Below are 102,031 nucleotides of genomic sequence, written 5' to 3'. Positions count from 1 at the left end.
CTTCTGCTAGCTTTTTTTGCCTTTTTCTCTTTTTTTTTTTTTCTTATTTTTTTTTTTTTGCCATTACATTTTTAATAAAACTCTGCCTATGGCAATTTTTCCCTCCACCCACAAAGAAGATGTAGTGAGCTCTCTTCCAGACTGTCTGTTTGCTCCTGAATGCAGTTTGGCTGTCTTCATGCTGCTTATTACTTGGCAAACGTTCATGCAAGTCAGTGCACGCCATGTGCGTGTTCAAAAGACTTTTGCTGGAGGAGTGCTAAAAATTCTAGTCTCCTCGGTCAGTATAAATGATGCAGCTCACTGCAGGATTTTTGGGTTTGGGTTTTTTTTAGGGTACCTGTGTCCTGCTGGGTTACGTTTCCCATCATGACCCTCAACACCCAGTAGGCCTGAGCCCGTGGTATCTCAGCCTGGCTGGCTGGACCCTGTTTCTTCACTATGTCTTGATCTATTAGCAGCTCTCACATATTTTTGACCTCTATCAACCAAAAAGCCTTTCTCATGGGCAGAAAGGTAAGGGGAATGTCAGCGGTTCTTTGAAATATGGCCAAATTGTGAGGCTCCTGGAAGGACCAATCCGAGGAAAGAGATTTAAAACTCAACTAATGAATGCTTTGAGCACCATCTAATCACTTCATGAAAAGACAAAGGCAAAAGGCAACTCATCTGATGTGAATTAACTGCTCAGTTATAATGGTGATAAACCAATCTCTTCAGACAGTTCCATCCACTTTGTTAAATGCTTAAAAATCTAATGGTCACCTGATCAAGTTGGCATGGTTAAAGTCCCACTGCTGACGTGGCTGTTTCATGAACGTGCTGCCACTTGAAAGGAGGTAGAGCAAAGATCCCTGGAGTTTCTTCCCCAGTTAGCCATCTCTTGTGTGTCACAGGAGGGACTACTCACAGCTGAAAACACTTCCCCTCTTCCTCCTCTGCTGCAGCAAGGCTTTCCTGTGGAAGAAGAAACAAAAAGCAATTAACTTTGCTCTCTTTTTTTTCACCCATCCATGGCTTCAAGCCCAGGCTGCTGCCATCCCCTCCCTGCTACTCCTCTTCCCATGTACCTTCAGGTGCCTGAATGGGGACTGTGCAGTGCTCTCTCCCTGTGCCCTTCCTCCTCCCTCCTCTTTTGGATCAAGGTGCTGTTTCATGAAAGCAACTCACTGTATTTGTGTTTCAGAACAAGACCTGCATCAGAGCTGTATGCTGAGCTACAGAAGAGGAGCTCCTCACTGCACTCCAACAAAGACCAAACCCAGTGCTTTCCGTCTTGCACAAAGAGCTCCAGAAATAGACTTCCTTCTGTTAGAAATATGTGAGGGTCTTCATGCTTCGACCTTGCAGGAGACCATTTAAGGTTAAAAAACGTTTTACAGAATATATTGATTACATTTAATTTCTGCTTTTGCTTGAAGTGAAAATTGTCTTTCTAGTTCTCAAATAGAAGACAGTATAAGCTTCTGAGATAAACATCTGTTTGTGGCTGCAGATGTTTAGCACTTAAAGGCTGACTTCCTCATACATTTATGTGATTGTTGAGAGGATCTCTGCACTCACCTTGCAAGGCTTTCTGTATTATGACTACCCAGTAAACCAAGATTATAAAAATATTGATATTAAATAGGGACTACATCATGTGGCAACATATAAGCATTGCCCCCCCTAGACTCAGAAGTGACAAGGGTTGTTGCTTCAGAGATTGAGATGAAAATACAAGGCCTACTCTGGGCTTTTTCGGTGAATCATTGCAATGATTTTCTATGAATCTTTTAAAGTAGAACACTATTTTTTGAAAGAGCAAAGCATTTCATATAGGGTATATGAATGCCTGGAATGTCAAAAACAGTGTTTCATCTTTGATCCAGCATAACTGAGCTAAAGACTGTCAGAGAAAGGATCCAGCAAAAGAAAACACAAAGCCCATCTCCTCACACCTCTAAGAAAAACAGCTACACAGGACTTGCCACCTAGGAGAATTGTAACTTGGCAGCACATAGATTCACTGACAGTGCATTAAGGAGTGGCCCATCCATAAAAGAGGCACTGTCCTGGGTTTAGCAGTAGCAATCATTTTTCTTTTTCTTGGTAGCTGGTGCAGTGCTGTGTTTTGACTTTCGGCCTGGGAACAGAGCTGATAACAATGATGCTTTGTTTTGGCCAAGGACTTTGTGAGCCTCATGCTCTGCCAGGGAGGAAGGGAAGCCAGGACGAAGCAGAGACAGGACACCTGACCCAAACTGACCAAAGAGGTATTCCATACCACAGCACATCATGCCCAGGAGGTAACAGAGAGTTACCCAGAAGGACAGGGGTTCTGTCGAGTCATACTCATTGTTCGGCGGGTGGTATTGTACTCTTTTCCCTCACTATTATCTCTTATCATTGTTGTTAGTGGTGGTAGGGGTGGTGATTTGTGTTGTACATTGGTTGCTGGACTGTTCTTATCTCAGCCCGTGGGAGTTGCATTCTTTCGATTCTCCTCCCCATCCCTCTGGGAGCAGGGAAGGGGGGGGCAGCCCCTGGGGAGGGGGGGGACACGTGGGCCTCGATTGCTTCCAGCCTGGCACCACTCACTGGGAGTGAGTGCACAAGCTGTCTGGCTGGGGTTAAACCACAACAGTTCTTTTTGGCACCCAACGTGGGGCACGAAGGGGTTGAGGTAACGACAGATCTGACCGGATTAATAGTCACTCGTCACAATGCTGATTTATTGGCTCTCAAAGTTGTTCCTCTTGATCTCACAGTTTCAGGATATCGTACCTTACTTCCATCTGGTATTTGCTGTATTAGTGTTTTTCAAGTGTGGGGCTTGGGCTAAAGATTTTGTCTCATTGTACTTTATGGTAATGACTTGTAATGCAATAGAATTATTGATCATGAAACTTATCTGGCTTATGTTCCCAGTATGGTCACCACCTTTATACTTTGGGAGGTATATAATAAAAGTGCTTAGCAATTACACATCTTTTTTCTCCTTCTCAGGTGATCAGCCTGTGAAGGAGACATTCTTTTACCCTCCCAGTCCCCCCCCCTCAGAGCATTTACAGCATCATTTGAGAGTTTTGAATGGCCTCTTAATGCTATTGAGACTTGTTTGCTGATTGTGATGGGGATCACCTTGTTGGCACGTATACAGAGTATATTTTGTCCACAACTATTTCATCTGTTTTCAAAAGTTAAGCAGAGTCAGGTTTGGGTCTTGTCTGGGGTTAAACGACGAAGTAGGAGGACCAAGAGATATTCTCTGAGGCTGGACAGTCATGAGTGGCAGGGTGTGTGGGACAGTATGGGCAAGTATCTAGGTCAGTGGGCCCCTCCAGTACTTTTGGAATTTCACCACAGAACAACTGCAAAATCCAGAAGAATTAGTAAAACACTTAAATGAGGTGTGTAGTCATTCTGGCCATACCAGGGATGGACAAATCATGGCAACGTGCTGGGGCTTGGCCTATGCTTACAGGGCCATGTTCAATGCTTTCCAGCACCTTCAAAAGGAAAATAATGTTGCTGGATCTGAGGGCAAAGCAACAGTCAGTACAGTTACTCCAGCTCCAAGCACAGCAGCTTCACCACCCCCAGCAACAAGTACAGTCGCTACTCAAACTTTGGCTGCAATGAACAGCACAGCTACCCCAGCGGCAAGTACAGCAGCTGCTCAAACTTTGACTGCAACAGACAGCACAGCTATCCCAGCTCCAAGCGCAGCAGCCACACCACCCCCAGCAACAAGTACAGTCGCTACTCAAACCACAGTGATAATCACTGCAACTAAACCAGAGGACCAATTCGTACCATTATCGGTTGCCCATGTACCCAAGAGTCGGGCCACTGAGGAACACCAGAACAACCAACAAGTGGATAAAGCTGCTAAGATTGAAGTGGTTCAGATGGACTTAGATTGGCAACATAAAGGTGAATTATTTTTGGCCCGGTGGGCACATGACACTTCAGGCCATCAGGGCAGAGATGCAACATACAGATGGGTTCGTGATCGAGGGGTGGACTTAACAATGGACACTATTGCCCAGGTTATTCATGAGTGTGAAACAAGTGCTGCAATTAAACAAGCCAAACGGTTAAAACCTATGGCTGAAGCATAAATATGGGGAGTCCTGGCAGATTGATTATATCACACTGCCACCAACCCGCCAAGGTAAGCGTCATGTGCTTACCATGGTGGAAGCAACCACCGGATGGCTGGAAACATACGCTGTGCACTTAGCAAGTGAAAGATGATAACTGCTGATACTTGAATCCAGCCCTAATTCTGGAAAGGTGACATTTCTTTTAGTGAAATTAAAGTCAGGGTACCAATTCTCTTCAGCCAATATATTTGTTTTCCATAGACTATCCTGGAGTGCTCCTGGAGGCAGAAGCAAGCAGGCCATAATTTTAATTAGCTAAAAGGGTTTGGAACAGGATATAAATAACAAGACTTTTAATATTCCAGCTGTTAAGCCTTGTACACTTTTACACAGATTTGCTCATGAGCTTTGGCTACAACCCCTTTTGTTCATCTAATGCCCATGTGAGAAGCAAGAACAGTATTTCTGTAACATGACATCACCTATGCTTCAGCCTCACCACTGAGGAGGAGTGTGCAGAAGCAACTTGCAGAGGATTAGACTGAAATTTTTCTTACAATGCTTTGAACTGCATAGCAAAACAGACCTATATTTTAAGGCATTAAGGGTATTTCCCATCAAGCAGCAGGTTGTTTAGTCTATAAGCCTTATTAAATAAGGGGAGGGGAAAAAAGGCAATTTCATGTTAATGTAGGAATGTTAAGATTTATTTGCTTGTCTTGAAATAAAATTTCTGCAATGGTTGCTTTAAGAACCTAATCTTAACAAAGTCATAGGAAATGGGGGGAAGAGTTTAAATTAACTTACTTCATCCATTTATAAATTGTTTAAGTTAATCACAGTAAGCCAAACAGGATTCAGCCATACTTAAACACAGCCTTTGCTCAAATATAAATTGTTTATTATATCTGTGACACACAACCAGACAAAATTGAATCCTGATTTGGGGAAGAGTCTAATTTGATTTTATTAGCTCTAGAGGAAAACATTTTGGCAGAAGTTTAGCTTTTCAATGCAGAACATTCTCAGAAAAAAACTGAAAGTGAGGGAGTGATGCAACAGAGTCTCACCGCATCTTCATCATCTTCACCATCTTCACCACATCAGCAGGTTGGCCTAACATTGCCTCCTATGGCAGGGCAGGCCCTTCCCTGGTGGAAGCAGGGTTGTGCAGGGAGCCATGAGGGAGCCTGAACACTGGCAGCAAACAGTCAGGGAGCTGAAGCCTGGGGAGATGAAGCCTTCTCCTTGTGCTCTTATGGGCTCTCATTAAGACCATCCTTTCACCCCTCTGTAACACTGCTGAGGTCAATAGGTGTGACTTCAGCAATTTGACCTATTACATCTACAGAGAGCAGGAGATCTTTAACATGGACAATGTGCTTTTTCCACCAGTATATGGTGAGTGCTCATAGACTAGCTTAAAGGCTGGATGTTCTTTTATTTACATGTCTTCACCGTAGTGCTAGAGATACAAAGTATTTGGTTTAAAAATCCTACCAAGAAATACAATAGATTTTTACAAAGATTTTTTGCCTTTCATTTTTCCCATGACCATCTTAACAATCCTTGGTGAGTTTTGATTAACTTGATTAACTATAGGCTGATGCTCTATATTTTTGCACTAGTTGCCTGCTGTGCGAGATCAAGCATATTAGCTTCTAGAGGAGATGGAGATGTATTTCAGGAACAAACGCATGAACTAATCTTTGGATACAGGGTCAGACAGGTCAAATGATGATGGTTGTTAATCTTTTCTCATCTCCTTTTCTATACATGTGGCCAATGCATTAGCAATTGGATTGCATGAATGTGAAAGAGCAAATGACTCACCATCATAGCAACACATTTCTTGCTTGAACCACACATCTTGGCAATAATGAAATTATTAACTTAAGGAAATTAAATGCTCTGATGAATATCTTGCATATGCTTATGACTCTATTTTGCTATAATTCATGGTAATAACTGCATTTTTAAATGCTTGCTTTATTTGTCTTCCAGGAGTAATTAAAATTAAATTATAAGTATTGTGAGTTGCATGTAGTGCTTTCAGTAAGATAATAATTATGTGGGAAGGGCTCCTAACTGGGCAGGGGGAGGAGTTATTCTTTGAAAATACCTTATGCAAGTGTCTCCTACATCATTGCCTCATCAGGCTCAATAATCCAAGACCAGAGCAATGTATTTGTCTTTCAGGTCTAAAGAAACCCAGCAAATGGTATTCTTTGTGAAGAAAACTATGGGAGAAAAAAAAAAAAAAAGATTTCTGGAAAGGCCAAAATGCTTAGTACTTGTTTGATTGCATTAATCTTCTCTCTAGCTACAATCAGACAACAAAAGATTAATTCTCAAACTAGCATGGGATAAGAAAAAAGCAGAAAACAGTATATTATATTGTTTCAGCCTGACTGATCTGAATGAAATTCGCCTCAGAATCTCAGATCTACTTGTGCTTGTTTTTGACTACTCTGAGTCTCCTGCATAAAATGGGAGTAGGTGTCCAGCCCCAAATCTAAATTCACATCCCAGCCACATCATGGCTCTGTCTCAAGGCAAGACTTTGATGCTCCCTCATCTTCCCCTTCCTAGACCCCTATTTGCCTGCAGTCAATCAGTCATATGGCCCAGACAGGCCTTTCAACACCCTTCAACTATTTGAAGACAACCAGAAAACAACAAGAGGGTAGGACTCAACATGGACTCACCATTGTTGTTAGTTATTTTTTCATACAGAGTAGTACCTCTTACAAAATTGAGAAGATAAATACAGTACACATCATGTGTCTTGAGCTTAGAAAGGCTTTGGACATCACCTCGAGTGATATTCTTGTTAGCAAACTAGGGAAATATTGCCTAAATTCAAGTACAGAGAGGCTGCAAAGCTGGCTTGAAAGAGATAACAGTTACGATGTAGATCCCTAGGAGGCACTGAGTGTGTTCCATAGCAACCTGAGTCTAGCTCCTATTCAGTGTTTTAAATAATAGCCTAGGTGATGGACAAAAAAATATAGGTGTTTCTTAAATCTGAAAATTACATCATGCTGTGAGAGGCTGAAAGTGTGCTGCAAGATGGACTGACAATTCAAATTGTTCTTGACAGATTGAATTAATGTTTTGAAAAAACATGATCCTCTTTAGTGGGAACACTTACAAAGGAGTAATTAAGCATTTAGCTATCTAATGGGGAAAATACATATAGAGCAGTTGGCCAAAGAAGCTGTAGTGCTCAGAGTAGATCACAAACCTGACAAGAGTCAATAGTGTCTTCCTGTTATAAAAGAGGGTGACCACCACACTGTGATGCATAAACAGCAGTGGTAACTGAGAGAGATCCAAAGTGAGCCTGCCTCTCTTTTAAAACCTGGTAAGGCTCTGCCTTACTCTGTCTTGTTTTGGGCAGCAGAATAATAAGACAACTTTCAAACATGGTCTCTGAGGAAACATGGGAGCAATTACTGCAATGTAGGACTAGAAAAGAAGACAACTGAGGGGCAATAAGATAATAATCTTTGAACATTGAGAAGCTGCAAAGAGGAAAAATGTGTTGGACCTAATTGTGGTGGATAGATCAAGCACAGCAGACAACATCTAGATAATTCATTAAGAAACCTATGAGAAGGCTGCTGGATTTCCAGCATGACTAGAGAAAGGTTAGACACCAGTTCTCTGGTGTAACAGATCCTGTAACAGAATGGAGGTCCTAGCATTTTGGTGACATCTTAAGATCCTTTCCTGCCACAGGGGTTGCAGTTCTGGTTGAGTTTGTGTCTCCAAAGTTCTGCGTTCAGGGTGATGAAGAAGCTGGAAATCTAGTTAAATGGGAAATTCCAACATGTGCCGGGGCATGGGGGCAGAACATCCTCCTTTTGCAATTCACCACAGAACATCCACGTTTCTCATGGAAGGGAAAATATTTAAAAAACAGGCATTTGGATTGCTTCAGAATATACTCAAGCCTGGAAACTCAGCACTCTGAGGTCATACATCTTAAAAATGTCCTGCATGCACCTGGCTCCATTTTTAACTTTGGTAAAGAGCAAGCTTAAGGAATTGCTGCTCTGCTGAGAAGCTCATTTTTCCTGGCACCCTGAGCTCCCCACTGCTCAGCTTGGAAGCTCCAAATATGCAGTGTCGTCATGGGTTACACTGCATGGAAACGTATTCCCGTCACTATTAGGCAAGATGACAAGAAATGATCACAGGTCTGCATGTATTTCCCTAAAGTCCGTTGAAACCCAATGTTTTCACAAGAAGACTGTTAAAACGAAGCACCTTTTTCTGACAAAGCTTTTTTAAAAAAAAATAAAATCCCAAGATATTTTAGTTCAAATTCCCTCTGCCACATTTGAGACGTCCAGGAGAGACATCCTGTGTTTGGCACAGGTTAGTTACCAGAGGACACACCAGTAGATGGAGCACACGACAAGGCAGTGCTACCCTTTGGCTCTGTAACACTAATATTCTCACTGATGCTCACAGCTTGAGGCAAAAGAACTGGGGGACAGAGGCCTGGACCAGCCACCGAGTTTGCTGCCAAGCTAGGGTTTTCATGGTGCTATGATCCAAATAACAGGCTAGATCTGCTTTAATGTTTACCATCAATTTTTTTGGCTGGCTGACTTTATTTATATGGCATTTAGGTTTAGCTCATACACTGCTATTATGCCATTGTTATACGCATCCCCACAATTTTCTGTTTCCCAAGTGATTAGTACATCCCACCTCTAACCCAAAAGTTTTTGCTGTGTTTTGCAAGTCCACAGAGATTTTGCACTTGTTTTGACTGAGTATCTAAAACTCCCAACATAGCTTCCTCAGCAAATTTCATAAACATATGTCTGATCTTTCTGAAATGGTTAGCGTTGACAGTATGAAGCTAGAGTAGCCCAGAATCAATACCAGCATTTGACTGGTATCTTCTGTTCACCAGCACTTGTTTTCATTTTTCACTACCTAGTCCTACTTGCCTTGTACTTTTCTGTCCTGCTTCCCATCTTATGTAGGTTTCCCCAAACATCACCACATCAAATACTGCAACAGTCCAGTCTAGAAAATATTTTTTTCCAGAAAGGTCTCTGGTTAGCACCATCTCGCTCTGCTAAGCCTGTAGTACATACAGTATGTCTCTTTTTCATTCACTGCTGTCTCCTAGTAGTGACTCTTTCAACATTTTTTTTTATAAACCAGAGTGCAAGTTTTCACAACAAAACAGAAGTTTTAAGCTGTTTGTGCATAATTTTTTTATAAAACAGGACAACTTATATTTCTGTCTCCCACCCTTTGTCTTATTTAGTTTCCCAAGGCCAAACACACTGTCCAAAGCACAATAAAGTCACGATCTTGGTGTTGCCACGGTTCTGATAGGAACAGTGAGTGATCAACAGCTAAGCATCTAGACAAATCCATTGCTGAGAGAGAGAGAGCAAAATGCCACTTCAAGGTGCAAAACTGTGTGCTGCTTTTGTTTCAGCTTTCAATCTTCCCCTTTCTGCTACTCTGACATTTTCCTATAGCGCCAAATACTGAATAACTCCCTCTGGAAAAATGTCCTGGAATGGGAGAGGGCACAGAAATGGAGCAAGAGTAAAAATCTTTATCACTTTGGCATGAAAGAAGCAGGACGCCAGTGCCAATGCTTGCCAGATTTAAGAAGTCGCTTCCCAGAAAGACAAGCTGGGCGAAAGTTTCTTGGGAAACAGTGTGGTGCAGAGGACAATATAGACTGCACAGTTCCAAATGCAAATGTAATTTCCACAGGCCTCTGCAATTTTATGGCAGTTGCTTTCATCATACACTCCTTTTTTAAATAGTTCTGTAGAAATTAACATTTTCTGAATTACTTACAAGAATGAAATTACTTCATCAAAACAGAACAAATTTTGACAGTTTGACAAAATTATTAAGGGTCCATGTCTTTGCTTTCTTTTATTTGCCTTTATCCTTCTAAAATAAAGATTTTAGTGGGGTTTTTTTGTAAATTAATGTTAAAAATGTGATTAGTTGCACATGTGCTGCTAAGACTTCAAGTGGTCATCTCTGTTGGACTCTTTTGAGATTACCTTTTCAGTATCTCTTTTATTATTGAGACTGCTTTAAAACAGAATTTATCCTGATAGGCACAATACTTGTTACTGTACTACAAAGACTCCTGTCTTCTGAAAGGGTTTGTCTAGTATTAGTGGATGAATCGTACTATTTTGGGGCAGATTGCTTGAGTGTCAAGGTATACACAAGCCCTTTGATGACTCCATGACTGGTACTGCTTCACCACTCCACTCCTGCAGCACAGCTGTGTGGTGTATTCACACACATGAGATTTAGCAGAGGTTAATTATTCTCATGACCATTGTTTCCATCTGTGGGTTTTCCTTGAAACTTTTGACATTCTCTTTATTGTACCTCTTGCTGTGCAAATTTCCTTGTTTTGTTTTGCTCTAAAAGTAATTTTTGGTTGATTATTGTGTAGTTACAAAATTAGAGTAATAACATCTAATTGTACATCTGAAGCAAAAACATGTAATTGTGGGATACTAGATTCAATTTAAAAAAAGAAAAACCCTCCACCAGGGTTTCTTGTGGTTTGTACAGTGCATTTGCCAGGCAGTGCTGCTTTGATTGCATCTAACCTGCAATTAGCATGTGCAATTAAGGCATAATTAATGTGTGCAATTGCATTATTTCACCGTTACAACAGTGGCAATATTTAGCAGTTAGTGTAACAGACACAGTGTTTATAAGCTGAAATGATTTATCAGTATTTACCGATCATGCCACAGGAAGAAGGGCAGGTGTGTGAGTGGGCCTTACCTACAGCCAGTTCCAGCATGAACATGCTTCATTCTCCTGTGGAAAGCCCATGGAAGTAGACAACAGGGAAGAGAGGCTGGGCAGATTTAGCACTGTTGAAAATGGGGGATTTAATTGACACTTTCAGCTTACTTTTGGCTTGTCATATTGCTCGTATGTGACATAATAGAAGAAATCAGACTTTGCATTTCATATTTATGAATTATTCTCTTCTGTCTTCAACATTTTAGATCAGTTTTGTAAGCCAAATAATCCTACCCAAAGATTTAAAAATAAAGATTACCTGAGCATGAACTAATGCTGTGATCTGTGTGTATGAGGAAGCCTGATGCACATAACAGGTTTTTATGTGCTCTTACCTGGCATTCTGCAATGTAACCCTACCAATTCTACCAGGCTTTTCTTAAAGGACATTTCTCATCCTTTAAGGGTCAAATGATATTAGAAAAGCATCTTAATGCATCATTAAAGGATAAAATGAAAATATATTTCAATCCAGTTTCACAGAAATAAAGACAAATCTGAATTTCTAGGCACAAACCTTCAGCAGATAAACTGAGATGCTTTGAGTGCCAAACTGCTGGTGCTAAAATGAAAGACCCCAGTGACAAAACCCAGGCCCCAATCCAGTTAAATCAATGTGAGTTAAAAGCACTAAAATCAACGTGAGTTAAAAGCACTAAAATCATACATAACAAAACTCTATTGATTAGTATTAATCTATCACACAAAATACTATTAGAAGTCCTGAGACAAAGATGACCTGATCCAGGCACAATAATTTGTGTGAATAATTTTGCATATGGACTCAGCACAGAATACCTGAAGTTCTTAAAAGATGCATCCACACAACTAAGAGCAAAAACTGCCTCAACATCCTTTTTGTCTAAATATTTCCCTTCATTTCCTATTGAAAAAGATTAGAAGTAGACACCAGAAATAACAAACAGCAAATTGATCAGCTTACACTGATTTATACCTGCATCTCACTACTTCCTAAACTTGGTTTAGCATCCTGAGAGATGGTGTTTGTCAGTAACTAGAAGGATCTCATGGGCCAATCCTACCTAACTAGAAAAGCAAAAAAAAAAAATAAAAAAAAATGTCCACTTCTGCAAAGACAATTTAGTTTCTCCACTTGAAAGCAAGATAAATTGTGACATATCTTCATCCAAGATATTTATTAAAGATGATATGGGCACAGCATACCAGTAAACCACATTCTGAAGCAGGGTTAAATAGGTTTCATATTTTATAACTGTGCTGGCAGTCTGTTGTTTCTCTGTCTCTAGTGCCTTCTTTATACATATCTCTGCAGGTTTTGATTGACAAATGACAAACATAGCCTGTATTTATAAGGTGTCATTTACTTTACTTTTTATTAAAATCACCAGCTACAAAATAGACATTTTGTACACACTGGTCCTAAATAGGCAACTATGATAAAATTACATTAGTCCTGAAATGAGACCATCATATAGCACACCTGGGATGTCATAAAGGGTCAGATATAATAGAAAATATATGGAGATTAGATAAGGAACTCATCACACTGGAAGGTTAACCTACACTTTTGAAGAAATCAGTGCATATGTTGATCAGAGACCCATTTTCTGCAAACATTAAAGAAGTTCCATTTTGCTCTCATTTATATACATTATAGCCACTACTGCTACAGCAAGGAACTGTGTTACTTCAGCCCGACATGCACTGTAAGTGTCACAACATCTGGAAATAAAGAAATGTACTAACATAAAGAGAAACAAGGCAGTAACACTCTTTTTTTTTATAGCAGTGGTGTCACAAAACACCACAGACCAAATTCTTAGCTGATGGGAAATGACATACCTCCTCATGAATCGGCAAAACATCCAGTACTCACTAAGAATCTGGACCATAAGCAAAACATCCTGCCACTGTATTCTGTCCTGCACTTCAAGGTCAAAAAGGAAAAGGAGGAAGGGCCCGCCTTGTGTTCTCTGCACTCCATCTGGCCCAGCTGGGAGGCTAAATAAGCCCAACAGCCCTTAATTTAGTTCCAATCATGATAGCTGGTGTAGCCAGATGCATAAGGCAATAAATGATACAGTGATCTTGTGGGTATTACAAGGAAAAGGCTGGGGCCACATTGTGGTACTAATTTTGATACGAGTATCAATATGGGTTTTGGCTTAAAGTCCAGCAGATCACTATAATAGCACAAGAATATTAATTTCCAGGACACTGTTAAAGGCATCTGTCAAGTGCTGCAGAGTGACTCTTGCTCGTATCTACTGCTCTGACAGCATGACCTTTCTGGTTATTATGACATTGTAAAATTTTCCACACCAACATCCTGGGCATTGGAAGTACGAATTTCTTGCAATGCTGGATCCTAGTAGAACGTATGAAATGGAAACAAGAAAGCATTGCATTTAAAGGCATCTTTCAGCAGAATAGAAGACATCATAGTAGAAAGGTTCATATTGGTCAGTGCTACCCCAGATACAGAATAAGAAACAAATACCAAATCATTAAAGTTAAATAGGTGTTGATTGCAAGGTGCGAGACATGATTATTTCCATTATTTTGCTGCAAGAACTTCACCCCAAGAAATAAATTTCTATCTTTATAAAATGGAACTTTTTATAGAATAAAACCAGATCCAAAGTATGCTGTAATTCTTAACATGAAGTTTAGAACTTAATTTTGCAATTTAGGATTAACCAAACCATGTTCAAGCTATTCATACTATAAAATTACAGGCCTTCTCTGATCATCAACATGTTAATTTCATTGTCAAAGTATAAATCATACACTGATAACATAAGATCAAGTCATCCCAAATCTGTAGGAAAATGCAAACAGACAATGAGAAGGAAGTAATTCTGCTATGTTCTTAATATATAGTCAACATGCATAAAAAATGTATCTTTCAGGTAAATATTATTTTCTCTGTTATAATTTTAAAGTGTATCTAAAAGCTGCAATATAAATCTTTACACTTTAAAATAGAGGAAAGTGAATAGCAGTTCAGAAATGATAGGTAACTCTTGTTAACAAAAAGATCAAGAATTTCTAAGTGCTATTCCAGTGTTCACAGCTCTGCTAAAGTGGGGGTGATATTTTGGTTGGGAAACACTGCAAACACTGACTGGGCCTAATGACTGCATTTCATAGAATCACAAAATCCTGTAGGTTGGAAGGGACCTTAATAGGTCATCTAGTTCAGCCTCTTCAAAGCAGGGTCAACATTGGTTGCCTAGGGCTTCGTGCAGGGGGACCCTGCCGACATCCTGTGATGGCGACTGCACAACCCCACCAAGTCCTATTCTACTGTCTGCCTGTGCTCACAACAGAAAATCTCAGCAAGCCATCTAGTTAGAGCCCTTGTACTCCTCCTATAAGTCCACAATTTCAAGCCTTATCAGTGTGATTACCAACCAGACCTGAGCTAAATCCACTCCTAACCGTTACTTCAGAGGAGGACTGCTCGTGTACATGAGTGATCAGTTTGAGCTAGACTGTGAATAGGCACCCCATAAATAGCTCCCCTCTCTGGGACATAGATGCAATTTTCAGAAGTGCTCCCTTCCTGAGGAAACACTTCCCAGAATGGCAGCAGGGGTGCTGCAAGGACCAGCCTGTTCCAGCCACTTTAAGCCCCCATCAGTAAATACTTTCCTGGGAGGGGGTGTTCTACCTGCGAAGCTCTCAACATCACTGTGTAAAATTATAGTTTCCAAAATATACGTCAATTTTTTCACTACTTTTCACAAAATAGTACCAGAATGCTGCTGCCATTCTCTCCCCATAAATAATACATGTGAGCAGCATCTGGTGCTGTGGAGCTACAGCTACAAGTCCTTAGCAAGCAGTTCAATTTCATCCAGGAGGAAGTCCATGTCCTCTCGACTAACTTGCGGGCTGATCACCACTTGACGGAAGAAGTTGACTTTGCCCTGGTGAGGCTGGTACCCAAGCATCATGCTGCCCTTCTTCATCATCCTTTCTTTAATTATAGGAGCAACCTGAAAGTAGAGACAAAAAGGCTTGATGTCACACTCAGAAATACAGATTTGGGCAAGAACTGTATTTTGTGACTTACGCAGTTTTTTTGAGGTATCTTGCCTGCCTTTCCACTGCCTGCCTCAAGAAACAGAAAAGCTCAGACCTGCACGTTTAGAGGGAGACTATACCCTAAGAACCTCAGGATCAGAACAATATCTAAAACCCTCAGAAGCCTGCTGCTCGAGGTATTCACCTGTGGCATGGAAAATCTTGGGTTAAGGTCCCTAGTCTTCCTGATTTAGATCATAGTTTTGAACACAGGAAGAACATCAACTGCACCTGGCTAAAGGCATGCTTTCTCTCCTTGTGCTAACTAGGCTAAGCCTGAGTATTCACCCTTGATGGCCCTTCTCCCACCACATCTGCAAATCAGCTGTCCTTGGAGGACATGCTCCCTGTGAAACTTAAGCTCCCAAAGTCAGTGTGATGCAATATTAAGGGAAAAGGCCTGAAGCTTAAGACTTCATCTCTTAGACTGAAGACGTAAGTAGCATACACCACTCTTGTATTGAGTGGGATGAAATCTCATAGGTGTCTCACTGCAGAAAAAAAAAAAGATGACTAAGACTAGCAGAGTCAGGTCCCTATAGCTGAACACTCTATCTCATCCCAGCAGGGCTTTTAACCTTGTTCAATTAATTTTGTCCTTAACTTTAAGCATGTGTGTAGTTTGGCACTCCCACCCTTGAAATTAGTCGTTAGCTTAAATGCATTGCTGAATTAAATATTTATTCCTTGGAAAACAGGATTCAACATCAGTAAGTATTTTGACAGAAATAGTATTTAAAAAATGTACTGCATTTTAATATATTGCTAATAACACCAGTGTATTTCAGAACAGTGGGTTCCTTTTCTTCCTTTTGTGACTGTTTAACTTTGAAATAAGCAAATATCTGTATCACCTAACCTTGGTTTCTACATTGATTTATTTCAGCTCTAAAAGTTAGTGTCAGAAACTTCCACCTGATCTGCAAAAGAAAAATGATGATGCCAACCTTACCTAAATAGTTTTATTTTTACATATTTTAGTAGGCAAGTCCCATATATTTTGCTTAGATAGAAACAGCTAAGGTTTTCAACACTAACAGCTGAGCTTTCCCATATTTAGTGGAAGATACCTAAATTATCATTGTTTCAAAATGTATATTGAATTCAGAAAAGTGTTTATGGCTCTAACTTAATCTGCCTCTCTGATTATGGTTTGTCTTTGTGATGAAGCTATGCGGTTTATTTAGTCTTTGTTTTTTAAACTATGAGAATGATGGAGTCAGAATTCTAATGAAGTCCAGAGTGTGACATCAGTATGAAGTATGCACATTAAAACAATTAATACCCTTTCATACTGCAATGTGCAATCGGAATTCGAGGGTTTGCATATTGCTGAAAGCATAAATTGAGAAATAAGTTGCAAAAGTAGTTCTGACAAACGTTTGGGAAACAAGAAGTTAACAATAAGGACAGGAACACTCAGAATTACAACAGAAATGTTAAGAGGCATACTGTGATACCTTTGGTACATTCAATAGCACCTTTTCCCATAAAATCTAACGTGGAGCTCCAGGTGTGCCTCCTGCATAAAGATCCTAATGAAAGCTAACAACAAAAACACAATTCTGCTGCGTATCTGCAATACATCATTTAAAAACAGAAGTCATCAAATGTAACCCTGTACCATTACCCACCAGGGTTTCTGTCTGCCTAGCAAATGATGCAAGGATTTCTCAATTTTCTTGTTTTATAGCTCAGAATTACTTCAGACTAACTTCATTTAGTCCATACTCAAGAAAAAACAAGACAAAACAAACAAACAAAAAACCCCACTAACCAACAATTTCATTTCTGCTTGGATAGAGGTGGTAGCTATTTTGCATAACAGAGACGCCCTTTCATACCCTGAAAAGTATATATGCAGCAAACAATCCTCTCTACTGCAGACCAAATATTGCAAACTGCATGCTAACAAACCACTGAATGCAGTGCTGAGCAGCACTAACGCTGGAGCAAAATCTGGGCCTTATAATTGCTCTTGCACAATTTGCCAGTGGTGAAGTCAAATTGGAAGACTTGTTTGGCAATGCTGCTGGTTACACACACTAGTGTATGGACCTGCAACACATACACTCTCTTAAATAAGAAATAATTTTGGCATGATAAAAATTCTCCTACTTCTCCTACAGTTTGCATGTGTTGAACCCTTTAACAGCACACAAGGTTATTAAGAGCTCTGCTCTTCCATTTTTATTCAAGCCAGCTAGGGCCTGACAGCAATGACACTGTGACAATTCTCAGAAGACACTGCACCCAGGAGGCATTTTGCTGGGCAACATATACATATGAAAAGAAAAAATTCCTCCACCCCTGTACTTTACAAGGACCCCCAGGCAACTTCTGCTTATGGAATAAAGACACTACAAGTGCAAGGGGAAAAGCAAATTTTTCTTAATATAGTTTCTCAAGCTCTTCCTTAACATTAAAATCCCTATGGAAACTTTTAGGCTTTATTGATGTTCCATCAGAGTTATTTCATCTTTTGCATCACACTATTGATTTTCTTCTTAACACACAGTGCTCCACAATCCATTATCCCAAAATGTGCAGTAACACAAACAGAAGCTAACAATGGAGCACAAATGGAGGTCAACAAAATGTGGAGTAGCACAATGGAGGCAAAAACATTTAGAGCTTCAGTAATTAGAGGACTGTAAATATACTACATTTCAGTAGGTCATGGAAAGGAAAGGTAGAAAAATCTCACTTTTACCACCTCATTTATTACCAAATTTACCCTCCATGCTAATGAATTTGTCCGCTTAATTTGAAGTGCATTCATCCTTTTGTAAAGGCAAAATAAACACTTCCCACTTAAAAAGAAACAAAACATAAAACTCTCATACAAGCTTCTGACTGGATTATTTTTTGAAAGATTTTCCAGTAAGCATTTTCCATGTTCTATTTGCTAACATGACGCAGTGTAACAGAACTATCAGAGGATCTCATCCACAGAAAGCAGTAAGGAACAGAATATATGCACAAATACTTAAGCACATTTCATTCAAGAGCCATTAAATAACATATGCGTGCTAAGGCTTGGACTTGAGGAGCACAGCGTATGATGGCAAACTAAATTTAAAGTCATCAGAAAAAATTAGAACCTAAGGAATTTGTCTACTGAGGAGTTCAATTAGGTTAATTCCCACTGAAGTCAATGAGACCTGAGGATGTTCAAATATCAGAAAGAGATGCACAGCTCCATTCAGTACAGGCTCCCTGGAAAGCAATTTAGTGAGAGCGAGATTGCTTCATCAGTCCAATTATTCTACTGCAGGACTTACTTCAAATTGTACATCTAATTCTTTATTGGCCTGTCAGTGGAGCAGCCTCAGAATTTTAAGTGTAATATATCCTAAAACTGAAATCGTCTTCCTGCCCTTGCTCCTTTCTCTTCCTTCCTACCTCTGGCCTGCCCTGACAATCCGTCCTGGAGATTATTTAAAACACTTGCTACATGAGCATATTACCTATTGGACATGCCCTCCTTCCACCTAGGAAGGTGGGGAGAAGGTGCAATGCATGGAAGGCTGCCACAGATCTGCATACATTGCATTGTGCAACCAGAAGCCCAGGGAATGGCTTTACCTGTGGACTGATGGGTGCATCACAGTCTCCCCATTCAGACCTAAACAGAGGCTGTATAATCTCATGCTTCCCTTACTATTAATAGCAGAGGTTTTTAAATTAGAGCAAAAACTAAATAGTAGTTTAGCTCCTTCTCCATCTACCTGGGTGACAGGTGACTCTTCTCCCACTCTCAGCCAGCAATCAGCCACACTACAAACAACAGAAAGTTTAGCCCTAAAGTTTAAGCTGTTTCTGTCAAGAGTTTAGACCACAGCTGACCCTCAGATATATTCACATGGAAGATACCAATGTTCCTTACCAGCAAGTACACACACAGCAATGTGGTAAGTAGGCAGCTTGAACAGCTGAAGTACCCAGTGCACCAGGAGGATCAGGAAAGCAATCTCCCTCTCCAAGGCTCAAGTATCTTTGAGAAGAGTAATCACACAATCATACTACAGGCAATACCTTAAAAAGCACTGTGTTCCCCAACAGACTGGTCAATGGCATTCGACACAAATTCCTCCGACACTTCAAGAATTTCCATGAAGGTCAGGCTGTGACCACATAGCACACTTCAGCAAACACTGTTAAAGACTGAATCATCAATAGAGTTGAGCACATTCTCATCAGTAGCAGCATGTACCTAGTGTTTCCAAGCGGTAGTTTCCAGTTAACCATTAAAATCTTTTCAGAGGACTTGCTGAACCACCAAATTGAGATAATTTCTTCTTCTTCCAGCTAGCAAGGCCTCCAAAACCATTCTCACAGCAGTAAAGCTGTTTTTAAGCCTGTTTTTTAAGAAAAGAACAATTTCCTAGCACATGAGTTTCTTGTGTAAAGTGAAATCTCCAGAGCAGCTCTGTTAAATAGGTGATGCTCCCACCCCACAGCATGGCATCACACTTTGGAATTCATGTACTGTAAGCTGCTTCCAGTTGAACATTTGAAATAAGAATTGGTTTGTAAAAGTTTATCCTAACTACAAAAAAAAAACAACCCCAAAAGATAGCCAGGTGCCTAGCTTTTTCAAACCACACAATCCCATTAACTTCTAAAATACAAACCCCACTATTACCAGCCTATAGTTTGAGTTTCATACATAGACCAAAATAGATGATGCTTTCTCATGAGAAGGGACAGAAAAGAATAATGTAGCTCTTCCATTCATATGAGGTAAATCCACTGAGCACCCAGTTGCACTAATGCTAATGGGTATGGATAGCCAAATATGTTTTCCTAAAGAATAGCAGAATTTCCTTACAAATATGCTACCTTGTTACTCTTGCTGAAATAAAGAAATAAGCACCTACTGTTTTTAATTTACCTCTGATTTTTCTGTTCTAATGTTGTCTCTAACAATTGCAATTAATAGATATGGTGGAAGTGCAAGAAAGCTCAGATTGGACAACTGCAGAGTAGCTTGCTGATAATGGAAGACTACGTCCAATCTTGGTTATAATTTATTTTTCTCTGTGCCCTCCCCTAATCTGTAAAGGATCTTATTTTAGACCTAATCCAGTATTTTCAAACTATCCTATCACAACTGATTTTCTATGCCTCTGACACTGTACCTCTGTTACCTGAATGTTACCTGTACCGCTGTCATTCTCACAGACTCTAGTTGTGTTAGTCTAGTTATACCAGATGTTGACATGCCACAACAGCTTTCCCAAACTGTAAGCTAGAGGCAATACTCTTTAAAAGCAACATTCTGTCAATTTTGTATTTAAAAACTAAGGCAACATGAATGAGCTGCAAATCAATAACAATGCTGGGTAAAAATATTCTGCTAAACAATGAATTTATGAAACTATATTGCTGGGGGGTGTGGTGGGGGATTGCTAATTTCACAAAGAGCCCAAGTGAAAAGATAGCATTAGCCAGAAAAATAAACAGAACAGGCTGAAGGTTTTCTAAATTTTTGAAACAAAAATATTTTGAGTATTTGTTTCAAAACACTGTTTTCAGTTAAAACTTGAATTCGACTGAAAATTGACCCATTTTTATTACAGAGAGTAGAAAAAGACGAAGGAAACCAAAATGGGGTGAACTGCTTCATTTTAGCTTGTCTGAAAACAAAAAATTCTTTCTGGTCAACTAAAACCAAGAATTGCTTCCAGTTTCTTAACTCAATGGCCAAATCAAAAGCTCCATTATTTGAACATAGTATGTGGCATCAGCAGTGCTGATGCTGCTTAACTGAAATATCTTTAGAATTTTTTGGCACTCAGAAAAGACAACGTATGAAACAATTTATGAGACTGCCTCTTTTGTCGACAAATTTGGCTGGAAATCCCACATGAACAGCTTCAAGTAGTGTGGATGACTCTAAATGTGCTAGCCCAGAAAGTACTACAAAGTCAGAATGCCTGTAAAAGCTGGTGTTAATACTGGCAAAGGCTATCAGAAACATTTTTCCATATATTTTGGACAGTTCCCAGGTCACTGAGCATCTATGCAACACAAAGCTCAAGAGTTATTCCAGGGGCTGGCAGCAATGACTCCCAGTCACCAGACCCCATTCTGCTTCTCCTGAAATTAATTTCAGAATTGCCACGGAGTTCAGGGGAAGCAAAATGCAATTATCTAAATTTCCTCCATATGTGTCTGCTTCAGGTGGCAGTTTGCAAATAGCCTTCAGCTTTTACTAGAGAAAGCTACACTTGCAGTAAATCAATAACCTTTCTAGGGATCCACAAAAGCAGACTAGACAGTGTTGGAAGGACAGGAGCATATTAGCAGCTCCAACTATTTCTCTTCTCAGCCTTGATGAAATTTTCCAAGGCACTGAATGCTGCACTAGAAATTGGCTGCAGATTTGTAGCTAGAATACAAAGTCGCCCTTTTGACAAAGTGGAAAGATCATATTCTCATGATTTCACAAAAATGGAAAACACATTTTGTGTTCTTTCCTCAACCATTCTTTGCAATGGAAGACAAATATATACGCTCCCATTTGAGCACAAAAATCTATTTTGGCTCCCCCATAAGGGGCAAATTTTCACTTGGAAGTTCATGATTTTTACTTAAAAAAACCTTATTGCCTTTTTGAAATCTGTGAAGTTATGCTTCCTGCAAGAATTGACCAGTTTGGATTCATGTATGCTACTAAGGAAACAAGTATTGTACATCAATTGCCACAAAAAAAAAAACGTAAACAAAACCTCATTAATGAAGTCTTTTGACTCAGTTTTAAACTTTGACATGTGAGCTATTAATTTCAGTGTGTCTTCACAACATTGTTTCTTACCTTGCTTAAATGATAGCACAATGATTTAAATACTGAATACAGACTCAAAAAGGACTGGTCCCTAACCCCACCAGAGGATGTTTGGACCTTTAAAGACCACGTGGTTCCAACCCCCTCCACGGGCAGGGACACCTTCCACTAGACCAGGTTGCTCAAAGCCACATCTGGTAACACGTTTCTCTTTCCCTTTACAAGAGATATATAATCCTTCAGGGCAGTGAAGCCTCTATGTGTTCATGCATCATACATTGGTGTGTGTTGGTCTCTTCTCCCAAGTAACAAGCAATAGGACAAGAGGAAGTGAACTCAAATTACACCAGGGGAGGTTTCGATTGGATATTGTGAAAAAATCTTCACCAAAAGAGTTCTTGAGCATTGGGTCAAGCTGTCCAGGGAAGTGGTTGAGTCGCCATCTCTGGAGGTATTTAAGAGACTTGTAGATGTGGCATTTACAGGCATGGTTCAGTAGTGGAGTTGGCAGTGCTAAGTTAATGGTTGGACTTGATATCTTTAAGCTCTTTTCCAACCTAACAAATTCTGAGATTCTACAATTCTATCTATTGTGATCAGCCCAGATACCCTCATGGGTGCTCTGCACAGTATTATGATGTATGTTAAGTAATTTCTGTGTCAAATAGGTCTCAAATATCAGTCACAAAGTATCTGCAGCATTTCCTAGTGTGACTGCAGAAGAAAAGTTTGATATCAATATCAGTCAGTATTAAGTACGAACAATAGCTGACATTTTAGTATCAATCACTGGATACAATATAAGTGAACAAAACACTTTGCTTGGTTGTATTTCTAAATTTGCTTGGTAGTATTTCTAAAACTAGAAATACTATAAATATTTGGATGTAATAGTGCTTTCAACGTATTATAACACTGAGAAAGTATATCCTCCACTGTTAAATATCTTTTCTTGCCTTTTGCTGCAACATCAGTTGTTGGCTTTAAAACAACAGGATTTTTTCCTTTGGTGATAATTAAAAACAAACTCAGACCATTTGTCAGCTGTCACCCCAGCCGGGACAATCGCAATACCAAATATTTGCACATCCAATCACTGCTTTGTTCCTGTAGCCAAGGCACTTTGGAAAACCCAAATATGTTTTTCTTTTGTCTAGGATTTGTTCTGGGCCCACATCCCTAAACCACTAATAAATTATGGCCATACACTATTGCGCCAGTGTTTCCCTTGTGCCACACCAGGCAACAAAAGGAGAAATAAGAGCATTTGTCAAAATAGCAGTAACCACTTCCACATTCTTCAGAGCAACTAAAGTATCAAAGGAGAACAGATAGGGCTGTAGTTTTGTCCCGATACTGATATTGCCCATATACCTTCAGTTCAGGGATGTGCAATATGTCTGTGCTGTACATCATCTTCGCACCCACTGCTTTTTGCTAGAAGATACATTAATGAACCCCACAAATCACTGAAAATGATCTGACTAATAGGGGATGGCAGAATGACTTCAGATTTTGATTACCTTAAATTACTTCTTTAGCCAGTCATTTAGGCAACAAAAAATAGCAGTCAGACAAAGACAAAGTAAATGTTACACTAACGGTAAAAGGAAGAGTGAAGACAGACAGCACTCAGAACAGAATCAGCACCTGAAAATCTTTATGTTCTTACTTACAGCTAAAATCTACAGTTGTGAACAACAGATTTTTCCAGGTGTACAGTCCCATGTCTCTGTTTGAGCACATACGGCTTTTCAAGACAACTCATGTGGATTTCTTATTATTTTTCTGTCATCTCTGTGTTGGTTTACTGAAGTCTTATTACAAGCCATGTGGAAAGTGCAGGCATCAAGAAAACTCCAAAGGCTAGTATGCAACACTATGAATCCAGTGTTCTGATCTATTTAAACAAGACTTGAACACTGCTGGTTTTATAAAAACAATTATTTTAAAGGCTTTCATAACATACACAAGTTTCTTCTGTGCAACGTTTGTTAAGTTCCCATTTTAGTGACTAGGTTTGCCAGTCTTCCAACACTGACAAAAACAAGCTACCCTTCTACATCCAGGATGAAAGGATTTCTTGTCACCTTGAAAGCAAGAGTAACTAACAAAAAAAATATCCTTTTGAGTTTGTATGCACAGGGATGAGCTTCTGTTCTACTCCACTGAGGGAAAAAAGAAGTCACAGTGCAATGTGGATGTCTGTGGCTGGGACATGAACTTTACAATGGGAAGATTATATTATATAGTAACACAAAACCAAAATTTTACTCACTTCTGGTGTAGAAAATGTCCTTCAGAAACTTGGAATTATTCCCAGCTATTAAGATCTTACTTGCATCTTGCACATATCAGATTCTGGCATAATCATAGAATCATAGAATAGTTAGGGTTGGAAAGGACCTTAAGATCATCTAGTTCTAACCCCCCTGCCATGGGCAGGGACACCTCACACTAAACCATACCACCCAAGGCTTCGTCCAACCTGGCCCTGAACAACGCCAGGGATGAAGCATTCACAACTTCCTTGGGCAACCCATTCCAGTGCCTCACCACCCTAACAGGAAACAATTTCTTCCTTATATCCAATCTAAACTTCCCCTGTTTAAGTTTTAACCCGTTACCCCTTGTCCTGTCACTACAGTCCCTAATGAAGAGTCCCTCCCCAACGTCCCTATAGGCCCCCTTCAGATACTGGAAGGCTGCTATGAGGTCTCCACACAGCCTTCTACAGGCTGGACAGCCCCAACTTTCTCAACCTAACTTCATATGGGAGGTGCTCCAGTCCCCTGATCATCCTCGTGGCCCTCCTCTGGACTTGTTCCAACAGTTCCGTGTCCTTTTTATGTTGAGGACACCAGAACTGCACACAATGCTCCAAGTGAGGTCTCACAAGAGCAGAGTAGAGGGGCAGGATCACCTCCTTTGACTTGCTATTCACACTGTTTTTGACGCAGTAGCAGCACCTTCTGTATTTGCATTATAGTAAGAATTAAAGAACAGTAATGTGTCTTCATTCATTCATATTATTTAACCAGTTCCAAAGAAAAACTTGTATTTTAACATAACTATATATAATATCTTTTTTGTTTGTTTCTCTTTAAACATCATGATGACTTTCTTAGAAGGTGCTTACAGTCTTGCTGAGGCTGAGGGGATGAGGGGATTACCCAGACTGCTACCACAAAAGCAAGGCTGCTGTCCCATTTGAGCACCCCATTTAAGAAAGAAAATGATCCCTTTCCCCTCCATCCAGTGAAATATAGGACCAATAGCTGTCAGTTAATATAATAGGTTTGCCTTCCTGAGACTTATTTAAATAAATAAGCCTGATATGGCCATGAAGTAAAGGCCATCAAACCCTTCCACACAAAGCTCTATCAAATTCAACAACACTTTTCCCAAGTACATTTTGTCCCAGGACAATGTTCAGCCTAGCATGTTTTCCTTTTTTTTTTCTTTTTTTTCCTCAACTTAAATATAACATAAGTTACAAACCTCTATGCTTAAATACATGGACAATTAGGAAACTGAAAGAACAAAGCAGGATCTCTACAGTTTTTTTCTTGGAGTCTGAAAAGGGTGGAAATTGAAGGAAAAATAATGATTTGCACCTACAAGTACACGTAAATTAAAGAACCGAAATATAGGTAATTACAGTAAATAAGAGTCTCAGCTAAATAGAACTAGACTGCTGTCAATCCCTAGATAATTTAAGGGCAGTCAGAGAGGAAAAGGCACACTGGGCTCAAAATTTAGCATCAATTTTGCAGAGATGTGCCTAATTCTCAAAAGAATACATGGGGAAAAAAAGAAAAAAAGACAACCTCAGGCCTATCCTATGCCCCTATAGATGTGGTTCAGCATTCAGAGCCGCACTTTAAAGCCTCTAATCCTGTACTCCGAATCATTTCAAGAACCGTACTGTTCCACCAGTCTGACCAGGTATTCACTCTGGATCACAGCAAATGCTGTAATTTCCTGTAGTGTCACAGCTACCTCCAAATCACACCAAAAAGATTAAAATAGTACAATTAGAAGGAAAAGAATGGCAGGATGAAAAAGCTGCACATTTCTGTCAGGCTCCCACACCATCAAGGATATTTTTATGAGAGAGCACAAGAACAATCTTTTGATATTTGAAAGCACTTACAATCTACTATATAAAACTCATCCATTAAAGTGTGCTAGATTTCACTTCCTTTATTTAAAAGTTTCCACAGAATTCAATAAATACAAATAATCTTCCTACAAAATTAATGAAGACTCCAACTGACCAGTGGCTCTGGAAAAGATTCTCATTAACCAACATTCACCTATAGAAGTCTGTCATTGAAGCCATGGGGCGTTTCACCGCTGAATTCACCTGCAGTAGAGTTACACTAACATATTTCCTTACAACTTTGTTAAATTTGAAAGGAAGGTCTAAATATTTGCTGAACAGATATCAAGTATTTGCCGCCGCTGTTAGAGGAACTCTTCTAAGAAATTTTGTAAGACTTGTAGGTATTTCTGACCATACTGACCCCTTTGGAGACAAACGAAAAATTCCTCCCTTGTAGACATGAAAAAGAAACATATTTCATCTCAATCCTCTTAAGACGCCTACAGATAGAAAAGAATCTGTGCTTAAATACCTGAAGCCCAAAATGAAACCTGAAGTCCTAGAAAAAACGTTTTGTCTCAGTACACGTGATGGAGCTAGATTTCCTCCCACTCGTCCCCCACAAACATTTTTGACACCACTCACAGCATTATACAAAATATAAAGACCACTTAATTGAGCAGATGATGCAAGCTACACACTTTTACTATGGCATTACCAGTAACTGATATTTTTCTGAATGTGACTGAAATTTCTTATCAAGCAACAGTAAGGAAGGGCAGTTTCACATGAAGAAAGGATGAAGAGTGTAGGGACCAATGCTTTTATCCTCTATTTACAAAGTCAATGTTCTCTTGCAATTTTGTAAGAGAAGCATTTGATACAGCAAGAGGGAAGTGAAGCTTCCCTCTCCTCCCACTTAAGTTGGTGACAGGAAACAGAAGAGTGTTAATAAGTAGATATTCATTTAAATGGAGACAAGCTTAAGATTTATTAACCTGAGAGCAAGAGGCCAATATTTATTCAGAGAACAGTAAATCTTGATACTTGGCTCTAACAGATGTTAATCCAATGTATTATTAAATACATCCCATTAAAGCTAATTAGACTGTGTGCCCTTGTGAGCCTTGTTGCCAATAATCATTAGTATCGCATGGGTCATAATTACTGTGCTTTGATAATTGAATCATATAATTTCCAGTGAAAATAAATATCTGGGGATAGAAATATTTTTCTCTACCATGACTATTACTGTATAAGGTTCCTCCGTCACGCTGCTGTAGACCTTCCTTCCATTCTTCTGCTAGGACCAGCACAGGTAAGGAATCAAAAGCTCTGTTTGCACTATGCTAATTTTTAACCTTTCTCATTTTTCTTAAAAATCTGATACTCCTAAAGCCACATCCATCTACTATTCATGCACTAGGCAGGTAAGGAGCAGGGACACAAACCAGTAACTATCTGCTGTCAGGAAAAAGAAAAGGGAAAATGAAGTCATACTCCTAAGTGAAAAATTGCTTCTATTTTGGAGTTTTACAGTGCTTTCCCTTCATTTCAATCCACCTCACAGATAACAGGAAATAGCATAATCTCCATCTTATCTTAATTTCTGGAAGGAACTGAATCATACAGAAAGGAAATAATGACCAAGATCTTAATCACAACTCTGTGGCAAGCTGTATATCACTCAGGCTCATTAGTAAGTTAGTGAGCAGTCCAGGGTATTTTTAGTGCAAATATGTCTTACAAATACTCTTGCAGAATACAAACTTGCCACAATTCGGGCCAATATGGTTTTCTTCCTGGAGAAGACTGCAGCTCAACTCAGGCATCAGGGTGCAAATGCAGAGTGCCCCAGTTGCACTGTGGATGACAGCTCCTCCAGTTGTCAGCACTCCATGCACTCACAGCTAGGGCTGCTCACTGGTGTGAACATCACTGCTGGTGAAGACTGCGTGAGGGCATGAGGGATCACAGAAAATCCTAGTTGCTTCATCCTCTTTATGCCACACGCATCAGTACTATAGACTACAGTCCCCAAGTCTGAGCTCTGTATATATTGACTTATAATGATCCTTTCAGCATTTTTCCATCAGGACCTATGTTGTTTATACACAGAAGTTGCTTATTTTTGTAAGAGTCTCACACTTAAGGGGAGTAATATCTTGACAGGAAGTGCTAGTTACATCGAGCTACAGACCATGTGCTACCCAGAGACACGGATTGCCTCCAGCACTGAAGGTAAAATGGGGAAAGTAGGATTTAACTCCCATCATTTTGGCAGTCCAGCAGCTAGACATCTAAGCTAGTCATCTAGGCTTTGACTTTAATGGAGAAAAAAAAACCACGCTTCTAAGAGTGATTCACTTCATGGCAGAACAGGCACCTAAGACACATGGGCTCAGTTTGGAAAAGCTTCTCTCCTCCTCAGTGGGCTTCAGCGGAAGACCTCTGTCTAAGTCTTAGATGGATAAAGCAAGAGAAGATAGAGTCTATGCTGACACTTCATCTTTAAGAGATCTAAAATCCACACTCATCTGCTGTTTTCTAAGCTATGGAACTGCTGGATAGGCCCAAACATTGCACTGGTCATAATGTAATAGGAAGGATATCAGAGTAGGAGCAGAAACAAGGGGAACCAAGTGCTCCTACAGCAACATGGTGCATGTGAATTAGGTGATGTGATTAAAGGCTAACCACAGAGAACACAAAGACCCAGCAAGGATCAGAGAAACACCAACAGGCAGAAGAATCCTAGTAACCTCAAGGTACCAGCAACTGGATAAACTCAATTTCTAAGACCAGCTACCAAAGAGACCATAATGTGCGTGCATTTATTCCACAAGATTTCAGTTCTTACCAGGTGAAGATAATTTGATTGTTCATACTGTTCATGTCTGTATGACTGCTATATGTGTTTATGGGGGTGCCAGTAAAGACAGTGCTCTCTGTGTTGATATGTTCAGTCAGCTGTGTGTATATCACATATTGTGTATGTGTGCATGCACATGTGTGCACAAATTGTATATGTGTACCCACTGAACCTGTGGACAGGCAGCCACAGTGGCCTCATACCTGTTGTGCTGGAAATGGAGCAATGCTCCTGGGTCCCAAAGGCACCTGGATTCAGCCACCTTCTGACATTGCACTGAATTGCCACTGCTCTGAAGGCTTTTCTGTGGTTGGCAACTGATGTTTTTCACTGAACAGGTGGAGGCATGTGCTTTGAACCATTTTCCGTATTTTCTGTAAGTAAGAACTCATTTGCATTTGATCCCAGAATAATCCCATTGGTCCCACACATGCATACTGATCATGAGAAAACTCTGTGTTTGGGGTGGAGGTTCATCTGGCATGAATTTAAAATGGAACTTCAAACTAGGATTAAATCCACATATGTTTTTACCTCATTATCCTATCATATGTTAAGTTCTTTAAGATCAAAAATTTAAAATGCACAGAATGAGACAATGCGAGGCTTGCATTTTTGATTCGGTTTGAGGGAGAGCCATCTTTAATCAAGAACAGTTGTGAGAATACGTGCTAACACAATACTAAGGGCATGCCTCAGCTCTCTTGATGATATTTCCCTTCTACGTTCAGAGCCAGTTTTTAGAAGTTTAGTTCATACCAATCCTTTTGGTGCTCTGCTGACAAGATGGCTATGTGTACATGCAAAGATCTATTTTTCATCTATACACAGATTATTTGCATGCATATATTACGTTCATGCAATTGCACACATGCAGCTGTGTAGGACCAATTTAGAACAAAAGCTGGAGTTGCAGTGGACTCCTCCAAAAAAACAAATCACAAACAAGAAATAAACCAAAGAAAAACTCCATCTAGTATGTGGCACAACCTCCATCTCTCCAATGTGCTACAAAGCACGCTTCACATTTAGCAGGGCTGCAGGCTACTGCCCTCCTACAAGCTTCAACCTCTTGTTATTTTACTTCCCTCAGATGATTCTCATTATAACCAGGCTGAGTGCTGAGTTAAGAAGTCAGCGTATGAATCATATCATCAATTCAGTTGTCCGCAATCTTGCTTTTCCGTGCTTTTCCTCATTGCTACACAGATCATCAGTGTAAAAGATGTTGTAGCTGTATTCAATTTCCTTTTGCTCTTTTTAACCCTAAAATTGCCTATGAGCAGATACTTATTTACTATTATCCAGCTTACTAACCACTGATGTCTGTGTCTTCACTGCCTGCCTTGCAGAAATTGCAAAGAGTTACAAATATTTAACTTGAGATTATAGTCCAAGGAGGATCTCTTTATCTAGCTTCTGGGATAAGGGCTTAGCATTGAGGGTCTGTTTGGCTCAGGAAGAAAAAAGAAAACTCTCAATTTAAGCCTAAATTAAGCCATATCACTCCATGCACCATCAGATCTCCACCTTTCCATATATGAAGATGGTCCCACAGCACTGTCCCTTTTGCCACAGCCATCCCCCATGGGAGATCCTCCCATGCTGGAGCAGCAATAGGGTTGGTTCCACCAGCTTTTAACCCTGCCAGAGAAAGTATGCATGTACAAGAGTGACACTGAGCACTAGTCTTGAGACAGGGTTCTGCTGCCTTGCTTACAGATGTATACAGAGTACAGTAAAAAACTAGCTCCCAGCTATTAAGACTTACTATTTATGTGACACTGTCAACTGTTTATTTGAACTATGCTATTGGCCTATAGCAGCTATAGTAAATTCTGGCATGTTGTTCAGTAACAGCTTAGAGTTCCTTGTGTTGAACCTTCCTGTACCACTGATATTTTCTATATACCATCACTCTATACAGTATTGTACTACCTTTCCCCATGTCCCTAATCTGTCAAAGGTCATCCATCCACTTCCATCCCTGAAAACTATACTTTGATTTGTTAGTAAAAGGAATATTTTTGACTGATTCTCTCCAGTGCAATGCATTTTTACAGTTACAGAATCCAAAGTCTTGCAATCTTTTCCCTCTGAAGGCAGTAGTATTCCCAAGGTACAGGATTAGAACAGCTTTTATACTTTCAGGTGGGCAGTATGGAAATGGTTCTCCCTTGGTTTGTTTTTAATCTTATAAAAATCTCTAATCAAATTTTCAGAGTAGTACTTTTATCTTTTCCATTACTACCTTGTATTAACTGCTGATAATCAATTTGTACAGTCAGAAACTGGTTTCAGTCTGCAACAACTGTTTTAAGAACTGATATATTTGAATTCCTGCATTGTGGAAACAGAAGTAAGCTCAGCTTGAAGTTATGGGCTATTTTATGAATATTTTCTGATTGCACAAGCACTTCCTGTATGTTTTTCAAACCACTGATTTCAAAATCACAATTCCAACTGAATTTAGTAGTGCCACTAAACACTTTCATTTCTACCTTAATCTTTAAGAGGATTCTGCTAAATAGATGAATCATTCAGGGACAGAGACAAAAGTTTAAAACTTGGCAGGAAGAACAGTCAGTCTCATGTGCTTTCATCCTCCATTGTCAGCTGCTACTTTGGGAGGCACAGAAGAGCATATAACTTGGGCTGATTTTGATCACCATCTAGTGCATGAATCAAGGAACTGAACAAATTTAAGGAGTGACCGACTTAAAGTTAAGCAGCAGCAAGTTGAACAGCTCTTTTCATTTTTAGAAGACCTCAGATAGGCTTAGTGAACATGAAAAAGAGGGAAATTCTAGATGCCCATTGCTGTCTGATGAAAGCCAGATGTGTCATCATGAGATGGTTTTCTAGTAGTCTGTGACTGATGGCTTAGGGATATAAAGAAAGTAAGACTTGCATAGTGAAGTAGTATCTTTCTCAGGCCAAATTACTTAGCGAGAATAAGCAAGGAGTCCTTTCATCAAATCTGGGTTTTTTTCAGGTGTATAAATGTTATGTTCATTTCATAGTTGTCTGATTTTTGTCAAGACTGTCAGAAATACTATTTGCAAAATTTTTCATTTACAAAAAAGAGATTTGTGTGTGTTGTTATAACTAAAACCCATATTCTGAATGTGCTTCAACGTTCATCCGTCCAATGGGGACTTCAAGACCACTAAATCAGTGAGACAACTGGATTTGTCCATCCCCTGGGGATGAAAGTCCATGGCAGCTTCATGTTTTGATCATTGCAGCTGACTCAGAATATCTTGGGACAATACTTTCCAATAGCACTGGCCAGGCAAGTAGCCTTGCCTTTCAGCAGTGACTCAATATATGCTGTGACTCAACAACAGAAACTCAGAACGTAAAAAGGCTAATACAAACAAAATCTACATCACTACTGAAACAGGGTCATACCTTCAATATTAAATAAAAATACTGTAAATTTTCAAAGATTAGCAGGAGGAATTCAGAAGACACTTAGAAGAATCCTTTTCCTAAAGGCTGATGATCTGTGTCTTCACTGCCTACCTCCCAGAAGTTGCAAAGAGATACAAATATTTAACTTGAGGTTATAATAGACAGCAGAAATGTCTTCTTTTTAAATAGCAAAATACTACTTCCCTTCCTCCCCCATTTTGTTGTGAGGCCAGGTCAAAGAGCAGGCAAAAGATCAACACCATGACTTACCAGTAGCCTACGGTCACTGTTACACAATACCTATGCCTATGTTAAAATTCACATAGAGAAGCTAGCCAGAAGGGATGTCTTTAGATATCACTTCACATCTGAAATCCAGACCATCAGCTGAGTTATAATTCAGAGATTAAAAAGAAAAAAAATCACAACAAAGCCCACTCAACTGCTGTTAAAGCTGTATGCTAACTCCTCAGACATTACTGGTTCAGACCCCAGTGAACATATGGTCTGAATACAGGACACTCAAATGCCTTGGAAAGACACTGACAACTAAGTGATAATTATTCAAAATATCTTATTCAAAATTACTTCCTAGTGTAAACCCTGTAAACAATATGTAATTTTATACAATGATTGAAAGGGAGAAAGAAAGGGAGAAAGAAAGGGAAAAAGAAAGGGGGAAAAAAAAGGGAGGAAAGAAAGAAAGAGAGAGAGAAAGAGAGAAAAGAAAGAAATGAAAGAAAAAGCTAGTGCTGGCAGCAAAGTAGGAGAAAACTCATGCTTGCTACAGTTGATTCTTTAACAGCTCATGCCTCCAAAACAGAACTGGCAGTATTACTGAAGAAATTACGTTGATTTAAGAACTGGAAGAAATTTCCTCCCTTCTTCAAACATAGGTGGTTGGGGTTTTTTTCCAGACTGCACCAAATAGACATTAGCAATGCTCTCACAAACTAGCAGTTCCACCCTATTACTGTTGTTCTGGTGCCCCCAGATGGTCATCTGGCTTTACTACTAGCTGAGGCTCAAAAAAACTGACAGCGATGCTCAGATGAAATCCCCAAACGCTCGTATACCAATTCATCCAGCTGGACCCGAGCGATCTCCAAGCCCTGACACAGCTACCGACACTGCAGATTTCCCATACCTGGTGCCCCATGCAGAGCAGGTTCTACAACCAGACACTAACCACCATCTGAACCACTTGCCAGCAGAGCACTTTGGATAAGAGCAGAAAGCCCTCCAGGTCCACCATACTATCTTATAGTACAGTTGATTGCATAAATCAGCCAGATTCACAAGCACAGACACTACTTCCAGGGTCTCTGTAGAAAACCAACTTATATTAATCAAGCTGAGGCATTAATCAGTCAAGCAGCTAAGACACAGAGATACCCAGCACTGTCTGTGTCTTCCTTCCCTTCCCTGGTCACAGCATCCCACTATCACATGACCTAGCATGTCTAGACAGTCCCCATTTCATACAACACTCAGTTTTGCACAGCAATGTATCCCGTCCCAGCTCACCAGCACAGCCCAGTCAGTCTCACCTCTGTGCCTGGCAAAATCTTGGCGCAGATTCTCCTGGAAGGCATGCTAAGGCACATGAAAAACAAGGTGCTTGGTGACAGCCAGCATGGCTTCACTAAGGGGAAATCCTGCCTGAACAATTTGGTGGCCTTCTATGATGGGGCTACAGAACTGATGGACACGGGTAAAACAGTTGATGTCATCCACCAGGACTTCTGCAAAGCTTTCAACACTGTCCCACACAACATCCTTGTCTCTAAATTAGACAGACATCAATTCGACAGATGGACCACTCGGTGGATAAAGAAATGGCTGGATAGCAGCATGCAAACAGTTGTGGTCAATGGCTCAATGTCCGGCTGGAGATCAGTAACGAGTGGTGTCCCTCAGGGATCAGTGTTGGAACTGGTCTTGTTCAACATCTTCGTCGCTGACATGGACAGTGGGATTGAGTGCGCCCTCAGCAAGTTTGCTGATGACACCAAGCTGTGTGGTTGGGTTGATACACTGGAGGGAAGGAATGCCATCCAGAGGGACCTCAACACGCTTGTGAGATGGGCTGATGCCAACCTCATGAAATTTAACCATGGCAAGTGCAAGGTCCTACACCTGGGTCGGAGCAATCCCAGGCACAGCTACAGGCTGGGCACAGAAGAGATTCAGAGCAGCCCTGGGGAGAAGGACTTCGGGGTGCTGGCTGATGACAAAATGAACATAAGCCAGCTTCAGTGTGTGCTTGCAGCCCAGAAAGCCAACCGTATCCTGGGTTGCACCAAAAAGAGCATGACCAGCAGGTTGAAGGCGGTGATCCTGCCCATCTACTCTGCTCTTATGAGACCTCACTTAAGTATTGTGAGCAGTTTTGGTGTCCTCAACATAAAAAGGACATGGAACTGTTGAAACAAGTCCAGAGGAGGGCCATGAGGATGACCAGGGGACTGGAGCACCTCCCATACAAAGATAGGCTGAGAAAGTTGGGGCTGTTCAGCCTGGAGTAGAGAAGGCTGCATGGAGACCTCATAGCAGCCTTCCAGTATCTGAAGGGGGACTATAAGGATGCTGGGGAGAGACTCTTCATTAGGGACTGTAGTGACAGGACAAGGGGTAATGGGTTAAAACTTAAACAGAGGAAGTTTAGACTGGATATAAGGAGGAAATTCTTTCATGTTAGGGTGGTGAGGCACTGGAATGGGTTGCCTAAGGAGGTTGTGAATGCTCCATCCCTGGCAGTGTTCAAGGCCAGGTTGGACGAAGCCTTGGGTGATATGGTTTAGTGTGATGTGTCCCTGACCATGGCAGGGGGGTTGGAACTTGATGATCTTAAGGTCCTTTCCAACCCTAACTATTCTATGATTCTATGATATAAGGAAGAAGTTCTCTATTGTAAGGCTGGTGAGGTACTGGAATGGGTTGCCCACGGCAGCTGTGAACACTCCATCCCTGGCAGCGTTCAAGGCCAGGTTGGACAGAGCCTTGGGTGACATGGTTTAGTGTGAGGTGTCCCTTCCCAGGGCAGGGGAGTTGGAACTTGATGATCTTAATGTCCTTTCCAACCCTAACTGTTCTATGATTCTATGATACATCTTCACCTCCAACAGTATCATCACAGAGATTTTAATCAGTGGTCTATAAATCGGCAGTTCCTTCTGTGAATCTATCACAACCTGACTATGCTTACTGTAGCCAAAGGAAAAGGTTGGTCCCAATCACAGAGGGTGTTTCAAAAGACTTAATTTCAAAAAAACTTCAGGCAGAAGAGACAGATGAAAGCTTAAAGTTCTTTAAAAAAAGATTAGATGGCCAAAAGCTACAACCCTTCAATCAAGAAAGGCAGCTTTATCTAAAAGCCCATCCTGGTTTATTGGCAAAGTGAAGATAGCAAAGCAATATTTAACAATTTGAAAGGGGGAAGTGGATCATATTGCAATCAATACAAATGTGGCATGGAGAAAATTCATCAGAAGGAACAGTCCTGTCCTTGATTGAATGGACTAAGGAAAGAAAAAACACTTTAGTATGTACATTCTGGACTAGTGAAGCCCTACCTACGATTAGCCATCATTAAAAATGCAGAAAAAGGCAGAGGTCTTCAATAAGCTTTTAATTTTGGAAGGGGGGATTCCTGACACAAATCTGATGAACTTTCCAAGCCATCTGCAGATATTGGGATGTTAAAAATCTATTGAGGACAAATTTTCAGACCTAAAGGCCTGGATGGCTTTTACCCAAGATTAAAAAAAGCTGACTGAATCTTTGGATAATTTTGAGGATACCATGGAAATCTCAGAAAACAAGCACCAGTACTGGAAGTGGTAAGGAGAAAGACCTACTGAAATATGGATGCTTAAACAAATATGAATATAAAGTTTAAGAAATACTAAAGAAATACTCATACAGGATTTAAATTTATAATAAATTAAAGGGTAAGTATATATAGTCATTATGAAATTGATAGAAACAGATTAAAAATCTAGTCTTTTGTGTTCAGATACATTTATATCTTTGCCAAACACCATTTTTGGGGTCAGGTTGTTTTCATTATTTTGCTGATATTAGAAGTTTTCTTGATTATTTACGTGCACTTACAGCATTAACAAGAAAGCTTTACACAAGCCATTTAGATGAAAAATAGTAGGAAGAATTCACACAGCAGCAGCACAAAAAAGTTAGACCCATACAACAGCAATACAGTAAAACTAAGCAAGATTTGAAAACTAGCGTATCTCCATATGTAGTAAACAGGGCGTCAATCAAATGGTGCTGCTAGCAACACTCCACAGAGATCAAGATTAGCTTTGATGATAGTCCTCATTGTTAGTTTTCTGGAAGTCAATGAATGACAGCTGATACAATTTGCAATTGAGAGACTTGCAAAAGGAGAAAACGGAGGGAAACAAGCCATTGCACAGACCTGGAGGGCAAAAACCTGCTCTAGCAATAGCTTTTTTATACAGCCAAAATGTAAATTGTGCGTATAAAAAAAAAAAAAAACAACACAACACAAACAGGTCAAAATGGATGAGTATGCTAAAAACAGTGACTCAGAAAAGACTGTAGCGGTCAATAGTAAAACAAAATTCATATGAGCTTCATTTGAATCACATATCAGAAATCAAGAATACTTCCTAGGAAGAAACCGATTTTTCTTCAATGGCTTTCACTGTACATCAGAGCCAAAATCAGCTTTAAAAAGATCTATCAAGAGACAGACTACAAAAATTTATAATTAGGTCATTTATGTAGACACTTTAAAACAGTCAGGGCTGCTCTTAAACACATATCCCACATCCTAGGACCACTGGTTAATCTGGGACATCAGTCTGTTTTCTGTGTGCCAGTGGGGGAAAAAAAAGGCAAAAGCAACAACAAAAAATCCCCACAGAAGATGTCTTGACAATTTATTTTGCTCTTGTAACAGCCATTTACACACACAATATAAGTTTTCATTTCAGCATTCACCATTGCAACATGTGTATTTTACAAAGCCTTATCAGCTTGAGCTCCAAAAGTAATACAGTGGAAGAAAAAAGTTAGTATGTTCCACAGTTTTATAAACAAGTGCACAAGCATTAAAGAGGCAATTTCATTGCCACATGTGGAAACTCAGTTGCTGGCAAACGGTACCTAAGTTCACTTCTTTTTTTCAGACATAATGAAAAACTGTAAGGAAGCTGATGACACACACAGAAATTATTCAATGGCAAATGAAGATTTAAAGATGTGAATCTGTTTAGTTTATCAATAAAAGAATGAGAGGTGACTTGATAATAGCTTATATGCATGTGAAAGGGGGAAAACAGTACAGAAAGCTATTTTTGAGTGGAAAGGTACTTTCTCACCACCTTTTTTCCTCCTTTCTCAATCAACCTCCTTTCATACAGGAAGTCTAATTAGCCATTAAAAAAAGTGCCAAGGAAAATGGTAGTTTCACTGTTCCTTGATATTTGCCAGTCAAGAATAGATGCCTTTGCTTCTACAAATAGAAATTTGCTTCTGCAAAAGTCACCTGACTACCCAGAGGAAAGTCCGCAAAATACAGAGGTGGCCATGTAATTCCTTTTGCCCTTACACTCTTTATGGTCATAGGCTTCAGTTTTATGGCTAGATGGAAATCAACTGCAAACATGTAAATTAGTTTATTTATTTTCATAAGTCAGAGGGAGCAACCTGAAGCTGTTGTTAAACAATGGCTAAAACATTCCTGTCTGGCAGGCACATTTCAGTTTCAGTGTACTTTCAAAAGGAAAAGGTAAAGCCAGCTGGTGCCTTCCCACAGATCTCCAGACCAACTGCAGCTGGCTGATCTGCTGTGCCCAAAGGAGGGAAAGCAGAGAACTCCATCCCCTATTATGATGCATCTCTCCCAGCACACTTGGGTCTGCTTAGAGGGTAAGTGCACAAACACTGTACTGGTAAAGAGCTGCTACTGCAGGAAGCAGGAGGCAAGGATCGAGAAAGGCAGAAAGTGTAACAGCTTCATTGGTCTTCTTTGGCAGAGAGCATGCTTTACTCTGTGGCACTTGTCGTCCTTATTTCAGTACCCAAAAAAATGCTTTTTGGAATACCAGGAACAAAGTAAGGACACTTCCATGCACTACTGCGCTTTAAAAAGTATCTGCATAAGCTGTTCAACATAAGCAGAAGTGTAAAGCCATAAATGCTTCATTTGTGCCCTAAGGAATCCCCACTAAACAAAACAGTTCTTTGATCAAACTATTTGCAGAACTGGGTATGTTTGTCATTCTTTTCTAGAAATGCTACATATGCGCAAGTGCCCACATCCTTGGCAGCTCCACCCAATGTAGGAGTTTCCCACTTAACACCTGATTTAACAAATACAGTGAAATATTTTCCCAGTTAGGTTAAGCCTACAATAGAAGTTTACCTTTCCTGCAAGGTAAAGTAAAGATTTCGACTGTTAAGCAGCTTCTGTTTTCTGTCTGATAAGGCAGAAAGATATTGTGTGTTGTTTTCCATCAAATACATAGGAACTCATGCTGTAGGGGTCCGTTAGTTAAGGGCAAAAGTCAAAGATTTTATTTTCCTTCTGTCCATCTCCCCATAAAATGGCCAAATTAAAAAAAAAAAAGAAATAAAAAAATCACTGTGCTATTTATCTTGTCATTGCTATTATTGCACTACAGCAAATTCATTGCTGTTATTTATTAAACATGCCAAAACCAACAGAATGCTAGGAAACACTTGATTCATTCAGAAACCTCAGCAAGTACCAGCTGGCAGGTCACGATGCCACTAGAAAGATCTGTAACTGAAGGAAACTTTATGATGTAGTGTAGAAAGGGTTCATTTAAAAAGCTGCCACCCACAGACCACACTAGCTCTCATTATTCATTCATGAGATATTCATTTAGCCCACCTGCAATTTCCAATATTCAAGTACCTTTGTAAGATATTTAAAGCATTCAGAGAAGCTCCTGTTACCACACCTTGCAGATGGAGAGGCTGCACTAAAAAAGGTGCCAGCCAAGAAGTGGTGGCTTCCATTTCAGATTTCAGTTTTGCTGTGTACAAAAGCAAAAAAAAATAAATCATTCACTAACAATGACACAACTGATGAAAGTAATTTTTGTTTGGCCGAGTTCTGTGCTTTCACTCTCAATGAGATTAATCCTATGCAAAGGACCAATGGGAGGGGCAGATGTTAACTTTTATCCTATACATATCCTTCAGCATTGAAATACCAATTATTAGCAGGGTTTAGGAATATATATAACCATCGTGGATCAAGCCAGGGGTTCTTCTGGGCAGTCACCTCATCAATCCCTAGTGCACACTAAAATGTTAACTGCAAGTGCTCATCTAAGAATCATCTGTTATTTCCTCATTTGCATTCTTCAGTTATCACCCCATTTAATTCAAACTCCCACTATATAACAGAAAAGATAAAACTCCTGATTCTCTGAAGTGTATATCTAAATCCTCACAGCTCAGACAGCAGAAGGAAGGGCAGCCCTAGAAGGTGAAACAAGGCAAAAGGTGAAACAATATGGTGAAACAAGAATGGGCTTCAAGGAGCACCACTGCCCACCAGGAGATGGGACTGATCTGGGCTGCATGGCTGCCTTGCCACCTCTAACCCCAAGGGCTCCACATGAGACAGTATTCCTCACACCACCACAGTCACACCATGCAGCTCTGGCACAGGAGCCCAATGATCACATCCTAAGAAAGGACCAAGGGTCTCCGTTTTGCCAGGCTTCCTACAGTTTCATTCCAATATTTTTTTCTGTCAGTAGGATGTTGCAAAAGCCAATCTTCCTTTCACCATCTATGCATAGGAATAGAATTTATCTCTTGTTCAAACCACAGAGCAACAAGTCCACAAAAAACTTCTGTGACTGCTTTTTTTCCTGAGACAAAACTATATATCCTCCCCATACCTACACAATACCACTTTTGCATCCCCTGAGTTGCAAATTATTGCATTGTCATCACCAAGGGACCAGTTAGAATCCTTCAGAGAGCCCCAGGGCTTCTCATATGTAAGAAGTAAATTCAGAGCTGGCTTGCAGACCAGCTCGATAGACACAGAGAACACGTACAGTGCCCCTGTGGGACCATTCTGTAAGCACCCAGCAGAGAGGAGATAGCAGAGAACTGAGTACTAGAGACACTCTGAAACGCTGATGCCTCTGAATGACTGTTTTTCTCATTTACAGAAAATTAGGAGGTGGAAGGGGAAGAAAAGGGAGTTCATTGTTCCCTCAAATGCCAGATAAAGTAATTTAAGTCAGTGCATTAAAATATGATTACCATTTATTAGAAAAAGAAATTATGATCGGGGAAGAGACAGCTTTTATTCAGGTAAAATCTGAGCACAGAATGAAACTTTTAGTGACCTCATGACTCCAGTACTTAGACATTCCTAGGATGCTTCAATTATTGAATTCCCCTGTGATGTATATTAGGTTTCATTCTGATCCACAGGCTATTAAACTTGATCTATGACACTTCCAGAAAAAGCCACAGTTTGGAGTTCAGCCTGTAACTCAAAACGTTTTTTCCTTCCATCATTGCTTATTAATGTGAACTGAGAGAGCATAATGAAGGGGTGCACAGATATGCAGAAGCACAGTGCTTCTTTAGATGAACATAGTCAATAGGGTCAACTAGAACTAAATTAACTGTGCTGAGTGTCTTCAAACTGTTTTCTTATTAAAAGCAGTTCTCTTCATAGGCAGCTACAAAAGGCCATTTAAAATATTAGTCAATATGTTCCAACTCCAAAATGTAGCAAAGGAAAGGAGGAGTAATTAGTCCTATTTAAGCAGAGAAAAATATATGCTGTTTGGGCAAATAAGTAGCATGTAGACAGGAATCTGGATGAACTAGCTGAAACCAACAAAAGAGTACAGCAATTTACTGTAGCACAGAATGGAAAATATTTGACTGCAAACAGCTAATAATAGATACTGCATTTTTTTCACAGAATAAACCATAGATTTAGAGGACACAATTTCTTGGAAAGTATGTATTTGCAAGCAATAAGGTTCTGTTTGCTTTGTAGGGTTGTGGGTTTGGGTTTTGGTGGGGTTTCTCATTTTGATCTTTTGGGGTTTTTTTTCTTACCTAAAAGTATCCAAAGGCTATTCAGATAACAAAAATGTTGACCATGTTTAAGAGAAACTGGAGCACACAGACAACAGAAGCTGGAGAAATGGACTGACAAGAACCTCACAAAGTTAAAAAAGAAATACCAAAATCTGCAACTGGCAAGGAACAACCCCCTGCACCAAGAAATGCTGGGGGCCATCCACCTGAACAGCAGCTTGGCAGAAAAGGACCTGGGGGGCCTGATGGACACCAGGTTGACTGTGAGCAAGCAACATACCCTTGCAGCAAAAGCAGACTGTTGGTATCCCAGGCTGCATTAGAATGTCACCAGAAGGCTGATGGAGGTGATCCTTTCCCTTTACTCAGCACCAGAGTACTGTGTCCAGCTGTGGGCTCCCCAGTACAAGAGAGACATGAACTTACTGGAGTGCGTCCAAGGGACACAAGGATGGTCAGGGAACTACAGCATCTCTCCTTTGAGGAAAGACTGAGAGACTGGGGACTAGGGACTGGGGCCTGTTCAGCCTGAAAAAGAGAAGCTGTGGGAGGAATCTTAATGTACACTAATACCTGAAGGGAGGGTGCAAAGATGATCCAGGTTCTCCCCAGTGGTGCCCAGTGACAGGACCAGAGGCAACTGGCACAAACTGAAATACCAGAGGTTCCCTCTGAACATCAGGAAACACTTTTTCACTAAGGGTGAGTGAACACTGGCACAGGCTGCCCAAGGAGGTTATGGAGTCTCCACCCTTGGAGATACTCACAAGCTGCTTGGACATGGTCCTGGGTAAGTCATTCTAAGTGCCCCTGCTTGAGCATAGGGCTTCAATATAAATTCCAATATAAACTGCTCTGCGATTCTGTTTAGTTTTTCTGAGATTCTAGTTACTTCAGTAATACTATGCCTTATTCTACCTTCTCCAAGAATAATTTTCATTTACATGATCCCAATATTTAAATACATAAACATATGTATGTGTATGCATAAGCATACACACATTTACATTCAAAAATTGCATATCAACAGTTCTAAAAAGTCTCACAGTGTTGCATTACATTAAATATGAAATTTTTAATTTCTACAGCAGTAATGAACAAAAATGCACTATTGTTCTGTGTGGCAACATGACTCCAAGAACTGCTTATTTTTCTTATACTATTGGGAAATGACAAGAGGTACATGTTGAAGTTTCTTAAGCAAAAAAAAAAATAAAAATTACAAACTCTTATATCTATGCCTTTTTCCTTATTTTCTTTATCTATAAAATACTGATAATTCATCAAAATGCTCCAAATTAGGAGCACTTAGATCTTACTTTTTCAGTTCTTCACAACACAAGAGACAATGATTTTCTGAGGTTTGTCACCAACTGCCTGACTAATTTATATGAATTCGGCCTCTTTGACTGAACCTCAAGAAAAAAAAAAAAACAACACAAAAAACATGTGGATAACATGCTGTATCTATTTGAAAGCCATACAAATAAAATAGTACTCTTCATTCATACTGAAGTAGCAAGAAGCACTTATGCACTGCTTAAGCACCTTTTAGTCAACTCAATTTGCAGCAATAAAGCAGAGAATGAGGTCCCGTTGAATCTCCACAGTTGATCTTCCAATTAGAAAACGAGGCTTTTTAGATGCTTCCTATATGTAAACACAAACATTTATAATGTGTGAAGCTTTTAACAATGGAAAGGTTTGAAATCCACTTTGTTTTCTATATCTGAACTGAAAGCCAGAATGACCCTCAGGTCATTTGCAAGGCAATATGCAAAATTTTTAAAACATTGAACAAGTGGAACCTATGCTTCCCCTGCAAGGGAGTAGCTCTACACAAAACGTACCCTATCATTGCAGGTGATCTGCTTTGGTCCTGAAAGAACAGTCATGTTACTTAACTAGTCCTTGTGAGATAGTTTTTAACCTGAATTAAGTACCATACTTACATATGGCCATACCACTCCTACAACCTGAGCTAGCTAAGGTACCTTCACAGCGCATTACGTACTGTAATGAAAATTCATATTCCATTGGTATCCCTAGAAGATCTTGTCCTTTACTTTGAAAGTGTCAATCTCTCATTATTTTATTTCCTCACAATATTTTTTCTCCACTTCGCCAATATCCTCAGTTTCATTTCATGCCATTGTGTGTATTACCACAAGGAGAAATGATTGGACCCTCCATTACCCTTAAAAGGATTTCAAGCAAGAAACTAGTCTGAAACCTGCTTCACCTTTGGAGATCTGGTCAATCTTGCTCTGCAGGTGGCTCAGGGAAGATGAAATTCTTGTTCAGCCTGACCGCAACATATATGGAGCTGCAGCAGACTCCCTCCTCATAGCCCTGATAGTCTCTGTAAGGCTGAGCACTGGGGATCAATAGACCCCAAGTCCCCAGTGGGCCTCGAACATGTACAGTTCAGTGTTAAGTCTGACAAAAGTTGCCCTGCATTCTCATCTAGTAAACCATACAGCAGCAAGGTCATTTGAGCTTCTTCTGTTTGTTCCAAGAACTGACTAGTTTTAGCAGCTGTGTAACACTGTACTTACAATAGAGATGTTTTCCTGCCAGATGTATTATTATTGCTGGATGGGATGCAAATATCATTTCAAGATATCACCTGGTGTTACTAGTCTGGGAAGAGACTGAGGGGTAGAACAGAAATAGTTAACTATCCAAAGGACTGAACTTAAAAGATTGAAATGAAGTGAAAGGTTATTTAGTGATGTTGATTCTTGCCTATTTTCCTCATTTGAAACTGTACCACTGACTTAAAAAAAGGATATTCCAGAATGAACAAGGCTACTTTTAACTGGAGCCCAAGTGGGTACTACCCACTTCTGAAAAGCCAGTCCAGAAGAGGGGCAAAGCAGAGGGCTGGAACAGAAATCCGCATCATTGCCATATCATTAATTACCAAAATTCTTAGAACTACAACAGAAAGCATGAGGTGGGAGCAGTTCACATCTATGCCTTGTCTTACTTCATCTACTGTAGTTACAATACAGTCATACAGATATACCTTCTTTTCTATTCCCATACGTATGTCTGATATGTCAGTCATCCCATGGAAAAGCAAGCATGAGATCAGGTCACTCTCACAAATCATTATATGTCGCTGAAAATTAAGCAGGTGTATAACCACACCAGTGTAAAATACACACTGAAGTGTAACTAGGACACTGTTCAAGATAAAATGAATTCATCCCTATTTCTCCTGATGGGAATCTGAACAGTGAATATGGCCCCTTAGTCTAGCACTACTACTTTAGTACTCAGGCAAGAATAAATATAACAGAACAAAGACATAAATTCCAGACATGAAGTCAAAAAACCAAGTATTCTATTTTAAATTAACATTTTTTTAAAAAGGTGTGTTATTTTTGTGTTCTTACAACTCAAGTCTACAGAGGACTTTTAAAACAGTCATGCTAAATATCTTTTGCTTAATTAACAGCTACAGCCACTTTTGTACTGATGAGTTATATAAAACTGCAGGATTAAAACATATTAAAAGGGAAACTGTAGAAATCCCTCATTAACAAGATACTGAAACACAGCTGTAATTTTTCTCTGCTATTATATTACACTGTACTGTTCTCATTTATCAGAGCTCAGATCTTCGTAACAATAAGTCATTTATATACAGCTAAACTACAAAGAATTTACTCATTCTGATACTGTCCATTACATATTAGTAGCTGCAAAATAAGAGATGTTGTGACTTTAACAGGCAACTGCTTATTTTATTATTAAATTTCTGAGCACCATCCTCTGCTCAGGAATGGTCACACTACAATATATGTCCTGGTCACTAATGTATTCCTCATTTTCTGGTTTTGGGGTTTATTGTGCCTCACCTGACTAAAGTCCTTGCCTACAAGCCTTGCCTTAATTGGCCTCTTGCTTTCACTGTCCAAGAATGATACATTTCTGCCCCTCCTGAATGCAGTACTGAGAATTCAGCTAGGCCCATTGAATCATGAGGATATTTTACAGCTCTTCATTCCAGGAGCTTGTGAGATAGAGGCCTATAATAGCACACCGCCTGCTGAGGATTCTGGGTTCTTCTTTCTTGTGTTTATGAACTAAAGCAGCTGAGCTAGGATCCTGGCATCCCTAAGGCTCTCCTCCTGAATAACGAATACTGGTAAGTCTTTACCAAGGGTGATTCTGACTGCAAGTTGCCTAAGGTATGACGTGGGAGTTCCCCTTCACCTCCTCTGTGTGATGGAGGGAAAATGTGCCAACTCCTCAAGTAGCTTCCTTGGGTAATTGCCTCAAGTCCTGTAGGTGAATCTGGAACTTCTCTTAATGCTGAAGATTTCCCTGACAAACAAAATTTCTTTAGAAAACCCCTACCCCTTTGGAGGTCCCCATCTGATTTGCTGAAATGACAATCCATCGCCCAGGGATGGTCTTTCTCTTAGACCTGCCAAATCAATCTCTTCCACTTACAGAAATACTTTTTTCTTGAAGTCCACAACAGATTTGTAGGTTGTTTTAAGAGAAGGCAAAAGTTTAAGGGATGGCACCATCTCTTACATAATCCTCAAAGGTTGGGGGGGGGGAGGGGGGGGGGGGAAGGGAATGCAAGGGAAACAAAAACCAAACAGACCACCACAAAACAAACCAACAACAGAACCTTTCCCACTTTCTGTTCTTTTCCAAACATATTTTTACACGATTATATAATTTCACTGCAACAAGAAAGCACATGGGATCATAAACAATTAGACCAACTTAACAGTATACAGTATTCACAAAGGACTGACGAACAGCTCCACATGTCAGTCACAATAGCATCACAGAACATTTTGGTTGGAAAAGACCTTTATGATCATCAAGTCTAACCACTAACCAAGTCCACAGTCAGTAAGTGCCACATCTTTTAAATACTTCAGGGATGGTGACTCAACCACTTCCCTGGAAAGCCTGTTCCAATGTTTGACAAGCCTTTTGGTAAAGAAAATTTTCCCAATATCCAATCTAAACTTCTCCTGGTGGAACTTTGTCTTCCTCTTGTCTTATTGCTTGTTACTTGGGAGGATAGACCAGTACCCACTAACATACTATGTATGAACATGTACACAGTTCACTACCCTGAAGGATTATACACCTCCTGTGAAGGGAAAAAAGTTGTGCTTGATCCCCTTGTCCAGGTCACTGGAAAAGATATTAAACAGGATCAGCCCAATACTGAACCCGAGAGAACACCACTTGTGACCAGCTGCCAACTGGGTTTCATTCCATTCACCACAATATTTTGGACTCAGGTAAACAGCCATTTTTTTTTTTTATTTTTTTTTTTACACAGCAGCAAGTACACTCATCCAACTTATGAGCAGCCAGTTTCTCCAGGAAAATGCTGTGTGAAATGGTGTCAAAGGCCTTATTAAAGTCCAGGTAGATGACATCCACATCCTTTCCCTTGTCCACTACATGGGTCACCTTGTCATAGAAGTTAATGATTCAGCCAATCTAACTCCCATGTACTTCTGTGTAAATCTTACTATTGGTTTTCCTGTCACTTGACATGGCCCTCCACAGGAGTTCATGGCAGAGCTAGATGCTAGAGTCAATAGGCTACTTGTTACTATAGAAATTACTTATGTAAGCCAAGTTCACAGAAATGGTTCTCTACCATTACTCTTCAAACACACACATTAAAATACTGTTTAATTATTTCCTTGTCAAAGTGTCATAAAAACTTGAAGTACAAGGATGCCAGGCATTCAAGTAATAACATTTTCAACACAAATCCCAAGTGGGAAAACACTTGCAGGGATATGCTGGGGACCTTTCTTGTGCACAAACTTTGGCTCTCTGCATTTAATCCTGTGTTTATAATCGATGTCATTTTTCTCTTATTCTTCAAAAATATAGAGGCCAAACTTTATTAATACAACCAACTGGTGGTCTTCTTTCCCCTTCACATTCAAACCTCATAGAAATTTTGAATACATAAAGAATACTGAATCAGGTCCTTGATTAGTGTTTGATTTATACCACAAAGACCACAGGATTCAGAGGTTGCTAAGGCAACACCACTTCAACTTCCTAACATTTCTGCTTTGATATGAAACCTCTCATTATATAAATATATCACAACACCAGTCAGCATGACAGGCTATTTTACAAATATACCTTCAGATAGCAGACAGCCATATTCTTCTCTTGGGAAAGGGGGAAAGAATAAGATTACTTTTTACTAAGGGGAAGAGTGGAGAGGCAAAAATGGCATTCCAAACTATATAGGCTTTAGCATGAAACTGTATCCTGAGCCCTCTAATACCGCCAATAAACTTTGTATTATTTGGCCAGAAATCCACAAAAGGACAGAAAGCAAACAAAACAAAACACCCCAAACAAATTACACAAGTAGAGTCTGTCACTGAGTTGCTAGAATTTTGAGTAATTGAAACTAACAACTGTGTATAAAAGCTACACTGCTGAAACTAAACTATTAAAAATCTGATACTCCAGCATATGTTATTTAGAGCTACAGACCAGGCAAAGTTTAGTAAAGCATGAAAGACCTATCAGGAACCTACTGACACTTTTTTAACTCCATTAACATTTTGAGGTTTAAAGTGGTACTTGCCAATATACCATTAGCTTTCTTTACTAAGCAGCATTCAATATATAGTAGCCTACCTAGAGTTACGTTCCAGGACTCTTTGGTAAAGTCAGCCTCCTGCAGGAGGAGGATTCTGTTAAAGATGGTTAATTCTTTGCCTTCTTAGTCTTCTAGACTACACTGTTTGAGGAGACCACAAGCTGATCGAAAATGCACAATGCATGGCTGGCAGTCTGGGTTAGCAACAGGATGGCAGTAGTTTCAGGTGCATCCCTCCAAACCCTTCCTTGTGCCCTAGCACCCTCTGTGAGGCCATGAGGCTTTCCAGACACTAAAAATCAGCTAATTCTACATCACCTGGAGACACTTTGGTGTGGGAAAAAATATGGAAATTGGAATGTTCTGGACTCTTTCCTTTTTTTCTTTTTTGTGTGGTTTTGGTGTGTTGTTTTTTTTTTTTACTTCCTTCACTTCCATTTCTAGCTTGCAATTTCCAGTTACACTTTTCTCTCTGTGACATACTGACTACTCTCAGCAGTAGACAAATCTTCAGGTGTGTCACAAGAGGAAGAGGAGAAAAAATACCACCAAGGGGCACATACAGTATAAGCAAAGCCATTGTACCTCATCTCTCAGTTATGTCAGATCCAGGTCAGCGACAACTGCACCCAGTTTGCAATGACATAATAACACCACCTACAAATATTTCTGGTTGAATGTACCAGCAGCTCCCCAGTTAGAGAAGAGTGGCCATTGGTATGGCTTCTACAACAATTAACCCATCAATTAGTCCCACAATTAACTGTGAAGAATGTCACTGGAAAACACCCAACACCCCAGGTTCCTTTATGGATTATGCCATCTGCTATGCCCATACTGACAATTGTTCAGGGCATGGCCTATTCTGGACCACCCAACTGCATCCAAAGCCTTGCTGTACTGTCTGTAGAACCAGCTTAACTTCACAGCCAACGTCTGCAGTAATACCAAAAAATGAGAGTGGTGTCAGACTGTAGGCATGCACAGAATTCCCAGTTTCACTAGGTAATGGAGTAAAGTACATTTACGCTGCTCTTTACTTCCCCACCATCACGTTGCTCCTCTTATCCTAAAGCGTTTGGGTGATTAGTCAAATGACCAGCTAGTGGCTGTTCCAAACCCTTCAGGCTGCTCTTTCCTATCATCTTTCTGTTTTGCATGTTGGAGACTCTGAACAGGGCTAATTTTATACATAAAGTTCAAGTCCCTGGAATTTAAAATAAACAGCCTACCACAGTGGGGTGGGGAAGCTTCTGAGGGACAGAGCTTATGTAGGACAGCTAGAAGACTGACATCAGAATGAGGTATCACACAGCAATCTAGTCAGCCCTGAGGGTTATTTTGCATAAGACTACACAAATTCTTCACAAAGCTGAGGACGTAAGATCAGAGCTACTTGCTTATCAACTTTCACCAGCACTAAAACTCACATAACTAACCTCAGGAGACAGACAATATGTTATTCTGAGCAATATTGCTGAAAGCAGTTCAATAAAATCCATTACTTGCTCAAGGGATTTTTAAGACATACATTTACTTAATTATTGTCAGATATGCAGCTCAACAAAAAGGAAAATTGATTTCTGGATAAACAGAATAACTGATGCTAAAATGTTGTATGAAAAGACAAATTGTGAATTAAAGCATTTTAATGCTCATTTTAGTGAAATCCTAGGAATATTCAAGAAGCACTTGCAATCAAAAACTGTACACATCGTCATATGCCCATCAATGACATAATACAGAAACTTCTCCAGTCTTCATCTACTTAAACATTGCTCATCAGAATGCATTCCTTCTTGCCCAGATGTATTTTGTACTGATTAATGTAATAAAATGATGATGCTGTTTGCATCAGCAATGTTAGAAGAAACTGACATCAGCTTGAAAAGTCAAGTCAGTCTTAATTTTTGGGACCCACTGCTGTTATGTCATCTGCTCACTGATACCTCTTGCACCCCGAACTGGCCCTCAATATCCAGAAAGCAAAGTAACCCCAGACCTATCCCTGTAGAGAATCACGGAAGTGAGTTAACTTGTTTCTGAACAGGCTCATTTCTGTAGTGTTCAAGAAATTCCTAGCAATGCCTAAAGCAACACACCTAGTGATCATAATCTGTTGTTTCCTCTGGGAGAGGAACTTGTGCCATTCAGTACTTTGCTCTGCTAGGGAGCTTTGGGCTGGTTTGTGGTAGATTTCTTTGTTTTCAGGCTTTTGTGAGGAGGATGAAAACAGTTATATTTTAGGATTTGGGGTTTCTCAGTGCTTCATCAGAGGCAGCATAAGAATCAAGAAAAAAGTCACGCTGCCCATAAAAAGTGTGGTTGGGATCTGCAGAGGTGCTTGGTTCTTGGGAGAAAGTGCACACAAACTCCTTTCTCCCAGAGTTCTCTCCCACAAAACTGGCTAGGAAAAATCTGCATTTCCAGCATCAGTCTACTTATATAAGTACATAAAATAAAGGCAGGCATCTACTCCCCACCCTGACTGGAAGCACCATAGAGCAGCAAAGTGGAGTATCAGTAAGTTACACTCAATAAGCCACTTACAATATACATGCTCAAAGCCATTCACTGTGCTACACCTCTTCCCTCTCAGTCCCTTCCATAGCATACATAACACAAAAGATGGCAGTTGTAGTATTAGTTCTTCTATGCTTTCTCACTACTCTTTTCTCAAACTCTCACTCCTCCACAGGTAGGTGAGCTGTTATACTGCTCCCTGTGCACGCATATACATATATAGGCCTTCCACTCTAACATGAGGAAGGAAAGCCCCACATGAAAGGATAATGACCCATCCATGCTTTGTGAAAACATAGTAAATGCAAAGCCCTTGTACCCACAGAGTGGCTATGTATGTCTTGGCAATGCAAAAGTTAAATATACTTCCCAAAACAATACAGACAGGGTTAAGTAAGACCTCACCATAAAAACACCAGCATCCATCATAAATTGTGTGTGTGTGTATGTACATACATATATACATATATGAGACAAGAGTGATGGTGAATTGAAAAATGTGGGATCTGAGCATGATATGAATGATATGGAACAAGGGGTGGATACTGTCCTGGGTTCAGCAGTATCAGCCATTTTTCTCCTGTGTTCCAGTGCTGTGTTTTTCACTTTCACCCAGGGAACAACGCTAATATCGCCGATGTTTTTAGTTGTTGATAAGTAATGTTTGCTCCCATCAAGGACATTTTGAGTCTCATGCTCTGCCAGGGAGGAGGGGAAGCCAGGAGGAAGCAGAGAAGAAAAAAGCAATTCCTGTGAATACACATCTATGTTCTAGATTAAATTTCTAATAGCAAATCCTAGGAAAAAACAAGTGCAGAACACCAAAGCTGCTACAGAGAGGAGCAAACAATGAGTTAAATTCAATTACTCACAGAATAGTTTATTCGGTAAAACATAGTACCATAGTGTCTACTGGTTTCTTAATTAAGTCTTAACTACTGATTCCCTACTAGTAACTTCAAAATTTTACTGCTGCTTTTTCCAAAACATTTATGATTTTCTACCAGGTTGGCAAAGAGTTGCCAAAACATTCAAATAAGTTTTTCCCATTGTATTCTTGTTATCACTTATGGGTTATTTAACATCAGAAATGTATTTTTAAGCACTTCATCACTTGCAGTATCATAGATTATCATAGATAATTAAAGACAAGTTCCAAGGACAACCTTAAGTATCTGAAACAAGTAATGAATAATCTGTCCAGATGAGAGCCTGCAAACAGTTTGTCTTCGCTCATTCTGCCAACTGCTACCAGCTTTGATAGTAAGATGAATACTTGTAAATGTCTTAATCTTTTACATTAAGAAAAAATATTAATTAGCCTTTTCTGAACAGACAACAAACTTCAATCTTACCAACACGTATTTAAGGGTTAAATCCCGAATCTACTGATAGGTTGATGGTGAGCAAAGCCAAGGGCTATTCTACACTCTTATCTGGCACACAGATAAATTAGTAAGCTACAGATAACACTGCATATGACACTCACCTGGTGTAGCTTCTGCCAAAACTCAGGTCCATCTTCCATTTTTCTTAAGCTCGGTGGAATGTACCAAAAGCAAACGTTTGCATACTCAGGCTAAACAAGAGAACAAAGGATTGCTTATGAGATATGACAAATTGTACAGGAATACATATTATAGCTCATCAAAGAGTTCCGCTTTGTTTTGGAGGGGAAGAAGGAGGGGAGAACCTTAGAGCTTGTATTCTTTTCATTAAAACTTTCTTTTCCAATTCAACTTCGTTTTCCCTTTTGAAAACTATAAGTAGTTCTATAAATATTATGGTTTTCATACCATCCATTTCTTTTCCTGGTGCCAGAAAAAGGAAATCTTTTGGGGTTCCTTTTTCGTTTCTTCTTCCTATGTATATATTTCATTTTTTGTTCACTACACTTTTTTCCTAACCAAAGCTTTAAGAGAGGCATAGAGAGGTAACTTACAGATTTCAAAATTGGAGCAACAAGACAAGAAAACATTTTCTTTTTTAGGTTTTTTGTTTCTTGGGTTTTGGGATGGGTTTTTTGTGGGTTTTTTTTTTGGTTGTTGTTTGGTTTGGTTTTGGTTGGTTGGGTTTGTTTGGGTTTTTTTTCAAATTAAGTTTCCTTTGATACATTTTACATAAAACCAATTTTTGTCACCATTTAACACTTGCACAATTAGTAATTTTTCTACTGAACAATGCCAACCTCCTTTTATATCACATCTCATGCAGCATACTACACAGTGATGGAATTAATGCCGGCTTTCTCAATTTCCACATTTTATAAGAATCTCAGGACCCTTGCAGCATATGTACCATAGCTTGGATATATGTATTCCAATATTTAAATAGACCTTTTGAGCAAAGACTAAGATTCCACATCTCTGCTTCCCTCCAGAGAAATTCAGCCTTTAAATTTTGCCAGGGTCTCTGTATTTCCTGCTAATTTCGAACCCCTTTAAAAAAAAAAAAAAAAAAAAAAAACACAAACAAACCAAAAACTGTACAGATAGCAATAACATGAGGAATACATGTGCCTCCTAATCCCACTCAACACCACCTATAAAACCACTCAGCAAATCTTGACCTACATTATTTGCAACACAATATTTAACTGCAGTCTAGATTATAATATGGATTATGAACTCACACACCCTTCTCTTCTCCCACATGACATCCTCATCAGTACTGCTTGAAAGAAAGAAAGTTAAAGAGTAGCTCGGTCGCACCATCTCTTTGCCTCGCCACGAATACACCTGCTATTATAACCCCAGGCAACCTCCTGAACAAGGAGAGCTCACCAGCTAAGACACATTATTTCATGAAAGGGCACTGGGAACTGATCATATCATTTTCTGCTTTGCTTCAAAGAAGGCATTAAATACAATTTAATCATCAAAAAGAATAGCACTGTCAGCAGGAACAGAGCTGTAAACCTGCCACATACTGCCACTGAATGAAATAAAGGTCAGCTTTTTAAGTCCCATTTCTTTCCCCTAAAGAGCATGCATTGAGTACACACATAAACACAGATCCTGAAAAGGCAGCAGCCTCCTCATGAGCAAAAGCACTAGCTTGCCATTATAGGGTTTATTTTAAAACTATTTAAAATCAGATGGCAGGAGTAGACAGATGGCATATATTACCATATTGCCATTGCCTATATTACCTTTTTTATTATGTCAGTTTCCTTTCACACATCAAATATACCATCCCCCTATGAATATATCATTCATCCTAGAAAAACTTAACTACCCCTGCCCATGCTTCACTCTATTTCTGGTTATCTTGTCACAGCTCTTATCAAAGCAGGTAAGCAATTATACCACAGAATAGTTCAAGATAATGTAAGCATGGATAGTATTTCCAGGCCACAGAACGGTTCCCATTACTGGACTTTCCTCACTGCATGTATCACAGGATCATATTCCTGAGCTTCTTGCCTGAAGTCCAATTTCCACTAAGGAAGGGCTCGCATAACTGGGCCTAGCAACCTCCCAGCAGTCTTTCTTTGAATTGTCACTTCCTGTTGCCCTGCACTCCTGAAAACTTTTCCTTAACCCTAGCTTAACTTCCTTCTCATAACCCATACTACGTAGCCCATACTATAGCACTCCTTCCAATCCCTCTTTTAATCCAAGTGTCCTATTCCTGCAGGAACTAAAAAGCAGTCTCCGCTCTCACTAGCATCTACAATAGGTCTGGGCTCTCTGCTACGCTATACAATAGCAGAAAATGGAGAACTTTTAAACAGACTCACTACTTTAGTAATTCTATCATGTGCTGCTGGCCCAAAATTCTTCACTCCACGTAAAGTTTCCCATGCACTTTCAAATTAGCAGTTTTCTAAGTTAAAGGGAAAAGTTTATATTGCATGAACAGTATAAAATATGGTTTGTATCTTGTATTTCTCCTAGCCCAACCTGGAATGCTCTTGGCATTAGCAAGTGTAAATCAAATCTGCATCATTATGGTTTGTCTGTCTGTATGAGTGGCACTTCCTCATTTTCCATTCCTCCTCCATGTGCTTTCTTCCTACCCATGCTACATACACAGTTTTCACACAAATACACTTCCAACAGTGCAGAAGTTTTTTCTAGAAATGACAGATCTTTGCAACATCCCAGATATTAGCCTTATTAACCAAAGAGCTGAGGATAGGTGGAAAAATAGCACTTTAGTAATGCCCCCCTTACTCTTCCCCAGAAAGATCGCCAACAAGTAATAAGCCGACTGGTTTAGCAAAGATGAGTGAAAACCCTAACTTTTGGGTAGTTTTTAGGAAGATGGGTGCAGAAACAGAGTTAAGGAAAAGACATGGACTTTAATGATAAAAAAATCCATTTTTAGGATCAAAATATTTTTCCATCCAACACACAGTCTTATCTGTCAAGTCTGGCAAGCACTGCATTTTTGCAGCTAGGCTCTGTTTTCAGAGAAAAGTGCTCCATCTATACCTCCTGAGGCAACACAGGCTCAGAAGCTAGGAAAATAAACAGAGTAATGGTAGGGAATGCAGAGCCTGTTATGTGTGCTCTATCATATCTGTGTATCTCCAATACGTAAAATTATTATATACTTTAAATACAAACTGGCAATTGCTAAAAAGAACAAAATCAAACAATAGACACCTCCCCCCAAAAAAAAAAAAAACCTACAATTCAATTCCATTTTAATTTACCTCCAAAAGAAGCTCGAATCCCTCTCTTTTCTTAATTTCCTCAACTAGATACCTGCAATTAAAATGCAGCAGTTTAAAGCACAGAACAAAAGAGAACAAAACAATATATACAGACAACAAAGGTCTTGAACTTTCTTCTTTCTCCTCCAAAAGAAACCACAGTTACATCTGATTTCCACCTGCTGTGAAAATGTAGCAGCTATTAGTTCCTGGAAACAAATGAGGGCCATAGCCAGCCAAGGAGCACTGAGGAGAGGCCAAATTCTGTCCTCAGGCACAGACTTTCAGTGGAGCCACATGGCACAAATTGATCCTATTTGCATCAGACTGTGAACTTTCCCAGCACACATTTCCATTGATGTTGCTCTCTACAAATTAATTCCTCCATTTCTTTCTCAAGTACTAATGCTGTGCTGCCATGTTATTTCATGGTCACGCTGACATCTCTTGCACTACTACTGTTAGAAGAACCTCTCAATCTAGCCCAGAATTTGAGTTCCACATACTTCAAACCCAGCAATTTTCTCAGAACTGTTCTTGTTCCACACTGTACACAGAAGTGCACGTTTCCATTCAGTGACTACTGCTGATGCACAATAATCCCTGAGCATTCTATTCTAACAATTCATTGAAATAAATATTTCTTTTCTCTTTCACCTGTCAGTATGAAAAACACAGAAGCCTTCAATGGGAAAATAGGTTTGAATCAAAAGTTTGAATCCAAACAGCTTCAATTTATAACTTCTTTAAAAAACATTACTTCAACTTTGCCTTGGCACACATCACAGAGGAATTCTGAAGCAAAGAGGGCACTTTGACATAGCTGGGACTTCTCTCTTTATTCCCCTCCTGCCCTGCCCCCAAAGCCTTCCCAAGAAAAAACTCCAAAGGTATCCCCTCAAATTTACACAGCTTTGCCATTTCAACAGAATTTTAGTCCTCTACATGAAGGACTAACTGCCTGAGATCTAAATGAAGATTTTGCTGTCTGAACAGTAACAAAACTGAGACAAATTGTATACAAATCCGGTATTTTGTAGCATTTATTGGATTTTTTTCCTCCCTGCAGCTGTGTTACTGGTCATTACACAAATAATCATTTTGTCCACCACCTGAGGAAGAAGAACATGGTCAAAATAACCTCCCTCAGTACTATCTACATTCCTGAAAACAGACCCCACAAGGACACTCTAGTTGTATCTGCAACAAATGCCTGCTATTCAGTAGACAGGCTGCAGAAACAAGCTGGCTAGGGAGGCAGTGAACAATGCCCTAGACGAGAAAGTTTTCAGAACAGAGCATGGGGAGTTGTCACGCTGTTTATCATTAACAGGTATTGCGCATGTGACTCATTACCTCTTAGCACACATCTCTACAAAATGATTGCTGTGATAGAGTGCCAGTTCCCACGACACACAGCTCTGAGTTGTGCCACACTATGCACTGTTGAGATATTTCCTCTCACTAGAACAAGTTCTACTGAGACCTAGACTAGACCCAGATTCTGGATCTTTTCTGCCATGACCATTTAGATCCTACTGTGTGCATTTGCTTGTTATCTGGCTGTTAATGCCCACACTAATGTTCAGGTTGCAACAGAGGCATGCTGAAAGGTGAGGAGGAGGCTAGATACCATGTGAGAGTGTTGTGGGGAACATTTTTCTGTAGGGGGATTGTCTTAAATAAAACACACTCAGTGCTTTTGTCCTGTTGATTACAAGATGTACCATAAGACCAGCATTCAGCAAAATCAGCAGAATATTCACAAGACAATGGCCCTCAATTTTTTATTTTTTTAAATCCTGTAAAAGAAAGCTATGTATGATCACCCCTTCTTATTTTTCTTTTTGAGGTCTTTAATTGTTAGAGAGATTTTACAATACTTAATACCCTCCTCTCTTACTAGAAGTGCCTTTTTTTAATACCACCATTTGACATAGGATATCTGCTGTCAGTCAAGCTCACAATGCTGTTTATCATGTTCTTAACTACATTGCCAATAGCCTAAGAAGGCAGCCATTAGAAAATCCATTGCCCATGATTTATCTTGCTAGAGCCACTGAACCGCAGTGGAGCAGTTTACCTTGCGCATCTTTCCACACTTGACAGGGGAGTTTTACTATTGTGTCACTGTTGTAGAACATAAAAAAGGACTTGAGTCTCAGTGAGGACTGGAATGCACAGAGAAGTAGTATTTGCTATGATTAAGCCTTGCAGAAAATGAGGGGTGGAGATCTGCTGTGAAAGTAGACATATGTCTGCTGAGAGTGGGTGTCAGAAGAGGAATCAGGCAGAAAAACTGCGAAGATGATGAAGCATAAAATGCAGTGGTTGTTACAGTTGTATTCTAAATGTATTACATCTATTTTTATTTTTTTCAAGTACTTCACAAAACAACATCCCTGCATCAAAAATAACAGAGGGGGAAAAAAAAGGAAAGAAAAAGAAAATTTGTGAACTGATCAGAAACACGCTCTACTGTAGGATTTCTAAAATAAGCCTTTCCAAATAGGTAGCATCATAATGTTCCTGGCATATATAATACACTGAAAACATAATTCATCTCCAGAACAAGAAGAAATTCATGGAATAGCCAATCGCTAAAAAGTTTGCTGCAACAGGAATACATGACTTCAGTTAGCTTTAAAACCTTGGCAGCTTTCACTGATGATGGGGAAAGAAAAGTAATCTTGCTCTTAAATTCCATAGCCAGTGGACTAGTTACAGAATTAATTCAGGTATGCATTCAGGAACACTGAAATATTATCTTTGGAACATCTAAGTCACACCTACTGTAACAAATCAGGAGAAAGTCTGCACAGCTGCTGAGTAGTTACGAAACCTGGCAAAGTGCCCGTGCCCATGCAGACTCAAGATAGCAATGCAGATACTGTAAAGAATATATTTCATCAGACAATGGCAAAAATTAATTTTCTTTTTCTTAAGGGAGAGAAGAAAAAATAAGAAGAAGAAAAAAAAAAAAGAGACAACCCGGTCACTCCTTAGAAGTGCTACCAGCAGAATCCAGCGTTCAAAGGGAATATTGATCCCAGAAAGGTCATTAATCACTACACTTTCAAATGACCTTGGCCAGTGACCTTGATAAGACTGAATTCTCCTACTGACATAGCAATGAATTACTTACTCTGTACACACACAGAACAGTACAATGCTTTGGAACAAAACCAAGATGCAATTTAACCAGAAGATATAAAGGAACATTTAACTGGCCAAATAATGAGTGTTTTAAAGAAATAAAGTAGAGAAAAAAGCCACAGCTCATTTGAGTTTTTCTGGTTTTCCTGCCTTCCTTTTTATTCCTTTCCAATTCACTCTGGGTTTAGGTTTAGGTATGTTTACCTGTTCTTTAAGTGACCTTATTAAAGTGAGGTTATTCCTTCAATTTTCACTATAGTAAACATTCAATTATTTTCAACTTGGTAGTTCATACAAAAAAAAATAAAATGGCAATATGTTACAGGTGACTGTTTTGCAATATTAATTATTTGATTCATGGTAGTAGTTGGCCCAGGAACTGGTAAAGATTTCACTGTGGTTTCTTTTGTATAAATTCTGAACATATATGATACTTCAAGTGAATTGTTTTTAATGGGCTGTTGTCTTATTTTGATATTATTTCTTCTCTGAGAAGATAAAGCAACCTGTGTATAGAAGTTTCTCACCAGAAACTGAGACATCACTATCAGTTTAGAAACACCGTCTAGCAAGAATTTTGCAGAACTCAGCTGTGAAACTCCGATCTGCAAGACCAAAAACTGAGTAAAATTTAACAGGGCAGGTGAGGAGAAGATCATAAGAAAAAGGTGCTTCAACCCCTAACAGAACATACTGTAAACATTAAGAAATACTGCAAACTTGTGGAGAAAAAGAACAAGCAGTATCTCAGAACAATATGCCTTCACATGCCTCTACTACATTCTAACATTAACAGGATGTCCTCATACAAATTTTCCCCACACCATCAGCTTTCTGCATTTCCTCAGTCATGAGGAATCCAGTAAACAGAAGAACAGCTAATTCACTTCTTGCTAGACACAGCTCAGAGCCTGGCATATAGGACTGCTTTTACATTAACACCAGAAGACACAGTTACGAGTTAGAAGAGGATATATGATAAACCTGTTCTATGTCTGGTTCAGACAACATAAATATTAAATAACGTAGATTGATAGCATAATTTTGACTTCTATGTTTACCAATATACTTGCTGCTAAAAGTAATCATTACTATTAAATATTGTAGCAAATATAACAAGACTAATTACTATTGCTGTTAGTTCCTCCTATTGTACACAAAAAAAAAGGAAAAGGGGGGGAAGGTGGGGGGAAGTAACAACATGGTCTGTTCCAAGATATGGAGTATCAGTAATGTCAACATTTTGGTCAATTACACAGACTAGACATATTCAAAATTGTGTGGTGGTACCTAGCCAAAGCCAGTGCTCTGTTTACTCTCTCCTCGAGGCCTGTGGTTCCCAATGCTTTCCACATCAGCCAGAATTTGAACGCATCTGGACGTCTGCTGCACTGAATGGACTTGTCACCAGTGTCATAGCTGACATCGTAGAACTTGTCCTTTTGGAACAGGTAGGCGGCCTCGGCAGAGTAACACTTCTTCAGCAGGCCCTATTAAGAACACAACAGAGACATAGATTGCCGATGATCATTTCCAAGCCTTTGTAACTTCACATGTCAAAGCTTTTTCTTCCTGTCTGTACCAACAGCTTAGTAAAACAGAACTGGATGTGCAGGAAACCATCCAAAGCTAATGATGTTCAGATGAACCCAGTGAAGTCAGCTCTGAAAACAAAGAAGCATCTCTCTTTTTATTATTTTCTTCATAATGTCACTGAAGAGCTGCAGGTTGAAGAGGAATCCTTACTCCCATCTCAAGAAACCGTGGGAGTAGGTACCAGAGAAACAGGTGCCCAAAGACGTACAAGAGAAAATGCATAGCATCGGCCAGTAGCAAAAGAATGAAATATCAATGTATACTCTGTAATATTATGAAGTAGAGAGAAGCGCTGCAGAATGCAGGTTATAACAGCAGAGATGAGGGTGACCTACAAAGATCTCAGGGAACAGAAAAGATGGGAAATTTGTCAGCAATATTAGAAGAGGGTAAGAAAAATAAACCACAATCAGTAAGATAATGCTAGGATAGATATTCAGATGAGGTTAAAAACATGACTACAACATCTAATTCAGATCTGCAAACATGTATTTAAGTGACAGTTGAACCAGAAGTCTTTGATGCAGAACAGACCTATGATATAAGTGGACAGCATGACAAACTGCTAAACAGTAGCCCAAAGAGCACAACTCATTTTCCAATTCAACATCACTCTTCAAACTGAAACAACTGAAAAAGCACTGCATATTCCATCCTTTCCTCTGCATGTGTTGTGACTCTGATTTTAAAATGACAGTGTCTGACATCACTCTTGAAGTGTCACATTCCTGTAACAGAGGTACAGTTTTTGATCTGCATTACAGTACATGACTGGTAACTTTGGAACTGGCAGTAAAACAGAGAAAAAAGATGAAGACAAAACAATCCATGGGATAAATAATCCACTGGCATGCACAGAGTAAGTCTCCCTCTCTCCCAGCTTTTTCAATTCCTTATACCAATACTAAAAACAAAGCAAAAAGAAAAACCCACCTACATAAAAGGAGAACACCAAAGGTTTTTCCACAACTTCTGTAGGGGTTTGAAGATCTCACTGCATTATTGCTGGTTTTTGAAAAGGACAGGATTCAGCCTGAACTCTTTAGCACAGGACCAGCACATTCAGCCTTGTGAAAAAAAAAACTTATGTGACAGCTTGGGGGGCAGTGCTGCTCTCCCTCTGCAGCCATCAGTGATAATGTACTGCTGCAGCACGCAGTAACCATAACTAAAAGCCAATGTTGGATGCAGCTTTTTGTGGTATATAAGATTCTCACACGTACTTCCCAACTTTCTCAGAAAAAGGCAGGCTAGAAGGTGATATTAGAAACCAAAGAAAAGTCAAGCACTTGATCTACACGGTTCACCTACTTTTTGGTTTTTCAGCTCTGTGTTCTTTGGCTAGCAGCTGCAAAACAGGAATAGGAATCTCTTTATCAAGCTATTATGTTCTATTCATTTAGATCTCCATGCCCTGACTTTAAGGAGAAATATAAGCTTACTAGACACTGTATTAAAATATACATATAACAAAACAAAGGCAACAACATCCACAAACCTAAGTTAATTGCTTCAAATCTTACTAGAATTTTGCAGTGTTTCTGCAGTGAGTGGATAGGAGGGCTGATCAATGTGAAACTATCTTCTAACTTATCAAAATGTAATACAGAGCTGCACAACAGAGGACATCATTGGATATTTGTTCCCATCACACCCATCATCTGAGAAATAATAACTTCTGTTTGTCACAAAAACCCTAAACTCTGTTGGTAATATTACAGAAAGACTGAGTTTACTTAAGATCACAGTACAGCTGCAGAGTTTCATAGTTTAAAAACAAATGCTCTAGAGTGAATACTCAACAAGAGCAAATAGTTCAATATCTCTGAGTGAACTCAAATGCCTGGCAACTTTTAAAAAAAAAAAAAAAAAAAGGTAGATACTGTCCTACTCTCCTGGTGCTTTTGAAGCTGACATGATGCACTGGCTTGATGGTCTTCTCCCACCTGCTTATATTACTAATAATGAAACATGCTCAGGAACTCCTGCTGCAGATATCTCCTATTGTCAGTCTCCAGAAGCAAGTACAATGACATCCTCCAGCATATCACTAGAGCAGACAGGAGAAGAAATAAAAATCATGCTTTGTGAGAAAGAGAAAAAAGAGAGGAAGAGGGAGGAAGAAGGAGGGAAGGAATGGGGACAAATGGGGGGGGAAAGAGGGGGGAAGGGGAAGGAGGTGCCAGACCAATGCAAGAAGCAAGATGGAGGAGAAAGGGAATGATGCAGAATAGGGTCTGGTCAGGGAGGACAAAAAAGAGGAAAAAATCCAAAATAAGCAAATGACAGAAAAGCAGAAGAAAAGAAAATGCTTTCAAACTCAACATTCTCAGTCCCAAGAAGATCCCAACAGTTTTCCACATAGTAATCGAACTCCTCCTGTTCAAAGGAATTGTAAAAATGTCATTAGAATTGCCCCATCTGACAAGTTTGAAATTTTCTTCAGCATATTTTATTCTTTTTCTGCCTTTTGTACAGAGACTAATAATCGTACTCTGCCTTACATCAGGGCTCTTAAAGTTTAGAATATGGAAATACTATTTTTATAGAGGCCCCAATCTGCTATGAGGTTTCAAATAGCCTTTGTTTTTGATGAAGTCTGTGGGTTGTCACTGTTTGGCCTAATTAATATCAAATAAATGAATAATTATTGATATTGAAATCAACATATAAGAGTTCCAGTTTCATAATTCAACATTTTTCTCATTGAACACACCTACAACAAGGCTTCTGATCTCTTTCCATTTCCACTCCTAGTTAAAAGTGAATTTCAATTTCATTAACAAAACATCTTTTTCCCCAAGTTTTTTCCCTCAAGACAAGCATCTTCCTGATTCGCCTTATCAGAAGCAATAAGGCCAATCTTTTGAATGTCATACTTGAAAATTCTTAAAAGCTGTGCAGTGCAAAAGGTCACCCCTGTATCACTTAAGTCAAAACAAGCTCTCCGTTGTACTAACCTGAAGCAGAAACCAGTAAGAATAAAGTGTTTCCTACAGCTGCCCTGGAAAGGAATCAGGGAAGTAGATATCTTTGTGATACTGCTAATGATGAGGAAGAGATTACTCTGATTTCATTAGCTACATTCTTTAAAAATGTATTTAACTGGTAAGTGAAAACTCTGCTCATTGCCTAAAACTGATTGCTAACTACCCAACCTACTGCTACCCTCTAATGAGCTACAGAACTTTGGCATTGGTGATAAATATTAATTCTCCATTTATATGGTGATAATATTCACATTCATATGGATTACAGGAAGGACAAATTAGAGTAACTCTGTGGTCTTAATGTGCAATCTAAGACTAATTCATAGCATTTTAAGAACATACAAGAACAAAGCTGGCTCACTAATGTTTTGAGACTATCAGTCCATCTAGCTATGTGTTTAAATGGTCACTGCAATTCACATCACAGCAATACAAGTGTTTTCTAAGTAAGTTGATCTTATTACAGACATGAAAGTTACTCAGGGCATGGCAGCAAAAAAGGAATGGCTGTGTATTTCCCGAGTGTTTTAAGCATTAAGAGCTACTGTCATTGTTCTTGAGGTTTTACAGAGAATTAACCAATCTCTCCCTTTGGTGAAAATGCTCCTCCCTTCTAATCAAGTGAAATATATTTCTCTTTTCTATCTCTACTTTCTTTGGAAAACATTCCAATTTTGTTTCACTAAGGCTGGAAAAGACTCTTTTATCAGCATTTCATTGCAGTTTATTTTTTTTTTCTTTAATCTGTATAGGAAAATATTTCAATACAATGTTTCATTCTAATAATCTAGCTGTAATGTTTTAAGCCTACCAACACTACTAAAAACCATATAGCTTTATTGATGCTATGTAGCTAAAAAAAGAAAAAAAAAAAGAGAAACTCCAAAACAAATTAAACAAACCCACCAAACCAACAAAGAGAATGAAAAACTGAAGGGGATTATTTGTCCACTTGTAATTACCTAACCCTAATCCTAAATCCTAAACCCTAAATTGTGGAGGTAGTCCACAGTTCCAAATGGACCACAAATGGGAAGACAGGCTAACAAAACTTCTTTAATCAGGCCTTCAAAGGGAGGTAGGGCTTGATTCATAAATAGGATTTAACATCTGTGTTTAACATTTTGTTGCTCTGACTTCCTGCAGAATTCACCACTTCAGAAATGAGCAGAGCAATGTGTGCCAAACTCTTCCAGCTCCCACCTCCGCATCCAACTTGCCACTGATGGATCCTAACCACAGTGTGAAGGAATAATGTTTGCATATAAATATGTGCTTCATCTGCAGCAGTAAGTAATGCAACAATATAATTTACAAGCAGTGGAACAAGCTTAAAAGTGAGAAACCAATACACATACACTTTCCTTCTCTTAGTGGTGTGAAAACAGCATTTTTAATGGGAAACTGGATTCAGATGCCTGTTCTGGAATGAAGAGAATTAAAGTGAAACAAGGCCTTTCTGACAAAGTGTCTTAAATATGCATTTGATCTTTTTTCCTTAAGAATTTATATTCCAACACTTTCACAAAGCTGACACAAACGTACTCAAATTTGTATGTGTATCTGTTTGCATATAAACACTACTGGCACGTACACAAACCACCTAAGTGCCAATTTTCCAGGAATTAAACAGAGTGAAACACCTTCTCCCCATACAGAGAATTCTTGTACTTTCCATAATGTGTCTCACTGTACAACAGGATCTGACTACATGATCTGCAATACTTGTGTTTTCACCCCTCAACAGTTTAGGATTCAGTTGTACAAGGACTTCCAGCACTGCCTAGCTGTGATTTAGAGTGGAATAGGATTGCTCTATCAGACATTACACTCCAAGGAAGAAGACTACAGAAAGGGTGCCAGAGCCCTGATGTCGGAACACTGTTTGTAAAGTGACTTTAAATTCCAGGGAAGCTAGAATATTTCATTCCTCTTCATTTCTTCCCTCTTATTTCCTGAAAAATTTCTACTGCGTAGCCAAATTAGTCTAACCATTACCTGGGGCTATATCTATGTATTGGGTCTCTTTAGTTGAAAATATAGCACTGAATTCTTCCCAACCCTGCAACTAAGACACCACATAAATCTTAGTCAATAACTTCATTCTGCTTGTTTGTCATCCTGGAATAAAGATAAACTAATGGACAGGCAGTCCTGGAGTTTAATTCTTACAGCCAGTCCAGGTCCCTCAAGCTGTTAACTGCACCATTTAGCTTGGTGTCATCTGCAAACTTGCTAAGGATGCACTCAATACCACTGTACATGTCATAAATAGTATTGGTCCCAGTATGGACCCTTAACCACTCGTTACTGGTTTCTACTTGGAAATTGAACCATTGACTGCAATGCAAATGCAAGTCCAAATGCAACCATCCAGCCACTTCCTTACCCACTTAACAGTCCATCTATCAAACCAATAGCTTGCTATCCTGTTATGTCTCACCCCTGACTAGGAGCAAACAGTGCCAAGAGAGCACTGATTAGCATCTATGCTCATTGGTCCTCATCGGTTCTTACTACCAGAAGTTAGTAATCAGTTACATGGATAGCTAACTACTAGCAGCTGAATAGAAACTGGCAGCTGTTTTAACAGTGATTTATAAAAGCGACCATGACAAACCATGGCCACAAAATAGTGATGCAAACCTTAGGGGCTCCATATCTTCATAATGTCATTCATTCCTATTAAATTCCTGTTAAATTCCTATTCAGTCATTCATAACCTATCAAATGTAAGCTAAAACTCAACCCTGATGGTGGATAATGAGGTAAGTTTTAGCAGGGCTGAGTTTGAAATGTGGTTTGAAATAATTGACCTCTTACTGGTTTCTTTATTAAGATAAAAGAATTCCACAGAGGTATAAGCAGGGAGTTTTACTACATTGCAGACTCATCTCATTTTTTTGTCACTTGAGATCACATGTCCATTGTTCACTTGCTAGGCATTTTAATTAGTCGTGGCTTTTGGAAAGCCTCAATCACCATGGCTGTCACGGTTTAAGCCCAGGCTGTAAGTCAGCCATGCAGCCCTCTCGCTCACTCCCCCTCTTTCTTCCCCCCCCTGCTCCCAGAGGGACGGGGAGGAGAATCGAAAGAATGTAACTCCCACGGGTTGAGATAAGAGCAGTTCAGTAACTAAGGTATAACACAAATCACTACTGCTGCCACCAATAATAAGAATGATAAGGGAAATAACAGGGGAACAGAATACAATACCACCTGTCGATACCCAGCCCAACTGAGCAGTGATCCAGCCCTTCTGGGTAACTCAGTTACATCCTGGGCATGATGTGCTGTGGTATGGAATACCTTTTTGGTCAGTTTGGGTCAGGTGTCCCGTCTCTGCTTCCTCCTGGCTTCCCCTCCTCCCTGGCTGACCATGAGACTCACAAAGTCCTTGGTCAGACTAAACATTTGAGCAGTTACTAAAAACATCGCTGTTATCAGCCCTGTTCCCAGGCCGAAAGTCAAAAACACAGCGCTGCACCAGCTACTAAGAAGGAGAAAAAATGACTGCTACTGCTGAACCCAGGACACTGGCAATGAGGAAAAACTAGTAGTGTGAGGAAAAAAAGGCTCAGCACCTTTACCTGCATGTGCTCTGTCTCCTCTTTCTCCCCTTTCCCACTCTGGTGCACCCATGTAAAGGGGATGCAAAGACAAGCTCTGTCTACTCAGTCTGTAGACTCAGCTCTGTCGCAGTGGTTGACAGCTATTCTGAGGACTTTGATGAGCTCAGTGTTTAAGTGCTGCAAGCCCAGGTAACAAAATACTCAATCCTGAATGCAAGTCATGTACAAAGGTTAACTAGCAAGAGCAGCAGCTGCAAAATTTGACCACTGGTGAGTGCAGTGACTTAGACTGGTTTGACCCTGCTCTCTTATTCATCATTTATGAATTCTGTGGTGGAACTCAAAATTCTATCATTCAGCTTTTGCACTTGCAGTTCTTTTCTTTATTTCCATATTACAGCAATGTCAGCCTACTGCATTTTAAAAAAAGACAGGACTTACACAGTTGTCTTTCACCAGAAGAGCACAGCACTGGATTCCTGCCAACAGCATTTTGTGGGGATTCCAGGCAACAGAATCTGCCCTGTGAAATTTATAAATTAAGAGAGGTGGAACTTGCACCTATAATCATGAGTACTACAGTATCAAAAATGGCCAAACACAATCCAAGTAAGATTACCCTTCCCTCCCCCCCACCCACCCACAGGTTCTGAAATCTCTCCAATTAATAGTAATGAGTGTTTTGGAAAATGCAGCTGTCATGGAGGCCAAGAGGCCACACAACTTCCATCTCATTCCCTGGTAAGTGTGTTCATTAACTGAACTGACATACCTGTGAATGCCATGAAGAAGTCTGCAATGCTTCCTTGATATCAAAGCCGAGCCACCCCAAGAAGCCTGTCGGAACATTCATAGAGTCAAGACAATATTATTTGTATAACGTTCTTTTGATAATGCTTCAACTAGTAATTTCTGAAGACGCTGAGCTGGAAGAGCTGATGGGAGAAACAAATTACAGTGTCCCTTCCATATAAGGAAGGGCATGAACTGATATACTTGCTAATCAGAACCATTCCTGATACTAGATCAGAAGTGCTTCCTTTCCGCCAGCCTAAACCAAAGAAATAAAAACATAAAGCCCCATTTTGTTTATCTTCTTCCTACTAGCTGTTTCCTTTCTGAGACAGTCACAAGCGAAACAGTAGAGAATTATAACCTCTGCCAATTGCCAAGTCCAGGTTCAGATTTTCCACAGAGTTTAGATATTAAAAGCAAACTCAGTGAGTAGGCAATAGCAGCATTTCTGTTACCAGCAATCCAACTGATGTTAGAATGGATTAAGACTCACCACATCTCCCTGAGGTCAATATAAGAACTAAGTGTGGGGTCTTAAAATCATTTAGGCTGCCCCTTTAGTGAGGAGATCTCCACTGAAACTCCTTCTTGAGTATCATCTCATCTCTTCTAGATACCTGTCTTTGGGCAACACCTTTTGCAGATACCATGGACTATAGAAGGAACTCAGGCAACAAGTTTTATATTACACAAGTTTAATTTATGGCCAACTAGAGTTTGGAAAGGTGATTCACATCCATGAATTCTGCAAGGATTAGATTTCACCCACCAGGTGCTGTGAAACTTCAGTTCTTAAACAACAACATTTGCCCTACAGAATGGGTGGGAGAACACATAAACACTAGACATGTCATAAAGTGCATTTGAGAAATTATTACTAAATATGGAAAAAGAAGAATTTTCAATGTTCATGCAGGCAGAATCTACTTAAGCAAAAGAAAAAACAGATGTGATAGCTGATCTATGAATTCAGCATCAGTATTTGCTTCATAGGCCATAAATTAGGAACAAGGTCTGCTGTCTGGCAGACACGAATCATAAAGTCTCACAAGGGAAATGTAAGGTCAATAACTTGTCTTATCATGCCATTTTCATTAACACAGTACATTAATGGACCACATCATATTTTATGTTGTTATGTTCACAACATCCTTGCTGAGGAAAGGGCAGTTGCTCAAACCACAGGTAGGACTTCAGGTAGGAAATTATTTGCCTCAAGCATCACTGTAATCCTGTGGCAGAACCATGACTTGAAAACAATTTTCTCTAGCTAGCCCAAATTTGCCAAGCTACGGGAAGACAAACTATTCATAGACAAATTTCACTCTTCTCATTATATGATTCAATAGACAAAACAGTCATGTTACATTATTCCCTGACTTTCATAATTCATAAGAAACCCACTGAGGTATAACAATTCTTTACAAAATTTGCTTCCAAAGCTATTTGGAAACATGAACATTTTCACACTATCTCTGAAAACCAGGACTAGAAAAGCCCTCAAGTGGTCATTTCAACAGTTTGCCAACCCCAAAGGCACAACCAGTAATACTCATTTCTGTCAAACACTTGTCTTTTCTAGAGGTTATTAATCTGTGAACACACAGCTTGTGATTAGCACTGAAGTGAAAAATAAGGTGCAGAGAGATATCAGCAATTGCTGCTTCTACATTTTTACCCAGTTCAAAAGACCAAGTTCTTAGATCCAAGGTTGGTTAAAACAAGGAAACGAGAACGTACCAAAGAAGTGTTAGAATCACTGGCTCTGCCTGTTTTTAAAGATCTCTAATAATAGAAGCTGCACAAATTAACCACTTAATTTGCACTTAAGAGTAACCACTCTATTGATTTAAAGTGTCAGTCCTAAAGAATGTTACCTCTTGCCATATCTGCAATGGTCAGGGGAACAGATTATTCCTTTTCTTCTTTTCAGCAGCTCTGAAAGCACCTGTAGGCTATTGCATATTGTCTCATTGTCTCTTCTTGTTTAAGTAACATCAGTGCTTTCAGTCTTTCTTCATTGGTCATAATTTCTAGATATGTTTCTGCTTATCCTCACTGCTTTACTATTTCTTTCTCCTGTAGGTCCTTAACCTTCTTGAAATGAAGCTTTTTATTTGGACACAATCCAGATTAAGCAGACTCAGGCCCAAGCAGAAAGAAAGAATTATTTTATCAATCAATCTTCTTTATTCAGTTCTGAAAGACATTTAATCCTATTTAAAAATGCTTATGATCATTGATTTGTGAGGTACTGCAAGCTCCAGATGTTTTTTTCTGAAGATCTGCTTTCTAGCCAGCAACTCCCAGCCTATTTGTGCAGTTGATTATTACAGTTTAAACGTAGAGCTCTATGTTTATTGAACTGTAACCTAGTTTTTCCACTTTTTTCTCTCAACTACCAAGATCTCTTTGATTTCTAATCCTGTCCTCCCACTGCCACTTGCAGCAATTTTATGTCATTTTCAAATGTATTTAGTGTATTCTTTTTCATCCAAGTTATTAATGCATATACCAGATAACTTCTAACCTAGGATGGGCCTTTGTGGAATCCTGCTCAAAATCTTCTCCCCTGTCAGCAGTGGACCCATGGGAACTGCTCTCTGGGTATTATTTTCCAGCCAGATTTGCACTCACCACCACAGCTGCAGCTTGGCATGTTTCTCTGGCTTCCTCATAAGATATGGCAAAACCACAATAAAGTTAACTACATCTCTTCCATCCATGACACTACAGAGAAGGAAAGTGTATTGATCAAACTAGACTGATACATTTTGTTTATGACAAATGCAGTTGAGAGCAATGCACGGATGCTCAAAACCAAGATTATCACCTGTGTCCCATGCAGTGTAATTGGTAACAAGGTATGAGAAAATTAGTGTGTTATATGTGCAACAAACCATTTACAGCTGGATAATGGGAATCACAGTGTTTGCCGTGTGATTAAACTAACTACCTAAGCACCTGCTAATAGGTCAAACCTGATTTTCTGTACTATAGGGGGTGGGGAGGAAAAAGACAAAATAAGGACCAGCAGGGAAGAAATACACATAATATTTAAAGCTAAATGAACACAGTATTTTATATAGATATGTGCTGGAGCTTGAGTGCCTATTGGTGGTGTAAAACAAGTCCCAGATGTATGATAGAATGCAGTAAGAAACTGGAATGCATTTATGAATACTGTAATGCACACAAAAGGATCCTGGTTACAGTCTCTGCACTTAGGCTGTTGAATGGTTTAACTTCTGAGACAGTTTGGGCTTATTATTGGGCTTTATACTGCATTTATATTCTTAAAACAACTTTTTCCTTAACTTCCCTTTCCTTTTTAGATCTATCTCCATGTCAGAGCTTATCTACTATTTCTGACTTCATTGAAATTTCTCCTACTGAAGCTCGCTGATTTTATGTTGACATTCTCCCTTTTGCCTTTCCTAAGAATCATGAGCTTTATCATTTTGTGTTTAACAAAGAGTCTCCCTAAGGCAAATATATCAATTCTGGGGATCAGAAAATATTCTGAAATGAGATACATCAGTGTAAATCTGGAAATAACACCACTGACTTTCGTATAAGATGTTCTTATGAACAGCTCTTCAGACCATTTGCAGTAGGTAATCCTGATGCCCAATAATACACAGAGACCTGAATTAGAGAGAACTTTCCCTGGGTTCTAAAGTTTGTTTTAATTGTACTGTATCTTTTTTTTCCTCCAAGATTACAGTTGGAAGAAACAGCAGCAGTCACTTGCTATAACTCAGTCTGCAAACCATGTAAAGTCATTCAACAAGAAGCCAGGCTTTTTCTTTAGATTCTCAATATTAAACAAACCCATCAAAAATTTAGAGGAAGTCTAAAAATCTCCATTAATGTTGCTCCACATTCTCTCACTGCTCCATGGCTTTTAATCTGGCCATTCTGGATTGGTGGCATTGCAATGATAAAGAGAATGAAATTTTAAAAAATATGAAGAGATGTAGTTTTAGGAAAACACATTTACAGCTAACTCTTTCTGGTAATAAAAAGTCTCAATTACAGTTCCAAAAAGATTCATGAATGGATTTTAGTATCCAAACCTAAAATTATAAAGAAAGAGGAAAAGAAAGAAATTCTGAACAATTCAGGAAAACATGGAAGGAAACTCTAACTTGTATGAAAAGATAAATAATTTATGACTGGTTGAGTCAGAAATATACTTTTATTTTAACCTGTATGAGCCATACACTACAATTACAATGCATCCATTTTCCAACAGAATGCAGAAAGACTCTTAAGTTAGATTTATATATAATCACCCTCGAAGTATTTTTAGGAGCTAGCAAGAAAAACAAATTGATTTTTAAATAATTTTAAATATAACCCGACAACGACAAAATCATTCTGACTGCTTGTCACAACCAAGCTATTTGCTGTTTTTCAGCACATGTAACAGAGACAAACCAGATCTCTTTGTTTCCAGTCTCGATGCACAAAAAAAGAGGAAAGAAGGGTTATTAGAACCCAATTTGCTTCTACAAAGAAACAACAACAGTCAAAGAAAAATAGCAATTACAATAAAGCAACGCTAAACAAAACTGCACAGTATACAAACTCACGTCAACATGAAGCCAGAGGCCATGCTTTTCACAGATATCAGCAATTTTATCCAGAGGATCAAATGCTCCCAGCACTGTTGTACCTGCTGTAGCACAGACAAGAAATGGTGCTGACCCCTGCAATAGGATTGAAAACAAAAAATTGTCATTTGCACTGCTCATCTCCCCCAGTATACCTGTAGAGTTAAGAGTATAAAAAGATCTAGGAATGTAGGACAAAGATGTAACAGTCTACATTTTTAGTTTCCCAGCAGAAGGCACTGCATTCAAAGTGCTGACTCTTCTTAAAAAAGGCATTTTCCATTTCCAGTTAACACCATCCCAGGGCAGACTTCACCAGCTGTTTTGACAGATGTTAGTTTTGTCAAGATCAAAACATCAGATATTTGACATCTCTCTTCATACACTGCTTTTCATTTCACATTTTACTACCATATTTGCTGCCATTCTGCTGACTATAACAAAGCTACTAGCTCAGCCAGCAGGCTACCCATGCAAGGAAAAGGCTCATCCCTCTAGGGTTTCCACCTGAGTTGCCTCTACATTGCCCTTCTCTAGGGTTTCCACCTGAGTTGCCTCTACATTCTCCTCTGCTCAGTGAAGAGGAACTTCAAGTTAGGGAACGTGATTTGCCTTCGGCAGCACTATCACTGCAACTAGGACAGTCATCACTGTCTGGCCCCCATGCCTGATCTACAGCAAAGAGCTATTCTCTTGCTCCTACCCACTTCTAGAAAACATGAAGGGCTGTAGAATGTTAGGATAGACACCACTGACACTCAGACTGTTTTAAGGTTAAAAATCCAGGTTGTAGTGTCACACAACCATCATAAGGCATCCATTTTGGTTTCAATGGCTTTGCTCATTGTTTTCCCATTCAACTAATAGCAGGGGTGCAATTACAATAGCAGACTAGGTCACATAACCCTTGCAGGTGTAGGTGTCTGTGCCTGCTTAGAACCTGAAACTGAAATAAATGGGAAGAATTGAGGGAGTCTGTAATCTCCATGAAACTGAGGGTACCAGCCCTAGCAATGACTGTGCAGTCTCACTTGCCAGCAGCTACATGTTGAAGAAAATCCCCTGCATTTCAGCTTCTGGCCCACAGCATAATGCTGTTACTGAAGAGGCACTAAAGTTGTTATTAAATTGTACAGTCTGGGATACTTGGAGTTCATTTGCAGTGAATTAAATCTCTCAGATGATGTAAGTGTCTCTGTTGATGTAACTCAATGTCCCTTCACTGAAATTAGACATCAGCTGAAAAATACGACTCTTAAACGAGTCTTATGTGTCTTCAGCTGAAATCTGAGCCCTCTTTTAAACATCTGCTACAGAGAAGACAAACAGGCTTGAGTCACGTTTACACACTGGCAGTTTTATACTTCTTTAACAGAGCACTGTTAGAATGGTACATAATTATGATTTGTTGGTACTTTAAAAATTCTTTACCATTTGCTAAAGCAATGAAAAATAACCTTGGAATGAATATAATTTAATCCCATACATTCACAAAGAATTACCAGCCTATAATTCACTTCTTGGTCATTCATTCCTAGCACAACCTACCACAAAAGTCAGTCAAAATTACAAACCAGCCTGAAGCTCAAGTCCAAAACTTTTGCAAGTGAGGCAAAGATGTATGTGCTGCACCTAGTTTCTGTTAGCTTTCTCATCAATTTTCTTCCACAAATATGGAAACAAATCTAGTATCTCTACAAATTTCAAGGATTGGTACCATTACATTTTTCCCACAAAGAAGGCAATTAAATTTTTACTCTTCTTGACAACATAGTTACATAAATCTTTCTGATTAAACTCTCTAAAAAGAGACCTAACATTCTTGCTATTCAGAGTTTGTAATCATTTTGTGTTCCTATCACTAGCAAATATATCCTCTGTTGTCTAGAGTCATTAGAATATTTACTGTCATTCACTGAAGTGTCTTTCTGTAGAAGTTGTAAAGTAGCACTTTATCAAGGACAGACACACTTACTGAAGCTCTGATGAAATTAAAACCTTCCAAAATACCTCTAATTTCCATCAAAATACAAGTGAAATAGTTTTCCTGTAAGCAGAGTATTTTAACATAGAACATTTATTTTTAAATTGCAGAGCACCATACTGAGACTGACCTTTTTTTAAACCAGAAATGCCAGATTTCTTGCAAATAACCATTAGATTTATTTTATTATCAAACAAGAATTATGTTTTTGCAAAAGTAAAGAGCCCATTCACCTGACAGCCTGCTTTTCCCCTTGCTCAATTTTATTTGTCTTTATTTTTTTTTCCTCCAGCTTGCTAAAGCGATTAAAGTACAGCTTGTTTTCCACAGATAATGGAAAGTACAGGAAGAGGCAAACAAGAGAGTTTGCTAGGTCACTAGGGCCACTATATATCAATAATTATGCTGTTTAGCATGAAACTCAAAGAAGAGATGGTTGTTTGGCAGAAAATAGATCTAAATCCAATTTTACTGAAAGGTGCTATGACCATGCAAGTGCATGACAGGAATGCCTTGCCTTTTCTATCAGCCACAAAGTAGGTTTCCCAAAGAAGGTAACAACAACATGATGGACATCGCACTAGTTGCTTGCTGCTCGCAGATTGCAGAATAAGGGCTGAGCTCTGAATCCCACTACTCTGATGCACAAACCACAAGTGAGAAATAGGGTGAGCCTAACCAAGCTAAAAGATGCTCTGTACCTTAGAATTGAAATTCAGCTCTCCAAGCTCTCTAAAATAAATCATGTTGACTATAGTAAGTGTTATCTTACAGACTATGGGAACGTATGTTACAATGTTGTTCAAATACACGCATCACTTTATTCCCAAACACTGGCCTTTGACTTTCTACTTGGCAAAGCCCCTGGGGGAAAAGAGGCATGGGACGTAAACTCTACACTCTTGCTACAATACTAGGAAGGACCAAATTTAGCATTTGTAGCTTTTACGATAGTTTTAGAGACTAAGCCTTATGTTACAGCTCTTGCTTACTGCAGAGGATAGAGGAATAGACGCTATAATTAACTGAAAAGCCTACAGTTTTCATTTACTGCTTACAGAAAACAAATACTGCATCCACGTAAAAAAGGATCAAGGGCAAAAGAAATCCTAGAAGAAATGTGCTAAATACTTCAGAGCAGCATTGTACTCTGGACTTTCATTAGTACTGAACAGGCCAAGGAATTTTTCTCCCTCATAAGAGCACAGCACCTAGAAGTTTGTGGTAAACAGCACCTGCAAGAAACATACTGTTACATTAACTACAAGGCTTCATTCACTCTCCAGTTCCCTTCCTTTCACTCAGACACAAGCACACAGTCTGCATACACTCCTCCTCTCTCCTTCATGCTCTCTCTCACTCTCTCACCTCTTTCCTGGACCGCTGGACTTGTTTCTCCAGTTCCTCAGGTATCATCTTACCTCTAAGGGACACAGATGTAAAACTTTTTCAGTTACATTCAAATAGGTTGATTACGTAAAGCACTACTGCATTTTTAAAAAGATCAGAGACCACAGCCATGGCTTTCGCTTGCTTACCTTTCATCTGTTTTGATGAAGTAAACGTTCTCTGTGCCAATACCCATGAAGGAGGCTGCCTTTTTCATGGAGTAATGACACTGTAAATGAAAGAGACATGAAAAGAAAGTAGTAAGCATGCAATTAAAATGAAATTTCTTAGCATAGAGAACAGCGACACTGAAATTAACAGAAGCTAACAGTCATGACAACAGCATATCCTAACAACTAAGCAAACTGACAAAGCTACAGCACCAAGACCATCTTGCATTTGACGACACACACTGTAGATAGTAAGACAAAAAAAGACGTGCAACATGTTTAAAATGTGTTTTTTTAAAAAAAACCATACCTATTTCATACTTCTTTTTATTTTAGTTTTGCATTAGAATGAAAAGTAGAAATTCTTGAAGTGTCACTAGGGATGAATTATTAATTCCTTCAAAAAGTTTTAATAGAACTAAGTCAAAATTATCAAGTGCTAGGAAATGCATGAGAAGAATGGTCTATTTGAACTCAACAGTCAAAAAGCAACTGAGAGGTCTGCGAGTCCAAAAGCACCATTCTTGGAAACTGGACCTTTAATTAGGATGTACCTGTGGATACATCTAAAGCCTCTATCACTTTATCTTTGTGGTATCCAGAGACAGGATACTATGCTAAACTGACCCTTGTCCTGATCCAGAAACTCTGTTCAGAAGGTCAAGGAGCTGAAGTCCTTTACTTCAAGGACTGAAATCCAAGACTTACTAAAGCCTTTAAATGTGGTACAACTGGGACTAACAAGGCTTTCAAAGCCCCATCTCTGCAACACGATCTGAAAAGATTTTTCACATGAACATGGAATCTTATAAACCATTATGAGAGTAGGCAGACTTTAGACAGGACTTAGTACATATTCAAAAGTTAATATGGATTTTGCACAAGGTTCCAGTCTGCATTTTCCAGAAAATGAAGTTACCATTTCAGCAAAGAATTTTAGCTAGGTTTCATCAGAGATGTCTTTGAATGAGGATCAATACATGCAGCCCACTTCTCAATTTGCACTGAACAAAGGGAATTAACATTATGAAGCCTGTGAAGTGAGTATAAAAGTTGAGGTCCCTTCACTGGCTCAAAGGATGTTAGAAATGAGTGTTTATTCAATCAGAATGTGGTAACGTGGCTCCGGTGGGAAGGATACTCCAGCTCCCACAGTCCACTCTACTTATTATAAGCATTTTTTTTCTGTCAAACAAATATTCATAGTACATCTTGCCATATTTCCAACATCACCTCTATAAGGACCTACTCTACTGTGGATACTGTTTATCATAAGAACATTTTGTTTCATTCTAGAATAAGAGTATGCTGATCTCATCTTAATCCATCTTCAAGATTAGGCTGGGAATTCAAGATACAGTAACCTTCTTAATCTGAAGATCTTTTTTTTACATTAAAACCATCATGAGTAACCTGTAGCATGCCAAATGCCTACCCAATCACAGCAATGGAGCCAGTTTTGAGAGTATGCAACATGAGTGGCCTATACAGTTCTTAGAATCAAGATCATCCAACCCTTGGATTAGTACTGCTCTTCTCAAAAAAGAAAACTGGTTCTTTTTCAGATTACTGAAGAGTTAAAATAACATGTACTCCAGCAACCACAAAAATGTCTAGAAAAGCCATTTTTCATACAGGAGCTGAAGCCAGGTGGTTAATTAATTCCATTTTCTTCCAGAGAGTTCACACAAATACAGTTACTGTAGAACATAATTATGAAAAATGTACAACATTTTAATGTGTGGGCATGAATATATTAAGGGTATTAAGGGCTGTCATGCTTATTTGGTGAGATGGATCATCTCAAAGGGCTTTCTCTTTTTAATAAAACTGTTTCCTCTACCATTGCCTACTTTTTACACACATACAAAGACATTACCTGATACTATTGGGTAGTTTTAAGAAAGCTTAATTTTGTAATATGACACATCCACAAAGTCTTTAGGGCTCATTCGTTTAGACTGTTATGAAGATAATAACATGCATAGGTGGATAATTAGTCTTACATTGCATTAAATTACATCAATAATGGCAATAATGTTTGTAGAGTGGCTGTGTGCTGTTCAGTAGAAGTTCAGAGACATTTTCAACTGATTACTGAATCACTTGAAATACAAGTTGCCTCCATCACTGATTTCTAACCATAAGGTTCAAGAGAAAGGTAGGAATCACCAGGAATAATGAGACTCCTCAAAACTGAGAAAGCAGTAGATCTGCAAATTCAGTATACTAGTAATCAGGTATTTTATTATAAAAAACAGTATGGGAGACTGGGATACAGATAAAGTGGCTTGAGCACCTGAAAGATTATACCAAAAAGCAGAGGTAAAGAGAAAAACAAAGGTAATACCAAAACAAAACAGGATGTGAGATACATTATTTCCTGCCTCCACAAATACTTCTGTTTCCTCTTTTTGTCAGGTCTTCAGTAAGACCAAAAAAAGGACAAGATTTATACTGTTATGTAGACTTGAAATATGCTTTCTTAGATGAAAAAAGTAATCTTCTAGTCATATTGACTGAAAACATACAAGAACGTTTTTTCCCCACTATCATTACCAGAAGTCATTATGCTAAACTACATGTATCATTTTAAGAAAAAATACACCAGAGAACATTTACCAGCTCCAGTCAGTGTCAACTAATTCACTTGTTCATAGTTCCCTTTCCATAAAGGAAAAAAGTACCCAGTTGAAAGGTATTTTTGTATCTAAATTATAAATGTAATTTTAAATAATGATTTTAAACACTGTGAGTTCAGATTAATCTTGCCATGTCTTTTTCAGTTTTGTTTGTTTGGACACATTGTTAGATCTGTAGCCATTTGTAGTAAGAAATTGATGCCTTTGAGCACAAGATCAAATTGGAACAGTTCATTTAAGATGTGCTGCTGTACTGTTTTAACTATAGCTACACATAGCTTTCATTTCCTAATAACATATGCAAAGATAAGGTACTTTCCTCCTGTGCTCATTAAAACAGAAGATGATTTTGTATTTTCTTGATTTTGAAAAGTTTCCTAGAAACATGATTGCATAAAGCTATTATGTTATTATGAGACTGTTATATTACTCATTTTTGCCTGTTGTAATTTCAACCGGGAACAACATAGTGAGTTAGAGTTGTATTCCCTCATTTTATTACTTTCATGATCAAGTTGCACTGGGGAGGAATTTAGTTTCATTGCATCTAAAAAACTGCTCACATCAGCACGCATATTTCAACTGTTCACACACGCCTCTCCTACCCTCAGTTACCTTTCAGAGCAATGCAATACATTCTAGGGTCAGAGTAAAGTTCAGATGGGACTCAAAGAGCAAAATGTGGTAAAAAAAGTTGGGTGACATCTGTAACTACAACTGTATTCAGCTCCCAATAAATCATGCCACAATAAAATGGGATATAACGATTTCTCTACTACTGCTAGTGTATCAAGAGAAATCGCTCTGTAATGGTCCAGCAAGAGAACTACAGAGTAGTAGCTTAAGCAGTGTTCGTTGTGTATCAACATAATTTTAAGCAGCTAAGCATCCTACTTGCAGGAACAAAGAGACTTTTTATTCCTGAAGGCCAAATGGAGCATTTAAGGACCTTGGGTGGGCTGTGCATTAAACACGTTATCATAGAACATACAAAAAATGCATAACCACAGATCGCATAAAGTTACTTGCCACTTGCCAAGTGCCAGACTGAAACTTTGGGACTTAGCAACTCAAGGCAAAAATCATTTCATTTGAACAGTGTTGAAGCCAAGCCGTAAAATGGCACAAGGGTCTTGTGCAGCCATGTATTTTAACTCCTTATCAGTACTCTCAGTTTGTTATAGCTTCATGGCTTCTCCATGCCAGCAACTTTCACCGGATTCAGGTTGAAGATGTTAACAAGATACTAATGGTCAAAAGAGTGAACACATGTTGTTACTTGCTCCAGGATAATTTTTAAAACATCATTTGCTTCTCTCTCTCTCTCTCTCTCTCTATATATATATATATATATATATATAAAGGTACAAAATACTAAATAAAGGCTCAAAATAGAAACAAATAATAAAAAAAAAAGATTATGTGACACAAGCACTTGTGTACTATTCTTCAGTGTGGGTTGTTCATTACATATATTCTCAATATGACATATCTGAACTAAACGAACTTCCAAAAGGTAATATAACTTGGACTGAGTACAGGGGGATCTAAAATAAGTAGATATGAGTATGACATCTAAAAACCATGAATAAACACTAGAGATCTTATACAAGAGCCACAGTTCTAACCACTAAAAGTGGCATGTTTACAGCAAATTGTTATCATGTACTAAAGACCACATGGTTTTGTGAATCAAGGAAAGTATTAGAGATAAAAAGCATTGCCTCACAACTAATTTACTAGTTTATTTTTCCTAATCAGTTCTATGTTTTATGGTTTTGGTCTTTCTGGTGAAGCAAAGACCAGTAAATCAAAATAAATGTACTGAGAGTCAAAATTTATTTTGTCATGAAATTAAATGCTTTTTTGTTTTATGAAAGTATACATTTTAGTTAAATCTTTCAATGAAAAAAAAAATTTATTTCATTATAAAATTCCCCGTACTTCACTGGAAAAGCATTAACAGAACATGTTTCAATCTCATTTTTATCTCCATAGCTATTTTTAAGATCTAATATGACGGACTACTATGAACTGGCATGGCATGCAATTTCATATACACACTTTTCAAAAAGAACTAGACCTAAATATATTTTGGCTGGGGGAAAAAAAAAAATTAAAAAAATCCCTTTATTTAGGACATTTGGATTCAGTTCCAAATATACGTGCTGTCTTGGACAACTAACGCAATGCCCCCATCCCTCCCGCCTCTTGAAAATAAGCCTCTTTAATTACACTGCAAACTGTTTGGAACATAACCTTAAGAGCTAAAATTATTCTAGTAACTACATACTTTCTAGTACAACAAGGTTCTCACTTTCACCAGGACCTTTACATAGTGGAGTCAGAATGAATAACCACTCTGTACTAATCAAATTATAAACTCTTAAAATTGGAGGGACAAGCGAGAAAAAAAAGCCTCAAAAATTAGCTTCAGAATACAAGTATGAATATAACTCGATTTTCCACAGGCAGTCTGGACAGATATTATTCAAGAGCTTTCAACTAGCAGCATAATTTTAATTATTTAAAGAACTGTTGCTCTCAGTTGGTTCTGAAATGCTTTATGGTGCATTTGGCTCTGTAGCGCAACCAATCTGTATTCAGTCACAGGGGAGAGTGGGAGCTGCAGAGAGCCATCTCACAGGTCCACAAGTGTTCAGCTTAGTACAAATTAAACCTGCTGAAAAAAAACCTTTGACACCCATAACCTACCTATGGCTTCTACTACACTTTATGATTTGAGAACTCAAATGCTGCAGACCTCCACATCACACCACAAGCATTCTGCTTCAGGTTTGTCCCACCTACAACCAATGTTTTTATCAAGTTTCCAAAAGCAGGAACATCTGTGCTTGTTTTCCAAAAGCAAGGAAGCTTCTGCAGAGAAATCTACCATCAGATTTCTCCGGTTAGCTCCAATATTCCATATGCATGAGGCATAGAATCATAGACTCACAGAATGGTTCAAGTTGGAAAGGACCTTAAGATCATCTAGTTCCAATCCCCCTGCCATGGGCAGGGATGCCTCACACTAGACCATGCTGCCCAAGGCTCTGTGCAACCTGGTATCAGTGTATGATGACAAATTTATTGTACCAGAGTCCCATCAAATATACAAATTATATCAATTTTGCAGACATTTGGAAAAAGAAAAAAAAGTTTAAAAAAGCAGTTTTTTTATTTGTTTTGTTTTTACCTCTTCTGATGTGAACAGGACTAGTCTTGGCAAACCTGAAAGCCCTTTTTCCTTTATCTCAGGACAAAATTTGTATCTTGCTAAGTTCATAGCATACATATTAGAAACAGAGCCACCTGCAGAAAGAGGCATACAAATATGTTAGCCACAATCCTGTTTTCCCTATTAGGAGAAAAACAAGAAATCAACCATACTGTCCATACTGTTAGCCTGTAGATGCATCCATCATAGCTTAATTTCCCCCAGAAACCCTACAGATATAAAAAGAACTTTGGCCTTTGCAGCATGTTTGGAAACACAGAATGTTTGAATGCTCTTTGGGGATATTTCCTAAAGAATAATAACTGTACCCAAGCAGTCCTCCCTGATAGCAAATACCTTGCAACAGTTCCTTCCCATTTATACTGAAGCCATGCCAGCTCAGCTGCCCAGACCAAGTCACGCTGTGGCTGCACCATACAGAGCCTAGGAGTTCCCTTGTGCAACCAAGCCTCACAGTATTCTGATGGGAAATTGGGGTGGCTGGGGGGGGAGCTATTTGTTAAAAAAAACACCACAGTGAGTGGCAACTGGAAGATCTGAAAGGTAAGATCTGGAAAGGTTTTATTCTCTGAAAAGAGCAAACCCAAATCAGTAAGAAAAAACTTTACATAAATCTAGTACCAAAAAGTACAGTTCATTTCTTTTTTGACAGCGTCACAGCATGTTTTAGTTCTGCAAGTCTGCATAAAAGCAAGGATTCCACATGTCAAATCTGACATGTGGGGGGAAAATCATTACTTAAAAAAAAAGGGGGATGTTTAGTTTGTTTATCTTTCTACTATTCACATGTTAAGCTAGAATTACTGACCTTGTTTTGGTTTTGAGTGGCTTAAATTCGTTTACTTATTCCTCTTCTCACCCCTGAATTAGATATAACAACTTCCTATTGATCCTAATAATTTGTTATCCAAATAATCTGTGGAATAATATCATTATGTTTCATTATTTCAATCCAGTGGGCTGGAATGCTGCTTTAGAGAACATTTAAAAACTGCAGCTTATCAAGAAGCTTAAGGAATATTTGGTTGGTTGGCCTTATCCTAACATTTAATAAAACCGTCAAAACTCAATGGAGTTAAGCTCATAAAACTCCCACTATGATAAACTGGTTCCCACAGTTGATAGGCAGGATACACAGAACAGTGCACTCAGGCACCACTATTTGCTGTCTGGTACACAAATCAGCTCCCTCTCTGTCAACCAGTACGATTCACTCCAATGAGGCTGTTGTTATTGTTGTTAATAACGTCAGGAAGGGCAACAGTTACAATCAATTTCCACATAATTATATTTAATATAGAACTGATCAGATTCACACAATTATTACTAGAAACATGTAAAATATGCCTGGATTAAATAGTTGTGTGTGTACATCACTAGATTTTTCCATGCATTTTCAAATATTTGACACAAATTCAATGTTCACAGAATTACTGATATTAGTTGGTTTAGAACATCTTGAAATCTGAACTGTTCCTACCTGGATTAAATATACCATCACCTTCTTCCCAGCCTATGAACTCAATCATTTTCTTGATGACTGCTTCTTCCACCAACAGAAACACAGGGGACACTTCATATGTATATCTGAACAAAAAAAACAAAACAACCCACACCATGATTCGTATTAAGACTACAGAACTCATGCCATAGGATACTGGTAAAACTAGATTAAGGTTTCTTGCACCTTTTCCTTATCTATCAGAAGCTGACCACTATCAACAGTAGAACTCTAAAAACACTGTGGATCTAACCCAGCAGAGCAATTGCTTAGTTCCTGGCAGCATCACATTGAGCTTCAGTTCTCAAAGTAATACATCAGGGCTTTCTTTCAATGTAGGTCACATGGTTAGATTTCAGCTATAATAATCTATTTCAAAGCAACAGTTACTTTTTGTTTAGGCTTTACATTTGCAAGTAGCAGCAGACAGGTAACCACTTGCATTTAACTCCATGTAGAATGTTTCAAAGGAAATTAGCAACTTGCAAAGTCTTATTAATTCATTTTTATGCACCAAGTAAGATGAAAGTCTAGGTTTAAAAGCACTGAAATACTAAGATCTCATCTCTTAAACCCCCCTTTACAAGACAGAAAAATAAGGCCTCATCAGATTAGCCAACCTCTTGAGCCATCCAATCTAGACTGTTTTCTCTCCCACATTCCTGCACAATTCTTACCTCCTCTATGATACTGAAAACAGAAATCAGAAGTGGGGAAAAGGGGAGGAGGGAAACAGGGGGAAAAGCTGTTATTTCAAAAAGCATGCCGCCAATTCATCACCAAGAGGACAAAGAACTATACTTACACACTTGGGTTCAGTGCTTCTGTAATGAAACGAGCCACTAATGAGTAATAATCTATTCCAGCATACAGCTGATTGAAAAATCTTGGGTGACCTGAAAACACAGATGAGAAGCAAGCAGTGACAGTATATACATGAAAAGAGAATATATCACAAGCCTTTCTCAGTTGAACACTGATCACTGCAAACCACAATTCACTCAATCATTCTGTCAGTATTTTCTGGATTTACTATCCTTTCTTTTAGGTTAGACAACCCTTTGAAAGCAAATTTGATGAGCACCTTCAGGTCCCAAACCAAGGTTTGAGAGATGTAAGTAGTGCACAGAATGAATGCAGGTTGTTCACAAGTTTTACAAATTAAAAAAAAAAAAAAAAAAAAAATTAAGTATACACAGTGGCTTTTAACAGCAGTTTTTAAAGGCTGCAATGGATGTTCAGACAAATTTTCCAACGCAGTCACATACAGGAACCTGCTGATCCCAGGCAGCCAGAGGCAACATAACAGCTTGGAAAATCTTGCTGCAGATTTCAAACAACAGTTAAGAGAATTTGTTTACTTGCCTTGAAACACTGAGATATAACTAACTAGGAGAAAATTCTATGCTATTGCTGACTATAAAATCAAGTCAGCTCAGCAGTGGTATCACCACCTTAATTTTAATTCACAGCATAGCACTTTTAGATGCAAAACCAGGTAAACTATATGGCTCCATTCACGTTACATCTGAGGCTTCAAGAAATGTTTGCACTTGAATTAAAGACCATTTGCCAGCATACTTACATGCTTTCTAAGGTGATACAGTGTAAGGAATGGAAAGTTAAAGGCAATTTGCGAAAGTAAGATAAACAGAACACCTTCCAGTTACTCAGTAATTATATCTGCATATTATTAATGCACTGCCCCTATAGATCAGTACTGCTATTTTTCTATGGTTTCCAAAGGCATGAGTTCACTCAAAATTATTTTACAATTTTACTTCGTAGCAGAGAACGTGCCCTGGAAACGCACAAATAACTCTATCAAATGTCCCTCTCACTTTTGAAAACACTGCCCAAGCTCTGCCATGTCTGAAATTCTGAGCTCCTGAACCACAGCTCTATGTCTTGAACAGACGTTGCTCATCTCTTCGCTAAGGCTGAATTGTATTAGACATGATGCAGAAAGGTTAACCACAGAGAACTAGTTCTGCAGAGATGTGGTGTTCTGTCTCTGAAACACTGCAGGCTTTCTTCTCAGCACCTGGAACAGGCATTACTGCCTATCAGCAAATTAACACCCTGTAAGCCTATTGCTCAAAAACAATAGTAAATGTACAGCAATCATCACTAAGAAAGTATGAAGGCAATGACAGTAGCTCCACTCCTCACCACTCAGACTGCAGGAAATCGCACATAAAAGTCCTTGTCCTGCCTGATTGTTGTACCTGTCTAGGTGACTTTCACGACTTCAAAATGACAGAATCTACCATTAATCTCAATGGCATTATATGAATTAGTCTTTTATTAGTTTGCCGCGATTACACATTTTAGTCAAACCTATGGTGACCAGCAAACCAAAAAATTCACACCCTTGGTTTCCTGAAAAGTGACAGAATTTCATAAACTTTATCCTGTCTTCCTTAAGTTAGCATACAAAATAATTTCACTAGAAATCACACTCCTACTGGTTTTGACGCTGTACTGTATAACATCCCGGCAGAGCTGCAAGAGTTTCTGATGAGATTCTCCAGTGTCCCTCATTTCCAGATCAAGTATCTGCTTCAGTGTTTCAGGGTCTTGCCATTCACAAACCTAGTGACGGAGATGGGGGGATACCAGCAGTGAGCATGTTAGCCAAGAGGAAGAGGTTATAAAGGTACAAGGTTAATACATTCAGCACTGTGTCTTGGGCATTGCCTTATTAGAGTGGGGAATGCTGGAAAGCAATAAAGCAGCAGGCCTGCAGCTCAAATTCTGTCCTTAGCTAAGGATTTGTAATCACAAGATTTTCAGAAGCTGTTCTGCCAAAGGGTGGGAGCAATTACTGCACACCCAAAGGCAAGCATGATCCATTTGCAGCTCCTCTTCCCATATAGCCTCTTAAGCAGAGGTTCTGTGAAACCCAAAGCAATCTCAGTGTTGTCTTTTCACAGTGGTACCACATCCACTCTTCCTCCTTCTCCAACATCAGTGCTACTGAGGAGCGAACAAGTGACTCCCCCCACCCAAAACAAGAAAAAACACTGCACTCGTTTGTCATCTGACAAAAGTGACCATTGTACTCTGAGAAGGGGGAAAAAAACCCCAAAAAACATAATTTTCTGCCAAATATGTATGTTAATGATGTTACTGAAAGGTTCTGTAATATGACCTTTCTGAATTTGTAAGGCTATTTCAGAGCCAGGGGTAGACTGGAAGTAATTGTGAGGCTAAAGTGCAATAAAATAACAGCTTAGACAAAAACTGATTTACTGTTCATTATCTCTGTTACAAATTTGCAACAAAGATGTATGGTTTTACCTTTTCAGTTACATCATCAGCTTTCTGGATGACTTCTTCCATTATAATCTTACAGGCTTCTTCCACAAACTTCTCTCCTGCTCTTGAGTCCATTATTGGACCATTTAGGATTACCCCATCCACCAAAATAGCATTCCTCTGGAGCATCTCTGGCTTGCAAATATCAACTGTAAAATAAATAACTCACCATCAGAACAAGGCCTGGGCAACTAATTCATAAACTAAAAAAATACTCTTTAATTGATGAAGATTTAGTGAAGAAAAAAACAAAAATCACGTCAACTTTTACATATACAAAAATCCTAGATTTTGGTGTAAGAATCTTTGCAGACGAAAAGCCAGATACGTTACTTCAAACCTAGACTCTTATTATGTAGTTAGTAACAGGCTACTGCATGGTATCTGTTGCTTTCTGTAGCATGCAAACGCATGCAAGGCACCTTCCAACCACAGAGGAAAATACAAATACAGTTCCAGCCCAGTACATGATACAGCTGGATAAACAGAAATAAAGTGCAAGATGATAGGCATTTTTCTTAGCTGACAATATTTCCTTCCATGTCATCCCTTTTTTCATTAAATAATTTTTATTTTAATTTCCCATATGTTTATGCTGCTCCTTCCCACCAGCCAATCCCATTGCTCAGAGTCCTCTGCATCCTCTGCAAACTGTTTCACTGACCCACGTTCCATGAAGATAAAACCTTTTGAGATTGCTGTCAATATCACATACCTGTACTCCTTTCTGCCCTTATCCTATTATGTACCCTCAGTCACTAATTACAGTAATTTGCTGTGCGGATTATGATGTTTATTCAGTTCAATGACAACCTCTTTCCTCACCCTCACCTTCATCCACGAGATGTACTTTCCTGATGTGTTCCATAAACACAATGCTACTTCTTCCTTTACATCACTCTGAAAGCACATCCAACATGCTCATAAGACACTGGCCAACACCAGCAACCACGTATCTATTTCATGTATTGATTTACTATGGTAAGATCAGGACTCCAATCTTAACATAAGGATAAAGACGAAAGTGAGACATCCGGAGATATCAAAGGAACAGATGTACGGAACAGTATAGTGCCAAAATGAGAAGCTGTAACTACCATATCCAAATTATCTAGGTTACAGTCTGCATCTGTCCATCGATCTCACCTTAGCATAGCTAAGATCTATGAAACGAGGCAGCACTGAAGGATCATCTTCATCTACAGTGAGGATAGGGGAAGGGTAAATTTGTATGGACAAAGTTCTATGCCCAAAACAACTTCATTTTCTGCATTACATTTTGCTCCAGTTATGCAGTACAGAAAAAAGGTATATTTTTAACAACTCTAAACAATGAATTGTGTTTCCAGAAAACTGCCAGACACTGCAGTATGACACCTTCATCATGCTTATCATAATTACAGTTTCTCATGAGCAGGAGGATATAGAAGAACAATACTGCCTAGAAAGGTGCATGATTTTGAGGTCCATTGATTGAAAGAAACCCTGTCAATCCCATGAGCTTTCATTTATTGGTGACTCAGAGAAGCTCTTCAGTTCGCTCTCACTTATCAGAACAGAACTGGTAACATAAAATTCTAACATAAGATGGAACTTCAGGCTTCCCATAACGCTTATAAGTAAAATGAGACCCTCACCCTCTACATCTGAAATGACTCTATTCTTAATCCAAAGGGGCAATATACTAAGTTTTGCTGAACAGAGTAACCTTCAGCACATTTTTATAGGATAGGCATAAATGTTCTTGTGGGACATACATAGAACAAGCAGCTAAACAGTATTACATCTTCAACAGGCAAAGAGGGAGATCAGATGTCAAAAACGTCAATTCTCATCATGCTTTCCAATACACCATAGCAGAGGCACTGTACGGAAACTACAGCTTTGAAAAAGTCTCTGAAAACACAAGCTAGTAGGTCAACTTTACATACTTAAAACATCAGGTATTAACAAGGCATCAGGTCTTTGGGCAGACAAAAGGGGATTTTTGAACTGATAGTCACTTGATGTATAAATAGCTGCCTTAGGTATAAACCAAAGCTTAATGTAAATACAAAAGAATCTCATACTTTACAATACCTGGTGATGCTACCTGGAGATGACACCGTATCAAAGTGTTGTTTCTACGGAAAAGAAGACAGGATGTAAAAACAACTATACAGGAAATGATTATCTGTCACGGTGCACAGATGTTGACGCCTCCTTTGGTTACAAGAAAAACAGACAGTGGAGCACTAACTTCCCCCCTCCCCCCCGCTACACCTCTCAGGTCTCTGCTAGAACCGGAGCTGTGCAAAAGCTTTCCATTGGTAATTCCATCCACCCTATTTCTGACAGTTTTGCATAGAGATGTGATACTAGTGCTTCCATGACTTTACAATGGCCTCTTCCAGGGATTCTTTGAAAAGCAAAAGCATAACTTTACACTGCTTTTTCTACCAAGTCTTTAGGGAACTGTGTGGTAGGTCTAACAACAGCTCCCTATCTGAAGGTCTGTTCACCTCTACACACAGTTTAACGGTCTTCATATGACACTTTATAGAGCCCAAGGAAGAAGACATCCTCTGTAAAATAGGTGATAGTCTATCACTAGTCCCACCACATCTGTGTTGGGCCTGAGGCATAGCAGAAGGGTCAGAAGGAAGGGAAAAGAGCCTTCATTTAAACAGCAATTTACCTGCATAAGGCTCCAGCAAAGGGTTCAGGACTTAGCCCACATTATAATTCATTAAATAATTTACTTTGCAATTATTTACTGTTTTCTTAATTTTTTGTTATCACCATTTTAATCTGAACTTGCTGAGCTAAATTCTGCCCTGGAACCATACGACTATTACTGGAAATTAATAGGAGCAGCTATTTGACAATCAGTAGCTAAATCAAGACCCAAACATACACATTTTCCTGAAGAAAAAGGTCTTCAGGTTTTGCAAACCACTACTGGGTAGATACGTTATTCCAATCCCTCATGATTTTACTGCAAATCCTGTGATACTTAATCTTCTGCTTCTAACTGTCTGACTTCTGAAGCTCTTGTGAGAATTCCAAACTCTACTGAAAAATAAAAGTGTTTCCTCTTGGTTGCAGTAAAAACCTTGAAAAGGAAAAATAAGTAGATGATAAAAGTCTGAATCTCCATAACAATTTTTTTATCACATTTTTTAAAAGATCTTATGAACAATTTATTACATTTCAGATGGGTGAACCTCCAGAAAGATTTAAGGTTCACTTTTTATGTTACTGCACCCAAGTTAATTAGCATGCCTTTAACACCTTCTCAGAGCTCAGCATCCAAGTTAACTCATAGACTACCTTTATGAGCTGATAATCTATGTTGTCTCTAAGAAAAAAAATAATCATACCTCAAATGCTCAAATCATTATTTTCCAAGAATTTAAGTTAAAAACATATCTGTCTCAAAAAACTCTGATAGCACTAAAGGAATGCATTCCACATTGAGCTCACTTCACAGAAACAGCACCTTGTCCATATACCTTCTTTGTTTTCAAACATGATAGGCAATCTATAGACATGTGGCTGCAATAAACATATTATTTTCTACTGAAGAATACAAAAACAGAATTCTAAACAGACTCAGAAAACAGACTTCCAGAAAGTACATCAAATGCCATTTCAACCAAATGGATTCAGGCTTGAAACAGAACTAAAACTTTACTAAATGGAAGTGCTTAAATCAGAGATTAAGGATTATTGACTGTTCAAGGTACCTTTCTGTTTTGGAATTGAATCTTCTGTATTGGAAAACAGAAGATTCAATCCCACTCCAATTAAAGGGAATTGAGCGTTTAACCACTGGCTTCAGTAGCAGCAGAATCAAGCTCATAACTCTCATATTTCATACTGAATGAAATATTCTATTACAGAAGCCTAAGGATTTTCAACCAACATTTCATTTTTTACGATCAATATTATTTTCCCAGTAGAAAGCATAAATTAAAGCTGTAATAATGTACAGAAAAATAAACATTTTTTCAGATGTTTCTATATCATTATGTAAGCACAACCACGAATTTTTAAAGCTGCAACTGTGTTTCCATAAACATACAGGAACTTTCACTGGTAAATTCTTGCACTACAAAAAGAAACTGGAGCTTTGTTCTTGGCACGTTGTGACAACATTTGGGAGCATAGAATAAAATGCCCAGAAGGATCTACTGCTTGCAAGGAAAAGGCAGAAACTGAAGGGGGTGGCTGTGAAAGAGTAGCTTGTGCTTGAATGCCAGAGCCAAATCCTATTCAGCTTACACTGTACTAGCATCACTGGCTATACCAATGAGTGCAAAAGGCTGGCTAAGACCAAGGGTTCATTCCTGCTTTGTAACAGATGCAGTAATAATTGACAGCATTAATCAGAAACAAATTTTACATTCTTCATTCTGTATGACAGTCATGGTTTTTCTTTCAGAAGACCTCAGTATTTTCTTTCAGCATGTCTAGCAAAAGAAAACAAGTGAACTTCAGTGTCAAGACTCCATGCCACCATGTTTAATGGATTATTGTAGTGCCTTATCATATAACAAAGTGTTAAAACACAAACCTGTTCTGTGCTATGTAGCTATTTTAGTCCCTTGGTGTACATAATCTTTAAAGACAATTTTGTTTCTTTAATCACCACTTTCTGTATGCCTATGACAGAAGTAAAGCCACTCTAGTTTGAAGGCAAAATACACGGTTTCTTGGTAAACTGATCTCCCAGACCTGTTGCCAGATAAAGGAAATGCAGGTTTCTTAGAATCAGTATATAAGTTAACTCAGTATCCTGGCAAAACCATCCATACGAAAACAAAGTAGGCATAGGTACAGTACGGCTCGTGCAATTGCTCCTGTACTATGTGTTCCTGTTTTGCAGGTTTATGGACTAGGCCTGTGGACAGGGAACAAGTTGGGCGCTTCCCTTCAGAAAGTCTGCAACAGCCACCACCCACAGGAATCCTCCAACTGTTAAAATGCAAACGTGACCTTTACAGAGCAGGACTCAAGGGAAACAAAAGTGCTTGTGTCCAGACTCAAATTTGAGCAACTGCCAGCACTGAACAGCAACAGTATAAACAACGGGTCCTTTTCCCCAGCCCACACCCAAATTTCCCATTCTGAGAGGAAAGGTTGGGACAAGAGAGATAAATCTAGGGAGGAGTCCTAGGGATTACTATCTGACAGTGATTGCAAGGTCCACACAAGGAGAGAGTTTCTGCTTCCAGATATGTTTCTGAAGTCCTGAGGGGCACCGTTAATAGCTGAATGCCCATGACATGTTGTGCCCATTCACTGCATGCAAAGCACTTTGCTATACACAACGGTTCATGCTAAAAAAGAAAATAAAAATAAAAATAAAAATAAAAATAAAAATAAAAATAAAAATAAAAATAAAAATAAAAATAAAAATAAAAATAAAAATAAAAATTAAAAAGTAAGCGCAGACAAATGTTAAAAAAGAAGAATCAGGAATTTTTATGCAGCCAAACCTCAGGAACTGATGTTACTATTTAATAACAGCTTCTCAATGCCCTAACCAAGTCACTGTAGGAATGATTCATGCTGTAACATTTCCAATTAAGAAGAAAGGCTGTGGAGAATTCAAATTCACCTTGATGTAAAACCGAGAAACGGCAGATGCCAACTATGAAATGGAAATCCCAACTCCCTGACCCCAATGAGATTCTCTCGGCTCACACATTCTAATTTTTAAGATCTGCCAGCAGTGTAGGAAGCATCTGAGAAACAAAATGGCTTTTATTTTAATTAGAAATTGCATATCGATAATGAACATTTAATGACTGTCCGTTTTTTCCATGGGAAAGTGAATATATCTCACCACTCAAGTCAGTCACAGGCAGTGTGCACGGGATAGAAAAGTTAACTTCAAGAGCCTGAGTTCAGACAGAATTGACAAATGTACACGTGACCCCTGAGATTTCTCTGCTTCCCACTGTAAAAAAATGAAGTGAAAATATAACTGGGGCTTTTTTCCAAATGGAAATCCTGCCATTTGATTTAAGAGAGTCCACAACAGCCTGTAATTTCATGCAAGAACTATATTTTGGGTCATAATATAAAAACAATTTCTAACTCCAGTCTTTCACAAACCATCTAAGAAAGTAGTAATTTACTGAGTTTTCTGGGATTCAATGCAAGTTAAAAATGCAAAAACAGATGAAAAGTCTAAACTTTGTTTTAGGAAGTTTTACTTCTACATTCCAGTTACAGTCAAAACAACTTTTTTCCCCTTACTTTTTCTTAACATTACTTTCTTAACGTTTCCGTATTTTCTGTTTCCTACAGAGGATTTCCTAATGCTGCTCACTAACTTTCATGTACAACATTGATCTAAGATATGCCCTTATTTACTAACACAGGGAAACTAGTGCATAGTAAATCAGGACGCAATTTTCCAGCTCACTAGATCCTCTGAACTAGCTCCTATGTAGACATTCATAATTTATTAGCATGTTATGTATAGCAAAGTAGTTCAATCCACTTTCAAAATGAAACAAGCTACCTTGCACAGACTATTATAACGCTGCTGGTCAGATCAGCAGAGATCAGCCACAAATGAAGGACCCAGGCCCTGGATCCACCATTTCAGATCATGCCTGCCTTGGTTTTCCTATCTGGCTTTGGGAAATCACTCCTGAGCTGCAAGAGGTCAAGCTTCTGAGTGACCGTACATATTGGCAAGTGGCAGCTGAAGATAGCAGCAGTCCTTTTCATGGGCAGCAGCACAGATGATGCCTGGTAGAAGCACAGATTTGACCATGCTATGCATACTAGGGATGATCAATGAGACTGTGCGATACCTGCCCAGAGTGCTGAAAGAGTCCCAGAGACCCTACACCACCTGCAGTCTGACTGCACCCATATCTTCTGTTTTTCCTTTAAGGCAGATAGAAGATGGATAACCTATTTTGAGGCTTTTTTTTTTATCATACCAAAACTTTAATCAGTCATTTGAGATCAGCATCAGCACTGCAAACAAATACCAGGTACATACAGCATTTGCTGCTTGCTTTTTCCCCTTCAGGCAGGTGTAACACCTTTTTAACATGATATATTGGTCCCAAAGGGGGCTCAATAATCCCTGAACAATGGAGTACATTTGCTTGAGAAAAAATAAGTTTAAGCAGCTCAATGAGACACACATCTTCCAGTGTAACTAGTGGAGGGATGCCAAGCCGCTTATAAAAAAAAAAAACCAACCCAAAACAACCCCCCAAAAAAACCCAACACCTTTCTTGTTGAAATCCTGAGATTTGCCAAGGGATAAGATCATATTTATTAGGCTTTGCAGCTTACATAAGGCAAGACATGACAAACGACAGAAACTTCCAAGTTTTGGAGCCAAAAGCTCTTCTGAATGATCTAGATCTAACCAACTATTTTGTAGAGTTATTGCTACTTTGCTGACAAAGGACCTTGGCCACTAAGCACCACTTTCTTCATCATATTTATGGCACTGAAAAATCTCTGATACAGTGATGTTCTCTGTAAAGATGCCTCTCTTTGCTGACAGTTGACAAGGTTTTTAATTTAAAACAAAGCAAAACAAAAACCCCACAAGATAACATATACTCAAGAAACAGTAAGAGAGATGGACATCCATAAATTTGAACCAGGTCAAAGCCACCTTTCATTACAATTAGACTAGCCCTGACAATAATCATCAATAGAAACAACCTGCACTGACATGCCACAAAGCAACAACCATTTGCCTTTTAAATTCATTATTCCTTCATTGCATACGTAAAACCCCCATTATGTTAAAATAAGGTAACTTGTGTGCACAGATGGGAGGGGAAAAAAGAAAGGGGAAATGGCTCCAATTTACCCATCTCTTGATGACTATCCTTGAGCTTTCAATGCTCTACAAACTACCTCTAATAACATCTATGGTTTGTGAAGCCTGAAGAGGTAGCTTCTGTAAGCATTAGGACCAACTATCCTATCTGACTGTGGGAAGAGGAGGAGTCAGAGAAATACAAAGACATAAATTTCAAATCATCTATTTTTCTGCCTTTAACATGTAACAAATGCTTATGGAAATACAAATGGTTTTTAAAAAAGCAGGCTGCTTAAAAAATTCAAGGGCAGGGAAATTAAGGCACATGAAATCTAAGCTGTTTCATAGGCAGTAACAGCTGAATCAGTATGCAACAAGTAATAGCTGAATCAGTATGCAACAAGGTCTCCCAATGCACTAAAAAGTGACAATTCTTGGCTGTATAAGTGACAGGTTAAAAGATGTCTTAATCAAGAAAGAAAAATTATTTATTGAACTTCTCCAAATGTCAAATTAAGCTTCTTCACCAAACATTCACTAACTGCCAAGAAAATTCTTATTAAGTTTAAAGCACAATGAATGTACTCACACATAACGGCTTTATTTTACGCAAACTTCATTTCTTGCAAACCTGTGTTTCCTTTCCTCTGAAGATGAAGTGATATTAGCAAAGATCCTTGTATCTTTTTCATCAGATCTTAAGACACAGGCGAGATCCTATCCCTCTGTTCTGACCACAATACTAACCTGAGTGTCACTCTAGCTGAGCCTCTTTTACCATGCTTCACATTACACCTGTGTGAGAAGGCAAAACAGCGACACCTTACCATGAAATAAATGTTTGCTGACTCATCTCCCCAGTCTGCTGGCAGATGCAAAGCACATAATGCCCCAAATATACCATACGCACAGCAAACATCCAGCAGTTCATAAGTTAAAAAGCAGCATATTGTATAAAAGGTGTCCCTCCTCTTGCGGTTTCTAGCTCCAATTCTGTTTATTGTACTTGATGAGCTAGTAACTTGCTTGAGATTCTCACAGCAGACTCAGGCTTTATGCCCCACAAGGGAACATCTCACCTTTTTTTTTTTTCTTTCCTCCAAACACAGAATTCACCAGGTTTCGCAATGTCAAAACAACCTTGGAGAACTGACTTGATGACAAATGACTGAAGAATATACACAGTCAAGAACCATTTCTGCAGCTAGGAGTGGGAATCTAGAACCTGATCCCCTCAATAACGGGATTTTATCTTTTGTGTTAGTGGAAGCATAGCCTAAAAAATCCTCTTATTCATCCCTGCACAGTCACTAAGGTCATCCTTGTGGGTAGTGGTGATAATGTAAGAGAAATTAGGCTCAATTACCAACAAGCAAGATGAACCTTACAAATGCTCAACCAGCGTTGCCCTGAAGATGCTCCCACTGCATTCATCACAGCAGCCACTGCAAAGGTAACGCTACGCACATCCAAGTTTCCACTCCAACTGTGTCCACTTTACCAGCTGCTCCAGCTGTGCAAAGCAAACACAATGGTACTGCTACAACAGGCAGGTGCCTTTAGTCTTTGTCTCCTAGATGTTTTCTCATATAACCTTAAATAGTAGGAGCACATAAAAAGCAATCCTGAGAGAATGCCCACAAGGGGAGCCTTAGTGACTGCAGGGATGAGGAGGAAGACTTTTTTAGGCTATGGTTTCACTAACACAAAAGCTAAAATCCCATTAATGAGGGGACCAATTTCTGGATTCCCACTTCTAGCTGTAGAAATGGTTCTTGACTGTGTATATGCTGCATATTTGCTAACTTTCTCCAGAAGCCTCATTACTGTATTAGCCACAGGTCTGCATTCCCAACTGTTACAGAGATATGGGCAGCTTCTTATTTTTCATTACATAATGATGCAAGAGCCTCCTGTCAATATAGGCAAACAAGTGAACTTGATAACACATTTATAAAAGGGGATTAACTTCTCCCTTCTCGAGACCTTTTGCTCCAAAGCAAATCACTGTATCACCATGTCTTATTCTGGTGCCTGAGAAAAACAAATAAACGAAATAAAAGGCACCACTTTTTAAAGATTTATTTCAACAAAAATATCATGCTGCAATGCTTCTATAACAATTGTTGCAAACACCATACCCTATTAAACTGTTATGGCAATGTAATGCTGCATCATGTTTGGACTGGAAAGGACCTTAAAGCTCATCTAGTTCCAACCCCCTGCCACGGGCAAGGACACCTTCCATCAGACCAGGTTGCTCCAAGCCCCATCAGCCTGGGCTGGTCACATTAACAAAAGGCTAGAGAGAGATACTCAACAGGCAGCCCTTCTGTTCATCTGTACACACTACTGATCTCTGAACCAGGGGAAAGCCTCCTCGAAGGCAGCATTACCCCTCCCGCACCTCGGCTGCGAGCCGACCCTGCCTCTCTCCTGCGCATGAAGTCCCTCTGCTACCCGTCCCGGGGGTAGCCACGACGGGGAGGCTCCTGGGGCCCCCGCACGCCGGCGGCCCGCAGAGGAAGGGGTGAAGAGCCCCGAGCGGGGCAGGCAGTGAGGGGCTACGCTCCGCCCGCCTCCCCCGAGCCCTCAGCCTGGCCCCGCAGAAGTCGGGAAAGAGGAGGGAGAAGGCGGCTGTGTGGCCCCGCTGGCGTTTACCCTCCATCTCGCCTTCGCGGTGGGAGCTGCGTGCGGAGCGGAGGCACCTTCCGGCGTGACCCTTGCCGCTCCCTCGCCGTCCAGCGGCCGAGCTGAGCCCGCAGCTTTCGCTCCGCACTCCCGCAGCCACTCGGCTGTTGCCTCCGGGCTGCCTATTAATACCCACGGCGCTCCTGGCCGCCTCCTGCGGCGGGGGGGGTGGGGGTGGGGGGTGTCCCTGGGGACGGTCGGGGCGGGGAGCCGCTCGCAGGGCTGCCGCCAGGCGTGAGCAGAACGGCGGCGTCGGGCTGCAGTAAACAAGGAGAGGCGTTCTAATGCCCGGGAGCTGCCCTTATCCTGCAGTCGGGAGGCTCGCTGCTTGTGACAGTTGGTTCTGTTGCCTCCGGTGCCTTATAACCCAGCTGCCAGACCCGCGATGCCCTGCCGGCAAGCTGCCCACCGCGCAGCAGCGCCCGGCCCAGCACCGCCGACAGCCAAAGGCTATTTTAAGGCTTTCCGAGTGAGCTGTGGCTGACATCCTTATTGCAGTTTATTCGGGACACCAGCCCCGTTCAACGCGCCACAGGATGCCTTCCTGCTCATTCCTTTATGTCCTTTATATGGAAAAGACGAGCTTTATTTGCTTCTCATTGCTACCTCTTCGAAAAAATGTTTTCTTTTTGAAAAAAAGTGTTAGTGCTTTTGTTACATGAAGCCTCCAAAACTTGAACTACCAAAATCCCCAGATGCTTGTGTCTTAAATTAAAATTCAGGCCTGGTTAGTCTGGCAGCGATTTTTGGAAGCTGGTGAAATATTCAGGTATGATTTAAACATTTATTCATAATGATAACAATCAGGCATTGGAATGATCTCCTCAGGGAAGTGGTGGATTTCCCAACACTGGATGTTTCCGGGACATATAATGTAGATCATGCTTTGCTAAGAAAGGTTGGACCAGGTGATCTTTGTGGTCCCTTCCAACCTCGTATTCTATGATTCATTCACATGTAGTGTCTGAATTTTCCTTGTTTGTGAGGAAGCAAGTGTAGCCCTCTTTTACCTTCAGCTACAGATTCTGCTAAATCATTAATATCACAACTTGCAGAAGGTAATTTTGTGGCCCAATAGATATCTTCATTATGATAGATAAAAGTGATGGATATTGTTAAATTAAAAGTCTGTAGTACCCTGGGAACAAGTGATCATGGCCTGATCACATTCATAGTGGATAAACGAAGGACAGCACAAATCAAAATTACCTAGCTGCTTCAAAGAGCTAATTTCCACAAAAAACAAACAGACAAACAGCAAACAAGAACAGCAAGGGAACTGACAGGGCAAAGCACCTTTAGTGAGAACTCCAAAAAAGAGGCTTTCTTAAAGACACTATTAAACATCCAGAAGACTATGATTTTGCAGTCACAGAAGGCAGTAACTTTCCCATAAAGGCTCAAAGGTGGCAGCTCAAATGTGGCAGCTCAAAATAAAATGGAAAACAAAGAGAAATTAGATAAATTAGAGTTGCTAAAAATTGCAAGTTACAGTATCAAAAATTGCTAGGAGAAATCAATATGCAAGAAAAAAATCTGTGGTTGTAAGAGCTGAAGACAAGTGTGACAGTTTAAGTGCATTAGGAATAAAAGAAAACCCAGTGGTGATATGATTCTGGCCCATAAGTAAATGTAATTCGTAAGTTGGTTTGTACTGATATGGAAAATGTAAATATGTTCACTAAGTACTTCTGTGCTACAAAAAAAAACGAGTAGATGGATCTCAAGGGGGTTATGAAGAACCGCTAGAGAATGCTAGTAATTAAGAAAGATAGGAATCATGACCATTCTTCTATAAGCAAATGTAGATAACTTTTACTCCCAGTTCCAGAATGGATACTTGGGCTCTTTCACCTGTTCTAATAAAGTTTGGAATACTTGTCAAATTCCAAAAGGGTGCTAATGTTATACCAGTAGTCAAAAAAAGGTAATTGCAATGACAGAAAAATACAGGCCAACATCAGAACCCCAAATAATAATAGGAATAACAGATTTAAGTTTAAAAGATTTCGAAGAAATTAATAGAAATAACTCCAGTGTTTTTAATGAAGACTGGGTCTGATGAAACTTCTCTAAATTCATCCTTTAATGAGATTGCTCATTTGGTTAAATGCATATTGGTCATTTAGACTTTTAAGACAGTCTGAAAGAAATGTAGCATCCCATGATATCATTACAGGAGATGCTAAATCGAATAAGACTTGCCTAAATGACTAATGACAAAAAGTATCTCGACAGGGAGGAACCTTCATTAAATGTGTGTGTTTTTGTGAAAGGGGGTCACATCTGAAAATGACACAAAAACGAGAGAAATGGTGAATGCAATAAGGACTAAGCAACCACGTGAAGTAGTCTGAATTGAGCGGCAATCTCAGCCTTGTTAAACAAAATACATCTACTATAACTAAATCTCTGTAACAAGCTTGAAAGACTGTAGATGCTGTGTACTGAGAGGGAGGTGGTACTTACTGAAAAAGATTTAGAAGCTGCAGTCACCCACTCATCATAAATGCTCGCTCTGACACTGGTAACAGGAAGGATTAACCTGCATCAGGGGAGTAGGAAGTAGGGAAGATGATAGTTTTATCTCTGGATGTATTACTGGTGAGACCAATGTATACCCTGTTCCTGTCCATGTTTTGAAAAAAAATGTTGAAAAATTGGAGAGGGGGCAGAATAAGAGCAGAAAACATGATTTGAGAATTGAAGAAAAATGCTGCTGAGACTTAAAGATCTCAATCTGTTTATCATATCAAAAAGATTGACTTGATTACAACATATAAGTACCTCTAAGCAGAAAAAAAAAATTATTCTGAAGGGCTCTTTAATCTAGCAAAGAATGGCGTAACAAGAAGCTGTGGTAGAAACTGAAATCAGACATATTCAAGTGAAGCACACAATTTTTCTTCTTAAGGTGACAATACATCACCGGAACAAGCTGACAAAGGCACCGTTTTCTAATGGGTTTATGTACCCCAGCTAGGACAAGATATCATTCTGGAAGACAGGTTTCAGCCAAATGCAGGTTACAGCCCTCAGTTGCTTGCACATGTGAAACTTAATGACATAGGAGGAGATTAGACCAGATAGCTAAATGGCCCTTTGTGGTCTTACTTCATTATTTCTTGTTATACTAAGTAAATATAAGAAGGGGTGACTAGTGGTGAGCATCTGCTCAAGATGACATTCTTTGTCAACTGACTGTAATGACCGTCTGTGAAAAACGTGACTACCCTGAGTGTGTAGGTTTTTAAATAATCACAGTACATGAGACATTCTTGGCAAGAAAAGTATGAAATATCGAAACACAACATTAGCCACCTATTTTCATTTGTCAGTGCACTAAGCTGACAAGATTTTAATTCACCTGGGTCACAAAGGAACCCAGAAGAGCTTAAGGAGAAGCTGAATGAAACGGCAGAAGCATGAATCCATTAAAAACACTGGCCATCAGACCTGGGTAATGTGATAACTAAACTGAAAGCTTTGAAATGCTGGCAGACAAACCAGACAACTAATTCTATATGCAATATTACACTAGTAAATATACATCGGTTTTAAATATTCATGTATTTCTTGCCCAGCTTGTGCATAGATGAATCAAGTTACCTTACCTGAAGCTATGATCCCCCATAATGAGCTGTGGTATGCAGGGAAGACTAAAAGGTTTGACACTGACAAGTAATATCTACCTCTCTGAAAGTAGCCAGGACCACAAAACTGAATTGTGTGGCACATAAACTATTGAGAACTGCATTTAAACATTAATGAATTAACAGTCTTCTTAATTGTTCTATTTGCCACGATGTGAACTTGCATCTTCTCTCCTCTGCTTACAAAGTTGATATGGCAGTGTTCATCTCCATGCCCTTTCTGTTCTTATCATCTCTCCCCCTCTCTGAAGTTTATTACAGGAAGGCACAACCTTTTCAACAAATAAAGAGCATCCTCTAAACTGTGCAGAAAACCGAAGGCCATAAACAAATAGAACAGTAGAATAACAATACATTCCTTATGGAACGAAAAAAGAATACAGTTGGAGAGGGAGGGTTCATTTTGGAGTTTGCATGTAAATATTTTTCTATTACACTACCCCAAAATTCAAACCAAGCATACTTTCCAAACAAGAAAACAATTTTATCCAAAAGACTCATAGATTTTGAACTACCTAAGCTTGGTTTGTAAACCCAAACACCTTGCAAATGGTTCTGTCTTCCAGAAATTATTTAGAAAATTTCCAGGGCTTCTAGATGGTCTTAAGGATGGAAGCCTTCAAAATTACCATATAGTTCTGCAAATACAAGATGGTGCATAAAGTAAGGTCTCAGCTCTTCCCCTGTCTTTTCCCCAGGAAAAGTTGTGGGCTCCATTTGTACAATTAAAAAGAATTTCCAACTCCATATGGAGTAAACAAAAGCTGCAAGATCCCTGCACTTATGAAAATCAGATTTTGGGGCACTTCAATTAATAATTGAAGTGTTATAGCTACTTCTATTGGTATCAACATCACCTATGGAACTCAAACATTAGTAGTCTGGTGCATGTAACTGAGACAGGAAAGAAAAAGCATTAGAAGGTTGAAGGGCATTCATTACCTTTTTGATGCCTAGAGGAATAGCATTGCTGTGCTACTGGAGGCCAACCAAAGGTGAAGACTGATCATTCAATACAGTAAAGAGAAGAAGTAGTTAGGCTCTCAAGTTGCAGCATCTGATGCCTTCAAAGTAACACTATTACATTAGCTGGCTGGCAAAACATGTTGTTCAGGACTTCAAGGCTCAAAACATCAAAACATCAGTTGGTGAGGCTTGGACCCTAAAAGCATTAGCAAAGACAACAAACACAGCCAAAGGAATACTGAATTTAAGAGCAAAATACAGCTACAGGACAATTCCTGGAGATTACATTCTGCATATCAGAGGTGAACAAATGCCATTCCCTTGAAACACACATAGGCCACATCTTCTTTCAGACACCACATCTCCAGATGTCTGAATGTCACACATACTATGAAGAGTCTAGGTGGAGGAAAACACTGGGAGCAGTTCAAAAACAGTGAAAGCCTCTGCACCCTTTGTAGGCAAGGCAAGGACCTGTCAAATACCAGAGCTTACTGCTGTCCCTACCAGGAGCTGGATGAGCAGGAGACAACAGCAACCTAAAAGAGTTCATGGACACTGAAAGAACATCCCACTTCTCCATTGCCAGCCTGGGCTGGACATTCAGCTCAGGCCCGTGGCAACCACAAGTTGATAGCTTTAATCCCACTTGCTTCTGAAATAGAAAATCACTCAAATTGCTTGCAAGTCTTTTCATGGTTTCATAGACCCAGCTTAGATGCCCATGTTGGTTATTTAAGTCTATTAAATTACGTTATATTTTCATGAATTAAAAAGTAGGGTAGTCCAAATAGGACTATTTATAACTCTTGAACATGCAACCATTCAAGACTGACTTTTGTTGA

The 102,031-nt window shown here is 39.2% G+C and overlaps 1 protein-coding gene across 2 annotated transcripts; it reads right to left on the bottom strand.

Moving 5' to 3' along the window:
* Positions 1–13,309: 13,309 nt before the first annotated feature.
* Positions 13,310–96,644, bottom strand: GADL1 (glutamate decarboxylase like 1). Of its 2 annotated transcripts, XM_061362637.1 has the most exons (16): positions 96,538–96,644; positions 86,913–86,981; positions 86,064–86,230; positions 85,229–85,355; positions 83,566–83,656; positions 82,740–82,846; positions 81,218–81,333; positions 75,356–75,435; positions 75,186–75,240; positions 71,813–71,929; positions 67,192–67,256; positions 66,861–66,942; positions 59,552–59,751; positions 55,106–55,157; positions 51,932–52,021; positions 13,310–14,911 (listed from the first exon to the last, which is right to left on the bottom strand). In XM_061362637.1, exons 2-16 carry the CDS (start codon positions 86,947–86,949, stop codon positions 14,738–14,740), a joined length of 1,560 nt encoding a protein of 519 aa, XP_061218621.1. In that variant the 5' UTR covers positions 86,950–86,981; positions 96,538–96,644; the 3' UTR covers positions 13,310–14,737. The 2 variants fall into 2 exon arrangements, with proteins under 2 accessions (XP_061218621.1, XP_061218622.1); XM_061362638.1 differs by lacking the exon at positions 86,913–86,981 and having other exon boundaries at positions 96,538–96,613.
* Positions 96,645–102,031: the final 5,387 nt, after the last annotated feature.

The sequence above is a fragment of the Neopsephotus bourkii genome, unplaced genomic scaffold (assembly GCF_033783945.1).
Source record: "Neopsephotus bourkii isolate Nb327-2 ecotype Australia unplaced genomic scaffold, CSIRO-AGI_Nbou_v1 NB_1132, whole genome shotgun sequence".
NCBI lineage: Eukaryota > Metazoa > Chordata > Aves > Psittaciformes > Psittacidae > Neopsephotus > Neopsephotus bourkii.
The sequence above is the reverse complement of the archived record's forward strand: the minus strand, read 5'-3'. Positions and strand labels throughout refer to the sequence as shown.

Excerpts from the sequence above, each read along its gene's own strand:
- GADL1 (XM_061362637.1), bottom strand. The coding sequence starts at position 86,949 with ATGGAACACATCAGGAAAGTACATCTCGTGGATGAAG. Across the intron at positions 81,334-82,739 it reads TGATGGTATATTTAATCCAG|GTGGCTCTGTTTCTAATATG; the intron begins GTAGGAACAGTT and ends CTCTTTCTGCAG. Across the intron at positions 59,752-66,860 it reads TTCTGGTGAAAGACAACTGT|GGCCTGCTGAAGAAGTGTTA; the intron begins GTAAGTCCTGTC and ends TGTTCTTAATAG.